The 142,234-nt window shown below is 36.9% G+C and overlaps 11 protein-coding genes and 4 pseudogenes across 14 annotated transcripts; 5 read left to right on the top strand and 10 right to left on the bottom strand.

Moving 5' to 3' along the window:
• The first annotated feature begins 2,471 nt into the window (after positions 1-2,471).
• On the top strand, positions 2,472-5,990 carry LOC137708391 (protein ULTRAPETALA 1-like). Its single transcript, XM_068447452.1, has 3 exons — positions 2,472-3,167; positions 4,580-4,904; positions 5,607-5,990. The coding sequence occupies exons 1-3, from the start codon at positions 2,957-2,959 to the stop codon at positions 5,779-5,781; spliced, it is 711 nt and encodes a 236-aa protein (XP_068303553.1). The 5' UTR covers positions 2,472-2,956; the 3' UTR covers positions 5,782-5,990.
• Positions 5,991-6,477: 487 nt separating this feature from the next.
• Positions 6,478-9,822, bottom strand: LOC137708248 (H/ACA ribonucleoprotein complex non-core subunit NAF1-like). The gene is made up of 3 exons (XM_068447284.1): positions 8,817-9,822; positions 8,153-8,230; positions 6,478-7,953 (listed from the first exon to the last, which is right to left on the bottom strand). Exons 1-3 carry the CDS (start codon positions 9,684-9,686, stop codon positions 6,712-6,714), a joined length of 2,190 nt encoding a protein of 729 aa, XP_068303385.1. The 5' UTR covers positions 9,687-9,822; the 3' UTR covers positions 6,478-6,711.
• A 7,216-nt stretch (positions 9,823-17,038) lies between these two features.
• Positions 17,039-17,363, bottom strand: LOC137749421 (uncharacterized). Its single transcript, XM_068489514.1, has one exon. The coding sequence runs from the start codon at positions 17,307-17,309 to the stop codon at positions 17,103-17,105; it is 207 nt and encodes a 68-aa protein (XP_068345615.1). The 5' UTR covers positions 17,310-17,363; the 3' UTR covers positions 17,039-17,102.
• An 815-nt stretch (positions 17,364-18,178) lies between these two features.
• LOC137709452 (pentatricopeptide repeat-containing protein At1g73710-like) lies at positions 18,179-21,378 on the bottom strand (annotated as a pseudogene).
• Positions 21,379-21,734: 356 nt separating this feature from the next.
• Positions 21,735-25,149, bottom strand: LOC137708889 (secretory carrier-associated membrane protein 1-like). Its single transcript, XM_068448051.1, has 12 exons — positions 24,989-25,149; positions 24,499-24,603; positions 24,317-24,379; positions 24,045-24,078; positions 23,840-23,962; positions 23,396-23,458; positions 23,221-23,314; positions 22,978-23,023; positions 22,823-22,890; positions 22,419-22,467; positions 22,117-22,182; positions 21,735-22,018 (listed from the first exon to the last, which is right to left on the bottom strand). The coding sequence occupies exons 1-12, from the start codon at positions 25,040-25,042 to the stop codon at positions 21,932-21,934; spliced, it is 852 nt and encodes a 283-aa protein (XP_068304152.1). The 5' UTR covers positions 25,043-25,149; the 3' UTR covers positions 21,735-21,931.
• A 2,707-nt stretch (positions 25,150-27,856) lies between these two features.
• On the bottom strand, positions 27,857-34,456 carry LOC137708036 (protein STRUBBELIG-RECEPTOR FAMILY 3-like). Of its 4 annotated transcripts, none has more exons than XM_068447004.1 (17): positions 34,262-34,456; positions 33,625-33,807; positions 33,307-33,436; positions 33,140-33,211; positions 32,707-32,772; positions 32,501-32,572; positions 32,338-32,409; positions 32,177-32,248; positions 32,038-32,103; positions 31,845-31,910; positions 31,308-31,738; positions 30,799-31,208; positions 29,693-29,964; positions 29,448-29,586; positions 28,807-28,943; positions 28,560-28,716; positions 27,857-28,315 (listed from the first exon to the last, which is right to left on the bottom strand). In XM_068447004.1, exons 2-17 carry the CDS (start codon positions 33,743-33,745, stop codon positions 28,208-28,210), a joined length of 2,391 nt encoding a protein of 796 aa, XP_068303105.1. In that variant the 5' UTR covers positions 33,746-33,807; positions 34,262-34,456; the 3' UTR covers positions 27,857-28,207. The 4 variants fall into 4 exon arrangements, with proteins under 4 accessions (XP_068303105.1, XP_068303103.1, XP_068303104.1 ...); XM_068447002.1 differs by having other exon boundaries at positions 33,625-33,815; XM_068447003.1 differs by having other exon boundaries at positions 34,021-34,456.
• Positions 34,457-52,346: 17,890 nt separating this feature from the next.
• LOC137708304 (lipoyl synthase 2, mitochondrial) lies at positions 52,347-54,772 on the top strand. The gene is made up of 4 exons (XM_068447352.1): positions 52,347-52,863; positions 52,962-53,173; positions 53,379-53,758; positions 54,423-54,772. The coding sequence occupies exons 1-4, from the start codon at positions 52,427-52,429 to the stop codon at positions 54,540-54,542; spliced, it is 1,149 nt and encodes a 382-aa protein (XP_068303453.1). The 5' UTR covers positions 52,347-52,426; the 3' UTR covers positions 54,543-54,772.
• Positions 54,773-57,707: 2,935 nt separating this feature from the next.
• LOC137709202 (uncharacterized) lies at positions 57,708-58,688 on the top strand. The gene has a single exon (XM_068448305.1). The coding sequence runs from the start codon at positions 57,708-57,710 to the stop codon at positions 58,686-58,688; it is 981 nt and encodes a 326-aa protein (XP_068304406.1).
• Positions 58,689-59,936: 1,248 nt separating this feature from the next.
• Positions 59,937-62,275, bottom strand: LOC137709203 (uncharacterized). The gene is made up of 3 exons (XM_068448306.1): positions 61,803-62,275; positions 60,343-60,393; positions 59,937-60,165 (listed from the first exon to the last, which is right to left on the bottom strand). The coding sequence occupies exons 1-3, from the start codon at positions 62,214-62,216 to the stop codon at positions 60,028-60,030; spliced, it is 603 nt and encodes a 200-aa protein (XP_068304407.1). The 5' UTR covers positions 62,217-62,275; the 3' UTR covers positions 59,937-60,027.
• A 576-nt stretch (positions 62,276-62,851) lies between these two features.
• On the bottom strand, positions 62,852-64,074 carry LOC137749584 (F-box/kelch-repeat protein At3g23880-like; annotated as a pseudogene).
• Positions 64,075-68,491: 4,417 nt separating this feature from the next.
• LOC137749193 (indole-3-acetic acid-amido synthetase GH3.10-like) lies at positions 68,492-71,478 on the bottom strand. The gene is made up of 4 exons (XM_068489309.1): positions 71,171-71,478; positions 70,825-70,926; positions 69,797-70,617; positions 68,492-69,089 (listed from the first exon to the last, which is right to left on the bottom strand). The coding sequence occupies exons 1-4, from the start codon at positions 71,476-71,478 to the stop codon at positions 68,551-68,553; spliced, it is 1,770 nt and encodes a 589-aa protein (XP_068345410.1). The 3' UTR covers positions 68,492-68,550.
• Positions 71,479-77,829: 6,351 nt separating this feature from the next.
• Positions 77,830-80,175, bottom strand: LOC137708641 (pentatricopeptide repeat-containing protein At1g03560, mitochondrial-like). The gene has a single exon (XM_068447761.1). It carries the CDS (start codon positions 80,137-80,139, stop codon positions 78,178-78,180), a length of 1,962 nt encoding a protein of 653 aa, XP_068303862.1. The 5' UTR covers positions 80,140-80,175; the 3' UTR covers positions 77,830-78,177.
• Positions 80,176-87,873: 7,698 nt separating this feature from the next.
• Positions 87,874-93,765, top strand: LOC137749349 (S-linalool synthase-like; annotated as a pseudogene).
• Positions 93,766-118,392: 24,627 nt separating this feature from the next.
• LOC137749352 (S-linalool synthase-like) lies at positions 118,393-124,201 on the top strand (annotated as a pseudogene).
• Positions 124,202-129,959: 5,758 nt separating this feature from the next.
• On the bottom strand, positions 129,960-130,418 carry LOC137709204 (uncharacterized). The gene has a single exon (XM_068448308.1). The coding sequence runs from the start codon at positions 130,416-130,418 to the stop codon at positions 129,960-129,962; it is 459 nt and encodes a 152-aa protein (XP_068304409.1).
• Positions 130,419-142,234: the final 11,816 nt, after the last annotated feature.

Below are 142,234 nucleotides of genomic sequence, written 5' to 3' on the forward strand. Positions count from 1 at the left end.
TGACTTATGATAAGATCGGACATTGACATCCACCACCGCCACTACCTGTCTTGAGATCAAACTTATTCAAACTCTCATGCAGTTCTTAATTTGCCTACTAAAATAATGTGCTAACAATAGTTCACATTTATAGAAATGACTTTTTATATGTAAGATACAGAGCATATTTAAACTAACTTACAGAAGTAGGAACTTGTGCATAATATAATAAATATGGTATGAAAACTAGTGATCAAGTATATTTAAAGTTAATTAAACAATCGACACGTCCTGCATTGATCATTTAAAAGGTAATTTTGTAGTTGATGATGTTTAGCCTCAACAACTGAGAACTAAGTTGATGATGTTTAGTGGTATCCAACTTTGTCAACAAATATAGAAGCTGGCTCTAAGCTTAGTGTCAATAATGCATCTTTAAACAAAGCTTTAAGTTGTTTTTAAATAGCTTAATACTGTATAGAAAACAGAGAATGCATGTGGCAACTATGAAACGATGACGTACATACATTAGTGAATGGCTCCACACACAACCTATATAAAATTATCCCCACATATTAAGGGTTGGTGAGATACCCTAAAATATAAGTATATATTAGCACTTTTGTCAAATTAATTAAGTTGCAAGTATGATAATTCATATTTCTCCTAAATTAGTGTAACTAGTTGACGTTCAACGTTACCTTAGAAAACTTCAGGCAACCTGAGAAATGGTAGTCTCGCTTTATATCGAAGTATGCAAGATGATGGTGGGATAAAGCTAAAGTTTGTATTTTCAAGGTTTCAGGTTCAGTATAGTCTGCCATCAATCTATGATATCCGAGCTACCTTAACGTTTTAAGAGTTTGGTCATCATTCATCCATTAGACTAGAGACAACTCAACTGTTTGAAGACTCATTGTTCATTCTAATACCCTTAGAGGAGAGCTAGCGCAAGATAATAAACTTTGTAGGCGTAACATGATCCATCACCAACATCACTACTATCGTTTCTAAATTAACAATTTATTACTACGTGTGAAGTTTTATCGCAAAATGCATCAGTGACATTAGAAGTGAACCTATGCTATTTTGTTATCTCTTTGATGTGGGACTCTATTCTCTAACATAGTGTAAGGAAATATACCCAAATCTTGGTTATTATTAGGGCAAATGAGTAAATATTGTGTCATTTGATAAAAATGGCCATTATTCATAGGTGGTTTTATCCACACACCCCTTCTTACCTCTCACACACTGCATGTTAATTTCTATAATTTGATATTTTTCAATTCATTCAATCCAATGACCGAAAATTAATAAATGTATATGAAAGGTAAAAAGAGATGTGTGAATATCCTCCTTTTTAATTATTATAGCTGCCATTCTCTAACTCGACTATTTTTCTATCCAAGTTTCTATTCAAAGTTGACAATGATTTGGATAGAGTTGTTTACACCTATTATGTATGCACCTCTTACCAAAATATAAAAAATTTGTATTGTAATCCTACCCAACCTCACCACCAACTAATGTGAGAGATGCTTTAGTAAGACGGCTATGCCAAATTTCTTCTTTGACACAAGAAATCGTTAACCATTAGTTTGGCTTTTAGTTTGTTTTAGGAACCAAAATTGTGATTGCAATGTTATAACACTCCTCTCGTAAAAAATATCATATGGTTTACAACAATTTTCTTAGATTTACAGTGTATGTCATGCACCGAATGAACAATAAGTTATATATACGGTCACTGATCTAACGGTAAAAAATCTCAATGTATATTGAACTATTTCGCTCATGTGTATGAGAGAGCCAAAAGGGTTTAGGTTTGGATTGGGTTTTACTCAACAGTCGGTTTCACCATTTGAAACTGCTAAAGACTAAAGCTAACTAAAAATCACTGTCATTGCTACTGCTTTCCAATCCCGACTCACGAGAATACCAAGTATAAACCTCCAATATCTGATCACAATCTTTGGCTCTGTTCACTACTTAATCGATAAAAGTCCAGCACCAAACTCATTTCCGTACACTTTCTGCATCAAATTCTTACACCTCGGCCTCTCTGGTTGCCTGGCGCCAACCACACAGCACCTCACCTCACTTCACCACCACAGTACCAAAGTTTTAAGACTATTTGTTAGCGAAACTGACTAGATCAATGTGCTCTGTTTTTTGCTTTAAATTTCAAATCCGTCTGGTTGGGATTTAGCGTAGATTATCGCTCGAATCAAAGATGCCATCTTTTATGAAAACAGTGCAAATCTCCAAGCAGCAGTAAAAAGAAGGGGAGTAAAAAAAGGACTTTGAACAGAAACCGAAAACCTCACCTCCTTCCCACGAGAGGGATTTTCCCATAAACGAAAGCCCCCGACCCCAAGACCCATTTTTTTTTCCTTTCTTTTATCCCTCCTTCCCTCTCATGTCATATCATGCATCTCTTGCAATTGGCAAATAGGAGAGAAAGGGAGTGAGGAGAGAGAAAGAGAGAGGAGTGAGAGAGAGAGGCTTTTAACCCCTTGTCGCTCTTCTCAGCTGAACTCCACCCCACGACAGCCAGCTCATTTCATTCAAACCCCATTACCAACCAACCTCTCACTCTCACTCTCTCTCTCTCATCTCACCCCCACTCTCTCTATCAAACTCGTAACGCTTCTCCCTCTTTATTATCTTTCTATCTACAAAAAGACTATAACTTTCGACGTTTTCCTCCACCAGATCTCTCCGAATAAACCCATGGAGATGCGTGCGTCTTAGAAACCCTTTTAATTACAGCACTCGCCTCTCCCTTCCCCTCTCTCTCTCTTTGTGGTTTTCTGGGCTTTTTTTTCTCGACCTTTTTTTTCTCTTGTTCCCGATACAGCCCAGAAAACCCATGTTATTTTCCTTGATTTTCTTCCATATTTTCTGACTTTTCCTTCGATTTTACCTTCTGGGATTTCTGGGTTTCGATCAAGACTCCACCTTTTGTGAAAAAATGGCGAATGGGGTAGAGAGAGACTGTGGGTTGGTGCTGTTTAGCGACGATGAGCTGAGAGAGATGAGCGGGGTGAAGAGAGGTCCGGACCATATGGAGGTCACGTGCGGCTGCACCAGCCACAGATATGGCGATGCTGTTGGGAGGCTTAGGGTTTTCGTTAATGGAGACCTCGAAATCACCTGCGAGTGCACCCCTGGCTGTCAGGAAGGTCTTTCTCTCTGCCCTTTTGATCTCTCTCTCACTTGCTTTTTGGGGAAAAGGGTTTTGATTTTTAATGCATGTTGTTTGCGTTTTGAGCTTCTTCTTTAGTTCATCGTGTACTGGTTTTGACGTTGATGGCTTTCTGTCTGTCTGTCCCTTTCTGGTCCGGTTAATCTGCTGGGTTTGTATTTGATGACGACGAGCTTTTGCTTTGGAAGTTGTTCATTGTATTTTTGCTGGGTATACAGTTGAGGTGTATGTTGTTTTGTCTGACCGAATGCCTTCTCCGTGTTGGGTGTACAGTAGCTATATGTTTGTCTACTCTTTTGCTTCATATGGTCGAGTTCAGATGGTTTCTGGCTTGTTTGTGGAGTAAAGAGTTTTTCTTTAAGTTGGTGTATTGAGAATGAAACCTACATTGCCATTTTCGTGGCGATCGCAACCTCGTAATTAAACTTGGTTTTCGAGGTTTTGGTTTCGAATATGTCCTGAGTTCTGTTCTTTCTCTTCCAGAGTAAGATGTTGTAGAGTTGCATAGCATGGTTTAGTTATTGTAGGGCTTTGCGTATCTTTCTTTCGTCTTTGATGTAATTAGCACTAATGTGGTTGATGAAATTGCTTTTTCATACTTGGCTTATGGGCATTGACAGTTAATCCAATGTGTTATTTCATGAGCAGCCACCCTTATAACTTTCAAGCTTGACTGTGTTATCTGATGTCTCTATGCGCTTCTGGTCTTGTTTCTACAATGCTATTATCAGTAAGCACTATGGCGTGGAGTTTCCAAGAATACCTCTTTCTGACAACCTAGCGGTGCATCCGATAGCGTGCATCCTCTTTTACATAATTGCAGCTTTTGGGCGTGCCATATCTTATTCTTCCATAATATAGTCCTTGTGATAATTCCACAAGTTTGCTTCCTGCGTCTGAATTTGGCACACACTCGTAAGATTAGGGCATCTCGTAACAAGACTCTTATGTCTTTAGTGTTCATTGAATTGCCGGTATCTTTTCCTCACATAAAACAACTTAGTCCATCAAGGACAGTTGTTCTGTCTGTAAAGCAAATTGCTGCCTTAAGACACAGTCTTGACCCAATAATGGCGTCCACTTGCTTACAACCTTCGTGTATTTACTGTCAGCTCTTTTTGTGGTTCCAACAAGATAGAGGTGAAACCATTAGTATTTAATTATGTAGTTGAGTTAGCTATATGTAGGTCGTGTGGTCTGTTAATAATATCCAGAAAATGGTACACGTTGGGATGCATGCGTTTTAGGTATTGTTTAACTACTTTAATGGTCATGACAAAAGCTCAGATGGAGGTTTCGTGCTTATATCCAGGATTTTTGTTTCTGTTTTAGCTCAACTCTTGTATTATAACCATCTTATTTATTTTCCCTTTCTATTTCAATCACAAGGAAAACTGACTCCTGCTGCATTTGAAAAGCATTCTGGAAGAGAGACTGCTAGGAAATGGAAAAATAATGTTTGGGTGATTGATAACGGGAAGAAGGTTCCGCTGTGTAAAACGGTGCTGCTCAAGTACCATAACGAGGCATCAAAAAGTGCTAATGGTTCCCACAGATCCAACAATGGACGTGTTTGTCACCATGATGAGTTTGTTTCCTGTACTAGGTGCAACAAGGAGCGCAGGTTTCGCCTCCGGACAAAAGAGGAATGTCGGGTTTACCATGATGCTTTGGCTGATGTGAATTGGAAATGTGCTGATCTGCCGTATGACAAGTATGTTCCTCCCTTACATTGAACAAATACTTCTACTTGGTATTGATCGAGTTGTTTTTCTCTTATGCTATAGGCCATCAACCATTCATGAACCATACACTAGTTATAGTTTTATCTCACAAATGTGAAATAATATGAATATCGTTTCTGTTTAATCGTTATGCTAATGTTTATATAGTGTAGTTTGGTTTCAATATGCTGTTTTATTGACAGTTTTTAGAACAACTGAATGGTTGCTTATTGTAGCTTCTATATTGATCGCTTATTTTATGTTTGTGTATACTGTTCATCCAGCTTCGTTGATTCAGTAGTTAGAAATTAGCCGGATTAGCTGCTTAAAGATGGATTGTGGCACCATTTCCGGAAAATTGAGTAGTTATTACTTTCTGGGGTAGAGTAGGTGGTGTTTGTACGCATATACCCATCCAATAATGGTAGTTTTTTGCCATTCAAGTTATCTTAAGGTTGAGAAATACACATTTAATTAAACGTTTGGAAGCACATAGGGACGTTCGATTGGGGGAGTAAATATAAATGGCGATGTAATTCCTTGACATTCACCAGTAGGCATTTTAGATTAAGATGGTAGGTTGTAAACTAGTGCACACACCCAATATACAAAAAAATGGTTGGTTTGTTGTAGTTATTACATATGTTTTGAAGGTTCAGTAATTCAAATGTGAATGTTTGTCTATATTTCAGAATAACATGTGATGATGAAGAAGAACGAGCAAGTCGAAGGGTATATAGAGGCTGCAGCCGTTCTCCGACATGCCATGGCTGTACTTCTTGTGTGTGCTTTGGCTGCGAAATCTGTCGTTTCTCGGATTGCAGCTGCCAGACCTGCACTGACTTCACAAGCAATGCTAAAACTTGAATAATATCCCTGCAGTCCTGCTATTCCCTTTTGATCATATGGGTTACTTGTACCCATATCGCCTCATTGAAAGCAACCCCCTACCCCTCCCCGTTCCCCACATTGGAAAAAAAAAAAGGCAGCTTCCAATGACAATTTCCCGAGTTAATGTCTCTTGTTCTCTTGACTGATTTAGAACCTTCTAATTTGATAATTTATTCTCATGCTTACTAGGTGATATTTCTTTTCTATTTTCCTTATTATGGGTTTTTATCACTAATGGTCCTTGAAATTGACTTACTCCATCGAGATGGTTCCTGATATTGAAAATCAATTAATGTTGTCTTTGAAAATGAGTGTCACAAATCAATGTGACTCATTATTTGGGGACTATATTAATCGATTTTTAATTTCAGAGACTATCCTATGGATCAATTTCAGGGACAATTTACGATGAAAAAATCCTTGAATTACTAAAGATTCCGTGAACTGATGTATGCTTAGTTTGACATGGGAATATTGTCCCGTATCCAAGGAGAAGTTCATCGGTTCGGGCTTTACGGTCACTTGAACTCGCACACAAGATCATCCCAGCATTCGGGTAACGCATGTGTTGTTAACCAACTATTGCAAGATTATAAATTTGGGGCTTGAAAATTTGCTCCCACATCAAAATAAGTACGCTTGATAGGATTAAATTCAAAATTATCGACGCTTTTACTAGACAGACCAAAAATCGTCGATGTTCAAAATTATATGCAACTAAGGTGGATATTGCATTTTAAGGAAATGGAGAACATGTTCACCATCTATGTTCTTCCATATACTGGACCAGCAAATATAGTAAAAACCGAATACATAAAAACAAGCGATTTTGAACGATGGCTCTTCTCAAAGCCTACTTGTAGTTTAACTTCAGTGTGCTGGGTGCCACAGAGCATGCCATAGCTTTCACCTCGATTGCTGCCTGCCTCTTCCCCTTCCAAAATTACGACCCCCTCTATGGGAGGGTCTCCCAAAATTATGACCCCCTCTATGGGAGGGTCTCCTTCCATGATTAGAAGGTGCGCCCTGATTACATTGCTGGCTGTCCACATTGCCTGCATTTGCAACGGATTGTGGCAAATTATGGTTTTGTTCAGAATGTAATCCATTTGATGGCATTCCTTGATCTGCATTGAAGATTGGGTGAGAAGGTTGGCCCTGTAATCCCATCCCGAACGTGTTTTGGTTAAAACCAAGTTGACCCACCCTGGGTTCTGCAAAGGCATTGAATTGTTGGCCTGGTATGGGTTGGCCCTGTAAACCTAACCCAAAGGCTGTTTGATTGAACCCATGTTGACCCATCATCTCTTGTGAATACGCAAGTCCTGCAAAGGCGTTCAACTGTTGGCCCGGTAAGACAGCACCAGCCTGCTGATAGAACGGCATTCTGTTCGGAACAGACATTTGATAAGGATATTGAGGATTATACTGTAGAAGACTTGGAAAACTATTGTTTGGAAATCCGTTAGGGAAGGATGTGTTTTGTGGCTGAAACGGCACTCCATTTGCCCAACCTCCATTTGAAGTTGTGTTGATACCAGCGACCTGTGTAGGAGCTGGAAATGGTGGAACTAATCCAGTCCGACTAACCAATTTTTGTGATACTGCAGCAGAAGATGGTACACCTGGAGAAAAAGGATGGTGGTGTTGATTGGGAGGCTGCTTAACCGCATCCATTGGTGTTTGCTGCGTTGAAGGTTGACCATTTTTCCAGGGTCCCGGCTTATTTTTACCCCATTTTCTGTTGTTTTTCTTATTGCCAACATTTTGGTCCTTCATTCCCCTCTTTGACATTTTTTGCATCCTCCTGTATTCAGCCTCTTTCTCATCATCTGAAAATTCTGCCTCATCTGATATCTCTTCATCATTTGCACCAGATGCATCATAACCCTTTCGGTAAACATCCTTGTTATTAAGCACATGATCCGCAAACTCCGGAACGAAAGAGACCAAAATTCCTGTTTGTATTCCACTAGGTATTTCACTTTCTGAATTGTATCTCACCACATAGTAAGGTTGTATGACAGGTCCAAAGATTTCATCTATCAACCCCAACGGAGATCTACTTTCAGTTACCCACAAAATCGAACCCTCGTTTAGAGGGTTGTGCTTCTCAACCCCTTCTACGATGACTTGGGTACCAAGAACCTGTAAATTCAAATTGGCATCAAACCGATTAGGCAACAATACCACAAATCACAATAAGCACCTTCTAGAGTGTCACTAGATTCTAAATTTTCAATGACACTAGAGATTGATAAAGTTCATGTTACAATATCGGCTTCCTTGCATAATTGAGATTAAAAATAAAAAAACAAAAAAGGCTTTCACATCCTTATGAGCTTACCGATAAGACAACTCCCACAGGTTGCATCTGATGATGTGGTTGCAAAGTCACCTCCACTGGAGGAATTGGGGGAAGCACCTGCGAAATTCAAAGCAATCCTGTCAAACTATTTGAAGCAGTACTAGATACTCCAGAAAGCTAATTTCATTGAAGGTTTAGAAGCATTGCATGTTTTAAGATATCATAGAATCGAGAATATGGTAAACAGAAACATAGAAAAACTAATTCCAAAAAAAATTTGCAAGTACTGCAACATCAGAAATGCTAAATTTTTTACAATGAGTTATTAATTCCAGAGCAGTTGAGCAAGGTACTCAATTTACTAAAGAGAATTCTGTATATCAGACGAAAATACTGAAAATCCTGAATACGACTTTCTTGCAAGCTTAAAGATGATCCCAAGTACCCTTTCGTTTCCCCAATCCCAAACCAAAGTCAGACAAGCCAGCTCCACTATCACAGTGGAGTCTATCTTCTTATCTCCACTAAAACAAAATCAACATGTACTCCTCATCTAAGCTAATCTATCAGTAACGACCTAACGAATGAAATAGGAACTCTATGTCCACCTCTCACCGAATGTTCATATCAACTTATCAATTGAAATGTTCACAAATCCATTCACGGCTTCAAAGTACGAGATAACCAATGAACTTTTTCTTACCTCAAGCTCATTCTTGGACCTAATGGGTCCTTTCAGATCTCCAACATCATCCTCATCGCCGTCTCCCTCGTCAAAAGTTTCAGCATCGGCCCAAGCAACCATTTCATCTTCATCATCATCATCCTCACTTTCATTATCCATACCGAATATCTTATCTTCCTCCTCCCCTCCATCAGCATCCCTTATTTCACCTTCTTCCATTTCACCACCCTCGTTGCTCTCCTGCACCTCCACATTCATCTTCCCCTTCCTATTTTCCTCCTCTTCATCATCACTAGAGTTACTACTCTCAGATGATGACGAGGATGACGACAAGAACGAACTCTCACTCTCAGACTCCGAGCTTTCACTCTCGGACTCACCATTCCCTGCTCCACTCTTCCCACTATTCCCACTCACCATTTCACTCCCCATCCCATTCTCATTACTCACCGGTTTCATTTCCCCGGTATCACAACTCACTACTTCACTCTTCATACCATTCCCACCATCAAGAACCGAACTTTCTTCACACCCTCCAAGCAAATTAACCTTCCCCAACCCTTCCGCAATCAAACAACCCGAATTCTCCAACATTTGACCCTCCACCTTCACCGCACAACCAGACCCACAATCAATCGGCACAGACCCATCACCCGCCGGCTCGAACCCACCTCCAATATACTCTGCGTCAACCGCCTCAGCCTTAAACTGCCCTGTTTCCGCCATATCAATATTCTTGAACCAATCCTCTATGGAATCAAAATCCAAGAACGAATCTGCAACCGAAAGGTCTCTGGGATCAACGGAGTCGGGCGGGTCCTTCGAATACTTGGGCTTTGAAGCTGGATCGAGGTCTTCGAGTGTTAGCTGAGGGATGAGCCCTACCATCTGTGAGCGCAAGAAAGAAGAAATTGGGTGGGGGAACTAGATGACTGAAAATCCATGGGTACTGAAAGAAAGCGAATTTATAGATTTTGGGGTTTGGGTTGGAAACGGTCAGGACAGTGCTTAAACCCTAGCTAGGGTTTTGAACATTTTTCAGACGAGAAGATGGCGGAGTGTTCGGTAAATTAGTTATTTTAACAAAAAATAAAATTTAAAATGAGCTCATACGACGACGTTTTGAGAGGTTCATCAAGGACCAAAATCCTAGGGTAAGGGAATTAGGAGGCTAGACTTTGTTGTGTTGTTGCATTTAGCACCTTTGTTACTTGGAGTTTATGTTGTACGTAATGTAACTTATATTATGTTGAGTTTATTATATTGAACTTATGATATATAGTTTATCGTATTTATTAATTTTGTCGATGTAATTTGCTTAGTTTTTTATTTTACTTTTGCATTTAGATGTATTAAAAATTTCTATATATTCACCAACCATTTTGAACCATTTGACTGCTTGAACAATTTGTTCAAACGATCAAATGACTCAAATTTAATTATTTTTGTTGATTGTACACTTATATTTATTACTCGTAGGACATTTGCTTAGTTTTTTTATTTTACTTTTGCATTTAAATGTATTAAAAATTGCCATATATTCATCAACCATTTGTTCAAGTGGTCAAATGGTTCCAATTTCATTATTTTCGTTGATTGTACACTTATATTTATTACTCGTGTGACATTTTGGACTAAAATTAGAAAGATCAAAATGTCTCAAAAATCTTTTACTATTTTTAACCCGTAGAATTTGAAATTTTTTTTTTCAAACTAGACATGTCAATATATCAGATTTCAATTCGAATTTAATCTTAACAGAATGTATTTGTAACTGTATATGAATTTAAAGGTTGGGGTCTGATAATTTGATTACAATCTTAATCCATTACATGCAACAAACATGGGGTTTTATGTTATATATACGTATACATGCCCACCAGCACAGGCCTACAACTGCTAATACACACCACTAGAAATTATAATTTTACCGACAAATTATAAGTCTCTAAAGCAAAATTTTGTTGGCGCAAGAGTCCTTTATTGATGAAAATTTTAATTTGTCGGATAAATATTTACGCCACAACCAATTTACAATGCCAATCTTAGCCGAAAAAATTGGAACGTTAGTCGACGATCATTTTGTACGCGTAAATTCGATGGCCTGACGAATTTTGTTTTGACGGGTTAACTGTAATATCCTGAAAATTTAAAATACATGCATATGTGGAGTAAATCGGGAATAAATAGATTTATGGTTATGAAAATTTTGATTAGAGAAATTTTAGAATTTTGTTTCCGGGATTTATTATAACTTACTTCGAAAAATTTATCGATAAGTGGAAAAGCGAAAATGACTAAGTGTAATTTTACGAGGACTTATTTTATTTTTGTATATTTTATCCTATTTCTTGACATATTTGGATATAGAACGATTCCACGAGCGTGTAGGCGAAAACCGTTCGACAAACGGAATTATAACGAATGAAATAGAAATGAACGAAAGTAGGGGCAAAATAGTCATTTTACCATAAATATGGAAGGCTCCAGATTTGGCTGGAGGTGTGTTTTCGTGGAAATATGTCACGGGAAGGGATGTGAGAAGGGAGAGAAATACGGGAGAAGGAAAAAAAAAAGGAAGAAAAAAGAAGGAGTGACCAATGGGGGGAATGGCTCAATCAGACAGGGAATGAATCAGGAGAGGGGAAAGGAGAGAAAGGAGAGGGGGAAAAACCAAGTGACCGCGCGACTAGTTTCCCCTACCGGGACCCGATTTTGACCCGAAGCTAACCCGGTGATTTTCCATTATTTTTCTGGCAATTTTCATTGAGCCACCACCTGGAAACTTCACATTGGCCTTTCCTCTTTAGTTTCCACCCCAAAAAAGATGAGAGTTAGGCCTTGGTTTGGTGAAACCCGCACCGGTGGGTGCGGTGGCACCTTGCCATTGATCTATCATTTCTGAAATGTTTACTCTCGATCACCACCACCTTTAGCATCCTATTGAGCCTAGGAACAAAGCCCAAACAAGTTTGGGGGTGGTGGAGCTGCGGATGCGAAGAATTGAAGCTCACCATTTCAAGGGTTTCAGGCAAAAGGTGTTTTTCAGCCGAATTGGACTTCGGCCCAGGTATGAAAGTTGTTCCTCTCATTGAACTTTACTTACCTGTAAAATTTGGTAATTTTTAGAGTTAGTTGGAAAATTTGGTTTCAGTTCGTCGGAAACCACCACCCACGACGGCGCGTGACCAGTGGGCCAACACTGCCTTTTCATGCAAATTTTGATATTTTAAATCCATAATTGGTACCCATTTGATGCGATTTGATTGTGAAAACTAATGTTGAATATTTTCGTTACTATAATATTTTCGGAAATGGATAAAAGAATGAATGGTGAACTACGAAATGCTTGATCCTGCTCAAGGCTACGTAGGCAGTCTAACATGGGTTAGATGCAGCTTTAAATAATTGAGATTAATCATTTTTTGGGAATTTGATTTAAGAGAAGAAATTTGGTGAATAATTTGAAAATTTAATCTTATGTTTATGGTAAGTAAATATTGGTTATAGATTTTGTGAGTGATTAAGAAATTTAAATAAAGAATTGTGATTAGTGGTAGTTAAATAAACAAGAGTTTAATTTGGCCTATCACCGAAATTAGTTTCAGAAGTAAAATTTTCGGGTTGGGGTGTTACATAAACTCTAGCTGAAACTTTTCCTGCTGTATTGAAATATTAGCCGACGATGTGAGGCAACAAGGTATTTCATCGACAAACTAATAAGAGAGGAAACAAAGTATGTCATCGGCAAAGTGATAATAACTTTACGTGATAAAAACAAACTTATCTAATTCCCCAGGCAATCCTAACCTATTTTGTCAGTTCACATTGCTCATGATCACCCTCCCATATTCTTCCTAATCCTATTTTGTCGGTTCACATCCCCCAATTGCTCATGATCTCTCTCCCATAATATTTCTATTTTGTTGGTTCACATCCCCCAATTGCTCATGATCTCCCTCCCATAATATTTCTATTCCTATTTGTTGGTTCACATCCCCCAATTGCTCATGATCTCCCTCCCATAGTATTTCATGATCTCCCTCCCATAATATTTCTATTCCTATTTGTTGGTTCACATCCCCCAATTGCTCATGATCTCCCTCCCATAATATTTCTATCCTATTTTGTTGGTTCACATCCCCAATTGCTCATGATCTCCCTCCCATATTCTTCGCTCTCAGTGCGCCATCTGATTTCACTTTCGTAAGAATTCATATTTATCTTGTAAAAACTTGGCAGGGTATTCCTGCTCAGAAACAATTTTGACGATCCTAAATCCCTAAGTTTATATATTAGGGTTCTCGCACTCTTAACGAACTCTCATACATGTCTTTGCCTTTATCATTTATCTTGCTTCTCTCGCTCTCACGATCATCTCCATAATTTTGCAGAAGCAGCAACCAGGCTTAACGGTGAGGATATAACCAAACTATTTAATATATTGCTTAATTATAGTTTGGTTGAAGACCTTTAGGCTACCATTACTTTTTGTTTTGATTTTTTATTGGTCATGCCATGTTATTGTTCGGCTCTGGTAACTTAGGGTGCACCACAAATTGAAGTAAAGTTTTTTATTTGGATTTTTTATGCGTCAAAATCTTTGATTTTTATTCTTACCAATGAATTCCAATGCATTGCATCTATATATGTATTTACATTTAACTTAAACTTGGTTTTTGTTTTTTTTTTTGTTTTTGTTTTGTTTGTTTGTTTTTTTTTTTTTTTTTTTTTTTTTTTTTTTTTTTTTTTTGTAGATGCCAATGATTAGCCAAAAAAGCAAACGACCTCTTGTGTCAACAAGAATCCTCTGTCAACCCAGTCACGGTCTACATCTGCTTTCTGCCATTGAATGAGATAGTAATTATCAATATATAAGATGAACTATAAATGGAAGAAATTAAGTAGCCATAAAAATGGATCATGTTAGCAACTAGATTCTTAAATAACAAAACCTTATATTCAGTCAAAAGTCCGATAGCAGATGTAGACCTTGACCAGGATGGCAGGGGCGGGATTCTTGTTGACACAAGAGGTCGTTTCCTTTTTTGGCTAATCATTGGCATCTACAAAAAAAAAAAAAAAAAAAACCAAGTTTAAGTTAAATGTAAATACATATATATAGTGCATTGGAATTCATTGGTAAGAATAAAAATCAAAGACATTGATGCATAAAAAATCCAAATCAAAATCTTTACTTCAATTTGTAGTAACCCTAAGTTACAAGAATCGAACAATAACATGCCCTGACCAAGAAAAAATTAGAACAAAAAGTAATGGTAGCCTAAAGGTCTTGAAGCAAACTATAATTAAGCAATATATTAAATAGTTTAGTTATATCCTCACCGTTAAGACTGGTTGTTGCTTCTGGAAAATTATGGAGATGATCGTGAGAGTGAGAGAAGAGAGAGATGATAGAAGCAAAGATGTGAATGAGAGTCAGTTAATAGTGCGAGAACCCTAATATATAAACTTAGGGATTTAGGATCGTCAAAATTGTTTTTGAGGGGGAAAGACCCTACCAAGTTGTTACAAGATAAATAGGAATTCTTACAAAAGTGAAATCGGATGGCGCGCTAAGAGCGAAGAATATGGGAGGGAGATCATGAGCAATTGGGGGATGTGAACTAACAAAATAGGATTAGGAAGAATATGGGAGGGAGATCATGAGCAATTGGTGGATGTGAACTGCCAAAATAGGTTAGGATTGCCTTGGGAATTTGATAAGTTTGTTCTTATCACGTATAGTTATTATCACTTTACCAATGACATACTTTGTTGCCTCTCTTATCAATTTGTTGATGAAATACCTTGTTGCCTCACATTGTCGGCTAATATTTCAATACAGCAGGAAAAGTTCCCACCAGAGTTCACCCGTCAAAACAAAATTCATCAGGACATCGAATTTATGCCTACAAAATGATTGTCGGCTAACATTCCAATTTTCTCAGCTAAGATTGGCGTTGTAAATTGGTTCTAGTGTGAGTATTCAACCGACAAGTTAAAATTTTCGTCAAGAAAAGACTCTTGTGCCGACAAAATTTTGCTTCGGCGGCAAAATTATAATTTCTAGTTGTGTGTGGTACCTGGTTTATGTTTCTGTTTCTTGCGACATTATCAACCACAACTCGTTTATGTCCACCATCTTCTTCTTAGAGGGCTCATAAGAAACCGTACCACAAATCCAACATATATCAAGGTCCTGGCTGCTTCATGTAGCATGGCATAGCATTTATTCTAAGGTCCTAGCTGCCACCCAACCGATCACGTCCGATAAATGTTTAAGTCCATTTCTATTAGCTGTCGCAATGTCTACGCAAAGTTCTATTTCTCCTTTCACACATTTGTTTGGAGGAAACGACTTACTCAAAACGAGTCTATTATGATGTGATGTTCCTATTCAATAATACATTATTACGTGTAGTAATTTTTCAACATGACAATCCATTATTAAACCAAAACGCTGCAATGACAATGTCACTACAAAAAATATGAGCACTGCACACAATAAATTATCTGTGCCCTTTGAGGTCAAAAAGCACCAACAATTGTGCTTATAGACCAATAGCAACACTGCAGCTACCATCTTTGTGTCTGTGCCCTCTATGGGCGTCACCATTACTAAAAGGGCACAATAGACTGTTTGGTGCTCAAAGAGGCAGGCACAAATAAAGGCCTTTTTGTGTCCTTGTTCTGACAACTTGTCAGATGACCTTCTCCATCCACGTTTGCACTATTTTGTTATTGTGCCCAGTAGGTTCTATTAAAAAAAAAGCTGCTATTGTGCCTGCCTCTTTGAGCACCAAACAGTTCATTCAACATTGAGAATTCATTAGCTCTACAAATATATGATAACAATAAGAGTTTCATTTTCTCCGACAAAAAAGAGAACATTTTACCATTGGTACAACTAAATGTCCAATGTACCTTAACAAGACAAGGAAGCAAATCCATATCGACACTGTGAACCATAATTGTAGAAGGAAGTTCATCCTCTTCCTGGAAAAGAAAGAAATTTTGTAAATATAAGTTTCATAAAAAATAAAAAAATAGTTATTTTATACATAATAAGAGCAAAACATTAATAGGACCTCCAATAATGTTGTACATATTTCAAGCAAATAAAAACCAAACTTATTAATGTATGGTACATTAAACACTTACAAAAATGAGAAATAGCACGAAGGTAAAGTACACCTCTACAACACAATATATTCCCGTCAATCCTGTAAAAATATGTATAATCCAAAACCAAACATTATATACAAATAACAAGTCATAAAAAAATAATAAATTGAAAAAACTTCTGTAATAACAGAAGCAAAATTTTCATCAAATGGTTTAAGGCAAGGGCCATGTCTTTCTGATCCAACGGACAAAGTTGAGCAAACTAGAAAACAAGAAGCAAAATGTGTGATGTTTAGGGGAACTAATGAACAAACATTGATATTTGAATCTACAAAATGCCTCTGCTAAACTGTGATTTACTACTTCTAAATCTACTACAAATTTGTACTCCTAAATCACAATCAATTAGTAAGGCACATGAAAATTCAGGGCATACAGATAATCAAGTTTGGGAGGAATCACGTGAGTCACAAAATTGAAATACACTGAGGTTTTTTTTTAATTATTCAGTGCAGGGAGCTGGTTTTATACCTTCACAACCTCGTGTTCAACATACATAGTCAAAATCTTTCATAAGAACACGAAATCAAGAAAAGGGTAGGAGTTTTACTTTAGTCACTTTATAGACGACGTGAATAAGTAGCACAAGGTTTATGGTTTCAGTTACACCCCCAACCTAACACCAACTTTGCCTTCATTTCATGTCATAAAAAAGCATGCATCTTTTACTTGTTTTTAACCCCTTGAAATTGATTGTCTACTTGCAAGTTCCAACTGGCCTCTGCCTTCAACTGTCTCTACTTAAATTCCGCACCATGAACGCAACCACCCGCAAGCCAAATATAAACATAGAGATACAATAAAAAAAATTGACAGAAATAGAATTGCGCATCTCATTGGGTTTATTCTCGAATATATAGTCATTAGCTTGCGTTAGAATTTGATGCAGTGTGCTAAACGTATGTAAAATTGTGTCTAAAAGCAACAAGTTTAAGCGGCATTTGGTGCGTCGGATTGGAGTGACGACGATTGAACTGAGAAATATGAATAACGCAAAGTAAAAGATACCGAAAATCAAATAGTCATTAAATTAAACTACTAAAGACCTAGCTAGCTATACATGCAAATTAACAAATCACCCTTTTGCTAGAAGAAACATGCAAATTAGCCAATAATTTATCGATAAGAACGAAGAACAGCTCCACAGAAAGTACATATTATGGCCCTCCAAGATTTCCAATAAAACGGGACGTAACAAAATCTTGTAGCGGTCTTCATGTCCGCCACGCTCGCTCCCCCGCCGCACCGCGAGCATATTCCCGCCGCCGGCTTGCTCCCCTGCACTTGCCTCTTCTGATCCACCAGAAAACAAAACACCACCATTCTGTTCCGGTTTCGGCTTTTAACTGACTTCTGAAGAGAGAACCAAAAAATGTGAGATGTTGGTTTTGGAAGCTGAAAAATAAGAAATGAAAATTTTGCTTATATGTGCGTCAGACAAGTTATAGATCGAGCAAGTTTTGTTGCCATTGCTGTTTCTGACCGTTGGATGAGTTCGGGGTTTAGGGCATCATGGCTCATGCAACAAGGCCAGTACATTTTTGCCAGCTGGCTGGGGAATTTAGAGATGAGAACATGAGATCATGGCCGTACACGTGGTGGGAGATGGTGGTTTCAGAATGCTGTGGTGATTAATATGGGCGTGAGATGGTGAAGAGATTTTTCAGTGTGATCGAAACACGATGTGATACATCATGTGTTATTATGTAAATGGTATGATATATGTGTTAAAAAATTAATAACTTAGAAAATAAAAAATTTCACCACTTATATAAAAGTACATAGTATATCATCCGTATTTCGATTCCAATGAAAAATTTCTCCGTGAATGTGTGTGGCAGTTAGTAGGTATTGAAGTTGATTTGGAATGGGCTTCGGTTGGCCGAGTTTTATAGTCAAATCTTTGAAAATCCAACGGCCATCCGTCGTCCAAGTGGAAAATAAAAATGGAAATACGGTTGACAGAGGAAAAATAAGGGAGCCTTAACTTTTGTTTGGCCGCTGAGAAAATTGGAAGGGAAAATTGACTTGTACACATCTTGTTGTTTAGGGGAAAAGAAATTTGAATGGTTCCCTTTTTGCCCTACTATATTGGAAAACAAAATTGCAGTAGCAAATGTGTTTCTGTACAGTGTAACAACACAGATGGGAAATACAATACATGTTTCGTCAAATCCGGTACATTTATACAATACGGTATTAGATGCATGAACTTGTTTCTGTACAGTCTAACAACACAAGGAGTTTATACCTTCAAACAATTACACATCCTCAAGATCTGAAGTAGCCTCATCGGACTCATCTTTAGTTTCGGAACCCGTCTTTTGTTCTGAGTAGAACTCATATCTCATCTCTTGGCTAACGAGTTTGGCAAGGTCATGCCTGTTGGCATCTGTATAGGCATCCATAACAGCTTTGTACAAGGAATGATTTGGCTCTATCTCTTCGTATTTCAACCGGCTGTATATTCGCTTCACACCTTCGACCATACCAGCTTTTCCATAGCAACCTACTAGGTTAATATACGTTACAACGTCTGGCTCCAGGTCTTCATCTTGCATTCTCATGAACATGTTCAGAGCCTCGTCGATCTCCCCAGCAGCCCCATAAGCATATATCGCGACGTTATAGAGAAAAGAATCGAGCTTTACATCAGTTTTTGTGAATTTCTCACAGGACTCGAGCGCCAAAGCATGCATACCCACCATAGAGAAGACACTGGTGATGACAGCTTGCCTAGAGTAAGGTTTCCCTTCATGGTAGGATGACTCTAACTGCGTCACTGCTTCAATTGAAACACCTTTTTTCAATATTGTGAATAATACTTTAAAAGTCCCGACATCTGGCAAGAGTTTCCGAGTTACCATCTCATGCAATAATTCGCCACATTCACGGAGCTGCCCGTTAATGGCATAACATGACATTACCTTGTTAAATGAACCGCAGTCCCTCACCAGACCTGACAGTTTCATTTCCTCTGCTATATCAATGGCTTCATCAAGCATGCCCACACTCTTGTAAAGATATATCATGGTCGCATATGTTATCTCATTTGCCCAAGCCTTGGCTCTCAGTTTTTCAAAAATCAATTCGGCTTCAGACACCATCCCATGGTCTGCATAAAGATCGATCATGCTGTTAGATGCAACAATATTTCGGGCACCCTCTAGATCTTTCAATCTCTCATAGAGTACTTTCGCCCCGTCAAGGGAGTCCACCTTACTATATGCCTTTAGGAGGGATGAAAGAACTATTTGATTTGCAGAAATCCCAGACTCTTCCATGTGACGAAAATACTTCAATGCTTCTTCAACTCTGCCATTTTCTACAAATCCGTTGATCAAAGAACCATATACAAATTCATTTGGTTTTACTCCCGAATTGACCAAGTCTTGGTACACATCAATTGCATCAGAAAGCTGGCCAAGGCGAGCACAGCATCCAATAAGAGCAGAGAAGGCTAGAGAGTGTGGCTTAAAACCCATTTCCCGCATTTCAGTTAAAACATCCCTTGCCTGGTCCACTAAATCACCTCCTGAGAACATCTGAATGAGAGAATTATACGTGCAGTTATCGGGCCAAGTCCCATGATTTCTCATGCCCTTGAAGAGTGAAAAAGCTTTATCATAAAGCTTTGCCTTACCATAAGCTTTGATCATGACGTTATACTCCATAACATCCTTCTTTTGTCTTACCAAGTCTTTCTTCCTATAGAATACCGCCTCAGCTTCGGTCCAAAATCCCCTTTCAGCATATGCATCTATAATTGCTGCACATGTCTTTGATGATAACTCACCACTCAACTGGCATTTCTCGTAAAACAACTTAGCCCGATCAAGCTTTCCTTCAGCAATATACATCTTGATGACACCAGGAACAGAATGCTCATCGACACGCACACCAGATTTCTCCATATCCTGAATCACAGTCTCCACTTCTCGGACCATGTTTCTCTCACATAACACGTGAAGAATAGTCCTGTGAGAGACGACATCTGGGGAAAGACCCACCTCTCTGATCTTCCTATAACAGTTCAGAGCAGCATCAATGTTCCCCATATCGGCATACAGAGATAGAAAAATGTTATAAGTTCTTGTGTCAGGAGAAATTCCCCTTTCTTCCATCTTGCTAAGCAAAGTTTCCGCTTCCGACAAATGCCCATTACTTCCACAAGTAAAGATCATAGTGTTGAAAGTTATGACATCCATTGGGACCCCAGATTTCATCATTTCTCCAAACACATTCGCTGCATCATCCAGACGCCCTGCCTTCCCGTACAAATCAATCAAAGCATTATATGTCGTTGCCTGTCGTGGTTTTTGAACAGAGTTCTGTGTATCCAATGAGGTCGTAACCTTTGATGTGGGAATTCTCCCACCTGTCTTGAAAAGTTCAGTGGACAAGAAATGCTTAAAACTAATAGGCTCTGAGCCATAACTATTCACAGAGTCACCCATTGAATTCAAATCTAGTTCATCGAGCTCAATCTTCCCGGTGCACCAATCCTTATAAAACTTATCAGCCCTATCAAACTCTCCTGCATCCTTCAAGGCCCGAACAACCGTATTCATTGTAACATCATCCGGAAACATTCCCCTCAGTTTCATGTGCTTAATCCACAAAAGTGCTTCCTTCACAAGGCCGGCTTTCCCATACACATCAACGAGCATTGCATACGTGTTGTTTGTTGGCAGAACACCCCTTTTCGCCATTTCAATCCAACAAAGCCTCAATTCATCCCACTTCTGAGCCCTACCCAATTTCCGAAGCACCACATTATAGTGTATTACATTGGGAACATACTCTTTCTGTGCCTTGAACCACTCGAAAACACGCAGAACCCTTTCCCAGCTTTTTTGTTCCTTGAGAATTAGTCTGTTCTTTCGGATTCAAATTTTCACCTAACGAATTAAGGGTCTTTTCAAAATCATTTTCGGACTCTATAGACCGCAAAATCGAAGACAACACGCCTCCATACCCCTTCTTCTTACCGTTAATCGAAGAAACTTTCGTGGGCAAAACCGAAGATTTCGAATGACACTGAATCTTAAACCCTACAAAAACCCTAGAACCTCTCAAATTCTGTTTCTGAGCTCGTGAATTCACAATCGTTTCGAAATTCGGAGAATTGGGTAAGTTAAATTCTAGAAAAGCCCTAGCTCTGAAAGGACATTGATGGGGGTTTCTAAGCTTACTTGGTGAAAAAGTGCGACGACTGTGAATTGAGCTCTGGAAACTTTCTTGCCCTAATTCCATGGAGCTGTAACTCTGGCTGTGAAGCATCATTGCCTGCTTTCTACTAGGACTCTTCGGCGGTGGGGGCTCGACGGATTTTTCAGCTCAGAGAGTTTTATTAGGGGTTTTCCTGCTGCAGCCCCTGGAAGTTGTTCCTCTCGTGTAGGAACAATATGAGCCTCAGGGCTAAAACCGACCAGATATTTTGAATCTTTATATTGAATTTCAATTGCAGCTTAAACAAAGTGCTTTCTTAAAATGCATTTAACATGTGCTTTTTCTTGAAGTACTTTTATGAAGTAGAAACACTTATAAGTGTTTTTTGTTTTTTTTTTTCCTTTTTCAATTAGAATCAGAAACGCTTTTGATTGTCAAGAAGCATTTAAAATTAAATGTAAGTACATTTATTTTATGTCATGTATTCTTGACCATAAAATAGTTTCTCAGCTGAAAGCGAAAACAGTTACCGAACAAGTTATAGGTTTCAGTTCTTTATAAATGAGTACAGAAACTGAAGTTGTAGCAGATTCAAAACTGTAGAGACAATAACTACACACGAAGAAACCAAAGAGCGACATCCATCTGACTGCACAGCCTAACAAGTTACGTTTAACTATCCCGAAAATCATCTGGTTTGTGAAGAAACCATCGACCGACAATAAAATAATTCCTAACGAGTTACTATCCCAAGTCCATAGATTTTGGCCACTTCATATTGCTGCCATCATGGTGGTTCGTGCAGCCTCCCGCTTCACCTCTTCTGCCTTTCCGCTGCCTCGGAAATACGTGTATACTTGCTGCAAAAACGACGCACAAAGAGTCAGTTTCTCCGAAGAGGGGGAAGAAACGCAGAGTCAAGGGCAAGAGAAGAATGCCAGTTTGTTAATCGTCGAACCTGAATAACCCAAATGCTGAGAAGCGTTTCCAAGACGTACAATGCAAATCCAATGAAGTAGAGTATCTGAAATGAAGAAACAAAGTCTGAGTCTTCACTGCGTCATCAACTCAAGAGAATACTTCAAGATCAAACCACTGACGGAGCAATCCAACAGTTCAAGTTTTTCGACTGAATTGAAAAATTCTTGTGACTAACACTGCTAGATTGCTGTCTAGCTGAAAAACAAAGTTGTCTGCCGCTTGCAATTACTTGAGGACAATATGGAAGCCAACATGTAATACTGAAAGCCTGAAACTTACCCCAACCGAAACGTTGTAACTCATCAGTTCTATTGCAGGCAAAATACCCCTGTCAACATGATCACACCGCAGAAAAATGAGCTTCAGAGCAGAAAGAAAACAGTGTTCAGGAGGAAATACGGTTAATATACATTTCTTCATTGCGGAAATAGAATACGACTACAAGAAGCCAAATATTGGGAGAAAAGTTTAGCTAACAAGGTCTGCACGAAATCATAATTATAGAAGTAGCCCACATATGGATGCAAATTATCCACTAAAGCAATGTTAAGCTGAAAATTATGATTTTGAATGATGCATCCCTTATTCATTTTTCATTTCTGCCTTGTTCCTCCCTAAACGAAAGAATGAATGTAACTGAGCGATTAGTAAACCTTGTAGACTGCACAGTAAAGAAAACTTACGTGATAGATTTCCCTTTTAAGAAGATTGGAGGAGCAATTGCAGCGTAAATGCAAAACGCAATATGAAGCTGCAAATAGAAAATCAGGACACAAAAGTGAGGTAATTTTCACATCTCGAATGCAGAAAATATAACTGCGGTAAGAACAAAACTCACCAGATAAGACAAGAAAAACCCAGCAAAACTCAGAGCACTATCAGTCCTGTAATAGATGGTACACAATTACAACTATGAGACCTAATATGTTAGGATGAACAAATAACAGCAAGAAAAAAAGTATAAGATAAAATATATGTCGGACAAATGACCGAGAAGTGCACAATGCATAGGCCTTGAGCCTCATATACAGTTCTGGCATAGTGATATACAACAAGGTCGTATCCATGGAATCGTAAATACCTCATAGCACGATAAAGAGGGCGATACCAGACGAAATAGGCTACAGGAACAGTTGCTAGGAAGTAGATTATAGCCAGAAGCCAAATTATTACACCTGCAAGAGGATACAAGTTCAGACTAAATTTTAAGTTCATTTATAATGGTTAATAGGTCTACACTAAGTCGCAGATCAAACCTTCTCCTTTGATCCAGGCTACAGTAACTGCCAGAATATTCCACAGGAGACACACAATCAAACCTGAACAGTGCCATAAACTTAGTTAACTTAAACAACTACAGAATTTTTTTCATTTAATAGTTAGAAGATCTTTTGGTACCAAAACAAGGTACGATATAAAAAGTTCAACAAGATTGCCTTGACCCAACCGAATAATGCAAAAGCAAAACCCAACTCTGAGAATTATAAGAGTAAATTTGAACAAATCATTCGATCTATATTGCTTCTAGATCCCTTTTTCTGGCAATGTTATAACTTTTGTAAGCAGTTTTAAACCCTAAACTACTAAAGTACATACAACAACAAAAAGGCGATCAACGAAAAATCTGCAATCAAATATCATCTGGAAACTGAGGCACCTGTGTGAACGATCACAAAGAAAATAAATAAAACGTAACCTACCCAAAAATGTTGTGAACGCAACATACTGGATCTTCTGCAGATGGATTGGTATTTCATTTGCAATGTCATGATGGATGATGGGGAAAAATGGCGGCCAGTTCTTCTCCTCTATAACAACTCCAGCTGCAGAACAAAACAAGGGAAATCACAAATTTGGACTTGGGTGTCATAGTTTTTCACAAGCACATATCAGAAAAGGGTGAACCTTGTTTTATGGCATCTTCTTTCCGCTTTAGTTCCTGGAAAAAGGACAATAAAATCGTAAACTCCACTTACTAAACAGAAGAGTAACTTGTTTAAAAGCATAAAAATTCTCATTCAAATCAATGTTGCAAGGACTGCTTAAAGGTGTTCAAATAAAAACTTGGATCAAATATTTTGTTCACCAGAACATTTAATCGAAAGTGGTTGATTATTCTTGTTCTCATTGCAACAATTGCGTGTAACGGTCTGGGAAATTTGTTTGTAAGATATTACCTGTTCCCTCTTTTTCAATTCAGCCTCTTTAGCTTTGAGTTCCTTCTCCTTTGCTTGTAAACTCTATAGCAACAAAAATAATAAGAAAAACAGAAAACCATTAATTGCTTGTACAATAAGTTAATAACAGATGAACAAAAAGCCTTGACAATGTGATTCCACATCTTCCATATACTGACTACCTTTGAATTGTCAAGAGGAATATCGATTGTTGCATTGCGATCATAGGGTTCCGGAGGGAGGGGCGAAAGCCTTGGATTTGCAGGGGCAACACCTCCACCTCCATTCTACAAATTCAACAAAAAGTAATAAGATAGAAAGTTACAAACGAAAGGAACTTTCTTTACAAATGAGATGTTCTAAGCTACTCCAATCTACCGGAAATGAACCGATACCAACTAGGATGCAACCAGTCAGATCAGATTCTCCAATTTCACATAACCCACAAACATTTTATTTCTTTACTTTTCTTCGTTTTCTAAGAACCGAAACGGATCATCGAATAATCAAAACAAGCTACATTGCGGATTTCAATTCCCAGTGGAATCAAATTCCAAAGAGAAACGGGAAACGCATTGAACATTTCGCACTCTGATCAAAAGAGTTTCAACATATCAGCAATTCCGATTCCAAAAACTCGTAACGTAAATGCAGGCCTGTAATGGAACTCACCGCAAAGGGATTGACCTCCTCGTCGGCGAAAGGGTTCGAATCGTATCGATTCATGGGAGCGAACCAGGAGATCCACGCTCTGGCGACTCTGTGATAACAATGGGATTCCTTGTCGGGAATGCGAGAGTTAGAGGCTTCGGGAATTGGAATCGCCGATCATGAAAAATGAGAGAGAGAGAGAGAGAGAGAGAGAGAGAGAGAGATTGAGAGGTTATTGTGGTCGATTGGTGAGACGAAGAGTGTACGTACGGCCTTGGTTTTAGTGGGAGCTGTTTGTTTCCTGGGAAAATTGAAACGGAAAATTAGAGAAAATATTATATATGAAGGCGTTTGGCGGGGAAGCGTGGCGTGGGGCCTCTTTTTTTATCCCACGTGTAATATTTCAGACATTAAAAATTGGGAAGTGAAAAATGGCTTATTATATTAGCACCCCAAATATATTGAATACACCCCACATACTTAATACATCCTATATTTACTTTTTCAATTGAAAGTTATCTTAATACACTCCACGTAATTTCACTTAATACCCTCACACCCCATAGTCTCAACATACACCCCACATTTTTTTACCTACACTCCACTCCCCAATTTTTTTTTTTTTTACTCAATGAAACCAGGTTGAAGAAGAATGTGGGGTTGATAGAACGCCTCTATGAATCATTGGATTGAAGAATTTCATTGTATGTACAAAACAAACAATTATATGTGCATCTGCGAGAGCTTTTGGTATCATAGCCAAAAAGGCGAGTAGCTTGACTTGGACGCTCATCTCCTTCCCTTCCTGTTTGGGTGTAATTTGAAGCATCATAACGAGAATCCACATGTTCTGAGTCCCCTTTGTGAAAAGCGTCATAGCAAGGCAGATTCATACGGAGATGAAGTTGTAGTGGTACAATGAATGAAAATCAGGAGGCTATTGATCAATATCCCTAAGCTTTAAAGTTGTGATCAACGTGTTTGTAGTTTCATTGATTTAGGCTTTGTACTACAATAGAGGATGAGATTGGTTTTGAGAGTTGAAGAAAAATAATTGTAGGATATACACGTTAAAGTTGTGATTTGGGGTGTATTTAGGTTTTTTATTTAACTTTATGAGGTTAAAATTATCATTGTATATTAGATATATAAGTGATTTAATATTAAATTTTAATGTGAGATGTATTTAACATTATGTGGGGTACTAATAAAAAAAACCTAAAAAATAAGTCATATTTAATAGTCATTTCTTTGTCAGTAAGATTTGGAGGCACAATTTTATGATTTTATCTAATGAAGACTGTCACCTCACTAGATTTATTTTGGCTTATTTTTAGCTATACCAAATTCAATTTTATTTTCACTTGCACTCTGTAACTCAAAAGTCATAACTCTACTTCTTAAAACTCGAAGTTCACTTCATTTTGTCTTCTGAACTCGATTTTAATCATATTTTGCCTCCTAAAACTTAAAAGTTATCTTTATAAAACTCAAAATTTGTTTCACATTGTCTTAGATCTTTTAATTTTTTATGTGGATTTGATTTGGGTGCTCTACGCTCGTCAATTTCTTTTTTATTTTATTTTTCACCTCTTCAATTTCTATTAAACTTAATATTCTCTACTTGTTGAATGTTAACACATAATAGAAGGTTATAATCAAATTTATTGCACATGTGACATAGTCTTATTAAGTGTTCGAACCCGCATATGTTTAGAAGGCGACTTATAAGTTTTAGAGATGAGAGTCTACAAGTCAAAGTGAAACGAATTTTGAGTTTTAAGGAGTAAAGCGATGTCTTTTGAGTTACAGAGGGCAAAGTAAGTTAAAATAGAGTTTCAAGAGGCGTAGCTAAAAATAAGTAATTTATTTTCTTAATAGTATATTGATAGAGATTAAATTTGAATTTTAGAAGAGAACGAGATCGTCATGTATTAGATTGTACTAGCACCTAAATGGATTTATATATATCTATACAAGAAAAAGGAGGAGCTATTTGCGTTCAACTCTTTGAGGCTTGCATTGTGGGAATGCATTAAGGGAGAGTGCAAAGCGGTGATTAAGTAAAACCACAATCACTAAGGTATCAAATTTGTTTTAACTATTTAACACCAATTAAAATAGCTTCAATTAAGACCAATCAAAATGAATTCAATGCGGACTTGGTTTTCTTAAGGCAGCTGATTTTGTAGCTGTCGGCGAAGTGGTTGCGGCAGTGGCGGCACGCTTGATGGGATTAGGGTTATGGTTTTCCTTTTATGATTTTGTCTTATTGTTGAAGGGTTTTTTTGGCTTTTCCCAATTTTTATTGAGCCGCTTGTTGTAACTTGAATTGGGACATTTAAAATTAGTAAAGTTATGTGTTTTCTCATAAAACAATTAACCATTGGTTATTATTAAATTTTACTCTTCGAGACGGTAAATTGACTATAATGCTCATATAATCCTTTGCCTTTTCTACCTATTGTGTAATCAACCTATGCAAGAACTATTATATTCTCAATACATCTCCTCACGAGTACGGCAGAATTTATCAAATACGCAGATACACGGAAATTGGAATACATGCAGCCAAATTGGTTGTACTTGTAGCATGTCAATGAAGTGTCCATCCTAACATCATGTTTAAGTTGAAACATTCAAACTGAAACCAGTTTTAACTTCATCTTCACTACTTGACTAATGCAGTCGCAACATGTTGCTAAAACTACAATCAACCGATGCGTGAAGAGCCTAAATGGCTGAACAAATCAAATTCCTGCCGTTGTTTATGAGTGATTCGGGCATTCGGCTTTTCAATCCGTGAAAAATTCGCAGTGCACGTCAGTTACGAAATGGAATAGAACAATTTGAACCGGTAGAAATCAAATTTGCAAGGCATCACAGAAATACAGCAGCTGAAAATGATTCACCATCAAGAACTTCTAGTGACAAACAATAATTGCTAAACAATTGGGTTAGCTCATTCTTGCAAGATAGACGACGTTGCACAAGTTTAAATAATAATTGAATGACCAGAAAATATGAACACCAAAATCGGACTGTTGAGCTGTTCACATTCCAGAACTGGCGTAGTTGATTGCAGCGAGCACTCCCTGGAAACGCTTGTGATGTGAATGTTGATGGTGATAGTTCCGGCCATCATCTGCAGCACGTTTACACAGATGTCTCTTCTTGGTTCTAGCAGTAGCTACAACTAGTACACCCCCATCAATACTAGTGTGGTCATTAGGTCTATTTTCATAAATGTGAGTCTTCACTTGATCCACTGCCATTAGGCTCTCGCCGTATCATGTCTAATAGGTCTTGAACAACTTCAGACATCGGTGGCCTGAACTCTGGTTCCGACTGTAGAATATAATACGCGTCAGGAATATGGTTCGCTTTGAAATCAAATTAGTAAACATGTGGTAAATAAAACTCAAGTGTATGAGCATTTAAAGCATATTATATCTTGACCGAATAGAGATACCAGGTATCTTATGTCTATCAACAGAATGATGCCCGTGTTGAAGAATATTACGTCCCAAACTCCATAAAACAAAGTCTTAATTAACTGCATAATTTAAGAAGTCAAAATGATGTTGCTCACCTGAACGCATCGAGATATAATGTCTGCAAAGTGCGATAAAGACTTTGTAGGATATTGTCCATTTAGAGAAGGATCGACCATCCTCGATAATGCAGCAATGTCATGAAGCTGGGTAGTGGCCCATCTAACCAGGAATTGCTCCCCTCGGTTCCTTGTGCTGTGAATTCAAAATTTTCAAATACAAAATCAAATCAGAGGTGGACGGGAAGGAGTGAGAATGCAATTAAGAATTCGTCGTTCTTTTCACCTGTCATAGGACTTTCGGCCTGTTAATAGTTCCAACATTACCACCCCAAAGCTGTAAACATCACTCTGACGAGTATAAATTCCAGACTCAAATTCTGGAGCTCCATAACCATAGGCCGCTAGCAGATGTCCTGACAACTGAAAGTAAGAAACAAGTTAGCATTAGTAAGTAGCATTGAGGATGACACTAAGTAGACAATCGAGACACTGCATGTTTTTCAAAAACAAAGTAACAAGGAAGACCAATAGTCCAATAAACAAGCTTCGAGATCAGAAGACGAAGTCAACCAACCAACAGGCCAAAAGCTACAAAAATATAGGGAATATTGGCTCGCACTAGAGTGCACAATTACATCCATCTAAAATGCAGAGGAATTGTTTCCATTCATACATTATTTTTTTCGTCAATACTCCTCATTTGAAGGCTACTTATCTATTCTATATATTCAATCAAAATGGAAAAATCGTTCATCACACCAAATTCTCCCACTAATTAAAACCATGAAAAAGGAATACAATACATCTCCCCGGAAAGAAAAAAAACTTAAAATCGTCAATGTTGGTCATGACTCATGAATCATGACCCACACTTTTGTAGACAAAAAGCAGCGACTCTGGAAAAGATGTAGAACAATGACTCACCTGACTAACAGAGCCTGATGAAATCAATGGAGCCAAGCCACAGTCAGAAACGTGCACGGAAAGGTCATCATCAAGGAGAAGGTTGGCAGCCTTGAAATTTCTGTGTACAATAGGTGGCTCGCAGATTTCATGTAAATACCTTCTCAAACAAAATAAAAATGGAGTTAAGACTCACTGTATCTCCTATTACCATTGTGATCAGGGAAAAAGATGTGCAAATGAGTAAATTTGGAAATTGTACTCACTCTAAGGCTCTTGCAGCTCCAAGTGCCATTCTAATACGAGCATTCCAGGGGAGTTTCTTCTTGAATTCGTCATCCATGTGCAGAGCATCATGCAGTGAACCATTACTGCAATACTCATAGATAAGAAGCCTTTGACCATGCTCTGCACAGTAACCCATAAGCTCGACAACATTAGCATGCCTGATTCTGTCAATGTTGTTTACCAGTTCAAGGAACTCGTCATCTTTCTGCTGACTGGAAGCTCTCTTGTCCAATTTCTTGACTGCAAGTAGCTGCAAAAGCATCCCAAAAGATAGTGTCAGTTTCTAAACTAGTCTATGCATATAACAGAAACTGCTTGATCGCTTTAGATAGAAGCACATGACACGGGAAGAGAGAAGAATGTCTTCGTGCATACAAAAGTACCCAAAAAAATGAAATAATTCTCTTCATGCAACTCTTTGACGGGGTTTGACGGGATGTGCTATCCACACACCCCTTTTTACTTCTCACACACCCTTATTAATTTCTATCCGTTGATCTTCTTCAATTCATCCGATCCGACGGTTGAAAAATAAAAGGTGTGGGAGAAGTAAAAAGGGGTGTGTGGATATCACACCCCCTCTTTGACCAACTTTAGTCTTTATAAAGTAAAATATCCACATCTTATCTGTTTAAAGTGAAATTCATAAAAAAATTATTATGAAGTCTTCCTGAAATTGCCTATCAAGTTTGACACTTGATCTCGATGAAAATGGGATCTCTCTACATATCAATTCATATATTCTTGGAAGGAAGGGAAAAATGGTTTTTGGCTTATCACATAATGAACATGAAGCACTGAATCTCTATATAAAGAATTAGATGCACACATGCTACATGGTTATTTCGCTACTAGATCAATTATATGGTTCAAAAATAACTCTGCTGTTTCAAGTACACATAGCAGATACTAAATAAACAGTAAACACGAAGGTTGTCGAAAACTATCAAGCAATGCTGGTGGACCTAGCACAACAAAATTGCGAAAATGGTGCAAAACAACAAGCGCCTAACATAAATTTCATTCAACAACTCAGCCATTAAGAAGATGCAATAAAAGAAAAAGCCATCATGAAGAAACAGACCTTTCCGCTAGGTAGCTGTGCCCTGTAGACACTTCCCAGCATGCCTGATCCTAGAAGGTTATCTGGCGAGAAGCTGTTTGTATGTTGCTGAAGGGAAGCAATGGTAAACGACTTTGCAGAAATTGTACGATTTGGACTTTTGGTGGAAGGCTTCTGTGTAGGCAGTTTGGTAGGCACAATTGGCTTCACAATGACCTTCTGAACAGGCGGTGTTGGAGGAGGGGGAGGAGGGGGAGGAGGAGGAGGCATTGAATACGAATCAAGTGCACTCAAACTATCCTCTCGCTTTGGTGGTGCGGCCATTCTACGTACCTTTCTGTCTTGCTCATCATTTGGCTTTGGAATTGCCCATGTTCTTCTGGTTTCTGGCTCATTATCCTCTTTGGGCCTCACAACTTCTTCTTTTGGAACTGTTCACCAAAATTTTAGTGAATTTCTTAGAATAAGATGAATGAAAATGGACAACCGAAGAAACAAATTAAACTGAAGAAAAAAGTGAGAGAATTTACCTTTCTGCATTTGATTGGTTGGTTGAACCACCAAGGACCCATTGTCCCTGGGAGGGTTTTCCCTGTCACCTGTATATGCACCTATTTGATGCCGCTTGGAAATTCTGTCAGCCTCTTCTCTTCGTCTACTACGTCTTGGCATGAAAAACAGAATCGCTAGAATCAAAATAATAAACACCAAAGCCCCTCCAATTGATATTCCAACCACCCTTTTTTTAGTTAGAAATTTCTTCGGCTTTCCAGAATTTGATGCATCTTGTGAAGATGGTCCATCTGCCGATTTCCCAGTTTTTGGAGGACTTCTGCCAGGTGTTTTCCCAGTAGGTGGCCCCCAAAATGCTAGCGGAGGTGCTGGTGGACTCGATGGAGATGTGGGTGATGTTGGTGGAGGGACTGGAGCAAGAGAAGCATTGAATGGATTCCCATCTTTTCTGCATTAAAAATATAAGAATTAGCTACGTGGAGAATCTCTTTCCTTGATAACAATAAAACTTAAAGCTTAATTTAAAGATAAGTCTACAATGTGTGAAACCGCACTTGAAATTCGGGATGCTCAGCAACTTTTCAGGTATGGGTCCAGCAAAAAGGTTGTTCTCTATATTCCTGTTCAACAAGGCAGAAAATCATTTATGATGGGAAAGAAACAGTGGACATAATCAGAAGGCAAGATAAAACTATAAACTTCTGACTACTGTATATGACAATCAAAATGAGTTGTTTAGAGGATTACAAGTCGCTTAGGGGAAGATCCTGCAAAACATCGAGGGTTCCAGACAGCTGATTGTTCTGCAAATGTCTGCCAATAGAGGAGTTAGCTCAACTCATCGAGATAAACCATGCATAATAAAAACCTGACACAAGATACTCACAGAGTGGTCAGAGTTGTCAGGCTTCCTAGAGAGGGTGGCAGTTGGCCGCTCAAATTGTTACTGGAAATATCTCTGCAAAAAGTCAGTGTGTATATCAGCTACTAATAGTTAACAAAAGTCATACAAAGTATAATTCCGAAAAATTCAGAATAAGAACCTACAAGTTGGTCAACCCTGGAATGCTCTGAAAGGAATCTGGTATTTCTCCGGTTAATTGATTATTATTAAGAGACCTGATTGGCGAAATAGTATATCTTAGAAACAATTATATAAAAAACCGGGAGCTGCTGGGCTGTACCAAAAGCTAGCAAATTGATGACTTACATTGCTGTGAGCACAGCTAACGAGGCTATAGAATCTGGGATGCTTCCGGTGAATTGGTTAGCTGAAAGAAAACTGCCAAAGGTAAAGACTATCATATCTTTTGCACAAGGATGTGAGCACAACAGGTAGGAAATAATCAGCAGTCTGGGGCTAGTATTTAATATAAGCAGTACGAAATTATTATTTCATGAAAAGGGTTGACGTACAAGCTTTGCAGGGTAGCAGGTAAACTGGATGGAATACTTCCCCCGATATGGTTGTTGCTTAGATCTCTGCACACAAACACCAATGTCAAAGGTCCACAAATGTATCAAAAACATAAGGTCAGCTGCATATTATGATGTGAGGCAAGTATTCTACGATCTTTTCCAAAGTCAAAAACTCGAGTAAAAAAAATATGTGGTGACCTTAAACACAAAAAGCCCATACAAACTAATCAAACCTAAATCTACTCGCAATCACCCCATCATGCATATCACTCCCATTTTGCCTGTTTTGTCTTGAAATGAAGAACAATGTAAAGGATTTTAATGCCAGTGAATGAAAAAAATTAATTTGGAGCAAAAGATATAACAAACCAGCAATCTCGCACACGTACACAATCATCAAGTTCAACCAGAAAAAGAGAGTACAACTTACATTGACCGTATTGAAGAAAACATTCCCAAGTGTTCACCCAGTTCTCCTCCCAAATTAGCGCCATTAAGAACACTATAAAATCATTAGAACCATAAGCCACTGACAATTAACAGGTTACGAAAAAAAATTATATAAATAAAAGAAGCCGAGCAAAGAGATTAACGTACATTTCCAATATTATAGAATCGTTGCAGTGAACACCTTGCCATGCTTCACCACACGGGTCCCCTCCAGCGGAAGTCCACCCAGGAAGAACAGGCGTGCCAAGCGAAGCATGTAAGTTGTTAATTGCAGCAACTGATCAAACCACAAGTAAAACACATACAATAAGTGTTTAAATCTCCAATTAACCATATGAACTAAGAAAAACAATCAAGTAAACATATTTCCACACACAATTTCACTAAACTACGCATATGAACTCCGAAACTACCAGACCGAAGCCACATTATAGTGAAAAATCTATCGAATAAGTAGAGAATTACCATCAGTAGTACTAGTTGCTCCAAGAGAAACTTGAGCAAAGTAGATCAAAAGCAACCCCACTGAAACCTCAGCGTAGATCTTCAACTTCTTGTGCTCCAACACAGATCTCTTCCTTCCCATTGCTCTCAAATTTTAGTTTACTTCTCAATCCCCTTTTTTCTATCCAATCACTCACACATCATCTTCCAATCTGAAAAGCAATTAAAAAACAAATTAAAAGAGATTACTAAATAATAAATATTAATACTTTACATAAACAGAAAACAACCCATGATCTTAACTTCCCAGAAAACGAGAACCCAGTTGCCAAAATTCAAAGATAAACAACCTCATAAGAGAATCCAACATACAGACAAGCATATGGTTCATGTAAAAAAGCAACGAGATGAACTTACAGAGAAAATGGAGAGGTGAAATACTAATTAACCAAATGCTGAGTGAAACCAACGGAAATTATCGAATTAAATAATGCAGGAAAATGCAGAGAGCTTTGCGGAAAAGGAAGTGATTGCTTATCCGGGATATTTTTAGTAGGACAAGATAAAAAAACCTTAGACGCTAAGATGCAATGGATCAAGCAATGGAAGTGAGGGATGCGAACATAATTATCGCGTCATAATTTGGATTTATATTTACCGGAAATTGTTTTTTTAAGCCTTGGGAGAAAAGAAAGAGGTGGAGAAAAAGGCAGAGGAAACTGCAGAAAGTTCGGAGAGAGAGTGAGGAAGGAGGGGGTGTTGTGAAGCTCTGAAACCCTCTTCCTTCTCTCTCTACTTTCTGTTATTTCTTTCTCTCTCCTTCCACTATCTTTCTCTCTCTAAACTTCTTGTACTGAGGAACACTGTATGTGTGTGCGTGTAAGTCATGCATATCTCTTTGTAAGAAAAAGGGTGAACATCAAGTCCACGCTCTCTGTGGGGCGCGTGTGATATTTATTATATTTGAGATTTATCTTCTAAGAATAATAATATCTCAAAATATTTTTATTTTTCTTTCATTTGTAAATTTTGGGATAAATATTGTGAGGATGCTTGAATCTTGTGAGTCCATCTAAATTTGTGGGTAATGAATTGCACATCTTAAACGTGGGAAGATATTCTTTTTCAGGTGTATTTGGCTCTTTAGAAGCATGAAAACAAAAAACTTAATGACTACCATGTATTTTTGTGAAAATTGAGCGCATTAATTGTGTGCTCTGTCTAAAAAATTTCCTTCTTTGAATATAAGGTTTAACGCCTTCAAATATTATGCAATCTCTTAATACTTTCAATTTAAGTAGAAAAAGCAAGTGTATTTACTGCAAAATTCTATCGTTTTACATATTATGATTTTCTTTTTGAAAAACAATTGAACGTAGAATTTAAACTTAAGATCATTTTCAACAAAATAGAAATTGAGCGTTGCTTGATCATATGATAACCATGTACGAATTCTTTAAAAATTGAATCAACGAAGGAGAAAACTAGGAATGCATTTTTGTTATGTTACTAATACTTGTGCTTAATTAAAAACGATAGACCATATATTAATTCCATATTTCCATCCTTTCTTTTCTTTTCTTTTTTTTGAAAAATTAAATAAAAGCAAAATACCTTAAGAAATTTTATTTGGACTGAAATTAGATGACAAAAAAAAAAAAAAACATTTGCCATGGTAGTGTTTGTGTTCCCACGCTTACCCCGCGCGCGTAACTTGACAAATTAAGGGACACCGGCAAACTAATTTTCAAAAGTTTTCTTACTATACAGTCAATAATAGCCGCCAGTTTTCTTATGGGCCTCACGTGTTTCGTCGAATGATTACTATGGGCCTTTTGTTTAGCTCATTGAAAGCCCACAAGAATTAATATATTTAAAAAACCGCTGAAAACAAAATTACGAAAACGGTCATAAGTTTTGACTTTTCCCAGAAGCCCGTCTAGATGAGGAGCGTTGGAATATTTTTGTCATAAACGTCAGGGTGTGGAAATAAAATTGTAGGTCAGAAAAAGCGCTTTCGAAAAAAGCAATTTTATCTGCTTTTTTTCAGAAAAGTCAGAAGTTGGAAGAAAAATTGGAGAAAAAAATGGGTATCTGAAAAAAGGGCAGCAGATTTTAGCTGTCACTTAACGGGGAATCTATCTGATAAGGGCCAATTCAGCCCACCGACTAAATTTAAACGCCAACTTTTGTGTCGTTTTGTTCACGTCAGCAGATTTAATCATAGTTTAATGTGTCTGTTTTGTCCCCTGAAGAAATAGTATATTACGGCGACACCACGGCTGAATTAAGGTTCTATTAGGTTACTATATTTATGTATTTTACTCAATTATTGATCAATATATCACATGGCACAATTTACGGATATAATATATCTGCTCTCATCTTTCAATATTCATTAAATTCATATGAAGGCAGTGTCATACGCTCGTGAACTGATTCTGACCATTCATGTTTGAGAATTAAGATAATTTCATGTGCTTGTACGAGATTCCATTATTGCATAATTTATGGTGATCATAAAACGTGATCATTGTCTCAAAATTTATTGTAAGGTCAAGAGCTCCACCCCTTTATAACGAAAGGAAAACAAAGCTTATTTTTCATGGACATAGTGATTTGGTCTAAGATTTGTATAAGCATTTTGATTCAACAGAGAGAAAAGGGGAGTAGGATTGTCTTCCCTTCAAATCTTCTTTCCTCCCCTCTCATCCTCTCATCCTCTTACTTTCCTCTTTGCCTTTCTCTCTCTATAAGTCAGCACAAGATGTTGAAATGGAGCGTTCAAATAGGAAGGAACGGGAGGGGAAGGAAAATATAGAGGAAAAAATCGAGATCCAAGAAAAGGTAAGCGTGTCAGAAATATGTACACTATTATTAACATTAAAAGTCTAAAACAAAAAAGGCCAACTATTCATAGTATAGTGGCAATAATGAACGAGAGATTTTACGATCGAATTTTCATTTTACAAACAAAATAAATTAGATAATGCATGAATTTGGAGGAAGGAAATTAAATGATATTAATGAATGGGCATATCTGGGCATATCTGGTAATGGAGTTGGAGGAGAAAAGCATAGAAAGCAACATAATAACTGAATTTTAGCCATGAATAAGGCTGGCTAGGTCACACTCATATTTTTTGACCCAAAAAAAAGTCATACTCGTATTATTAAAACATGGAATTTGATTTGGATATCTATACATATTTAGTGCATGCTAGTCTAAGCTAAGTGTGTGTATGTATATATTGGATAAAGATGGTACTATCCACACACTTATTTTTATTCTTCAAGCATCTTCTTAATTTTCAACAATCAAATTAAATAAATTGAAAAATAACAATGAACAAAAATTAAACAAGGGCAGGTGTGAAGTAAAAAATAGTGTGTGAATAGCACTACTCTATGGGTAATGCTTGCATTTGCAAATAATATATAGTTATATTAGAAATTTATAATTGAAATCGTTTAATTTTAAACCATCATTTGAAAATCATCCTTACAAATAATTATTCGATCGGAAACTGTTTAGTCATTCAAATATATCTCGTAAATCAACAATCTATGTATCAAGTAACATATTCATGATGAATTGTTAATTTATTTATCACACTCGGATGACTAACCGGTTTCTAATTCGAATAAATTTGCATTCAGATACCTTCAAATGAAGGTTGAAAATTCCATCGTTCTGATTATAAAACTTTTGTAATGAAAAAAGGTTATTTGTAAATGAGGGTATGAATTCATCCTAAAAGAGAGAAGGCAAGTAACTATTCCCTCTATATATATCCAAAGGTATCCAATAGTGACAAAGCCATGTATGCCATGCATTACCTAATCCATATCCTTCTGTCGACATCGACAAACCGTTTCTATCTCACTCTTTCAGAATGTTTATTATTATTTATAGGATCTTTGGTGCTGGTGGTGCACCTTTCAATTCAATTGAATAGATTCTCGACTTAAGGTTGATGCTCATGTGCTTACTGGCTGCACAAATCCATGCCCAATCACAATTTGACACGCTTGAATCAAATATCTTTTGATATCACTATTTTAAGACCTCTCGTTTTCTTCTCCACCACGTAACACCTTGTCCTAGGTCACAATTAGAGGCATGTTCCATGGTATTACTAATTTTGAACCACTATAAATTTCATCGTCTACTAATATTATAACACTTAAATTAGTAATTTCATTACGTTCAGTAGTTCACTTCACATTGAACTTTAATGATCTGAACTGTCTAGTTTGTAAGTTTCGATTCATAGATCATCCTTGGCAAAATTCAATTCAATCCAAAATCATTTGCCTATTTAATTATGAAGATAAAGTTTCGTTGTTTTTTATATAACAAAATATTCGTTAATTTTTTTAAACCCAATTAGATGTCTTAAATATTTCTGATTTGGCTAATATTTTGCAATGATGATCTATGAGGTGTTCGGATCATTAAAATTTGATATTGTATGGATCCTACAACTAATCCTCATTTTTATGAAAAAATAGGGATCTCTTCCCTTAAAGGTATATATATGGAAGCCTTTAAGGGGAAGGGATCCTCAATTTTTTTTATATAAAAATTAGATTAGTTGTGGGGTCCACATCACATCGATCTTTAAATATCCGAACCGTCTATTTTGAGCTGTACCTCATAGATCATCCTTGCAAAATATTAGCCAAATCGGAAATATTTAAGACATATAATTGGGTTCAAAAAAATGAACGAATACTTTGTTATACGATAAACAATAAAATTTGATCTTGATAACTAAATAGGCAAATTGTTTCAGATTGAATTGAATTGTTGTAAATATGATCTATGAATCAAGACTTACAAAATAGATAGTCGGATAGTTGAAATTCGATATGGAGTGAGCCTCACACCTAATCTCTATTTTTTTTTTTGAAAAATGAGAATCCATGTACATAAATGGCATACATAATATAATATGATAAATTCTCTATATTCCAACAAAAATAGAATTCTCCACTTATCGGGACCAATCCACACAATTGACTAATTGAGCCCATTACGTCCAATCACATGAAATCCCATCGTACGATTAGCTAAGTTAAACTTGTTGCTTATTCCCTTTTCGTCGACATAGAATGATAATCGAGCATCATTTAACGTGATGACAAGAATCTTGTAGCGAGTGAGAGGAAGTGTGTCCAAAACTTTTCCTTCTTTTCAAATTTAGGATTTAATCTTTTGAAATGGCCTTTATTTGTTTCAACATTTTCTGTACTTCAAAAGCGTTTTATTTTTGTTTATCGATAAGACACTATTTTTTATACAAACGATATTAAGGATGATGGGTCTGAATTAGCCCTCTACAAGCCCCTCGCAATGGTCCACTCTCTTTGAAAATCATATAATAAAATGATTTTTATCAAAATTGTGATACGTCCCTCTTGAAGAGTTTGCAAGATAGACCTTTTCAAAGAGCTAATATATATATATATATTTTTTTTTTGTCGATAGCTAAATATAATCTTACGGGCACCAATTTTTATCCCGTGATATTGTAAGCTAACATTCCATTTGTCAAGTCTCATAATGATCATCATAATAAATTAGTATTAAATTCATTATCTGGGAAATTCCAACTAAGAGCTTTCGCGCACTCACATATTGTACGACTGAACTTGAGTGTAAAAAGGAGTAAGAAATAGTGTGTACAAACAAATCTTTTTGCAGGTGATAAGACATATTTAAAAATGTGGGGATATGCTATAAGTATGTAAGTTTCTCTCTACGCATCGTTTTTGCTCACCACCATAACTATAGTATATGTTTATTGTACACTTAATTATATGTCACATGTCTTGTCACTTAAATTCTAATTAACTTTTACATTAAATGTTACTTGTTCAAGTTTAAAAAAATATAAACTAAGATTAAGTGAAATGATACGTGATAAATGATTAGGTGTATGACAAACATACATCATAGTTTATGGTGGTGCAATTGCAACTGCTCCATTTCTCTAAAACATAAGATTTAAATTTGATAGTGACCCTGGCAAACATGTCTTCCTTGAAATTTTGTTCATATGCATGGCATCAGATTTATCATGAAATACAATAGAAACTAATTTTGTTCTTACCAATTCTGGTATGGAAAATTATGTGTGGCCAATATGATACTAACACTCAGCTGGTCAGATGTAAGAGCCCGTTTGGTGGGTGGATAAGATTGAGCTTTAGAGATGGGATTGGATTGGCAAAGACTTATAGGATATGACTCGTAACTCATGTATAAAGATATGTTAAATAACTCACTCTATTATGGACTAGTAACCCATCATGTTCAGTTATGTCTATCTAATATTTTGACACATCAAACAACAGATTGAACTCAAGTCCATTTTAATTGATCATAATCTATCTCATCCAGTTCACCAAATATGTGTACGAAAAGTTTCATGGGCAATTACAGAAGCATATTCTGAATATACACTAAATATTTTAAGGTACTATATATACTATATTAACCAGAAATGAGTAGTAATTCTTGTATACTAAACCCCTATTGAGGTCAAAAATGGATCTAGCTAATCCTCTGACAAATCTACTAAGCTAAATGCTAGTGTTGATTATCACATCAAGGGGATAAGACGTATGCCTATAACAATCATCGAGAATGATGGTAATCCAACCTATATGAATGGAGATCCATGAAGTAGGTTCGTATGGGTAAGAACCAATCACTTGTTGGTCAAGGGTGCACTTTAGATCGAATGTTGTTATTGTTGAGAGTCTATCCCTATGGTGCAGATAGTGCAAATACTGCAGTGTATGAGATTGAACTTATGTTCTTAATGAATACTATACCCTATATCTAGGTGGTATGCTTGAATGCAATGCGTACTTGATGGATTCACCTATATGAGTGTAGGAGTAAGGACGCTTTCTATGAGAGTTTAGGCAAGTTCTTTGGAGCAATCATGAATATCCAAGTGGGCGCATGATCTATTCATGCCAACCTGCTCAAACAAGCTCTATTTCGAGGATTTAATGTGGATGGTTAGTCATATGATTCACATAAATAAACATTGGTTCATAGAAAATTTAGTTTTCAACAAATTTTTGTGAGTTACGATTAACTCATCCTAAGGTTAGTTCATAGTCCAAAAGATACCAATTCAGATGTGTTTGGATTCTCACTTTCTTTTGGTACTTCATTTCCTTTTTAAACTTTTTTTTATCTCAAATTCCCTTCTAGTGAACTCGATTTGTATTTTGAAATATGCCGGGGATTATTGGAATATGTAATTAGGTATTTCAAAACACAATTCATATATCAAAGTTTCATTGATCATGTTAATATCATTCTTAATTTTTCTTTTAATACTCAGTTTTGTTTGCAAACCAAAATTAATGCATTAAAGGAGGTTTATTGTTAGCATTTGATTGTGCAATAATGCTCCTCGAGTTCCCATTATTTGGCCAACATTTTGTTTGTGATTAGCCCTATATATTACTATTGCGTAAACCAAAGGGGTAAATTGTAGTTCCAGTCAAGTCCTCTACTATTCTATAAGTGTTCAATCCTTGCTTTTTGATTTGATCACATATTCTCTCAAGTGCTAAAGAATTGAGTTGTTCATCCATCTAAGTATTGCGAGCGCACACTTACAAAGATCACAAGTCTTGGAGGGTAGGGCATAGTAACCTACTACATCGAGATATTGTTGCCGAGGAGTGAAATCTACCCTTAAGGATAGTAACTTACATGTCTCAACCTAAAATTTTGTTTCTAATCAAGCATTGACGAAGAGTGGTTTCTACGCCATAAAAAAATAAGTATTTCATTGTTGTTTTATTATTTATATGATTTATCGTGTCAACATAAATTATAATTTACTAATATTCATCTTGTGTGAATTCTTGTAGGAGAAACAGTATTTGTATTCTCAAAATTTTTAACAATTATAACACTTAAATTAGTACTATCACGTAACGATTTTCTTGAAAAAAGAAATTATTGTTTTGTGCTACATTTAGCAGTCAACTTGTCGAGATATTCATATTTTCAAAAGAAATTATTGTTTTGTGCTACATTTAGCAGTCAACTTGTCGAGATATTCATAACCATACACATACATGCAAGTGTGGATTGATGAGAGTCAGCACCATATGGTTGTTGGTATCAAGCGGCAAGCCCTACATAAAATTCTGTTCGGTTCCGAATCCAATGCAGGGTCCATTGTGTTGTAGTTTGGTGGGCTGAGTCTAGTTCCTAGTGTTATATCGAACTCAATACAAATATTTTACGTCTTTATCATGTATATGTATATATAAGTCAAATTTATATAGACTAAAAGGAAAAAGTAGCCAAATTCATGAACTCCCCCACCAATCGCAGCCACAAGTTCTGTCGGAGTCGCGCCATAATCAAGCTACTGTATATATATGTAGAGAGAATATAATATGATCAAATTCTCCATATTTTCCAACAAAAAAAATAATTCTCTACTTATTGGGACCAACCTCCAAAATCGACTAATTGAGCCCATCCTCTCCAATCACATGAAATCCCATCGTTATGACATCGTAGAGTTAACTGAGTCAAATTTATTACTGTTTATGTTGATAATTGAGAATCATTTAACGAAAAGTAAAGAATCTCGTATGTAATAAAATTAGAAAATTCAAGAAAGTGAGGGAAAGTGCGCTCTAACTCTTCCATCTTTTCAAATTTAGGATTTATTCTTTCAAAAAGGTCTTCATTTGTTTCAACATTTTCAGTACTTCAAAAGAGTTATTTTCCTTTGTCATTAAGGCACTCCATTTTCTTATACAATCGATATTGAGGAGACCGGATTCGAACTGGACCTCCGCAAGCTTCTCGCAATAGTCCACTCCATTTAAAAATCACGTGATAAAATGATTTTTATCAAAATTGTGATATGTACCTCTCGAAGAGTTTGCAAGATATTGTTTTAAAGAGCTAAAAAAAGTGAGTGGAAAAAATAGTGTGTGAATAGCACTACTCTATGGGTAATGCTTGCATTTGCAAATAATATATATTTATATTAGAAATTTATAATTGAAACCGTTTAATTTTAAACCATCATTTGAAGATCATCCCTACAAATAATTATTCGATCAGAAACCGTTTTATCATTCAAATGTATCTTATAAATCAACAATCTAGGTATCAAGTAACATATTCATGATGAACTGTTAATTTATTTGTCACACTCAGATGACTAACCGGTTTCTAATTCGAATAAATTTGCATTCAGATACCTTCAAATAAAGGTTGAAAATTCAATGGTTCTTATTATAAAACTTTTATAATTAAAAGACGTTATTTGTAAATGAGGGCATGAATTCATCCTAAAAGAGAGAAGGCAAGTAACTCTTCCCCCCCTCTCTCTCTCTCTCTCTCTCTCTCTCTCTCTCTCTCTCTCTCTCTATATATATATATATATATATATATATATATCCAAAGGTATCTAACAGTGACAAAGCCATGTATGCCATGCATTACCTAATCCATATCCTTCTTTCGACATCAACAAACCGTTTCTATCTCACTCTTTCAGAATGTTTATTATTATTTATAGGATCTTTGGTGCGGGCGGTGCCCCTTTCAATTCAATTGAATAGATTCTCGACTTAAGGTTGATGCTCATGTGCTGATTGGCTGCCCAAATCCATGCCCAATCACAAGTTGACACGCTTGAGTCAAATATCTTTTGATATCACTATTTTAAGACCTCTCGTTTTCTTCTCCACCACATAACAGTTTGTCTTAGGTCACAATTAGCGGTATGTTCCGCGATATTACTAATTTTGAACCATTATAAATTTCATCGTCTATTAATATTATAACATTTAAATTAGCAATATCACTACGATCAGTAGTCAACTTGTTGAGATATTCATAACCATATATGCATGCAAGTGTGAATTTATGATTTGAGTGTTAGCACCATATGGTTCTTGGTATCAAGGGGCAAACCCTACATAAAGTTCTGTTCAAATGCAGGGACCGTTATGTTGTACGTTGTATATATATGTATAGGCTCTTTATGCAAAGGGATCTCCATTTTTTTCAAAAAAAAGGGGACTAGGTATGTGGCCCACTTCACATCGAACTTCAACGATCTGAACTATCTAGTTTGTAAGTCTCGATTCATAGATCATCCTTACAAAAATTCAATTCAATTCAAAATCATTTGTCTATTTAATTATGAAGATAAAGTTTCATTGTTTCTTATATAACATGTAATCGTTAATTTTTTTTAACCCAATTAGATGTATTAAATATTTTCGTTTTGCATAACGACGTCAACTATGGAGAATCTGCCTCACCTTTTCCCTTGTCTTATTGGTGAAGATTTACTTGTCCTAAATGGGGAAGTCACCGACGATGAGATTAAAGCTTGTATGTTTGCTATTGGTGGGCTCAAGGCCCCTGGACCTGATGGTATCCCTGCTAGATTCTATCAAAAATTTTGGCATCTTTGTGGCAAGGATGTTTGTGATATGGTTAAGGTTTGTTTCAATACAACTCAACTCCCTGACAACATTAATAACACCTTCATCTCGTTGATTCCTAAGGTTGATAACCCTACAAGCATGACACAGTTGAGGCCTATTAGTCTGTGTTCTACGCTTTACAAGGTCATCTCCAAAATTTTGGTGGGTAAATTGAGACCGCTTCTCCATAAACTTGTTAGCCCTACTCAAGTGAGCTTCGTCCCGGGTAGGCAAATTATTGATAATGTCATTGTTGCTCAAGAAATCCTCCATAAGTACAGAAACACCAAAGGTAAAAAAGGGTTCATTGCTTGGAAAATTGACCTTTCCAAAGCTTATGATCGTCTTCAGTGGAGTTTTATTAGAGATGTTCTTTGGGAGATTGGGCTAAGAGGGAAAATTTTGGAACTCACCATGCAATGCGTTACCACAGTCAATTACCAAGCCATTGTTAATTGTGAGCTCACTGATTCTTTCTCCCCACAATGTGGAATCAGACAGGGAGATCCCCTTTCTCCCTATTTATTTGTGCTTTGCATGGAAAAACTATCTCATATCATTAATGGATGCATCACTACTAAGAAATGGAAGCCAGCTAAGCTATCTAGCAATGGGCCTCCTGTCTCTCATCTCTTTTTTGCGAATGATCTTATTTTGTTTGCGGAAGCATCCTCAACTCAAGCCAGATTATTGAAGGATTGCCTTGATATTTTTTGTGCCGTGTCTGGTCAGCAGGTGAATTTTGATAAATCATGTATCTACTGCTTTCCTAATATCTCTCGAAGTAAGGCTATTGAAATTGCCAACATCTGTGGTTCTCCTCTCACTTCTGATTTAGGACACTACTTGGGTGTTCCGTTACTGCATTCTAGAGTCAATAAAGAGACGTATGGAAACATTGTGGAAAAAGTTCAACGTCGACTTTCTGCTTGGAAGAGCAATACTCTCTCTATGGCAGGTAGGCTTGTCTACCTACAATCAGTTGCCTCAGCTATTCCAATCTACTCAATGCAATCTACTCGCCTCCCAGTTTCCATATGCGATAAATTTGATAAGTTGAACATGAATTTCTTATGGGGTCACACTGAGGATAATTCCAAGGTTCACCTTGTTAAGTGGGAGACAGTATCCACGCCTAAATTTATGGGTGGTTTAGGCTTGAAAGATACCCATGTTATGAACCAAGCCCTCCTTGCTAAAACTGGTTGGAAACTTATGCAAAGAGACCCGGGCCTCTGGGCACAAGTTTTGAAGGGAAAATATCTCAAACACTACGACATGGTGGGTGCTTGCTCTGCTAAGTTCACTAATTGTTCTCATACTTGGCGTGGAATCCTCTTTGGTGCCCAAATCCTTCCTAATGGTATGAGATGGAGAGTCGGATCTGGAAGCCAAATTCATTTTTGGAAAGACAACTGACTTGAGAGTGGCGTACTCAAAAATTTTGCTACCATCCCTCTTTCAGCTGACATGCTTGAATGGACTGTTGATGACTTCCTTACTGATGATGGTTGGAAAGTAGATTTGTTATACTCCTGCCTTCCCCCTGATATTGTGGATCATATTTTCAGTTTACATGTTGGAATTGCGAATCATAGGGAAGATAAGGTAATTTGGAGCCTCACCAATTCTGGAACCTTCTCCGTGAAAACTGCTTATCTCTCTCTCTTTGGCAATGATGATATCATTCCTTGGAAATGGAATTTCATTTGGAAACTCAAGCTCCCACCCAAATTAGTGACTTTTCTTTGGACTATTGGTCATGGGAAAATTCTCACCAATGTGCAGAGAGCTAGAAGAGGTTTTACTAATAACCCGTGTTGTCCAATCTGCCCTAATATTGAGGAATCAATGGATCATATTTTCAGGTCTTGTAGGCATTCCCCTTCCTTTTGGAATGGTGTTGGAATCCCTCCTGAAGTTGCCCATTCCTTTGCTCTTGATTTCCAGAGTTGGATGGCCATTAACCTTAGGACACACTGTTCTACCATACATGGTTTACCCTGGAACCTTATCTTTGCTTCAACTCTCTGGTATTGCTGGAAATGGAGGAACAATCTTGTCTTCAATGATGGTCAACAACCGCCTGTCTCACCCCAGAAGTTCATTTTTCAATTTGCAAGGGATTGGTATGATGACAACAAGTGTTCTTCTAGTAAGCCTCCTAGACAAATCATCTCAATCCATTGGATCCACCCGCCAATTGGTAGATATAAAATCAATACAGATGGGAGTTGTAATGACCCATTTAGGCACATAAGTGCTGGAGGTTTGATTCGCAATTCTGAAGGGGATTAGATTAAGGGATTTCCTGCTAATTTGGGCAGAGGAACCATCATGGAAGCTGAGCTTTGGGGTGTTTTCATGGGCCTTTCTATAGCTTGGGATGAGGGATGCAGGGATGTGATCCTTGAATGTGATTCTTGGGATGCTGTTATTTTGATCCAAAAACCTATTCTGGATTCGCACCCGCTCTACAACCTCATTATTGACTGCAAAGAAGCCATCGGAAAAAATTTGAGATGTGAAGTCACTCATATCTATAGAGAAATGAATGCCTCAGCTGATCACATGGCTGACTTGGGTCATGGGCTATCCCTAGGCCTTCATGTTTTTGTTTCTCCTCCTACCACTGCTAGTAATTTTCTAGTTTCTGACTCTATTGGCAGGGCCCTTCCTAGGGCTGTTCTTGCCTGACTTTTTTGTTTTGCTTGCCGGGCTTTGCCCTCCGTTGTACAAAAAAAAAAAATATTTTCGTTTTGACTAATATTTTGCAAAGATGATCTATGAGGTGTTCGGATCATTAAAATTCGATATTGTGTGGATCCTACAACTAATCCTTATTTTTATGAAAAAATAGGGATCCCTTCCCTTAAAGTAATATATATGGAAGCCTTTAAGGGGAAGGGATCCCCATTATTATTATTATTTTTTATAAAAATGGGATTAGTTGTGGGGTCCACACCAAATTAAACTTTAACGATCCGAACCGTCTATTTTAAGTTGTACCTCATAAATAATCCTTGCAAAATATTAGTCAAATCGAAATATTTAAAAATATAATTAGGTTCAAAGAAATGAACGAATACTTTGTTATACGAAAAACAATGAAATTTGATCTTGATAACTAAATAGGCAAATTGTTTCAAATTGAATTCAATTATTGCAAGGATGATCTATGAATCGAGACTTACAAAATAGATGGTTTGGATAGTTAAAATTCAATGTGAAGTGAGTTTCACACCTAATCTCTATTTTTTTTCGAAAAATGAGGATCCCTATATATACATATAATATAATATAATACGATCAATTCTCTAAATTCCAACAAAAATAGAATTCTCAACTTATCAGGACCAACCTACACAATTGACTAATCGAGCCCATCTTGTCCAATCACATGAAATCCCATCGTAGGATTAGCTAAGTTAAACTTATTGCTTATTCTCTTTTCGTCCACGTAGAATGATAATTGAGTATCATTTAACGTGATGACAAGAATCTCGTAGTGAATGAGAGGAAGTATGTACAAAACTTTTCATTCTTTTCAAATTTAGGATTTAATCTTTTGAAATGGTCTTTATTTGTTTCAACATTTTTCGTACTTCAAAAGCGTCTTATTTTTGTTTATCGATATGACACTATTTTTTATACAAGCGATATTGAGAATGATGGATTTGAATTAGCCCTCTACAAGCCCCTCACAACGGTCCACTCTATTTGAAAATCATATAATAAAATGATTTTTATCGAAATTGTGATACGTCCCTCTTGAAGAGTTTGCAAGATAGACATTTTCAAAGAGCTAAAATATATATATATATATATATTTTTTTTTGTCGATAGCTAAAATATAATCTTACGGGCACCAATTTTTATCCCGTGATATTGTAAGCTAACATTCCATTTGTTATTATTTTGGCTGAACCTTGTTTATTTATAAAACCGATAAGTAACTATTATGTCACGATGATTAAACTTTTATATTTTATTTACATTTTCAGTTATGTTTTATGACCAATTATTTACCCTTTCTGGATTATATTTAATTCAATGGTAAAAAATAAGCAAGAAAGTATAGATGTAAAAGGAAAATAGTGAGTGGAAACCAATTTCGTTTTTGTTTTTGAGAATTTGTTGTTGGCAATTAAAAAATTTAATTGTGCATTCCAAACTTTTTATTTTTAGAAAGAAAAATATTCTTATGAGTAATGTACAATAAAATTTTTAGAGCACAAATAGTAGTTTCTTTAATCTTTTTTTTTTTTTTTTTTTTTTAACACAACAACGTATACTAAGAAATGAAAGATTTGTGCTAAGTCTCATAATGATCATCATAATAAATTAGCATCTGTGAAATTCCAAATAAAAGCTCTCACTCACTCACATATTGTACAATTGAACATGAGTGTAAAAAGGAGTAAGAAATAGTGTACACAAACAAATCTTTTTGCAGGTGATAAGACATATTTAAAAATATGGGGATATGCTATAAGTATGTAAGTTTCTCTCTACAAAGCGTTTTTGCTTACCACTATAACTATAATATATGTTTATTATACATTTAATTATTTGCCACATGTCCTATCACTTAAATTCTAATTAACTTTCACATTAAATGTTACTTTTTCAAAATTTAAAAATATTAACTAAGATTAAGTAAAATGATATGTAACAAATGATTAAGTGTATGGTAAACATACATCATAGTTTATGGTGGTGCACTTCCAAATGCTCCATTTCTCTAAAACATACGATTTAAAATTGATAGTGACCCTAGCAAACATGTCTTCCTTGAAATTTTGTTCATATGCATGACATCAGATTTATCTTGAAATACAATAGAAACTAATTTTGTTCTTACCAATTATGGTATGGAAAATTATGTGTGGCCAATATGATACTAACACTCAGCTAGTCAGATGTAAGAGCCCGTTTGGTGGGTGGATAAGATTGAGCTTTAGAAATGAGATTGGATTGGCAAAGATTTATAAGATAGGACTTGTAACTCATGTATAAAGATATGTTAATAACTCACTCTATTATGGACTTGTAACCCATCATGTTCAGTCATGTCCATCTTATATTTTGACACATCAAACAATATATTGGACTCAAGTCCATTTTAATTTATCACAATCTATCTCATCCATTTCACCAAATAGGACCTAATGTAATTGAACAGGTGTACGAAGAGTTTCATGTACCATTACAGAAGCATATTCTGAATATATACTAAATATTTTAATGTACTATATATACTATATTAACCAGAAATGAGTAGTAATTCTTGTATACTAAACCCCAATTGAGGTTGAAAATGAATCTAGCTAATCCTCTGACAAATCAGTAATGCTAGTGTTGATTATCACATCAGGGGGATAAAACGTATGCCTATAACAATCGTCGAGAATGATGGTAATCCAACCTATATGAATGGAGATCCCATGAAATAGGTTCATATGGGTAAGAACAAATCACTTGTTGGTCGGGCATGCACTATCAATTTAGATCGAGTGTTGTTATTTTCGACAGTCTATCCCTATGGTGCAGATAGTACAAATACTGCAGTGTATGAGATAGAACTTATGTTCTTAATGCATACTATACCCTATATATAGGTGGTATGCTTGAATGCAATGCGTACTTGATGGATTCACCTATATGAGTGTAGGAGTAAGGACACTTTTGTTGAGAGTTTAGGCAAGTTCTTTGGAGCAATCATGAATATCCAAGTGGGTGCATGACCCATTCATGCCCACCTGCTCGAACAAGCTCAATTTCGAGGATTTAATGTGGATGGTTAGTCATATGATTCACGCAAATAAACATTGGTTCATAGAAAATTTAGTTTTCAACAAAATTTTGTGAGTTACGACTAGGTCGTCCTAAGGCTAGTTCATAGTTCAAAAGACATCAGTTCTGATGTGTTTGGATTCTCACTTTCCTTTGGTACTTCATTTCCTCTTTAAACTTTTGTATCTCAAATTCCCATCTAGTGAACTCGATCTGTATTTTGAAATATGTTGGAGATTATTAGAATATGTAATTGGGTATTTCAAAACACAATTCATATATCAAAGCTTCATTGATCATGTTAATATCATTCTTAATTTTTCTTTTAATTCTCAGTTTTGTTTGCAAACCAAAATTAATGCATTAAAGGAGGTTTATTGTTAGCATTTGATTGGGCAATAATGCTCCTCGAGTTGCCTTTATTTGGCCAACATTTTGTTTGTGACTAGCACTATATATTTACTATTGCGTAAATCAAAGGGGTAAATTGTAGTTCCAGTCAAGTTCTCTACTATTCTATAAGTTTTCAATCCTTGATTTTTAATTTGATCACCTATTCTCTCAAGTGCTAAGGAATTGAGTTGTTCATTCGATTTAAGTATTACGAGTGCACACTTACAAAGATCACAAGTCTTGGAGGGTAGGGTGTCGTAACCTACTACATCGAGATATTGTCGCCGAGGAGTGAAGTCTACCCTTAAGGACAGTAACTTACATGCCTCAACCTAAAGTTTTGTTTCTAATCAAATATTGACGAAGAGTGGTTTCTACGCTATAAAAAATAAGTATTTCATTGTTGTTTCATTATTTATATGATTTATCATGTCAACATAAATTGTAATTTACTAATATTCATCTTGTGTGAATTCTTGTAGGAGAAATAGTATTCGTATTCTCAAAATTTTTAACAATTATAACACTTGAATTAGTACTATCATGTAACGATTTTCTTGAAAAAAGAAATTATTGTTTCGTGCTACATTTAGCAGTCAACTTGTCGAGATATTCATAACCATGCACATACATGCAAGTGTGGATTGATGAGAGTAAGCACCATATGGTTGTTGGTATCAAGCGGCGAGCCCTACATAAAATTCTGTTAGGTTCCGAATCAAATGCAGGGACCATTGTGTTGTAGTTTGGTGGGCTGAGTCTAGTTCCTAGTATCGAACTCAATACAAATATTTTACGTCTTTGTCATGCATGTAAGTCAAATTTATATAGACTAGAAGGAAAAAGTAGCCAAATTCATGAACTCCTCCACCAATCGCAGCCACAAGTTCTGTCGGAGTCGCGCCATAATCAAGCTACTTTATATACATGTAGAGAGAATATAATATGATCAAATTCTCCATATATTCCAACAAAAAAAAAAAAAAAATTTCTAGTTATTGGGACCAACCTCCAAAATCGACTAATTGAGCCCCTCCTCTGCAATCACATGAAATCCCATCGTTATGGCATCGTAGAGTTAACTGAGTCAAATTTATTACTGTTTATGTTGTTAATTGAGAATCATTTAACGAAAAGTAAAGAATCTCGTATGTAATAAAATTAGAAAATTCAGGAAAGTGAGGGAAAGTGCGTTATAACTCTTTCTTCTTTTCAAATTTATGATTTATTCTTTCAAAAAGGTCTTTATTTGTTTCAACATTTTCAGTACTTCAAAAGAGTTATTTTCCTTTCTCGATAAGGCACTCCATTTTCTTATACAATCGATATTGAGGAGAGCGGATTCAAATTGGACCTCCACAAGCTTCTCGCAACAGTCCACTCCATTTAAAAATCGCGTGATAAAATGATTTTTATCGATAGTGTGATATGTACCTCTCAAAGAGTTTGCAATGTGTTTTTTTAAAGAGCTAAAAAAAGTGAGTGGAAATCACTTTCGTTTAGTTATTTATAACAACCATAATTAGTTATTATTTTTTAAAATACTTATTGGCACTCTAAAAATCTAACTTTACACTCCAAACTTTCTATAGTTAGAAAAAAAATTACTCTTATGACGAGGCAATATTATATTTTTAGAATGCAAATACTAGTCTGCTTGTTTTTCTAATATCACGATGTATACTAAAAAATGAAAGATTTGTACTAAGTCTCACAATAACCATCATAATAAATTAGCATTAAACTTGCTGTCTACGAAATTCAAACTAAGAGCTCTCACCCATATTTTGCACAATTCAACATGATTATAGAGGAATAAAAAAATAGCGTGTGAAAACCACTTCACTTCACTTCAGTTACGATGGCAACATAATTAGTCATTATTGAAGTGATTGCCTTTGATTGTAAATTATCAGGCCCAGTGGCCCAAAACTAATCCAATTTAAAATCAAAATCTTAGGCCCATTACCAAATCAAACATGGGCCGTTGATTTCAGATCCAAAACTGTCTGCTCCAACCAAACCAACGAACAAACAAACCACCAAAATCTCATCACCTTCTTCCCCACCATCGAACCATCTGAATCTCTCTCCATCTCCCATCGCATTATCGCAAATCCAGCGAGAGATGCACACCCGGTTCACGGCCCTAGCGGCTCGGACACTAAAATCGACCGCCCGGTCCTTCTCCTCCTCCTCCTCCACGCAAACCCCGCCCTCAACCGCCGCAACCTCCTCCCGGTTCCCACAAACTCTGGCGGGCCTCCGGGCCCGCCTCGCCGCCGAGTCTCCGGTTCTGACGGACTTCGTGGAAGGCGAAGGCCCGTACTCCGTCGAAGTCGGAACCAAGAAGAATCCTCTCCCAAAGCCGAAATGGATGAAGGAGTCAATCCCCGGCGGCCAAAAGTACACTCAGATCAAGAAAAAGCTCAGAGAATTGAAGCTCCACACCGTGTGCGAGGAGGCCAAGTGCCCCAACCTCGGCGAGTGCTGGTCCGGCGGCGAGACTGGCACCGCCACCGCCACGATTATGATTCTCGGTGATACGTGTACGCGCGGTTGCAGGCAAGTTGTTTGATGAAACGCGCATGTGAGAGCATTGCTGTGTCTTTTGGTTTATATGTGTTGATGGGAATTTTTGGGTTTTGTGCTGAAATTATCAGGTTTTGTAATGTGAAGACTTCCAGGACTCCGCCGCCGCCGGATCCTAATGAACCGACCAATGTGGCCGAGGCGATTGCGTCTTGGGGTTTGGATTATGTGGTGATTACTAGCGTGGACCGGGACGATTTGCCCGATCAAGGGAGTGGACATTTTGCAGAGACCGTGCAAAAGTTGAAGGTGCTCAAACCCAGCATGCTCATTGAGGCTTTGGGTATGGTGTTGTTCTTCAGTTTAAATTAGGATGATATTGTCAGCTCGGTATGGAATTCGGAACATTTATTTGGATTCGACGAAATATTGCCTTTTGTATGCCTGTATGATTAAGAGGTTGTGAGTATTACGCTAATGGATGTGAAGTGTGGCAATTATGTGATTAGAGTTCATATGTGATGTTAATTTTGCATGTTGCCTTGTAGTTCCTGATTTTCGGGGAGACTCGAGCTGTGTAGAGAAAGTTGCAACATCAGGATTAGATGTCCTTGCACACAATATAGAGACGGTTGAAGAGCTTCAGAGGGCAGTGCGGGATCATCGTGCCAATTTTAAACAATCTTTAGATGTTTTAATGATGGCCAAAGACCATGCTCCTGCTGGAACACTTACAAAGACTTCAATAATGTTAGGGTGTGGAGAAACACCTGATCAGGTTGTGAGGACAATGGAGAAGGTGAGAGCTGCAGGTGTCGATGTTATGACATTTGGTCAATACATGCGACCTTCGAAGCGCCACATGCCTGTGTCTGAATACATTACTCCTGAGGCTTTCGAGAGATACCGAGCTCTTGGCCTGGAAATGGTATACTTTTACCCTTTTGTTCTTAACTATGCTGGCTATGCTATTTGATTCCATGTTTCCATTCGGAGCAGGTTTTTTCAGATTCTCTTGTGGTAATTGTTTGAGCATTGGGATGATTAGTAGCTCTTCCATGTGACTTTAACCAGTTTATTAATTGGCTACGGCAACAGTATTGACTCCATTCAGGGATTTCCTTATTGACTTGATTTGTCCTCTACTTTATTATCTCAACAATCATTATTGGTAATGATTGTGTTCGAGAAATCGTAGGGTGTTTCCTTTTCTCACTTACTAGTATTCACTTTTTGAGAAATGTTGACTGCAATACAACCATAGGAAGACGCAGGATTTATATAATTAACTCTTATAGGGGATGAAACCTTTAAACTACTCAAGGCTGTAATCCTTGAACGTCAACTTGTCATTGTTGCCAAAAAATGAGGGGATGTGATTTTTGGTCAACCTATTTATATTGGGTGTTTAACGTAACATTATTAAACATACGATCTTCTGGCGCGCCTTACCTATATAAATTTGTTCACAAGCATCTCATGGTATTGTTGCATCTCATGGTATTGTTACATCTCATTGTATCAAGCATACTATCACCTGATCCTCTTGTATGTATACAAGTTTAACTTACTGTATATTTTAAATGGAACAGGGATTTCGATATGTGGCGTCTGGTCCCATGGTAAGGTCGTCATACAAAGCTGGTGAATACTACATCAAATCTATGATAGAATCAGACCGGGCTAAATCTTCGCATGTTTCTGCCTCGTGATAAGTGGTTTGTGTTCCATGAAATTCCGGTCTGTGTTCTTCTCCCTCAGGCTCAGTCTGTGAATTGTACAAGTGATGATTATAGAGGGCCCAAGCTTACCCGGTCTTGTTTCGATATCAATTCCAGTTGTATTCTCAATTCATTGTAATTGTCAGTTGTGAATCAGCTTATTAATACTTAATAACAAGAATAATTGCTTATTCTTCCATAGAAAATCATGAATTGTGCTTCGTTTTTTGTTTCGGATTCTAGTTTTGGCACTTAACATGCGAAATGTCGGATGCAGATTGCAAGCAACGGCCGTACGATGATGTATCTTATAGAACTTAATACAATGTGATGATGAAGGAATGGACAGTGTAGTTAATATATTCTTTGCTTACAAGTCCCACCTGTTCGTTGGTACCAGTACTTAGTACTGGTCCTATTCTGTTACTAAATTCTGTTTTGTCTGGGGCCTTTGATGCCCGAAGTTTTCAATTTGTAGGTCACAAGCTCACATGCATCTCCTATGGGGACCATATTGAATATTGACGGTGGTGGAGTATGGGGCATCTTTCGGCCTTGTTTCTTAACTTTTGTCCGTACGAAAACCATCAATATCAATATCCTGATGCATTTCACGCCAGAGTATTATTGTAGTGGGACTTCAATTTTTTTATTTATTTATTTGTTGGACAAAGGCTTTTTTCATTGATAACGCAACAGATTATATGAGAGAAGGTCCAAATACAAGAAACACACAAACAAAAAGATGGACCGCCATAGTAACCCACAGCCCAAACCATAGTTTTGAGGCTTGAACAGGAAAAACACCAAAGTAAACCCTAGCAGCTTCCTACCTTCGCTGTCAACCCGCTTACCAAATGAACAGCCCCTGCAACCATCGGAAAGCAACAAAACGATAGTCCAAAAGCTGGATGAAAACAGAGTAGCAACAGGACCCCAAAACAGAGCCCCAAACTCCTCCACAACACACCACAGCAATAGCTACCACAAATCGAAGGAAGCAAACCCACTAGCAACAGTGCCAACAAAGGCAAACCAAAGGAAGGAGGTGGTGCTACTCACCTTCCAGGAGAAGCGCGGAAAATCGCGTTGAAAAAAAGTGGGAGCCAAGCCGGACTGTGAAGTCTGAGAAGGATGAAGCCAATCCGGATTGGGGAACGAGGGGGAAAAGAGGAGAAAAAGGTGGAAGAAAAATAAAGGGAAAAGGTGGAAAGAAGGAGAAGAGGTGGAAAAGGTGGAAGGAAGACGAAAGGAAACAGAAGGAAAAGGTGGAAGAAAGGAATAAAAGGGAGAAATTGGAAAAGGGACTGAAGGCAGAGACAGTAGATGCAGAGGGGTTTGAGTGGCAAACAAGCCACTGGACGGGGGTAAAAGGAAGATGAAGGAGGATGAAAAGCATCAGGAGAAGAAAAAAGAAGAAAAGGAAAAGAGAAGAACAGAGCAGAGAAGAGGAAAAGAGAAGAAAACAGAAGAAGAAAAGGAAAAGTGGCAACCGACTCCAGCCGAAGCCGGAGACGGCGCCTGAGAAGGTGGACAAGCTGAAGACCCTCACCAAAGGGGGGAAGAAAACTCTCATAGAGGAGAGAAGGTCTCTCACGGAAGGAGAGAAGGTCCTGTTCTCCAATTTTTTTTTTTTTTTGGTAAAAAAGAGTTTATGGGGAGATTGGTTACTCTCACCACCAGCGTTAAGAGTTAGGGCATACTCAAAGCATTGAGACACAAGGACTTACGCACGGCACCTACATGCCAACTGCTACCGGTATAGATTTACGTAAAAATTTACAGATTGTGCACTAACTCGAACTGCTAGTAGCAAAAACTCGAACTTTGATGAGATAGCACACAAGGCAAGACCTTAGGTCATCTCCAACCGAAGGGTCCAGAGGGCAAGAGGGTTGAAAATAGCCCGAAAATCGTCTCCAACCAAGGGCTAGGCTAGAGAGCTGTGGAATATGAGAGGGCTGACCAGAAAATATAGCATTCTTGTCGTTTATAATCGACAGGATTGCTTAAAAAAAAAATTTGGGCCAATTTTTTTTTTTAAATTCTTAAAATTTCTAATTTTTTTTTTCCCTATAAAGGCCTAAACCATTCATTAAATTTAAGTTCTAATTTTTTTGGTTTTTTGGGCTAGTTATCGTTGTAGTTTTTAAATTTAAGTTGTTGGATTTGAATTTAAGTTGTTGTAGTTTTTAAATTTAAATAATAAATTATGTTTGGCCCTATGGCCCTTTGGTCCTCGGTTGGAGACGGAGGCAAATATGCTCCTGTACTATTCATTAAAATATTAATATGTTGGAGAATCTTTGAGGGCCAGAGGGCTAAAACGAGCCCTCTGGCCAGCTTGGAGATGGTCTTAACAACTGAGCCAACCCTGTTTGCTTACCCCAAATTTTAAAGGAGGCAGATTCTCTGCCCTCCCACTTCCCGTGCCCTCCTGTTTTGTGTGGTCACGATTAAGCCACGTCAACATTTTATATTATTTTATTTATAGAGATAATAAGACAAAGAGGAATAGTAATATAAAATGTTGACGTGGCTTAACCGTTACCACACAAACAGGAAGGCACGAAAGGGCATGAGAAGTGGGAGGGCAAAGAATTTGCCTCCAATTTTAAACTTGCTCTAGAAACCATATAATCACTGAGCGTGTTGGGTTCCTGTCCTTGTCCGCCCTCCCACTTCCGGTGCCCTCCTATTTTGTATGGTTACTGTTAAGCCACGTAACATTTTATATATTTTTTTTATAGAGATAATAAAACAAAAAACAATAGTAATATAAAATGTTGACGTGACTTAATTATGAACATACAAATATAAGATCACAGAAGGACACGAGAAGTTGAAGGGGAGAGAATTTGCCTCCAATTTTAAACTTGCTCTAGAAACCATATAATCACTGAGCGTGTTGGGTTCCTTTGCCTGCAGTACTTTTGTTGTGTTCACTCATATTTACAAGTTTAACCTAGTACCTCTGCAGCTCTCTCCTCTCACTGTCACCCAATTCCTTTCATTCAGATTTCAGTCTCCAATTTATGACCGTTAAATTTGAAATCTTTAATTACCACCTTGGCTCCCTAGCAGTCGCTACCGCTAAAGCGCTCTGAAAAGCGATAATCTCTGCTTTCACAAACCAAATCCCCATCAAAATCACAAATGGGTTGTTGTCTCGGCACCGCCAAGACCCCAAAACCTCCCCCTCACCACCACCCAAATGGCCCCAACAACCACCACGTCCACGCCAGATCTTCCCTCGCCGAACCTGACCCGACCCGTATCCCGAAAACCCAACTCAGAGCCGCAACACTGCCACTGCCGGTTGTTGAAATCGAAGAAGAGTCGGTGAAAGAGGTTCTCTCCGAAACCCCCATTTCAAAACCCCAAATGCCCAAAATAACCCCAGAGAAGGACACTCGTTCGCCTCCGAAACTCCAGTCTGAGCAGCCGCCAAAAGAGCTCGCCGTCGCCGTCGCCGTATCAGCCGAGCCTTCTCAGGCTTCGGAGCCCTGTGGGTTCAGCGTCAGCGAAAGCTACTCGTACTCGACGGCGACCACAGCCACCACCATTACGGAAGCCAGAGACGACGAGGCAACGAGTAAGCGGAAGAAGGATGTAGGTCCCAGAGTGAAAGGCGCTTCTTCAACCGCGGCGCGTAGCAAGCGCCCTTACTCCGGCGACCTCGCAGCCCGGAAGGAAAGAGCAGCCAGACCTCTGGCGAGGGCATCGGACACTTCGATTGCGAAGAGAAATCGCACCGAAACGAGTTCGTTTCGCGGGCGGGAGTCAGGTCAGCTGCGGACTACGCAGCAGCGCAGCGTTGGCCCCACCGGAGTGAGGCGGGATACGGTGTCGTCCAGGTCGAGTTCACCGGCTACCCGGACGGCCGGTGGAGTGGGTCGAGGGGGCAGGGGAAGAAGCCCATCGGCGTCGAAGTTGACTGGATCAGCCGGTGGTAGTTCTTCACAGCTGGGAGTGGGAGTTGAGAAACAGAGCAAAACTAGAAAGGAGGATGAACCAAACAGCGCCGTCGTGGAGCAGGGGAATGAGGAGGAACCAAACGGCGGCGTTTCACAGCAGGGGAATGAGCCCTCCATCGACAACCCTCTGGTTTCGTTAGAGTGCTTCATCTTTGTCTAAAGTTGATTCTTTACTGGTTGCATTTTGTCAAAAGTGCTTTTCTTGTTTTTGAAAGTACTGTGGAATTAAGCACTTTCCTTGCAAATGTTGGCAAAACATGTGTTGCTTTCTTAAACAATGGCAAATTGGGTTTTGCTTTCCGAAACAATGTAAATTCTCTGGAAAATGGTATAAAGATCGAGTCTTTTATCTAAATGTTGTTCAAGTTGCTCTAGCATCTTAATTTTGTGGGAATTAGTTTTGAGCACCCTTCATTTGGAGAGGATCTTGTGTACGACAGATGCCGCATTCAGTCTCTCTCTCAATCGGATGAGACCATGGGTAGGAACGGAAGAAAAGGAAATACGAAAGTCTCTCTTTCTATGTGTGGCCGGGCAGCACATGCTCCGGCGGACCTACCTTAGAATTTACAAACTACAAACAATGACAAGTTGCTGTTCTTTCTTCCCATTGTTGTTATAATTTCCTTATTTGGCTTGTTTTTTTTTGTGTGGTTGTTTCTCAAATGTTGAGATTTGCAAAATTGTGTAGGGATAGGTTTGTCCTGGAATCTTGGTATCTTCGCTTGGAATGGGATGGGTTGGGAAGCCTTTTGGTGGATACAAGCTTCCAGCATCCCACTGTTTCTAGGAAATTTCCTGTCCTTCCTCGGTTTTTCTTCATTACGTGACCACATTAAGTGAAATTTCCCATCGTTAGAGTGGTACATTGCTCCATCGGAGGGGTCATTACTCTCTCGGAGTGGAGTGTTCTACTCCGAGCACAACACTACCACTTGAAGCCTAAACGTTACCACTTTTCACACTATGTACTGCACTTGGTGCATTCACACAATGAAGGAAAATGGGTCATCGCTTTCAGGAGTAGTGTTGTTTTGAGTTTTGAGTAGAACTCCTACTGAAAATTTTGTATTCGAATCATGTGATCAGCATCGTTCATATTATGATTACTCTGTAAAGATCATCTCTACAAAAAATGAATTAAAACTAAGGTCGTTTAGTCAAGTTATCATAGCAAATACATAGACGGTTCGTAATGCTTTTACTAATTCCGTTCATCTGTTTTTATACAATTCGATGACCAAAAGACCTTAGTTTTAATTGACTATTTGCATACGTGATCTTTATAGAGTGATTTATAAAATGAACAATTTTGATCATAAACATGAAGTTTTATAAATCGGGAACGAAATTTTTTTATAGGAACTCCAACTCATCATTCGAGTAGCCAAATACTATTCTTTACTTATTAGATGATTATTTGATATTTAGATGTAAAAACTAAGAAAATCCATTTGAGATGACAAGCGATGCAATTTAGCTGAAGACAGGAACCAAACTCATAAGCACGGTTTGTGTTGATGGAGAGGCCAAGCGATGCGCTCTGGCAGGCACGGTGCAGGAGCAGGATGTGCAATGAAGGTAGGCATATCTTCTCCAGGCATCATCACAGACACTTCTCTGGCATAATTTCTCATCTGCACAAATTTAAAACAAAACATATTATCAACCCGAGCAAATATGTTTTAGGTCAGAATTCGATTCCCTCCAATGTAACTAAAATAAACCGTTGGACACAGTGAAATAAAGAAGTCAGAAGGAAGGAATCCAAATGAATCAGTAAAATCAAAGAGGGTCCTGATTAAGGAAGATACTTTTCTGGCGTGGTTGGTGGCTTTTAACTTTAAAGATTCAAATGCAGCATGCTGTTCATAATTTAATGAAAATTATTATAAAACAAGCATTTTTAATTTTTGTTATGCCCTTTTCAAGTCGGTTAAGGAAAAGTAAATTTATAAAAATATTCCTTTAATTATATACGTTCCAAAATACTAACCCTCTCCACAAATCAAGGCTTCCTAAACATAAAAAATATCCAAACTTCCCTCAACTTTCTAAAACGCTCAATGTCACGCGGACACGTGGTAAACGGGAAGCGATTAAGATATAGCTTAAGTCAAGATTATAATTGCAGAATGCAGATTAACAAAAGGGTTAAACATGCCTGTTGTTTTCGAGATCACAGAAGGCATAAACATAGGTCATTGTAGCATGTGATTAAGTTTGCCATTCCCATGCTTAATTCGGGGTAAATGGTAATAGCTTAAGGTAAAAAACAAGTTCTTGTTGCTAATTGATGAATCCTAGTATATATCTGCCAATTTACCTAACTAGCTAGCTATTGCCTACGATTTCGAGTATTTAAATTCAAGTGATGTGAATTAGGGCTAAAACTTAGGTGCAACATGGTGCATACTTTATGTGCCTATTTCTCTTTGAGTGTCATGTGAGGAGAGATATAAGTGCAACAGTGTACTCTATCTTTCTTCTCAGGTGATGGATTAGCGTCAAAGAGACAAGGCTGAAGGATTAAGCCAAGTGGACAAAGCATTACAAACCTTAATTATGAAAAATGGATATTAATCATTAATTAAGTAGAGCATAAAACCACCCCAAGTGACCTAATGTTTGGAGACGAATTTTAGGCACGGATTTCACACGGCATGTCCTCAGTTTGATTCCTAGGAGCATGTGAATCACACAATGGTGGCCATAAGGAGGCTGAAATGCCTCAGTGAGTCTTTTCGACCCCCAAAAGAGTGGATTGCAATGACGAAATCACTAGTCCCTTTTTAGAAAAAAGGAGAAGTAGAGCATAATAATGCAGATCCTATGAAATCTGAAGTGTTATGCAGCCCACCATTGAAATTGGAAGCTCCAAATAACACCCTGTCATCTTTGCTGGTTGTTTCAAATCACTAAACTAAACCACCAACTCCTCAATTAGCTTAAGCGCCTAAATGCTAATAATGCACACAAATGAACAAAAGGAAATGCTAAAAAGAACGGAAGTAAATTTCCACGCTCCCTTTTCTCTCGTGCACTCTTTCATTTCATTTCGAACTCTTGGACTGAACAAATTAAAAGAGAATTACGAGAGAATGATTTCGTATGGAGAAAACTTAAATGTGAAATCACTATCAAAAGAAAAAACAGTGGGCTTTTCCAATTTTGGAACAATCTCGTCAAATTTCACACCTATAAGTGCACCCCATAAAGAAGTAAGTGAAAAAAGAAAGCCAGACAAACTTTTGATCAAACTACTCTAATTCACAAGAAGAGTGATTTGTAGTTTGGCTGTAAAGAAGCTGGGAACACGGCCCTGTTCAACTGTGCTAACCCACGTCTGTGCAGTAATAACAACTAAAGGGGAAGAAAAGAAGATAAAAAAGCTTACTTTGTGAGAGTTGTGGCGATCAAGCTTGGAATCATTGTTGGTAATCTGTGCCTGAAGATCCAAATGAGTAGTAGCAGCAGTCCGAGCTGAAGTGGTCAGCTGTGATGATCTGGGCCTGAAAAATCTCTCAAAAATAGCCATGACGAGAAACATTGAGATGAGGATAGCAGTTGCTACAAAACCTAAAGAAACTGCATTCACTGAGTTGTTGAAGTTCCTCCATTGCTCCTCTTCCATCTCTGTATTTACTGGAGGTAAAGCGATGCCTTGCCACCTATTTTCACCGCCCATTAGATTCAGACCGAAACCTCGGAGAAAAACCGATGAAAAAATAGGGAAACTCGGTTGCGCGTTTCTTTCATGACATGCTGATATGTAAACAAAAAAAGCAGACCGGAAAGAGAGAGAAACAGTGAAATGGTTGGAGGATGAAATGCCGATGGAGTCGTTTGGTATTATAGGATGGTGGATTTTTTTTTTCCTACAGAATTATTAAATATGAGCACTTCTTTTGGGCCAAAAGTTTGTGATCTTGTATCTTTGTATATTTTATTAGCTATTCAAACCTAACAATTTCTATCGACTCACCCGATAAACCAAACGTTTTCTTAAATGTTCTTTTTCTAAACGAGCAATATTTTATTCTAAACTATTATAAGTTATAGGAAGTCACAAATACATTTCATAGATCTTCAATACATAGTTTCAAGCTGCAACAACAATTGAAATTTGTAACAAGAGTCCTCCATAGCTTCAGCTAAAGTTTTCAAAAACTCAAGTTTACAACAATCAAAGATATACTCAAGAAAGTCTACCGGCATTTCAGATAAATTGTTACATGCCCTCCAAAAAAAGAGAAAAATACACCAGCACTTCAGAGGCCTCAGACATCTCACCGAAACTCGTTACTGAATCTGTTCCTTTTCTTAAAGAGAAACTGCATCGGCCTTATCCAGCAAGAGAAGGCCCCTTTAAGAATCAACAGAGCAATATGGTCCACAGATCTCAAGACTTTTCATTTGTTTGCTCACAAGGTTTAGGGAAACAAGTTCAGGCTTTGATATATTGCTCTCGATGTAAAGCTGCCTGCCTCCTTTAAGAAGCATTACTAATACTTCAACATTCTTTCTAAAAACATAACGCCCGAGGAAAAAGTTTTTCTGGACCCTGTGGACCGAGACTAATCAAATTTGGTTCCCGACTCCTTCACGCCATACTCCTTCATCACCCATATTTCAAGATAAAAATCTTTAGAATCGGTATTCATCACAAATAGAGCTATAGATTTTCTATCTCCCGAAATAGACAACAACAATCCCAATGTGTAACTCCATACACTCGTTGGCATCGATATCTTGTAAAATAACATATTGCCGACGTCAAAAGTCAATATGAAATGATCATCGCTTGCCCTACTTACTGCAGGCCAATGAAGAACTCCATTAAAAAAGACCTGTTTTCACTCCATATGTTGCACACTGAGGAGCAACCGAACCAAGACTCTTCCACGAGGCAGTGGCTAGTGAATAAACTTCAGCCATGGTTGGACCCATAAGTTCATTGTTAGGGGTAACAACTCCAACGACCTTATAGTCAGCTGTCATAGCATCATAACCGAATCCAATAGCAGCGTCAAACCTGCTGTTATACATGGGAAAGGTAATACCAGGGCTGGGAAGGATCACTGACTTAAGAATAAATGGGTTCCATAATATGAAGCTTTTACCAGAACGCACAATATCATCCGCCAAGCATACCAGCCCATTACAAATGCCGACAATGTGCAAATATTCACTGCCAATTTACTCCTTGAGAGCAATTGGAAATTCTATCTCCGAGTACTCGTTGAAAGCCTGGTTATCATACTGCACAGAAAATACCTCTTCTCGTATTTTGGACACAGACTGTTGTGTGGCGATGGGTTCTAACAGAAGTTATAGAATGATCAGAAACACTGTGGTGTAGGAGGACGTGAATGTCATTCTGTTTGTTGAAACGGATTGTTCGCCTTAAGGTGGGACTGAATAAAGCTTTGATTTACGATCACGGACCTCCATGGCTTGCACACCGAGGTGCATTGGATCAAAGATTTAATGGGTAGTCTAAATAGGATATCATGGGTTATTTCCCGAGGAAAGGAGTCCAACATTGCTTCAAATTTCTGTTTCCTTGCTTGACAAGGATCGACAGTGAGAGATAGACTTCAGTTCTGTAGATCAGCAGATGGTGGTGAGGTAAAAGAAAGGCGTGAGCGGAAATACAAGGCTCATACTAAATTACTTTAAGAACAATCCAATTAACTACTCAAGCACTACAAAGCTATTACTAAAAAACTAAAAATGCAATACAAAAACACTGATCGTACAGCCATGGAACTCAGAAGTTCTTCTAAAATGATTAGATGCAATACTGCTAATTACTAAAACAAGGTAAACGGAATCATTTTAAAGTTCGAAGTTTAATGCATTGAGTCATTTTCAAGTCCCTGCATTCCTAATGAATTTAGCCCAAGTTCCATGAAACTTTAAGGTCCTTCATCCAAAGTAACACACCATAAGTGTGTGTTTGGAGTCCTTGGACGAAGTACTTTAAAGTTTGATGAAACTTTACTGATAGCGATTTTACCACACACGCAAATGGGTTAAAAACTCCTATATTACTTGCAAGAATGACAAGGTTGTTGTAGTATAAACTATTCTCGCAAGGTCGTTCTCCACATGGATTATTAAATAATTCGAAACAAACCAAAATCCAATTAATTATTGTAAAGTAGAAAGTTGAGATGATTGATTTTATAACCTACTTAAATTAAAACGAATTTAATTAATAAAAATAAACTAATCTGCAATATTAAAGACGAAGGGGAAAGAAAACAGTTTTGGACAAATCAAATTAAAAAAGCACTAGGGTTCCACCATCACCTAGCAATCCTATGCATGCATTTTTACCAATTACTTATGATTTACACATGCCACTTTGAATGTTAGGTTTTCCTAATTTATATTCTACTTGGAACCTCCAACATAGAACGTATATCAAACATGCAACCCATCTGGACGTTCGGATCAAATCTTAACACGAGAGACTCATTATGCTTTATGAAAACCCTTTGAAAAACTATGCAACCCTTAAGACGTGGTGTTCATCTTAAGTGAAATTACAATTATTAATCACAAGAAGCCAGCGCCAATTTCAGGGAACATTTCGACCAAAATTGCATCAAATTACTTTTCTAAAGATCCTAATGGTGATCAGGCATTAAGACAATTAGATAGTTTTAATCACAGTGATTAGTAATTCAAAGTGCACATGCAATCAATCATAAACAATTAAAAAAAATTACAATATTCATGCTAAGGCTCAAGGTTTCGCCCTAGGAAAAGGAATTAGTTATGCATATTCGTAATTGAACGGCAAGGCAAGCGTATGGAAGACTAAGAACGGCAAAGCAATATATTTGCTAAGCCATCGCACAAACCCTAAGACATAGGTCTCTTATTTCAACTAGGAAACTAAATAATAATAAAATATCTTAGAAAATAAAGCCTTAATTAAACTAGGAAAAACTGCATAGAAACTGTCTAGCTACGTTTTAGCCTCAAATCTCCTCCAAATCTGGCCCATAATAGCTTATCTTGAAGATTAGGACGTTATGAACACATCTCCAGAAGGCCACGAATCCATCCGATGTCATCTTAGGCTCCAAAAACGCTATTCAAGCCCACAACGTCACTGTTCCAGCACCATGCATCATTCCTTTATTTTATTGCCAGAAAATAACCGCTTGGTAGAAAAATCTGATATTTTGATACGGTCAAGCTAAGTGACTCACAATCGTCCTCCAACTAGAATTACTCCAAAATTCGTCCATTTGACCATGTTTTGCTCTAGAAGAAGTCGAAAGTTCTATATTGGAAATACAATTCAAAGTATCAAAATTCTTTCAAAATATTAACCAACATATACTAAGAATAGGGTAAAATATATAATATGAAATTGACTCATCATTTACTTCACAAATAATAGGATTTAAGGGAGGGGAGTTGCAAAGTGAATGGTTTTTGCTAAAACGATGGGATTGAACTATGGAACTTGAAATGATCACATGATCGCATGCTATTTATAGTTTTTTACCTTCAGTGTGCGTACTTTGGAATCTTCTTTCCAACGTTTAGCTTCTTCTTGCCTGGTGCCTTCTCTGCGATTCTTGGAGGAGCAGTAAAACACATGTCTGTTTTGTGGACGTAAGAGATGAGCAACATAAGAACATCCGTCTTGTATTTTTGTGCTTTTTCTAACCCATCAATTTCTTTTGAGTCACCCAAATAAAATACAAAAAAGGATACATTTCTTTATTTCTTTTGAAAAATTTCTATCCGACCGGCCGTAGACGGCTTTAGAGAGAACTGTGTAGGACCACAGGTTGGGAAGGAATAAAGAGCCATATGGAGTCTTGTTTTTGTGTGTGGTTGCATAGTTATTTGGTCCGATGAAGTAATCTACATTTTGTGATTTTTCTTAACACGTTTTCAGTCCCTAAAAGTTTAACGAACTACAAAGTTTGCCCTAAGCCGAGACGAATTTTAAATTGTACTGTATTTGGTCCTTGTATAGTTTGCAAACCGGTTTAGTCCGAGGACCTCATGTGCAAAAGGTCTTTTTCTAATGCTACGTACCATTCACACATTTTAAACATATTTATATGCGTGGATTGCTTCACTTATTTGTTATTTCATTATTTTCTTTCTTTATGAGACATATTAGAAACCTAAAAGAAAGGCGATCATCATATCACATAATATAGTGAGAAATTTAAAATTTACAGAAGTTAAGGGAGAGTATTTGCGATAGAATTGAAACATTGTTTGTATGCAATGAGACAAAACCCCAAATGAAGGAAAAATAGATCCTAACATTTAGAACAATATATTTAAGAAAAAAGAATGAATTTTTGCTCATCATTGTCGATCCTTATGTAGAAATTGCAATCGAACATCTTTTTTGTCGATCTTTTAAGTAGAAATTGCAAAAGATAATGAATTTTAGTTCTTAAAAAAAAAAAAAGAAAAAAAAGAAAAGAAGAAATCATACTAATATAAACAAAATCAAAATTGAAACCTTAACCAGAAAAACACTGAAATGTCAATCAATATATAAGAAAAGTAGGTAAGGTCGTGAAAATCTTTTATATGTTGCTCCTATCAATTCCCTCCATACTCTTACATAAAAAACATACTAATTTATTTGACAAAGAAAAGAGAACATAGGGGAAAAATTACTGTAACAGTTAAGTAACATATGAAAGTGATATTAATCATAAAAATCATGTCCTCAAATGTGTATTCATCAATTTAATCAAACTACGGTGAACAGCACATAATTAAGTCTTTTTCTTTTCCTTCTTGTTTTTTATGTGCAACAACACGGTGCACAATGAATATACTTTGACTGAAGGGTTAGAATATATTTGCATGTATTTGTTCCATAATATACATGTAATAATTTCAAGTACTTCATCTAATAGCTAATAATGACAATTGACATGTCAAAGAGGTGAAAGAATTCAAGAGATTAAGACATTTGAAATTCACCGATGGAGCTGGAATTGTCTTTGAAATTAGAAAGCTGGAGAATTTGTCCTCTCTGAAGAAATTAAGAAGTTCGTCTCTGAAAGTTGCATCACCCTCCCTGAAGGTCCTATGGATAACTATGAACGTTTTCAAAGCTACCTGCCAATGACAAACACAAAAATAATACAACAAAGTTTAACAGGAATCAAACATATGTATATGAAACGGTAAGCATAGTAATCCATAAGATAATGATGATTCATAAATAGCCAATAAGAAAAGTATCATATAAGTGTTGCATCGTCCCATGTAAATTGGGATTTTGTAACTGAACAATGCACCGGCGGTGATAAAAATTTATGGAGTTTGAAAACTGAACGGGAACTGCTATGCATCCAAAAACTAAACGCGCCGAACGCCGTGATTCTTTCTTCAATGTAATTATTTCTTTTCTCTTCCTTTTTTTATTTTTTATTTTTTATCAAACGATAAATTTGTTAGATTAGGGAGTCGATGGAGTTTGAACTCACGTCGTGGTGTAAGGGCAACACACATCTCCATCACTTTCAATTCTTCTTTTTTTGAACATGGTGTTTTTTTTTACCGAACATGGTGTTTTTATTGTAGTGGTTTTCCTCTTTAACTAAAATTCTTCTTTTATTTTTTTTAGGGTTCCAATAATTTGGATTTTTAATTCTGTTTTTATTTTAGTTTTTGTCACAAAAGTGTACCTGCTATTTTGTTTCTATTATTTTTAGTGTGTTGTAATTTTTTTTTGTTTTAGGAGCATTGTTGTCCAATTATCTTTAGTGAAGGTTGGGACACCAAAGTTGGCTTCTCACATTCTAGTAGTAAAGACAATTTGAAGAAATTATCGTTTTTATCCTTCACACGTAGGAATGTATATACATTGCATAAGCACAAGAACTCTACAAAGAAATTGCCGACATTAGATAGAATTAAACTTTATTTCTGAGCCAAACTAATGATTTCGACATGTAATTTCAGAAGAATTTAACCCGCCATATGCACGTTTGCCAAATACAATAATGTTGCTAATCAGCATATGCAGTACTGTAAACCCTTTTAATGGTGCATAAGTTGAGAATACTTAAGAGCACCTTGTTGCTAGTGCACCTAGGGGTCTTGAATTGGCTCAATGTCGATCCATTTCCTAAGAAATGTTCCAAAATTTTCTTGAACGTTCCCTTCTCCACAATTCGAAGCTCTAGAGGTCCGATCGAATTGTTTCGCCTCGAGACAACGTAACCATGATCCACAAAAGATGCATCCATTTCTCTGCAACATTCACCAAGGAGCCTCTCTTCAACTTCCCCTTTGATCTCCCAGTATATTATGTAGTGGCCTGGTTGGGTCAGCACATCAGCATGGCTTGTGAAGTCAATCAGTTCTGCTTTGGAGCTGCTCAACAGTTGAGACCCTCTCTCCACCACTATTTGAAGGTCCTTTTCAGTGTTTTTGTCTATGTTTACTGTCAAAATAAGCTTTCTTCTGCATATAAAGTTCAATTTTGGAGTCCCATTGTGGAAACCTGCCACTTCCACCACATCTCCTAGCCTGTACCTATAAAGTCCTGAAATATAGAGAGAGAAAAAAAATATAAACAAAAACAACTAACTGAATTCAGATTCAGATTCAAGTACATAGAAACGAGAACAACTAACTGAACTAACGCACATTTGTAAATTCTAGTACTTTTTATAGGTATAGACTATATAACCAAGAACAAGATTTGCTTTTATGTCCATCTACTTTTTTTAACTTCGGTACTAACTCAATTACGATCAATACATCATGCAGACCTACTAGGGTTCTAGAAAGTTTTTGACCATGATATTATGGTCTCAATTTTGTCCACGTATCCTCTAAGTTTAGAAAGTACCCAATTAGTTTCCCAAAAAAAAGAAAAAGAAAGAAAGTACCCAATTTTTCCAAATTGCAACTTGCGGGCAAGTGTCAAGGGAAAGGGATCAGATATTTCCAAGATTGCTGCTGATCTGCAAATAATCGACAGTTCACATCTGTGTGTTCCTCCATCAACGTTTGGAATGTTGTGGGATAGCATATAGCAATGATCGATGCTTAAACATGTCCAGTTCAAAGTTCTAAACTATTAAGGATGGTAAAAAAGATTCATCAACAAACCTAAAAAGCTCTCACTTCGACTTAAGTTTTAGCATGCAAAATTTGACTATGGGGAATAATTTTCACACACCCATGCAAAAAATAAATAGGTGTGAGTAAGAAATAAAAAGGGTGTGTGCAATAGTGACTACTTACCAGTGATAGTAGTGAGGACAATCTCATACTCTTGTCCAACCTTGACTTGTGACAATGGGACTGGTTTATCTTCTATGAAATCATCCATGACCAAATTGTAATCTTGCTTCTGTCTATGAAGTGGTATGAACTCAAAGTAGGAAAAAGTTGGCACCACTGCAAATGTCACATCCTCTGGAGGCAAACAAGGATCCACATTCACCCCAATCCAACTCTCAGTTGATCCATATTCTGCACTTACTAGCGGCACTTCCGCTGCATATCGCAGGAGTTTTTTCACATACGGCTGCATTGATCCTGTCATTATAGAGTACACATACTTGGCATTAGGCCAAAGCTTTGGAATTAGACCAAACCAATCCAAAACCTCCAACTCCCTGCAACAAGCTTCTATTTTCGAAGCTAGAATTGGGTTTGGCGAGATGATACCCAAGACAGCTTTTCTCACTTTCGGGAGATTGATTCGTTTACTGAGAGTGCCATCTCTAATGTCAATGTACAACTCCTTCCAGAGCTCTTCGAAAGCTATAAAGGACTGCACTATGCTGTAGGCAAAGGCAGAGGTAATGAACTCTACTTGCTCAGAGAAGAAGAGGCCGAGGAGGAGGTGACAATAAGTCGATTGCTTGCTGTCACCACTCGAAATGACCTCTTCGGGGCTGCAAGTGAATGACTTGGTTTTTTCTTGTTTGATTTTGAATTCCGGGCTGGCATAGTAGTGAGTTGTGGCTGTTCCTGCTGTTAATCCTCCCTTGGTTTTGAATTGTCTACTGCTGTATATGAATTCAAGGATCCTTCCTCCTTCCCTCGTTGGATAAACCCTACGATCAAGATGAATAAAGTAAAATTAAAGAGCCACGGTTATATAAGTTTTAATGATAACTAACTAGTACTGTTGAAATATAGTTGTAAATATAAAGGTTTATAACTTCATATAAACATGAAAATCTGTAAAAGTAGGTAGTAAATATATAATAGTCTAATGAATTGAGATAGTACTGGACTGAAATTTAAGAGAGAGTTTAAACCTTGATCTATAAGCTGCAGCCAGCCTAAAAATTTGAAGAGTGGTCTGTGAACTGTGGCGCGTAAATGGTACGTACTTCTGTCTTCCTTCAGTGGTTCCAGAACTAGAAAATAAATGTAACCAAAGAAGACCATTAGACCCTTCAACAAAGTGAGAACATATACAGGTAATGGTTTTATTCGTCAAATCCAATACAAAAAAAAATGTTCCATTTTATTCGAGCGATATTCTAACTTGATACAAACTTCGTGGATAAATATTCGAAGTATATATACTTATTTTAATATAGTAGGAAACTGGGAATAATTTGAAGCATATCTCAAGTTTTATGAATATAAGAAGCTAACCTTAAGGAGAGAGTAGTCATAGGTTGTTTTGTGAGAATGGGGCTTGAGTCCCCATTTGCAATTCTCTGAATGTAAGGTTCTAAATCTGCATGTGAAGCAAGAGGCACCAAGGAACTGTAGAGTGATTCCAACACACATGCATCTACCTCTTTGATTTCGATGTCCCCCAACCATTTCTTGAGATATTCCACTTCGAAGTTCATCTCAAGTATCTGCCGGAGCGTCTGCGTTTGAACCAAGCCGGCGTTCTCCGTCACGTCCTCAAACCACCTAACCATATCATCTTCTCCACACACAGATGGTTCCATTGGAGAGGTTTTGTGGCTGCAGGGTATTCAGAGGAGGAAATAATATTGCAGGTATATAAAAAAAGAACGATGTCGTTACAACTTCGAATTTTTAGTTTTTTTGGGGGGGGGGGGGGGGGGGGGGGTGGGGTGTGGGGGTGGTGGTGCACTTAATTAGTAGCCAGGGGACCAAGGGCAATCAGCAATATTGACAGCTTGGGCCACGGCACCATGCTCTAGCTGTTTTCCCTCCAATTAATAGAAGGATTTTATTACACTGGGGCAAAGAGATGGGAGGACACTGAATCAATTATCTCGCACCGAGGACATATTCTTGTGAGTCTCTCACTCATAATGAGTAAATCTAACATAATGATACATATCGGTGAATGTATAGGTGATATCGAAGATTTTCTCAGATATGGCATGAGGCTAAAAGATGAACACCCGACCTACCTACCATGACAACATTGATCAAATCTATAAGGGAAAAGGATCGTCGCCGGATCTTTTTCCTGAGGATCCTAAGGGTCCTGTGATCGTGACCGTTCATCGTACATCATGCAATCAGTTTTTGTTAGGTACTATTTATATTTAATTTTAAATTTTAAATTTTGAAATAATTTCTGACTCTACGATGAACGATCACGATCACGGGATCCCTAGGATCTCCAGGAAAAGAATCCGACGAGGATCATTTTCCAATAAGTTCCTCAAATCTACTATAATCAAGTGGATTTGGATCCTCTCCTGAGCCCAAGGAGAGGATCCTCTTGATCAAGACACGTGGACCGTTGAATTTTTATCCAACGGCTACAAACAAGGAGGTCCCTTTAAAGTTATAATAATTATAGATGTTGGATAAAAATCCGACGGCCTACGTGTCTTGGTGAGATGGATCCTCTTCTTGGGTTCAGGAGAGGATCCAAATCCTAATCAAGTAGTTTAATGTCACTCAACAAGTATATATTATCAAATCTAAGGTTAGAGTTCCCTTCTAGACAAGCTAGTAGCCAACCCACAGCTACTAGGCTAGAAGACTAAGACAAAACAATTTAACATCATGAACGGAAAGATAATCATGCATTTTTTTCCAGTTATTTCTTCTCTTAATTTTTCGTTGATTTATTCAATTCAATCCTAAAACTAAGGTGTAAAAATCACTTTCCAACAAAAAGAGAAAAAGAAAAGGCATTTGGTTGGAGTAAGTATTGTTTGATATCACAATTCGAACCACTTTCCATAGAGCAAAAGGCTTTGTCCATCCAAAAACTAGAAAATAAAATTAAAAAAATGGCATCCAAGTTTTGTTTTTCTTTATATTCCGCGATTGTCCTTTCATTTGTTCATCCAAAAACTAGAAAATAAAATAAAATAAAAAATGATACAGGGGAAATAACAAATTGGAAATACGAAAATCACTTCCTGCAGTGGTGCAGATTATGGTGAAGTGTCCCACATTCCTTGGTAGATAATCCATAAATGGTCCCCTGCCTTCAAGATTCTAAAAAAACGTTAGGCACTAATCGAGCGGCGAATAGGAGCTTCGCGCTTTGGTAGCTAGACGGACGTCTAGGTGGTCTAGATGGATTTTTGTAAATTTATTATATATCTTATAAATAAATGCCTAATTACACTTAAAAAAAACTACACTTGTGACATCCCACATCGCCTAGGGGAGTGATCCTTATATGTATATTCCCATCTCTACCTAGCACGAGGCCTTTTGGGAGCTCACTGGCTTCGAGTTCCGTAGGAACTCCGAAGTTAAGCGAGTAGGGGGCTAGAGCAATCCCATGATGGGTGACCCACTGGGAAGTTGCTCGTGAGTTCCCAAAAACAAAACCGTGAGGGCGTGGTCGGGGCCCAAAGCGGACAATATCGTGCTACGGTGGTGGAGCGGGTCCGGGAAGTGGTGCAGCCCGGGCCGAGATGTGACAACACTTGTGTGGATAATAAAAAAAATAAAAAAAAGCAAAAATAGAAGTAGAAGAATACACAAAGTACATCCATCCAACAAGTTCAATATTTAAAAAACAGTGAGCATATAATCATAATGAGGAGTATTCTTAGATAATAGACTGAATTCTTATTGTTCTTGATCATTGCATTAGATTGGACATAGACTAAATTATTTAACCTTATTGTATCTAGTTTATTTCTTTTCTTTGTATGTATCCCCTCAAAAGTGCTCCAATTCATTTCACAATTGAATGAACTTGTAGTCAATCCATCATTTGCAAATTAGGTACACTATTTCCATAATTATACCACCATGAAACTAAAAAAGAAAAAAACACACAATTAATAAAAAAACAAAAAGAAAAAACAAAACCGCCTAGGACCGCCTTGCTCTAGACCGATTTTTCAAAATGATTTGTCCTAAATCGCAGCAAACCTTCACTGTCTAAGCGCCTAGATGCTATCTAAACCGATTTTTAGAACACTAACTGCCTCCTAAATGTGTTTATGCTTAGGGCGGTTTATATCTTCGTCAACATGCCCAATTTTTGTAGCTTCATTTTCTCCATGTCACATCATTAGTTTTGGTTACGTGCACAATTAAAAGTTGGTCCAAATGATAATGTCTAGAAGATATAGGAAACTACAATTATTATTGAAAATTTTAGTTGTGATGAATTTAGTCAAGCATCTGAGTGTCAGTTTAGAAGCCACACAATCAGAAACCACGATCCTTTTTCTGATCATGTGAGGATTTTCAATTTTGTGCTCTGATTTCATGAGATTCGAATCAGGTCATCTTCAAGATAATTCTCACAAATTATAAATTTCTCTGTCTATTGCTCTCACCCAACTCTGCACCCGATTCCACTTGATATGGAATCAATGATTAATTAAAAAGATGCTAACGAACTTTGAGCATTTGATAAAATCGCTTGGTGTAATACTCAGCCTAAAGTTTCTTTGTGATGTTCTTCAAAAAAAAAAAAAAAAGTTTCTTTGTGATTTAACATGTTATGTTTACCTTTTTGCCTTTCACTTTATCTCTTCGTTCATGATTAGGCTCAAAGTACAATGCTATAATCTGCTTCCCCCCCCCCCCCCCCCCCCACCTTATTACGGTTCTTATCATGTTATAATTACAGGATATGGATCTGCTCTTCTATTTTCATACTTTTTTCATATCCTCTTGTGATGTGTGGTCATGGTTAAATCACGTTAACATTTTATATTTTTATTACTTTTTGTTTTATTATTTCTATAAAATTAATATAAAATATTGACGTAACTTAACTGTGACCACACAAACATGAAGATATGAGAAAAGTATAGAAATAAGAGGGCAAACAATCCACCTCCATAATTACAAATCCTAAGTGACAGTGATGTAGAGCCTAGAATTATGAGCTTGTAATTAAGTAAAGAATTAAAGTGATTTGTTCTATATGAAGCGAGGTTGAGTCTAGTCCTACGCCCACAGGACCACCCTATCGATCATAACGGATAACAAATGATACGACAAGTCCCCACCAACCCACCAAAAACAAAAACCTTCCCGAAATATCCAAAAGAAAAATATATGTCCTTATCCGAGGTTGGAACAACCTTGATCGGAACAGATTATTGTATGTGCATGTTATATGTCCTCTCATACTCATTGTATGCATGTGGATCAACAATTAGATACACAAAATAAATGTGATTGTTGTATGCCTGATATTTTCTTATCCGAGGAATGAACAACCTTTGATCGGGAAAAATTATTGTATTTGCCTGTTATCTGTCCTCTCATGCTCATAGTATATGTGTGTGGATCAACAATTAGATACACAAAGTAAATGTGATTGTTGTATGGCTGATATTTTCTTATCCGTGGTATGAACAACCTTTGATCAGAACGAAAATATGAAGAATCAGAACGAAAAGCTGAAGCATATAAGTTCACCTTATTACAGATGACATTAATCAACAGAAAATGGACTGCAAGTTCAGCTCCATTGTACGTTGTATGCGAATCCCTCTGCATTATAAAACCCCAAAGTTCTAACACTGCAAAGTTCAGCGAGCGGTTTATACTTCACATTCGATGCAAGAAAAGAGCAGAAATACCAAAGCTGAAAAAGGATTCAAGCCAGATGACCAAAATTATAAGAAAATCAAGACAAAATGCGACATTCAAACAGCAAAGGGTACGTGCACAAAGTAGAGGTTTAGAAAGAGAAGCATCTTTGCAAATTAATGATGAAAGTAATGGCTGACACGAGTAGGGCATACCAGATTTTGGCCTATCCCAGTACCGAAGCATCAGTCTAGATCCTTCATATGATAGCCATTCAAAGGGGAACACAGATTGATAACCCTATTCCTCGGGGTAGGGGCCTTCACCTCACAGTGGTCACACCCGCAGGACCAATAAGTCTCACAACTTCAGTACAGCTGCAACTTGCAGTACAAACTAGCCTTCTCTTTCACTATTTCAAAATCGATGGTGACTTTGTTCTTAACCATTGTTCATACATTCTTTGAGTTTTCCGTTATCCATTGTTCGTTTATACTTTATACAACAAGTAAAAATGATTACTACCCTTAAGACTACTACACTAACTCGAATGGGAACCTTCATATTTGTGCATTTATGTAAGCTTGAAGATTATTAGCACTAGCAGTAAAAGCGATTAACCATAAAACACCCTGAAAATGAAATGACATGGAGGCGGAATGAGCACCACGACAAGAAATTAATCTGGAAATATAATTCTTAGAATAGGTAAAACTTAGGAACCAATGTATTGAATATTACTCAGTTGAGTTGCTTGTTTCTAGAGTATATACTATCCCCGTCTGGTTGAACCTTCGCTCTGCAATTTTATTATTTAGAAATCTTGAAGAGCCAGAGTTTCTAACATGTCTTGATGGGGATCACCTACAGTTCCGTTTTTCCTTTCTGGGGTGGGTGGTAGACCCCGTGAGGAAGATGAGCACAGCTTGTTTCGTTATTCGCTCTTTCAAAACATATGCAGGTTAATCAGAGGGTATGATTTTGACCTCTCATTCCTCCATAATAAAGCTACCTGAGGATCGACAGTTTTTATCAACTAACTTTTTGGTTTAATGGTACTTCTCTTCCAACTGGGAAAGTGGTTTTAAGAATCCAGATTGTTTATATTTCAATTAATCATTTATAGATCATCATTGTAAAAAAAAAATTAAAAATAAAAAAAAAAAGAAAAAAAAAAAAGACGTTTATTTGCAGTGAAAAAAATGGACGAATACGGTTCTGCGAAGAAATACTAAAATGACTATCATTTGATCCAACAGTTACAGGGTTTTCGGAATTGGGAGATTTTTTGTCAACATGATTTTGAAGAAAAACCTAAAAATAGACGATTATATCGTTAATATAAATTACAAAGTGAACTCTATAAAATAAATACAAAAACATGTCTCCCGATCCTACCCTTTATCCATCCAATGGATGTGAGTAACATTTGATGTTCAAGATGTCAAAATTAGCTACTTTTGTGCCCTGATTTTCTTTTTGCAGGTCCACTTTGTGTTTTGCATTTATACTGCAATTGCTCCTACTAATGATGTGCAGTTTACAAGGCTCACTAATGGCTGCAGTTACATTCGTTATTTCGTTTAGTGAGGGAGGAGGCAGAAATACAAAATGAATAAGATATGCATCGTTCAAAATCATACTTGTCAGCCTAGCATTGCCTTAGCGGATAAGAATTTCAATACAATCGTAAAAACTTGACATGTTAGACTGCTCTGTGGTTTGATCTGGAAGTCTCTTCCTTTGAGTTGGTGACCCGATGAAGACTCAGACTTGGTTTCTTCATTTCAGATACTTAACTTCATTGGATTTGGGTTGTACGCATGCGAAACGCTTCTCAGTATCTGGGTTATTCAGGTTCGACGATTAACAAACTTGCATTCTTCTCTTGCCCTTAACTCTGCGTTTCTTCCCCCTCTTAGGAGAAAGGAGAAACTTATTCTTTGTGTGTTGTATTTGCAGCGAGTATACATGTATTTCCGAAGCAGAGGAAACATGTACACAATCTTTAGTCGAAGAGAATTTGCCCTACAACCAAAGGTATACTAACACCAACCTAAGGGTATGATTTTAAACGTTTGCTTTCCTCCAGACTAAAGCTACCTAAGGATTGACGATTTTTACCAACTTGCCCTTGTACTGGTGGTACTTCTCTTCCAAATGTTGAAGGCGGTCCCAAGTCCAATTCCTGCCTCCCTCTTGACCAAAATCTATTCTTTCTATCAATTCCACAATATTCTACTTGAAAAACGTTTTTTAGAAATACGATATTTTAGAAATACGAATAAAATGCGGTTTTTAGAAATACGATATTTTATGTCCACCTTGTTTTTTTTTCAAGTGAGAGTTCATGTACGATTACTTGCTCAGTTGCTCTTGAAATGAAACATAGGAAAAAAAGCCACACACCTGGGTACTGACACAGAGATCACCAATGCATCCAACATATGCCATGTAGCCCAAGGGAACCGATCAGATTCTTCTGCTCTGTCATCCACTCGGGCCAAAAGACGTTAGGAAAAACCTCTTTCAAGGGTCTGAAACATTTTATGTCAAAGTTTCTTCAATAAATTGGATGATGCATTATACAAGGATTGCAGAATGAACACCAATCCTACATCTTTTGATGGTAAGCGATATATGATGCCATCTTTGAATTAGCCAAACAAAGTTTCTTAAAACTATAGATTTGCTAAGACTTAACTGTCAAAGAGAGTTCGGAACTTCACTCGCCTTTTGACGCTACCCTTTCGGTCATACCCAATACCGATCTTACTATGCATCAACTTCATAGCTAAATCTGCATTGCCTGCTTTCCTCAAGGCATTGATTAGAACCGTTCGGATTCGTCCTGGTATTTCCCTACCTCTGTCCACAATTCCGTCGGCCAATTTGCAGGCTTCCTTGTAACGGCAAGCTTTGCACAGCACATTGATCATATCTTCAAAAGCTGTCTCAGGAATCACACCCATTGGCGCTAGCTCATCCAAAATCTTGCAGGCTCGGGCCACCTTGCCTGAGAGACAAAGCCCAATAGAGAGGGCCCTGAAGGAAGCAACATTCGGTGTGATGCCCTTATCGATCATCATGTCCCAGAGCTTCAATGCCTCTTCATTTCTGTGCTCCTTAAAAAGTCCGCTGATGAGTATTGTGTATGTATAAACCGTCTGATCACAACCTTCCTCTTCCATTTTCTTAAAGAGTGCTAATGCTTCATCAGCTTTTCCACATTTAGCCAGGGCATCGATAAGGGCATTATAGCAGTATGAATCCTGTGGACATCCCTTCACTACCATCTTTTCAAAGAGCCTTTCAGCCTCATCAAGCCTCCCTGCTTTTCCAAGACCATCGATTAGACTAGAATAAAACATAGCGTTAACTGCCATCCCCCTGCCTTCACAAAAAGCAAAGTACTCCATTGCCTCCTCCACTCTCCCACTCTTACATAATCCATTGACGATAACCCCGTAAGTGACCTCATCTGGTTCAACCCCGTCATTTTCCATCCTCTCGAAAAGCTTCATTGCAACCTCAATGCTCCCACATTTCACATATGAATCGATCAATGCTGTATAGTTTGCCACATTGGCTTTACATCCCTTCCGAATCATATCTTCAAATACAGCATATCCTTCCATACATTTCCCACCTTTGCAAAGCCCGTTGATCACTAAACTATACGCATGAGGTGGAATTTCAAGTCCTTTCTCTTCCATTTCTTGGTAAAGACCCAAACACGAATCAACATCTCCTTCTGAATAACACCCCTGTATTAAAGTCATGTAAGTAATCTTATCAGGTTCCACATTCCTCCCCTCCATAGCTCTGAACTTCTCCATTGCTTTCTGGGTTTTCCCTCCCTTACAATACCCTTTAATCATTGTATTATAAGTCACAATGTCCGGTGCAATTTTCCCGCCTTCCATAACCTCAAAAACCCGCTCAGCGGATTCAATAAACATCGAATTCACCAAACCATTCAGTAAAAAGTTATAAGTGTACAAACTAGGCTCAATCCCATTCTCCTTCATTCGACGCCAAACCCACAACAGCTCATCAACCATTCCAAGACATCCAAAGCTTTTAATCAAAGAATTTGCCGCCGATGAAGTCATCAAAAAGTTCATTTCTTTAAGCTTAACAAGTACACATCGAATACGGTCCAAATCACGACACACAGATAAAAGTTCAATCAAAGATACATAGCAGTCAAGCTTATGATGATACTTCTTCTGGCTACCAGCCCAAGCAAAGAACCGCAAGGCGGTTTTGGGCTTCCCACGAAGCTCAGAAGATTTTAACACATACGAAACAAAATTAGGAGACAATTTGATCAAGAATGTGCGACAGTAAGAGTCTAAATTGGCCTCCATTGTAGGAGACCCATCTAAAAGATTCACAATTTGAGCGACCCACGGAGATGGGTCAAAATTTTGTGTGTTCGATACTACATCAGAGACGTCATTGAAAGGTTCTACCCATTCGGGAGGAGGGAGAGAGTCGGTGAAAACCCACCTGGAATTTGAGCCGAAACTTGACGTACAGTGAGAATTTGAAGCTTTCGACGAAGACCCTCCATGGATGTACGGACGGGGAGGTCTTGGAGGAAGAATACGGGCTGATGAGAGTGATAAGGGAGCTCTCAGTAGGTTTCTTCTCATCAGGGTTTTGGGTGTTCTGTTCGCCTGTGTGCTCAGTCAGTCAAGCTCAAAGCCTGAAACGGTGAAATGGTTTATGCAGATTTTGTTTTTTTTGGGTCGTATTTTTTATTGGGCTTTTTGGTTAATTTTTTATTTTCAAACTTCTACTATTCATAAGGCCCAATTGGCAACATTGCTGGATTTTGTTTCTTGTCGTTTCTAACATTCCAAATGGATCCTCAAGAACAAAACTAATTGAACAAAAACACAAAAAAAAAAGATTATCAAGTAAAAGTTGTCTACATCTCAATCAAGACTATAATTTGCTAAACTATCTGCCACAAAACTCGTCTCTATAAACATGCCGAAGATCGCATTGCCAAGATCTTTAAAGCAACGGTTGGTTTGATATATTTGGGGTGGAATTAAATCCTCATTGGTTTTAGGAGTGAAATTTATAATTCTATGATTGTCTAGGAAAGAATATACACAAGAAGTCCTAATTCTGGTAGGAAAAGATATCCTTTGTTAATCTCATCATATCCTCCTCCATATAAATGCGAACTTTCAATCCCACATCACATTCTTCCTGCCGCTCATTAGACGATCTATCGATACTATTCTCTCTCTATCTCTATTGTGTAGTTTAGTTCCCTTTATACTTCATCATACCGTTGCGTATGAGGTCGAGAATTTAATCTTTAATTGTTTGATTACGCAGGTACTAGGACTACTGAGAGATGTCGAGGAACAAGAGAATAATGCACTGGACTACGGAGAAGCTGCAGGCCAAGAGAATGATGCAATCCACTGCCAAGATGCCGAGGAGAACAAAGAGAATGATCAGTCAATGCACTGCTACGGAGATGCCTAGTACCAAGAGGATAAGGCAGTACAAGAGCACAACGCAGTTGATGGACCTCCCCTGCGACGTCCTCCTCTCGAGACTCCCACAAAATTACCCGTTTCTTGCCGTCGTGTTGTAAGACCTTGTGTAGCCTAGTCGTCTGCCCGTGTCTTGCTAACATGTATTCACAATATATTGCTACTACCGATGAAAAACTTGAGCCTCATCCTCGGATCATGGTTCTTACCAGGTCTAAGTTACTCACCTTACCGGTGAATTTTGGTAGTAGAGCCAAGAATGAACTTGCGTTGACATTCCGACCTTCATTGGAGCTCGCCAATACAATCTCAAGTTTTCTTCTGACTGCTTGCTTTGCCTGAAGAACGAGCCAACATCATTAGAAGGAGGTGGTCAAGCCTTCCTAGTAAATCCTTTAAGAGAAGTTCTAAGGCTCCCACCAAGTAAATTCGACGAAGCTCCAAACTGCACGTACGACTGGTATGGTATGGGATGCCAGTTCTTGCTCCCACAAGATTGTACGGGTATCTAGACCCAAATTTATGTTTTGGGCTCATCGTCAATCGTCATGGCGATAAATATCAATACGCTCAGCTCCTCCTCTTTTTTTGAAGTGCGAGAGGAGACAAATATCATTATGCACAGCCCCTCCTTTTTTGAAAGGTGCGAATTGCGTTCCTGCGTATGGAAACACACATCATGAAAGTGAGATTAACCTGTAAGTTGAGATGCATGTTATTTTAAAAATTGAAAATCATGTAAGCCAAGAAAATCTAAATGCAAAGAAGCAAGAATCGCCGACAGAGGTAAGTCATGCTACACTAAGGTTGAGGAAGACAAGCCATGTTACCAAAGCTGTCCACAACAACATTCTCTACCCGCTTCATGTGAGAGTAATGAAAAGTCATATTCTTGATGCGAACCAGACAAGTAAACCATTTTATACGAAGAGGCAAGGAGAGAAAATGTCTTCCAAGCGGATACAAGTAATAACATTAGAAGAATCACTTTTCAACCAAATACATACCAACCACGCTGATAAGAAAAATCAGTATAAAAAATAACTACTATTAATTCTGCCAAGAAAAATTGTGATGACTAGTACCTCAAGAAAACTACCAAAAAAGACCATGTCCATCCCTAAAAACTCCCCACAAGCAATAATACCAAGATTCCTTTTAGCTAAGGCATTAGTATTAAGCTTAAGCCAATTAAGGATATCAGAGTGGAGATCAAAGCACATGACGAATAATGTGAACCTTAAGAGGGATGAGTTGAATACCTAAAGAATAAATAATACAATCTTCCAAACCCTTTTTTTTTTTTTTTTTTTTTAAATTTATTTATTTATCAGAAGATTTAATTGACATTCAGAGATGATGTAGAGAAACTGGGCGATCCTCGAAACGAAACTTATTGAGTCCTTTCAAAATAGTATTAACGATAAAAAATCCCACAAAAATGAAGATGAAAATGGAAAATAGAAAAACTAGTTCTGAGACAAATAACAATCCACATATGTTGAATATTTTCTTAACTACTGGGTTAAATTTCTATGACAACACACGTGTCTCTTATATTTACAAAGGAGATTGAAGAAAAATGTGATTCTATTTAACAATGTAATAGGGCATTTTTATGTTTGTATCCAATGAACAGTCTTTATAAGCAGTACTTTTTCTAGTGGCGACCAAGGCTCCAATTCCTTCATGATTCCAAAGCACCATTTAACAGTGGAAGCAACAACTCAAACAACTCATGTTCAATACTTCGATGCAGAACCTACCATATTGACATCAGAACGATCAAATTAACATATACTGAGACCACCGAACTCACATATAGCATATTGCGAGATGACAAAAAGTAAAAACTCAACTAAAGCGAGACTGTAAAACACAGATAATTCATATTGAATTTTGTAATTGTTACAAACACAAATTTATTGAAAATGTCCACCAGGCTATCCAACACCTCCGACAACTTCACCACTCCCTAAAGAAATCCACAACAACCTCGAGTTAATCAAAGCAAGGTATGCATGTAAGAATATGAGTATGAGTATGAGACTGTATGTTATAGCCAACTATTTGGATTCAAATTGGTGCAAAGAAGTTTATTAGAAAAAGGTTTTGAATTGTTCAACACTTAGGATTGAAACATGGTTTCCATCCTAGTTTTTGCAATCATAGGTTCGATCCTGTAGAATTTGACCCATTTTATCATTGAGGGAAATTGTTGGACAAGAATTTCTTGTCAATATTCCACTTGTATTCTAATAAAAGAGTGGATTGAACGTGTGTGTGTGTGTGTGTGTGTGTGTGTGTGTGTGTGTAGTAGGCCTCTGCTCACACAAACTGCATGCTTGATTTTGGACTAAGATCTATTATTAGTGCAAGCATTAAGGTTTTGTAAGAGAATGAGAAATTTTGGTATAGAAGATTGGTGGCTTCATCATCTACTGACGTCTCTGCAAGGAAAAATGCACTATTTGATGCCTTCTATAACTTTTTCTTGATTGCTTCTACATGTCAGTTTGGTTCTTTGTGTATCGAGTTGTAATTTTCATACTTGTATGATACGTGATTCATAAGCTTAAGCTGTTGAATTATATTTTTTTAGGGTTTTTTTATTTTTTATTTTTATTTTATATCACAAATAGTTATTGAAATTGACTTACACCATCAAAATGGTCCTTGAAATTGAACATCGATCAATGTAGTTTCTGAAAATATATGTCGCAAATCAATGTGTTCCTTCCATCACAATTTGTTAAAAATTCTGTTAAGTGATGATGTGGCACATAAATGGACCCCACAAGATTTACGAGTTTTTATTACAAATGGTCGTCCTTGAAATTGACTCATACCTTCAAGATGGTCCCTGAAATTGAAAATCTATCAATGTAGTCTATGAAAATAAGTGTCACAAATCAATATAGTCAATCCGCCACAATTTTGTAATTTTTTTATTATGTGTTGATGTGGGTTTAATAATTTAATAATTAATTAAAAAAATTGTCTAACTACTTTTTAGCATAATAGAATTTTGGGAGTCTTAATGAAACACTCATAGTACTATTCACTTTTAACGTTAAAGACATTTTTATTATGAAAAATCACTCCTGATACTATTCACTTACAACAATATTTTGTCCTTTTAATTAAAACTAAAGTTTTTGAGAACTTTTTGTTAATTTTCCTTAGATTTTTATTTTTATTTTATATTTTTTATTTATAGTAGGGCCTACTTTGAAGAAAGATTCCTTCCATAAATTCTTAAAGGCACAAGGCTTAACCAAGGCCAAATAGGGGTTTTGGAAATAATTTTCAACCAATAATAGAATAGCCTTGGTTAGAACGTTATTATCTCAAGCGAACCTTGCTGTTCTCTGCGTCATCAAATCACCAGGGGAGCGCCCAAAAAGCTCTCCAAAATTAAGGTTGTGAGAATGTTGATCGCCTAAATGTTAACGACGATGTCACTGAACTCATCCCCAATCCAAGCCGTCACCAAAGATGATCACGATCCAGGTCCAATTCAGTGAAGCGTGTCGAAGTGTGTAAAGATGGATGTATTGAGATTTTTTTTTTCTTCTAGAGAGTAGACAACGACGGCTACCATAGATGGAGGGTAGAGGAAGACTTGTGTGACCTATTTATATGTCACATCAGCATATAATAAATTTTTTGACAAAATTATGATGGAAAAACTATATTGATTTGAGACACTTACTTGCGGGACTATATTGGTCAATTTTCAATTTCAAGAACCATTTTGATGGTGTGGGTCAATTTTAAGAACCATTTTGATGTCGCGGGTCAATTTCAATGACCATTTGTGATTAAAAAACAAAATGACTCATGGGCCCATTTATGTGCCACATCTGCAATTAACTGATGTGAAAACGTAACAATGGATTTAGTGTCCTACTAATACTGGCCTTTATCGAATTTTATCCATAGATTGACTAAGTTCATAAAAAAAGATAACGAAGACAAAATGAGTAAAGGAAAATTATTACAAATAAGTCATTTGAATGATGAACATATATATATATATATATATGCGTTCACTTATATAAAAATTTTAACAGAAATGTAACCGAAGGACAACATTAATTTGCGGCACTTATTTTCAAGGACTATATTGATTGATTTTCAATTTTAAGAACCATCTTGATGGTGAAAGTTAATTTCAAAGACTATTTATGATAAAAACCCTTTTTTTTTTTTTTTTTTGTAAGTTTAGACTGTTTAGTCGTAAAAGGCAACCAAAAGAAAAGACATATCCAACATGAACCCAAACCAGATGAGGTAGATAAAATAGAACATTGCCAAAAGGTAACAACAGAAGATTCAAAGATTCTAGTTGCCAGACCGGATGTTTACAAATCCATGAGACTGAGAAAACGTGGAAAAGTTATAGGGACTTCCTCCTTCAATTAGTCCATGGAATCATCAATCATGGATCACACGACACGCGCCGAATTATATATCGGCAGGCTTGTATTCCTTCAACATGATTAAGACTGTGTCCCTTATACTAGTCTCAACCTTCGTATTTGCAGGCGGCCTCCAAATATTCGGATTCACACTCAGTCAGTCTTGTGATATCTATTCTTTTATTCTATTAAGAGAAGAGAGGGCTTGTCAACTTTTTGCCCCCTTTTCTTTCAAGTTTGCCTTCACTTTTGAATACACAATGTTGACATGAGGAGGGTAAAATATATAGTAATTTTGTATCTTTTGAACTTTTTCCCCTTTTTTGCCTATTTTGCTCTCACTTTTGATACACAATATTTACATAAGGAGGGTAAAATAGTACATTTATATCGAAATATTTACAGAAGATAAAAAATATGCACTTATTAAGAGAAATTATCCCACCATCATTTTTTCATACACGTAAGTGAAATCATGATATTTTTTGGATAATTTGAATGAACTGAAGCGGTTGCGCTTGAGGAGAACGTGGAAGGAGGTGTACGGTTGTTCACACACACAAAATGTGTGCTCTTTGCTAGTATATAGTTATATAAACTGTGGTCATAAATCATGGACCATTTCCATATTCAGATAAGTACTAATAGGATTAGTTGTGTTTGTTATGGCCACCAAGTACGTACCTATCTTTAGGTATACTTAATAAGCTATCATATTTTTTGTATAACAAACAATATTTCTACACAAAAGGGACATGTATGGGCTTGGCCTCACAATAAGTTAGCAACAATGTGGTTCAAATTCGTCTTTGGCGAGAATTAAACCTAAGATCTCTCACTTACAAGTGAAGATGAATATCACTTGATCGTAGTACTAAATAACAATTAGCTATCATATTCATACATAAAAAAGTTAATAAAAATTAATAACGAAATAGTTATCAAACAAAGTTTAAATTTATATATTGTATTTGAATTGTTACGGGGTGACATTTTCAAGCCAAATACGTGGACAATATAAATTGGGTGACACGGAGCACATGTGGCCGTTGATCTTCACACATGAAACCTGAATTTGATATATATCATGAATAAAGTTGAAGGTCCACCATAAAATTAATTGACAAAATGAAAAGTAGCCCAACCTTTTAAAAGTCTTTACAAAATTTTTCATTTCACCAATGTGAGACTTTTTTACCTTCATATCCTCACAGTTTCTTTGCGTCTACTCTGCTTCATTACGTTACACCTTGTGCTCGCGCAGAATAATCTGTTACCAAGTTGAAAAGTCCATATGTCTGCCAGATACCCTTTGGCCCTCGGCATCAATAAATTTCTGTTACATGCGTATTACGTTAAGTAGGTTAACTAATTAGGAAGTATTTAGAACTGTAGTAGTGTGCTTGACCAGTAAGCACGAAGAACCAGTGCAGATTTTCATTAATAATCATGATTAGAGTATACCGACTAACTTATTCTCAGTTGAATAAACACCACACACACATACACAAAACTGACATATGCCAGCGAAACAAGATAATGACATGATCGGTCGAATCTCTAAATTAATGTGGGACAACGCTTCCTACATGTAACAGTCATGAACTTAAAAACTTGGAAGGAAAGAAAAAAAAAAGAAAAAAGAAAAAAAAAAAGAGAACTAGAATTTAGAACTAAACATTTTTTTTTTCTTCTCTAACAATTGATATTATCTACATTAAGAGGAGGGAGGTCGGACTTAGCCTCACAATGGGCTAGCAATAATGTGGTTCAAATTCGCCTTTGGTAAGAATTGAATCTAAGATTTTTCACTTACAAGTGAAGATGAATACTAGCAGATTGTAGTACTAAGTGACACTAAACTTGTTTTAATTGAGAAAAATTTCCGTGTTTTAAACCGACTCTTGTTACAATATGTCTAATAATTTAGTAATACTCTATCTTATATTCTTAAAATTTAACCCTGTCGCTAGATCGTGGATTAATTAGTTATACTGATTCAAATGGTGTGATAGAAAGTTTAGGATACTTACCTTGTAAAGATGGATTAAAAATTAATAATACAATAGTCACGACGAGAAGAAAAACTAAATCTAACAGAGTTATAATGCCTCCGTTGAGTGGGGCTATTGTGGACAGAAGCCAATACGGGAATGGCCATCGTGAAAACCATGCACCAATGGGTTGACTTCAACTGACACTAATGTCTGTGGCAATTGTATCGAAGCTTCGTCCGGGAACAAATGTGGACATGGATCAATTAGTATGCACATGCTTGTAGCTCTCTATAAATACCATAGAAATTATATGCTTGATCTGCAAGACATAACAAAAGCAAAAAAACAAGTGTGTGAGTACCTAAGTACCTGAGAGTGTGTGAGCATCTGAAAACACAATATTGCATGGATTCTCAAGAAATTTTGGTTAAGAATCTTGTAATGAAAGCCAAACAAGAATTGTTTTCACCGGATGTTGATCTTGTTTCTCTTGTTCCTCCATCTCCTTATGACATTGCGTGGCTGTCGATGATTCCGAATCCTCATCGAGGATCAGATGAACCCTTGTTCAAGGGATGCTTGGATTGGGTTCTCCAACACCAAACCACAAGTGGCTTTTGGGGAGATGATAACCATGTTCCAACCCTAGAATCCCTCACTTCAACTCTTGCTTGCATTGTTGCACTTGCCACATGGGATGTTGGCCATGATGCCATTCGGAAAGGTACGTAAAAAGAAAATAGTTGATCAAATTTTGCAAACCCCGGAAAAATTTAATATCAAAAGGATAATGTAGAGAAACCAAAATTTTAAATCGAATTTGCAAAACAAATGATGTGTCACCAATAGGAAATAAACATGTTAATTAGCACTTAATTAATAATCCAATAATTAACAACCACATGATTTGGTTTAAAAATTTGGTTTTTCTAGCATTACCCATATCGAAAATACCTGTTTATGCAGTTGGAATAATTGGTTGTTGCAAATTTTTCTTATGTTTATTGCTTAGGGCTGGCATTCATCCATGCAAGTACAGAGAAGCTACTGCAAGAGCAAAACAATTCTTTTCCTGAGTGGTTTGTGATTGTTTTCCCAGCAATGGTGGAACTTGCAGAGAACAAAGGACTGCATGTTCATTTTTCTCATGGTTCAACAGCGCCGGTAGAACAAGTCTTCCAAAAGAGATCAAAAATATTCCAAATGCATAGGTATATATAGTTTTTGGTTTTTATATTTTATTTAGAAATAAGGAGAAAATACAAGAAATGAAGAAAGTTGAGGTTCCACCATAAAACCTTTTATAAGCCCTTGCAAGATTTCTCATTTCACCAATATGAGACTCTTTTATCTTCACATGCTCACGGAAAGAAGTTAGTGATGAATAAGGATAGAGGATTGATGACGGGTAAAATATGGAAGAAATACACATTAAATAATACACAACATGAAAACTAAAAACAAAAAACAATTTTATCATGGATTTTCTTTTTTAGTTTGGTTTTCCCTTTCTATTGCATTACATGTGCATTTCTCCTCCTCCCTCCTCCCACTCTATTGCACTTTCTTTCCATCTCTAGTAAGAAAAAACTAAAAAACTGAAGATGAAATATTTATCAAACCAAATCCTAAAATATTTAATCTAGTTTTTGTTGGGGGCAGGTTGGTGCAAAGTAGTGATCAGCGACAGTATTGTTCACTAGAACTCATGCAATACCTGGAAGCTTTGCCTGAAGCATATGATATTAACCTCAATGAGACTCTACTGCTATGCCAAAGCGAGGAAGATGGGCTGTTAATCCAATCCCCATCAGCTATTGCATATGCTTTTATGAAGACAGGGCGTAAGGAATTTTTGTCCAAATTGAATTCTATTGTCCGAAGATGTGGGTTCTCAGGTACGTTTTTTTTTTTTTTTTTGGTCAAGAGTTCTCAAGTACGTTTGACATGCATGCGCAATTCAACTCTATCCATTGCCAAAATTGAATTCACGTGGCCAACAATCCCAATAACGTTTGTTTCTGTTTTGTTTTTTTCCTTCCTATGACGTCTATGCTGCGTAATCTGCTGCCACCTGTACAAATATCATACATGCTAATTATATATACTATCCTATCCTTATACACTTTGTGGATATGAATATCTCTTTTGTTTGTTTTTAAAATGAAAATGAGAGAAGGGGATGTGAGAGTGTGAGGAGAGGTTTGTGTTTTTTGTTTTTATTTTTTAATATTAGATATGTTAAAATCATATGTAAGTGTGGCTTCACTAGAAAACAACAAAATTTAATATTGTGAACTTACATTATTGTTCCTTTTTTTTTTTTTTTTTTTTGGATAGAAGATTAAATAGTCATCATCATCTTTGATTGACAAAAGAAATTATATTAATAGGTAATTTAGATAAACCTTTTGAAACACTTAAAATTTATCTTCTCCAATAAAGATTTAAAAAAAACAATGTAACATTAAAAAGGGTAAAATAGTAATTTAACTTGTACATGAGACCTACGTTTTTGGTGGTTATTATTATTAGTTTGCTTCGTGTGCCTCTTCTCCGCTTTTCTGTATTCTGCCCTCTGTTCCGTACTGGCCACATGGACGGTCAAGGACAAAAGAAATTTCTGGAAGGAGATATGATTCTGGATTTTGAGGGAGGAGAGAAACATCGACGCCGTGGTCACGTCGACAATTTTGAAAAAGGATGGGCAACTGTTAAAATGCAAATACCTATATAACCACACGATCTATTTCAACGGTCAATATAAATTGGTTTGTAGAATCCGAACACGAAGTCCGGAGAAAATCAGAGTCTGCACTGAGGTGGTTGGTGAAGGAAGGGGAAGATCGAGGTGGAGGCAAGAGAGAGGTTTTGTTAATGTTTTTCATGATTCAATAAATTTTTATTAATTTTATTAATATATTTATTTTAAAAGACTTTTTTGTTTTTAAGTAATTAATAATGAGGATAAATTTATCTTTAAGAAAATATTTTAGGTGATGTCAACCTTCAACGAGTTATGTGAAAGTTTCAGATAACGTTAGTATAATGTTTCAGACGTGCAGAATTTTTGTGAAAACATGATAAGTAAGCTTAAAAGGGTGTTTTTGGTATACAGTTGACCAAAAAAATTGTTACTAAATTACAAAAGAACTTTATAGTTTAGTTGATCAAGAGCATTTGTTATTGGTTCAAAATATCCTGTTTGATTCCCCACCCCACGCCACCCCCCCTTTCTCTCCAGGCGCCCAAACACCGGGGGGTGTATTTTATATGTGATGTAAATTATCCCTTGTAAAACAAAATGACAAATTAACCACATCAACTCAGATTAAGACAATTCTGGTATATGTGTACAGTTCCTGCGATCTACCCCATGGATGAAGACATTCTAAGGGTTTGTCTTGTTAATCGGATTGAAAGGCTGGGACTGGCAGAGCATTTCATGGCGGAGATAACAAGTATGCTGGGACAACTTTACAGGTGATGACCTAATATTCATCATTAAGCAATATATGCACACTATTGATCTTGTTGGTTAAATTTTTTGTTTGAAAAATTGATCTGGTTGGTTAAATTTTTATTATAAAAAAAAAAAAATAGAAGTTACATCAGCTGCAAAGAGCCAAAGAACAAGGAAAAGCATACCATGCCACTGCAACTATATAAAGATTCAATCGCGTTTCGATTGCTCAGACTACACGGTTATACAGTATCTCCTTGTAAGGATCAATTAATACTTAAATTCTGATATGTACATGCTTTCAAATGTATCTTTTTGTGATGACTTTGATATCTGGTTGTTGATAGCCTCGTTACGATGTTGTAGTCAGTTTATTTATTGATTTAGATACCAAAATTTGTTAATATTTGTAGGGAAGTTCTGCTGGTTCCTTCATGATGAAGATATAATGGTGTACATAGAAGAGCACCATGAAATTTTTCTGAGTGCCATGTATAATGTATACCGGGCAACTGATGTGACCTTTACAGGAGAAAGTCAGCTTGAGGATGTTAAAAAATTCTGTAAAAGAATACTAGAAAAGGATACATTAAAAGATTCTAAGAATTTGCACGACCAGGTATATGTTCAACCATTATAATTAATTATTTAATCGTCCCCTGATTAATTTTGTTGCATATCTCCCTTGAGTAGATTAAGCATGAAATTAATATTCCATGGCTTGCTCGGTTGGATCATCTGGAGCACAGGAAGTTCATTGAGATGAAAGAGCCTGTTGGTCCATGGATAGGAAAAGGCTTATCCTGCAGGTAATTAAATTAGTACTAATTAATCGAACAGATCAAGGCAGTTAAATCTCTGATTAAGCAGTTTAATTTATTAATACCTCGCAGATTATCATGTCAAACCAATGTCATGCTACTACAACTTGCCATGGAGAATTACACACTACGGCAGTCCATGTTCAGAAATGAATTAAGGGAATTAGAAAGGTTCGTACTCGCTCTCTACACTTTCACTTACTTCCATTTTTTTAAATTTTAACCGGAATTAATTAACCATGAAAACCTTTTTCTTGTTCTTTTTCTGTCTTGGGTGAAAAATTAATCATGCAGGTGGTCAAAGGACATCGGTCTTGTTGACATGGGGTTTGCTCGACAGAAAACCGCATACTGTTATTTTGCCGTTGCTTCAACAACATCGCATTCTTCCCTGTCATATGTACGGCTCGCAGTTGTGAAAGCTGCAGTCCTTGTTACAGTTGCTGATGATTTTTTTGACAAGGAAGGTTCGATGAATGAATTGGAAGCTCTTGCCAATGCAGTCGCGAGGTACAATATATTAACACATGATTTTTGTGTGCGCCGGTTATATAAAATTTGTCATGCAATATATAAATTGTTACGTGTTGGATCTCACATACATGTTCTAAGATGGAAGTTATATATAATCCGTGCATGGAAATTTAAAGTAACGCATGTTATTGTTTTTAGCTAGTTAAATGTGTACTCATACAGATGGCAGGAAAAAGAACTGGATGGACATGGAAAAGCTATATTCAAGGCTCTAAAAGATTTTGTTGAAGACATTTCTTGGCAATTCTTCAAACAAAATGGATATGATATAAAGAGTAATCTTCAGGATCTAGTAAGATTTTTGGTAAAATAATTTAGTTGACATAAATGTAAAAAAATAATAAAATGTGTTACTTATTCTTCTTTTGTACTCTTTGCCGAATGAATTTAGTGGCATCAAACATTTGTAAGCTGGTTAAAGGAAGCAGAATGGAGTAGAAATGGGCATCCCTTGTCAATTGTTGAGTACCTCCAAGTAGCCAAAAGCTCTATTGCTTCACAGACTATTCTTCTTACAGCTGCTCTTCTGCTTAATACGCCTCCAAAATCAGAGACCCTCAAATCCCCTCAAAGTCATCCACTTACAGATTCACTTATGCTTTTGACACGGCTATTGAACGAAATTCAAAGCTATCAGGTATATGAGGAGAAATTTTTAATGTAACCGTCATACTGTCATATGATATTATTAATACATCTTTTATGGTGAACACTAGAATTATTATATTAGGGACCTAGGTTATATCACTAATAAAACATGGTTTGACAAAAATGAATAAATGCACATAAATAGACTAAAGATAACTTCACATGGCGGTGGGATAGTCTCTCGGACGAGAAATTCATAATGACCACATTCTTGATTAGCACCATGTTAATTTAATATAATCTTAATCAATGGGGAAAATTGAAATTAATGATTTCATTGCAGAAGGAGCAAGAGGAGGGGAAGCCAAACCTTGTTCTGCTACACATGAAGGGAAATCCCAAATTGGGGGCTGAAGAATCAATTGGGATTATACAGAAGATATTGGATGAAAAGAAGAAAGAGTTTCTAAAACAGGCTCTGGGGATTAAGGGCATCAACGGTGATGATATGCCAGAGGCATGCAAAGAACTCCACCTCTCCTGCCTCAAAGCCTTTCAGATGTTTTTCAATTCTACAAATGTATATGACTCCCCAACAGAATTGCTTGCTGACATCAACAAAGCAATTTATGATCCCTTGAAAATGGATGCACAAGGAATATTAAAGAAGGATAAAACTAAAAGTTTGGCTAACTATGGAAAATCCCAGACTACTTGTGTAGTGAAAGTCCAGGGGAACTCAAGGAAAGAATTTGTGGCCAAACCTTACTTTGGATATGAGGTCTTGGCATTTCAGCTGAGAAAACCAACTATTTTTTCGACATTCCGGAATTCCAAGGTTTGCATCTATTCCGGCTACTGGGGTTAACACTCCTTTAGCTTCATGCACTCGTCGTATAAGTGCAGAAATAAATTATAAATTATTCTGTTTGTAAAGTGATGAATAAAAAGATGACTGCGAAAGTGGCTAGTTAGTCATGTACTTGTTCAGAATAAATCTCATATTCTTCACTTTAATGTGCTTATAAATAAATTGGATTGCTTCCCAACCTTTATATTACCAATTAATTTTAATGTGGAGCTTATTATATTTGGCAATATACACGTTTGTGTTTGTGTTGATGTATAATACTTTTAAGGAAAACTAATGAAAATGACTTAAAAACTTCGAGTTTTAACTATAAGGACAAAATAAAAGATAAAATGAATAGTATCAGGATTGACTTTTTAATGTAAAAATATGATTTTTCGTTAAAGTAAATATTACTGGAAGTTTTTCATTAAAATTTTCTAATTTTTATGAGTGGAATTGTACCTCTTGCAGCCCCAGTTAGATAGTACGAAACCCAACTAAAAAAAATAATGAACAGAGGAGTTTTGTCTGTTGAGAAATTGAGAAGGCAAGGTAAACGAAAGAGGACATGTTAGAATTGCATTGCTTTGTCCACCTTTAAAAGCACAAGAAATTCTTTCAATATGGACTCGACTTTTCTCACTCGTTTGGTGGGTATCCAAAAATATCAAATGACCAGTACCACTTCAGTGCCTAAAAATTAAACAATAAAATTAAAAGGTTTTTTTTATATTCAAAATGGTTTCTGAGATTTGCATAACACATCACTTTGATCACTGAAATTGAAAATCAATAGAAACGGTCCTTGAGATTGTCCATCATCTATTATTTTGGTCATTCTGCTAAAAACTTTGTTAAGTATCCTGAAACTCTTGGCCAAAAGTTTGGGCAATTTTCAAAGCTTTGTAATTCAATCGTTTCTTAACCAAATTCGACCCATAATATATCACAATGAAGATAGGAAAATGTAGAACAAAATTATATAATTTGGAAGCCCAATGGTTACCGGAGATGGCCGTAAAATAGCTTGAAAGGTGACTAGTCCGCGGGAAAACTGAAAAACTCGCTGGAACCGGGTAAAGTTCAAACGTTCATAACTTATTCAATACTCAACAAAATCGAGTGATTCAAAAATGAAAAACATACTTCTCGACAAGAAGAAGAGAATGGTATTTTATAGAAGGCTGACTCGCTGTGGTTTGGCCAGACAATGGCTCGAAAGTGGCTGTCTTGATAGTCCAGTTAGCCAGTTTCGAGCCGTTTTTAGGACAAACCACGACGAGTTAGCCTTCAAGAAAGTTACCATTTTCTTATTCTCAATGAGAAGTATGGTTTTTGTTTTTTAATCACTCAATTTCGTTGAGTATTGAAGAAGTTATGAACGTTTAAAATTTACCCAATTTTTGGTGTGTTTTCCCGCGGACCAGTCAGTTTTCAGGCTATTTTCCGGCCATCTTCGGCAATCATTGGAAGGTATAATCTTGTTCTACACTTTCCTATCTTCATTTTGATATATTATGGGTCGAATTTGGTTAAGAAACGATTGAGTTACGAAGCTTTGAAAATTGCCCAAACTTCTGGCCAAGAGCTCAGGGATACTTAACAGAGTTTTTAACAGAAAGACCAAAATAATGGATGGTGGACAATCTCAGGGACCATTTCTATTGATTTTCAATCTCATGGACCAAAGTGATGTGTTATACAAATCTCAAGGACCATTTTGGCTTAAAAGCCAAATTAAAATGCACAAGAATAATATTTTAAGAAATAAAGTTATTTAAGTTGGTGTCTCAAATTTGAGGGTCACTAATATCAGTGGCATCCAACTAAAAAGACCCAAAAAATGCTAAGAGTGCTTGCGTTATGACTGTAGTCACCAATTGCAAGTAGTGTGCCAACATTAGTGTCATATAGCAATAATTCTCGTAGTATCATTCTCCTAACCAAAGCGCGCGCAACTACTTCCGCCAAGGTTTGCAAGCCGCCACGCACAATTATTCTTCCAATGTTTGTGCGTCAAATAGTTGATCATCAAATGGAAAGTACATACATTGCCAAACTAAGCGTAGGCACATTCAAGAAGTCATCACCCATATCTTACTTTCTTCTCATGGACACGGCAAGCGACCTTACATGGATCCAATGCCAAGGATGCAATGATCCAGGACACCGTTGCTTTGTTTAATAATTCACAATCCTCTTCTTATCAGAGAATTGCTTGTGGAGTTGTGGTAGCCACCCCCTTTGCCGTCGTGAAATATGCTAGGGAAACTTTTGCTCATACCATGAAGAGTATGGTAGTGGTGGCAGTTCAGAAGCTGAGCTTCCATTAGAAACCTTTCACTTTTGATTCAAACTCAAGGTTCCAAAAAGAGAAGATTCCAAACATTGTTTTTGGGTGTGAGACGCAGATAGGACGAAACAGAACGAGATGAGACGGGACAGGACGGAACAGAGGTTCCGTGTTATGTTTGGTAAGCATAGGACAGAACGGGACGGTTGTTCCATTCTGGGTTTTGTACATGTTGGACGGAACGGAACCAAAAGATTAAATGACTAACTTACCCATGAACAGTTTGTTGTTTGGTACAATGTTTATACGTGAGAAGGGATGGGACAAGGGTTTTTTTTTTTTTTTTTTTTTTTGAACTTGTTCATATTTTGAACAGATATATGCTTATCTATGATATATTTTGATATATTTTTTACACTAGCACATGGCTGAAGATATGTTATGCCATGAATTCTATCTTTTATAACAATACAATGCTTAGCTTTAATATGGTTGAAGCTTATGGGATCAATGATGTGAAGAGGCAACATTTAAACAATATGATAGTATAAGTATAAAATTATGAGTCGCTATTTTCCGGAAGTACGCTTTCCATACATGTCTACATCTCAGTAGTCTTCAAACAATAAAAAACAATTACAACAATTATTTCAGCAAAATGTCATCAAACTGTCATTAAACAATGAATTGGTAAAGTACCAGAATAAGAATGGAAACATATCTATCAAAGGTTATTCGCATTAACTTATGCCATTATCCATTATGATTGTTATAAAACAAAAACTAAATCCAACAGATGTTAATTATACATCAGTAAGATCTAAACCAATAATTATGTTGCAATTTTAGCTAACAAATGTCCCACTTAATCAACAAACATTTGAAATTAAACCCCATGGTGTGATCATTCTTGGTATGATCCTGTTGCATTTCTATGTCAAACCCTGAACTCGAAATCTCGAAAACTCGAGATCAAGCAAAAATAAAAAGAACCCAGATTCTCAAATCCCACAAGGACTCAGTCACATTTTCGCCCCCTTCCCCTGATCATTATCACAAGCCCACAATCCCACCTTATTCTCAATCCCAACTTCACCCAACATAGAACCCACAAGACCAAATCTCTCATGCACTCCAATTCTGATTGCAATCCTCCCAAAACCTCACTCACTGAACAACAATACCAACAAGGCAACCATATACAAGTACGTACAGAAGGTAAAAGCAATGCAATTCACCACCTTGTAATCATCATGCTCCCTGTAAAATTATAAGGGGGAATTCCGATACAAGAATCAGCATGCTAACTCGTAGACATGACAGTTATCAAATTCAGTTATCTGCACAAATATATAGATAACAGATATATTAACATATATCACAAGCTTCACTGTTATCCAAATTATATGTACACCAAGCAATCCCTCATTGGTATATATATAATACAAAGTGAATTCCAATTCCATGTTGTCATTTTTACTCTAGCCCTTCTTTGGCCAAATTCTCCAATTCCAATTCCAATTCCATGTATATATCATACAAAGTAAATAAACAGTATCTTTGATAAGCCACAGGTTTTCAACCACAGAAAGACCAGTCTATACCACTCATTTTTCTTCCTTCTTTCTCCTTATTTTCTTCAATTTTTCATTTTCTCTACCCCTCCTAACAGACCCAAAAAATCCATAACCATGGCTGCCACTCTCTCTTCCCTCACATTGGGCACTCCCTGATATTCCGCCATGCTCGCCGCCTCATCTCTCCAATGTTTTAAACTCACAAACTAATTGAACAAAATTAAACTAGAGCCCATGTGTAGGATAGTAAATTCATATCATCTAAGCACCATCAAATATCAGTAAGAAATTAAGAAATCTCAAATTAGAATTACAGTAGCATCCGAATATCATCAGTGGGGTCTAACATTTGTTTACTCCATTCTTCACTTCTAATTCATAAATCTCAAATTGGCATGTTAAATCTATGCACTCCCACTCTCAGTTGCACAAATCTTAACAAAACCCAGTAATTAACATAACCCAATAATTAACAAATCAGCAACAAAAGATAAAAAAGAAAACCCTAATTAATTAAAACCCAGAAAACTTTCAATCAAAACGCAAAACAATGAAACAAAAACTGGGATTCATCAAGCTATCAATCGCATACCTGGGTCAATATGCAGCATGACAGTAGTGGCTTCGTGCTGCTGCGTGCTGGCTGGGTGCAGTCGACTGTTATGAACTATAAACAATGTGATTTTCTTAATCATATTTTTAATAAGTGAATTAGTATTAAGCATGTGATTAGTTACATGTTTTGTTGTTTTGTGCTGAGATGGCCAGATGCCTTAGTTGTATGGCTGTATATGGCCAAATGGTTGTAGTGGAAAGAGAACAATTATTTGAATAAAAGAAATATTATTCTAAAAAATAAGAGCGCATCTCCCTTCTTCTCTATCACTCCCATATTCCATTGTTATACCTTGCTGCAACAGGTCAAGGTTGAATTAGGTCCTAACATTGGTATTGGCCATTGCCGGTCCTGTTTTCCCTTCCGGGCATGCCCAGACACACCACCACCACTTGTTTTACGACCATGGATGAGCAAATGACTGTCTTGAAACTTCTTTTGCTTCCTTGCAGTCTTCATTCTCAAATACTTTAGACACCAAGCTTGAGGTCTGCTTTGAGCAGTTTCGCCGTGAACTCTTTTATGGTGGAAGGAATGGTGGTGAACCTTCTGATACTGAACGTCGCCCACCTCCGATCATGGAGAACATCCCAGATCCTCGTGAAGGGGAGCTCATTTGCACTCCACAACGCAAGATCTATGATGGTGCACACCAACAACGGCTCAACTTGCAACATCGTATCGAATTTCCCCAATTCACCAATGTCGATGATTCGATTGCCTAGATTTACAATGCCAAGCAATTTTTCACTTATTATAGCATTGCAGAGCATCAAAAAGTGGTTACAGTCTCTTTTCATTTGGAGGGCGAGGCGTTGCAATGGTTCCGGTGGATGGATTGTTTGGTCACTACACCTCTCTGGGATGATTTCACCACTGCATTTTGCCGTGAATTCGGACCTTCTGAATTCGAAAATTACACTGAATCTCTCTTCAAGCTTTGTCAAACAGGTACTCTCAAGGATTATATTGCTGAGTTTCATAGGCTTGCTAATATAACTTCTGATGTTGGTCCGATTCTCTTTAAGAGTTGTTTCCTAGGGTCCCTAGGGGGTTTAAAGAAAGCATTGAGGTTTGATGTGAAATTGTTACGTTCGGCTACTGTTCATGAGGCTATTTCTATAGCTATTCAATTGGATACTAAGTATGCTGGACTTAAATCTGGTTACCAAAAACCTTTCCCTCAGTACAAACCCACACCGCAATCCCCTAATCCCCCCATTGTTGCCAATCCTAGGCTCCCCAACTTACCACTTAAGAAACTTTCCCCTGAAGAAATTCAAAGAAAGAGAGAGAGGGGTGACTATTTGTTCTGTTATGAAAAGTGGGTTTGTGGGCACAAGTGTAGCTAGAATCAATTGTTAATGATTAATTTCCTAGGAGAAGATAAGGAAGTATTTAAACCACTTGATGATGTATTGGCTGCGATCCAAAATATAGAACTTAGTGAATGTGCTTATTTTGGGACTCTATCCAAACAAACGCCTCAAACTATGAAAGTGGTAACATGCATTGACCGTCACACAATGAAAATCTTACTTAAATTATGGTAGTTCTCATAGTTTTGTGGATTCAAGAATGGTGAAACAAATGGGTTGGAAATTGAAGAGCATAAAACCTTTTGAAGTTGTGGTGGCTAATAGAGGAAAAGTGAAGAGTTGGGGCTGTTATAAGGAGGCCCCCATATCTATAGGGGGTTATACATGTACTCATACCCATTTTTCTCTCCCACTTGGTGGCTGTGATGTTGTTTTAGGTGTGGATTGGTTATCTACCATTAACCTTATACTTTGGGACTGCCTGCTTTTAACTATTGAATTTACAGTGAATGACCAACACTATAAACTCCTCTTTAGTAACTCTTAACCATTACCTGCTTTATAAGCAATATCTCTAAGCAATGTGGAAAAAGAGTTTTTGAATTCGACTTTGGGGTTGGTGCTCTATTTAATGGAGGATTATAAAATGAAGGCTTCTGAGTTAACTACATCTCATCTGCAAGACTTGCAACAATTGTTACAAGATTTTGACCCTTTATTTTGAATTCCCACTTCTTTACCACTTTCCTGAATGCATTACCACATTATTCCTCTCCTACTAGGCACTAAGCCACCCAACATTAGAGCTTACCATTATGGTCCTCTCCAGAAGTCTGAAATAGAAAAGGCAGTGATTGAGTTGCTACAAGGAGGTTTTATCCGTCCAAGTCGAAGCCTTTTTGCTTGCCCAATATTACTGGTGTTGAAGAAGGAAGGAGCTTGGAGGCTTTGCATTGACTGACTATAGAGAATTAAACTCTGTTATCATAAAAAACAAATACCCTATCCCATTGATAGATGACTTGCTTGATGAATTGTATAGGGCTTAGTTCTTTACCAAGCTTGATTTGCGATCGGGTTACCACCAGATTCGAATATGTGAAGAAGATATCGAGAAGACTACCTTCCGTACTCATGAGGGACACTATGAGTTCCTAGTGATGCTGTTTGGGCTCACAAATGCACCTGCAACATTTCAAAATTTAATGAATGATGTATTCAGGCCTTACTGAAGAAAATTTGTGCTTGTGTTATTTGACGATATTCTCATTTGTAGCAAGTCATGGAAGGATCACATTTCACATTTAAGAACAACATTTCAGGTACCCACAGATCATAAGCTTTTGTGAATAAGCAAAAATGCTCTTTTGGCCAGTCCAAAGTTGAATATTTGGGGCATTTGGTTTCTAGAGAGGGGGTAGCCGTTGATCCCTCTAAACTTCAAGCAATATTTGATTGACCTATACCTGTAAATGTAAAAGGATTAAGAGGGTTTATAGGCCTAACTGGCTACTATAGAAAATTCATTCCAGGCTATGGCAAAAATTGCCAACCCCTTTATGAGTTGACAAAAAAAGATGGGTTTCATTGGAATTCTAGTGCTCATGGGGCTTTTCTCACACTCAGGCAAGTTATGGTCTCTCTTCAAGTACTTGCATTGCCTGATTTTTCAGTACCCTTTGTGATGCATCTGGGAATGGCATAGGGGCAGTGCTACAACAAACGGGAAAACCCATTGCTTTTTCTAGTCAAGCACTAGGTCCTAAGAACCAAGCACTCTCAACTTATGAGAGAGAACTGATAGCAATAGTGCATGTTGTCAAGCAATGGCAACATTATTTGCAAGGGAGTCATGTTGTCATTAAAACAGACCAACATAGTTTGAGATATTTCCTCAGTAATAGAGCACATACTCATTTCCAACAAAAGTGGGTATCTAAGTTGCTTGGATTCGATTATGAGATCCAATATAACAGTGGTTCTGAAAATATGGTTGCAGGGCAGTTGTTTCCTCTCACACTCAAGAAGATACCAATGCCCAATATGGGGAGGTTGTTACTTGTCAGGCTATTTCATATCCTTATATAGGGTGGCTTGATGATTTAAGATGGTTCAATGAGAATGATGAATGGATCATCCAAAAAGTGCAAGATTTAGCTAAGGACACAACAACTACCTCTCACTACCATGTTGATAATGGGCTGCTCAAGTATAAATCTAGAATAGTGCTCAATCCCACTTCAAATTGGAGAGATAAGGTTCTCACTAAGCACCATTCCACACCCACTTCAGGGCACGTGGGGGTTCTTAAGACATATCAGAGGGTTAAATGTGGGTTTTATTGGCCAGGCATGAAAAATGATGTGAAGAAATTTGTTTCTGAGTGCACAGTTTGCCAACAACATAAATATGAAACCACTGATCCTCTAGAGTTGTTGCAACCGCTACCTATTCCTCAAGGTATTTGGGGAGACATTAGCATGGATTTCATTGGGGGTCTCCCTCTGTGCTCTGGAAAATATGTGATCATGGTGATTGTAGACAGGTTATCGAAGTATGCTCACTTTGTGGCCCTAGCACACCCCTACACTGCTTCCATTGTGGTTTATGCATTTGTGAACCATGTTTTCAAACTACATGGCCTGCCTGCATCCATTGTTAATGATAAAGACCCAAATTTTTTGAGCTCTTTTTGGAAGGAGTTCTTTAAACTCCAAGGTCCAACCCTTTGCCTAAGCTCAGGTTACCACCCTTAAACCGATGGCCAAATGAAGGTTCTCAATAGGTACTTATTTGAGATTTTTTACCAGTGCACAACCTAAGAAGTGGTTATATTGGCTACTGTGGGTTGAGTGGAGCTACAACACTTCCTATTATACTTTTGCACAATTTACTCCATTTGAACTGGTTTATGGATACCCCCTCCTCACATGGCAGCTTATGAGAGTGACACAGCAAAAGTGGAAACGGTGGAGCAAAGTTTCATAGCACATGATAGACTTCTATCTCTACTTAAAACAAACTTGGAAAAAGCTAGGAACAGAATGGAGGTGCAATTCGACAGGCTCATAATTGAAAGAGAGTTTGTTGAGCGACAATTAGTTTATCTCAAGCTTATACCTTATCAGTTGCATTCCTTAGCTTCTCACTCTTATCACAAACTTCAGCCTCGATTCTATGGTCCTTTTGAAGTTTTAGAGAATATAGGCTCAATAGCTTACAAGTTAAAACTTCCAGAGCTCTGCAAGTTACATCCAGTTTTCCATGTTAGCTGTCTTAAGCAACATTTGGGTCCTAACATTATGCGTACCACTACATTGCCTTATGTCCATGATGATGGTCTGAAATAACAACTGCCTATGGCAGTCTTGCAAATATGGATGTACAAAAAAGGAAATGCAGCTGGAGTTCAACTTCTTATGCAGTGGGAAGGAGGTACCCGTGAAGATGCAACCTAGGAAGATTTCAATGCATTCACTGCTAGCTATCCGGAGTTCCAATTTTGATGCCAACCTTGTGGACAAGGTTTCTTTTGAAGGGGAGGGAAATGTTATGAACAGTAAACAATGTGATTTTCTTAATCACATTTTTAATAAGTGAATTAGTATTAAGCATGGGATTAGTTACATTTGGTTATGTTTTGTTGTTTTGTGCTGAGATGGCCAGTTGCCTTAGTTGTATGGCTTTATATGGCCGAATGGTTATGGAAAGAGAACGGTTATTTGAATTAAAGAAATATTATTCTAAAAAATAGGAGCCCAACTCCCTTTGTCTCCATCACTCCCATACTCAATTGTTATATGTTGCTGCAATAGGTCAAGGTTGAATTAGGTCCTAACATCAACGGCTACGGGAGAGGATGAGGAGGAAGCCCATGGGAAGAGAAAGGCAGCGGCATAATGAATGTAGGGTTTGTTTTAAGATTTGGATTGTGTAAATATCGAAAATGATAAGGGATATTTTTTTTCTTAAAATGTTATAAATTTGTGTTCCACGGAGGTGGAACAAGTCATTCCAGGGGGGAGGTGGAACGAAAAATCTGGCAAAAAGCGTCCCATAGAACAGAGCGCTCCACTGCATTCCGTCTCATCCCATGTACCAAACGGTACCTTACAGACATGCATGGATCATGTAAAATTATTAGAGAGATGGGCCAAAGACCACTACCAACAACACCGATATTGTCCCCAACTTAGTAATTACCACATGCACAATCTGTCAGGTGTGAGGTTTTATCACAAAAGACCTCAATGTTAGTTAGAGTGGGGTTATAATATTTAAACTATTACCTTTCTTTTTCTACAGCCAATGAGGGATTCAACATGCCCGCTCACGTGGACCGAATTAGTAGGTTACACGTGAGACCCAATTATGGAAATCTTCATTGATATGTTGTAACTAACGCCAATGTTCTCGAAAACTCAGCAAATCACAATCCATCAGAACTAACACCTCTTTTCGAATACCTAGCTGGAGCTAGCACCAATCGTTTTAGGAGCCCAACTAGAACAAACACCGCTTTTCGAAAGCTCGACTAACAAATCATAATCATCAGAATTAACGCCTCTTTTTGAAAGCCCAACTTGAACTAACACTAATATTTTAAAAGCCCAATTGGAACTAACGTATTTTGTTTTTTTGAAAGCCCGATAAATAAATCTCTTGATATGTTGAAACTAAAGCTTCTTTTTGAAAGTCCATTTGGAACAAATGCTATTTTTTTTCGAAAACTCAATTGAAACTAAATCCTCTTTTCAGAAGTCCCAACAAAATTGGGACAGAAAGACCAGCAACAAAATTACCGTTTGGAACTAACGTCTTTTTGCTCATACCAGCAACAAAATTACCGTTTCATATATGATCTTAACAGAAAGACATTGCGTTTTGGCCCCCAAGATTGTGTTAAAAGTCCATGAACTGTGCTAATCATTAGCAATTAATATTAGAAATGAATAAAATTTCCAAAGAAAATTTCAACCTCCCTTGATTTGAACATGCATGTGTCTGTTTGCCTGAACTTTTTCAAGTCGATTTGTTATTTGAAAACCATTGAGATGTTGTGGCTCGAACTGATGATGTACAGCTGCAACTGCATCAAGGCCGGTCTAGAGATTTTTGAGGCCCAGGGCGATGCTAAAAAATGTGTCCTCACTTTATATAAGAAACATATTTGTTTTCACACGTAAGACATCGATAAAATTATACTTAAAAAAACATTTCAAATTTAATAATTTAGAAACACAGAAAAACTAATTTATTTTGTATTGTGAGAAGGAAACAAAAATACTCTGGGTTTACAAGTAGATAGTTAAATCCATCTTAATTAGCTAAAATTTTCTGCTGTGAAATATTCAAACCATATTGGCCATTAATTAGGTTATAATCTGCATCAAATATCTCTTAATATAAATATAAACCATCTCATGGTCTAAATAAGTTTCAAACAAGTTTGCTCTACAATAAGGCTCCCTTTGGATGAAAGGATTTGGATTTGTTAACGAGGCTGAATTTGATAGATAAACTAGAAAACATTAGATTGTGTTAAGTAGTGCATTTCAAGACCCCAAATTCTCCTTATTAATGCACACTTTTGTGTATGAATGTTAGTTGCTTCCTAATTTGGGAAGGATCGATGGTCCGATGGATATACCAGCTGCTGGATGTCATCCATGCAATAATTATCCTATCCTATCCAATCCAACCGTACACAACCGTACACAAGAAGAAAGAACTCAAAAACTCATTCTCCTAGTCGGAGCTGACGCCAAATACTTGAGCAAGGATTTTCGGGAGGAGGGAGAGTTGGTGAAAACCCACCTGGAATTTGAGCTGGAACTTGACGTACAGTGAGAATTTGAAGCTTTTGACGAAGACCTCCATGTTGGAGGCAGAATATGGGCTGCTGAGAGGGAAAGGGGAGCTCTCAGCAGGGTTCTTCTCAGGTTTTTGGGTGTTCTGTTCGACTGTGTGCTCAGTCGGTGAAGCTGAAAGCCTGAAACGGTGAAATGGCTTATGAAGATTTTGTCTTTTTCTTTTTATTTTTTGGGCTTTTTGCTTGTCCTTTTATTTGAAGCCCAATTACCATATTAATGTGTATGAATTGGCAACATTGTTTGGTTTTGTTTCTTCTTGTTTGTACGAATTAAATTTGGTTTCCCAAAGTGTGGTCATATAAGTCCAAATAAAACTAATTAATAATAAATCTAGACCGAGATATTCCAAGTTAATTCTCACGAACATAACTAACTGAACAAGACAGGAGATTATAAAGTAAAAATTGTCTAAATCCAATTCAAAACTATAGTTTGTTAAGAGTTTTCTGTGTAGACATGCCGAAGATTACATTGCCAAGATATTGAAAGCAACTGTTGGTTTGATAAACTTTGGGGTGAAATTAAATCCTCATGGGTTTAATTAGTAGTGAAACTTATAATTCTATGATTCTCTAGGAAAGAAAAAATACAAGTCCTATTCCTGGTAGGAAAAGATATCCTTTGTTAATCTCATCATATCCTCCATGTAAAAGCAACCTTTCAATACCACATCACATTCTTCCTGCCGCGCATTAGACAATCATACGATTCTCTCTCTCTCTCTCTCTCTCTCTCTCTCTCTCTCTCTCTCTCTCTCTCTCTATTGTGTGTTTAGTTCCCTACATAGTTCATCATACGTGTGAGGTCGAGAATTTAATCTTTAATTGTTTTATTACGCAGGTACTAGGACTACTGAGATGTCAAGGACCAAGAGAATGATGCACTGGTCTACGAAGATGCCGCAGACCAAGAGAATGAAGCAATACACTACCAAGATGCCGAGAAGAACGAAGAGAATGATCAGTCAACGCACTACTACGGAGATGCCTAGTACGGTATTACCAAGAGGATGAGGCAGTAAAAGGGTTCAACGCAGTTGATGGACCTCCCCATCGACATCCTCCTCATCATTCTCTCGAGACTGCCCACAAAGTTACTCATTTTCCTGCCGTCGTGTTTGTAAGACCTTATGTAGCCTATTCATCTGCCGTTTTCTTGCTGACATGTATTCACAATATATTGCTACTACTGATGAAAAACTAGAGCGCATCATCCTCGGGTCATGATTCTTACTAGGTCTAAGTTAATCACCTTACCGGGGAAATTTGGTATTAGAGCCAGGAATGAACGTGCGTTTTGTTGGTGTTTGGTGGCTGTGATTAGAGCCAATTTGGAGTCCCACATCGGCTAGAGGAAGAGCCAGTGGTTTATAAGGAATGGTCCTACACACGCATTGCTGAGGTCTTTTAGGAAAACTCCCTACCCGTTTCTCACGGGTGGCTGAAGTGGAGGAATGTTGGCAATGCTGACTCTTGTGTGGGTGACCCGTTGGTGTGCTTTTGCACAGAAATTAATAGCAGAGCCTAGGTAACGCTTGGGATTGGTGATGCTTATGATATTTGAAGTTGAAGAGCTAATTTGGAATTTGGTGCATGTGGTCAAGGTGGAGCTCTATTTGCATTTGGATCGTGAGATGTAAATTTGATGATGGCTCGAATCTCGCCAAGGTGGAGATTGTTGGCATTTGGTGGCTGCGATTAGAGCCAATTTGGAGTCCCACATTGCCTAGAGGAAGAGCCATCTAGTGGTTTATAAGGAATGGTACCACACACACAAATTGTAGACGCTTTTCCCCCCATACCCGTTTCTCCCAAGTGGCTATAAAGTGGCCGAAATATTTGCAATACTCACTCATGTGTGTGGGAACCAGTGGTATGTTTCAGCACAAAACATTTGGCATTCCGGCCTTCATTGGATCTGGCCAACACAATCTCAAGTTTTCTGCTTACGACTTGCTTTGCTTGAAGAACGACCCAACATCATTAGAAGGAGGTGGTCATGCCTTCCTAGTAAATCCTCAAGGAGGAGTTCTAATGCTCCCATCAAGTAAATTCGACGCAGTTTGAGCCAACATCATTAGAAGGAGGCGGTCAAGCCTTACTAGTAAATCCTCGAAGAGGAGAAGTTCTAAAGCTCCCATCAAGTAAATTCGATGAAGCTTCAAACTGCACGTACGACTGGTATGGTATGGATATGATGTCGGTTCTTGCTCCCACAAGATTGTACATGTATCTGGACCAAAGTTAGACAGCCTAGTGACCCAAATCTATGTATTGGGCTCATCGTCATAGAGACAAATATCAATATGCTCACCTCCTCCCCTTTGTTTAAGTGCGAGTTGTGTAGGCGTGTCTACGTATAGAAATATGCACTGGCTGGTTTAAGTTAAAGTCTTCCAAGCCATCAAAATCAAAGCACAAAGCTGCAGAAATTGAAGACCTTGGACAAAAACTTCTCGCTTAAGTGACACAGTTACAGTTATAGGTAGTTCAATTACAATTATAGTTAAAATCTGAAGGCGAAGAAGATGAAACTTCCTCCGAGTCATCAGATGCTTTATCACAACAACCAATCAAAGCACTAGGTGGGCTGACTACCAAGATGCACGAGACTCATTTGTATAAAGTTATGTGAAACAATAAGTCAAGTCATGCTAACGCAGTCAGTCATCATATGAAGAATTCAGTCATCATTTCACACCAATCAAGACACCATGTGAAGCATTCATACATCATTTGCATAGTAAACAAGGAATCAATCAGTCAGTAGGAATCACTCAACACGTTCTACAGTAGAAGCAACAATTATTCCAACAAAGTTAACTATTCTTCAACAGTAAAAGTAAGTCATTTGCCATCCCGTGTCTCAACAGTAAAGAATTCAATCATTCAAGTCTCCTTTTCCAAAGTCTATAACAAGAGGACTATGAAGAAAAAGAAAGCAAGTTAATTTCCACATCTTTTCCTTAGTTCAAATTTTCTTTGAGTTCTCATTGTACTAAAGAAATCAAACACTATAAACACTTTTAAATTGTTAGAAGAAGGATGCCTGTGTGCACAATTTTCAATCCATTCAGTAAATTGTACCACATTCAACATTTGTAAGTCTTTTGATTACAAAAGAAGTAATTTCAAAATTCTATTTGAAATCTATTTTCAGTAATTATATCGCATTATTAATTTAAATTCATTATTTTCATCATAATATATGATACTGTTTTACTAAGCAATCTCAGTCATTCCAGAATTGAGGTATTTACAAAATAGACAAAGAGCCAAATTTCTGTACATTCATGTTGTCCATATATTTTAGTCAATCTTATCTCATTAGACATCTAGTTAACAGATCCATCGCCAGATCTATATCTATACATACATACATACATACATATATATATATATATATATATGTTCAACTCAGATTTTGTCTTTAGACTTGTACTTACCATGAATTCATTACCTTCTGTTGATTTCTTATATAAACCCTCGTGTGCACCGTGACAATTTCTTCAAAGAAATTAACGGTAGTAAACGGATTTCCTTGTACTAATTTATTACTCTTTTTGAAACCGTATTTTGTCCAAGAAAGAAGGAAAGTCGGGTTTTGGGAAGAAGAGATATGTGAAATACAAAATAATAATAATGTTGCAAGAGTCTGTAAGAGGAGGAAGATCCATATAAATTATTAATGTATAAAATGTTGTAAGATCAACAGATTTGTTTTTTCAAAGAAGCCCCTATGGGGAAGTTGAAAAGTAAAAGGGAAAATATACAAGAAAACGAGAGGGGGAATAGAACCTAACTCCTCTAAAACAAAGCCTACAATATATAAACTTGCAAACATTGGAACACCAAAAAACAAAAACTTAGGAAAACGATAAAATCACATCTCATAAAAGTGAGACTAACTTGTAAGCCAAGATGCACATTGATTTGAAATTAGAAACCATTCAAGGCAAGAAAATCTAAATGCAAAGAAGAAAGAATCGTCGGCGGAGTTGAGTCAGGCCACATTAAGGTTGATGAAGACAAGCCCATGTTAAGCTATCCACAATGACATTCCCTACCTGCTACATGTGAGAGTAATAAAAAAGTCATATTTTGGATGTGAGTCAAACAAGTAAACCATTGTGTAGGAAGAGGCCAAGGAGGGACAAAATTTGGCAAGCGAATACAAGCAAGAACACTTGAAGAATCACTTTTCAACCAAACACATGCCAACCCTGCTGATAAGAAAAATCTACACCAAGAATAACTGCTATTAATTTTGCAAAAAAATAAAATAAAATAATTGCGATGACTTATACCTCGAGAAAACTACTCAAAAACGACCATGTCTATCCCTAAAAACTCCCCGACAAGCAATAAGACCAAGATTCCTCTTAGCCAAGTCATTACTGTTAAGCTTAAGCCAAGAATACCAGGGTGGAGACCAAAGCACATGACGAATAATGTGAGCCTTACAAGGAATGAGTTGAAAAAATGATACAAATATCTAAACCTAAAGAATAAACTTATCAACACGAGTGATCTCAGTTTTTTTTGTCAGCAGATTTAATTGACATTCAGAGGCGATATAAAGAAACTGGTTGATCTTTGAAATTAAATTTATTGTGTGTTTTCTAAATAGTAGTAATGATAAAAATCCCACAAAAATGAAGATGAAAATGGTAAATAGAAAACTAGTTTTGACACAGATAATAGTCCAGATGTTGAATATTTTCTTAAATATTGGGTTAAACTTCTATGACAACACAGTTGTGTCTCTTATATATACAAAGAGACTGAAGAAAAAAATGTGATTCTATTTACCAATATAAGAGGACATATTTATATTTGTACCCTATAAACAATCTTTATATGTAGTTTCCTCGAAAACAAAATATGATAGGACCAATTTCGTTTCGTACTGGTTTACCCAAGGACACCATTTGTTGCACAAAGTATTTCATAACGAAGCCTCTTTGCCTCAACTTAGAGCAGCTCCAGCGGGAGCTTTTGCTCTGGGCACAGGCCCGTGAACAGGGCTAGAGAGCGCGATTGATTTGGTCCAGCGTGTGGTAGCCCGAGGGACAGGCCCAACCCGGGGGAGAGGCCTGGCACGAGTTGCCAGCCCGAGAGCCCGAAGTGGGTGTGACGTCATGGCGACGTCAGCTGTTTTTTTATTTTTTTTCTGTCAGGCGCGTGGCCTTCAAGCGCGCGTGGGCGCGCATTAGGCGACATAAATTCAGAAATGGGGCTCGCGGCCCACTCAGATTTCTTACAGTTGGGGAGGTCACGTGGCTTCCCCATGTCCGTTGGATTTCAACGGCTAAATTTTATGGACCGTTGGATTTTCAAAGGTAAAAAAAAAATTAAAAACCTCATTTAATTTCATTCGTTGGATCTGAGATCAACGGTCCACGTTATTAGGCTATGGAAATTTAAAAAAAAAAAGAAAAAACAATTTAAAATTTTGAAATGTTACAGTTGTGCCACGTGGCACAATCTGGAGTGTTAGAAATTCAAATTTTTTAATCCAACGGCAGAGATTAATTAGGTGAATAAAAATTAAAAAAAATGTAAAAAATTATTATAAATCAGAAGAAAAAAAATGAGAAAATTAAAAAAAAAATGATTTCACTTTTCTATAAATACCTTCACATTATCTTCTACCTTACACCACAATTTCATATTTTCTCAACTAGTTTCAACCACATTCCTATCTTTCTTTCAAAGTTTCAATCTAATTTTTTTTTCCATCACCAATAATTGTCTTTTCGGATTTTATGACAAGTAGGGCAACAAGAACGATTAAAAATCTTATCTGAAATTACAAATAAAATTATTTTGTATTATTTAATAATACTTCGGATAATAACACGTAGCGCAACGAGAACGATTAAAAATCTTATCCAATATTATAATTAAAATTATTTTGTATTATTTTATAAATAAAAAAAATACTAATATTTTATTGCCTATTGCTAGGGCTATTGGAGTGTAACGGTGGAGATGCAAATTCTATTGCCAGGGCTATTTACTGTTCATTAAGGGCAATTACTGTTTATTAGGTGGATTGAATAATGCATTGCCTGTGGGGAGGGCTCCAACGCTAGAGTTGCTCTTAGCGCGATGTTGTTGTGCCGTAACCTTAAAGTGACATTCGTCCCTTAAAGTTTGATGCAACGAATGCCTTTGTCGCAAGACATCTTTTATCTTCACCGCACAATTGTTTGCTTCTCGACCTTTACCCAAAAATTTGTGCGACAAACGCTTTGCGCGACAAATTGATTTTCCTTGGGAAAATACTCTTCCGTAGTAGTGTATTCCTTCATGATTCCAAAGCACAATTAACAATGGCTGCAACAAACACAACAAACTCATATTCAATACTCTGATGTTGAACTTACCATATTGACCTCACAACGATCAAAGTAACATATAGTGAGACTCTGAGACCACCGAACTCACATATAGCATATTGCAAGATGATAAAAACTCTACCAAAGTGAGACTGCAAAACACAGACGACTCATATTGAGTTTTCTAATTGTTACAAACACAATCTTACCCAGAACGTCCACCAGTCTACCCCACCTCTACAATGCCAGACTAGCCAACACCTCTGACAACTTCACCACTCCCTAAAGAAGTCCACAACAACCTCGCATTAATCAAAGCAAGGCATGTTAGAATATGAGTATGAGAATGTATGTTATAGTCGATTATTTGGATTCAAACTGGTGCATAGAAGTCTAATAGAAAAAGGTTTTGAATTGTTGAAGACCTTATAGGATTGAAATGCACGCTTGATTTTGGACTAAGACCTATTATTAGTGCAAGCATTAAATTTTGTAAGAGAGGAGAAAGTTTGCTATAGATGATTGGTGGTTCATCATCTTCAGTCCGTGCAAGGTAAAATGCACTATTTTGATGTCTTCTATAACTTCTTGTAGATTGCTTCTACAATTCAGTTTGATTCTTGTGTGTATCGAATTGTAGTTTTGATATGTGTATGATTTGTGGTTCATAAGCTTAATAATCTGTTTGACTTATATTCTTGATAAGCTTAGTCATAGAAACCAGACAATAAAAGACATATCCACCATTAACCCAAACCAGATGCGGTAGGAAAAACATTGCCAAAAGGAAACAACAAAAGATTCTAAGATTTTGGTTGGATCTACTATAGTATGACCGCCAGACCAGATATTTTACAAATCTTGAGACAATAAAAAAAAAAAAAAAAAAAAAAGGAAACTTCTTGTGTAAATAAGAATATATGCTCAGTTATTTTTATTGGTTACTTAATCAGCTCCTAAATTTGTTGCATATCTCCCTTGAGTAGATTAAGCATGAAATTAGTATTACATGAGCTGGCTCGGTGGGATCATCTGTAGGCTGGAGCACAGGAGGTTTACTGAGAGGAAATAGACTGTTGGTCCATGGACAGCAAAACCCTTATCCTATAAGATAGGTAATCAGCCAAACTATTGCATTTCACTTCAGACTCTTATCTCATTTTCTTAGCATAAAGTAGCACAAAATATAATTTGCAATGAAAATAAATGACAGGTATAGGGAAATGGGGGGTTCTAATGACGTGTAAAATAGTGCGTATATTGTAATTAAACACAGAAAAGTATATGTTGGGAATTCTCCTTCAATTAGTCCACATGATATCATGCTCACGAGACACCGAAAAACATATTGGGAGACTTTGGAAGCAAACAAAAGACAAATTGAATCAGACTTGTAGGCAATAATTGGGGCTTTTCCTTCAACATGATTAAGAATATGAGGACTTGCTTATTTGGTCGGTTCGTACGTACCATTAGTAGGTTTACAATTAACCAATGACATGCATGACATCAAGATTAGAAATAGTAATGTTGCTTTCTTCCCTTATACTAGTCTCAGTCCTCGCATTTGCAGGCGGCCTCCAAGTAGTCAGATTCACACACACAGTCTAGTTCAATATATATTTATAAAAACTGTGGTCATAAATCATGCACCATTTCCATATCAGATAAGTACTAAACAGATTAGCTGTGTTTGTTTTGAGGAAACTTCTGTGCATTGGGTCGATTTCGACTATTATGGCCACCAAGTACGTACCTACATATTTACATCTACTTTAATTGGCTATCCTATAATTAGCTATCACATCTCTAGGACATAAAAGGATAATAAAAATTAAAAACGAAATAGTTATCAAATAAAGTTTAAATACAATTAGTTTGAAAAGATTATACGTAAGATTAATGTTACATTTATCATATTTTTTATACTACATTTGTATTACCTCTGTAACAAAAATAGGACTCACCTATATACGTGGGTCTCATTTTTATTAAAAAAATAGTACCAATCTGATATAAAAAATGTGATAAAAGAATAATATCAAATGTTAGCCTTCATGCAAAATCGTATGTTGTGAATATGGGGTCACTATACCAGCCAGCTACCATGCCAGGTTATATCTTGTTCGCAGTGGATAACGCGTTACCAAGTTGAAAAGTCGATATATGTCGGCCCAGGTACCCTTAGCCCTCGGGCATCAGTTTTTATTTTATTTTTGTGAAAAAAAATACAAAACGGCTCTAATTTCATATTAAGTTAGGTTAATTAATCAGGAGGTACTTACACTGTAGCAGTATGCTTGACCAACAAGCACGAAAAACCAGCGTAGATTTTTATTAGGATTTTCATTACGGACAATATTGCATTACAAATAGTTCTTGAAATTGATCCATCATATTAAGATGATCTTTGAAATTATAAATTCATTAATGTAATCCCTGAAAATAGGTGTCACAAATCAATATGATCATTCTATCACAATTTTGTTAACAATTTTATTATATGCTGATATGAGTCATGACACATATTTGGGTCCCACAAGTATAATAAACTATTGCCATGTTTTTATCACAAATAGTCCTTGAAATTGACCCACTTCATCAAGGTTGTCCCTGACTTTGAAAATTGATCAATGTAGTCTTCAAAAATGGGTGTCACAAATCAATATGGTCATTCCGTCACAATTTGTCAAAAACTCTATTATGTGCTAATGTAGTACATAACTAAGTCCCACAAATCTAATTAAATATTGCTATGTGGATTGAAAATTTGATGTTTTTGTTTATTACCTTTTATTTTAAGTTTTAATTATTTCAAATTATTTCTTTATTTTGAATCATCTATTGACGTGGCAATATTTTATTAAACTTGTGCGACCCAAATAATGTGTCACATCACATAACATAATTTTTTACAAAATTGTGACGGAATGACCATATTGATTTATGAAACATATTTTCAGAAACTACATTGGTCGATTTTCAATTTCAACTACCATCTTGATAAGGTGGGTCAATTTCAATGACGATTTGTTTGTGATAAAATTAGATTTGTAGGACCAAGTTATGTGCCACATGAGCGCATAACAAAAATTTTCACAAAATTATGACAGAATGACCCATATTGATTTACGATGCCTATTTTCAAGGACTATTGATCGATTTTGAATTTCAATGACCATCTCGATTTTGAATTTCAATCGATTTTCAACTCACAGAAGCATTTCAGTCTTCCTTGACCACTATCATGCAATTCACCAGCACTAAGACTTATCACCAACTATTGGACCATCCTGCGGTAGTTATATATATCACTAGATTTTATTTTTTTTAAAGCAAATGATGTTATCTAGACTAAAAATGAGGGAGATAGTTAAAGTCTTATAATAAGAGATCAATAGCGAAAATAGACTTAAAACTTTTCTCTTACAAGTGAAGAAAAATATTGTTAAATCTAAATTAAGTGCGTGTGAATCTGATATTTGGATGCGGCCGGCAAATGCGAAGTTTGAGAGTAGTGCAAAGGAGAGTCTTGATCATGTTGAAGGAAAAGTCACAAAATGTGACTAGCGACAGGTCTGATTCATTGTATCTTTTGCTTGCTTCCAAAGTCTCCTATAATATATTTCGGCGTGTGTCGTGATCCATGATTCCATGTGGGCTACTTGAAGGAGGAAGTCCAACAAAACAACTCCAGCCCATCCAAATCAGCAGGGATATTCGGTGGGTCCAACCCCCTAATCGGGCCATTCTCACCCGCCTGTACACAGTACACCCAAATTGATATGACGTCAGACTGACGCGTAAGGGTGACTTCAGCATGACGTTAGTCACGTAAGATGTCGTCTTCACAACCACTTTCCCCTTTCTGCAAAATCCCAAAAAACCAATACTTTATAAATAAAAAACCAAATAATTACAATCACAAAACCCAATTCATTTTCATAATTTCTGCAACACCAAAAAAAAAAAAAAAACAAAATCGAGAGATAAAACATGCAAGAAACAACGGAAATATCATACATCGTGTGAATCGTGGGCAGGGGATTGGCCTCCTCCGTAGCTTTCCCAAAACCAGCTGAACATTGCTTCTTCTATCGGCTCCCAGAATAAGAAAAACAACCGACTTTAAAAACCCTGCAACCAAATTGATTTTTTTCTTTGATCAGATTCCAGATCACAGGTGATCTCTGTGCTGAAGGTTGGACTCGTAAAGAGCAAGGACGGAGAAAGAGGGAGGAGAGGCATGGATGGAACCAATGAAGGCTCACTGGGGGCAGATGCCCCACTTAAGTAATTCATTTGTTCAGTAGCAGACTACAATTATATAATATACACGGATTATCTTTAAAGAAAATATATGTATTTAAAATTCAACGTACATTCATTATACTTATACTCCATATCAAATATTATATGAGCAATAGTGCTCTTGTTTTGTCATTCAAATCGAAAAAACTCTATATCGCCTATCATGTACTTATATTTTTCTCATCACTTTGCCACTTTTCACTACTTTGAAAATTTTGTAACATTGAAATTGTGATACATCATCATTTGAAACCATGTTTAATATCATATTACGTATAACCATACTATAATAAGGTTTTCTTAATTATTTTTTATTGCCCCCACTAGAATAAATTTCAAGCCCCGTCCGGGAGAGGTTTCGTAAGATGGACTGAGAAAAAAGATAACGCCAAAAAATTTGTGGCTGGGTCTGGGTTCTTTCTTTATTAATTTTCTAATGTAAATCTAAGCTATCTATGAATAAAACTCTATTGATCAATCAAAACTTCATGAAATTACTATTCTAACTCTCTCATCAAAACTCAACAAAATTAAAAGACATGGCAATTTAGTAAATACATATCACTCAAATTTTTAGTTTTTTACACGAACCTCATAGTTAGGTAAAAGTAACATATCCTATTTAAAAAATGGAGTTTTATATATAGAGACAAAAACATTTATTATATTTCAATGAACTTCACTAGTTTTTAAACATGCCAAGGAGAGACAAAAATATAAAAACAACTAAAGCTCAACTCAATAACATGGAAACAATGTTTTAAAATACTAGTCATACCCATAAGGTTTTAGGGTTGTGAATACAACTCAACCCTCACAATTCCAACAAAATCAATATGTGCCATAATCTCAACCCATCCTCGATTATTTCTGCATAATCAATTTTGAAATTATATGCAGAATCAGTTTGTACCATTTATTACTAGAATCAGTTCAATCCATCCTTAACTATTTTTGTGGAATCAATTCAACTCCTCCTCTTGTGATAAAAACTCTTTTTATTAATAATCATGATACATGTGTATCAGGCCCTCCCTCGGGTACTAATACTGTATGGATATTGTATATGTAACCTGACTAAATTATTGTCAGTTGAATAAACACCACACGCACGCACAAATTGACATATGACAGCCAGGAGAAGATAATGACATGATTGGTCGAATCTCTAAATCTAATGTGGAACAAATTGATACCATTCGACACTTAGTATTACGATTTAGTGGTATTCCTCTTTACTTGTTTGCGAAAGGCAAATCTGAACTATATTATTGTTAGTCTATTGTGAGGCTAAACCTTTTTTTTTCCTTAATGTACATAATATCATTTGTTCAAAAAAAAAAAAAAAGATACCATTTCTACATGTAACCGTCATGAATTTAAGAACTAGAAATGAAAGGGAAAAGAGAAAAAATAAAAAATAAAATAAAAGAGAGAACCAGAATTTTGAACTGAACTTGCTTTAATTGAGTGGTGCTATTATGCCTATTGTGATTCGTGAACTATGTTCCGAATGGGTTGACTGTGACTCTAATGACTGCGGCAATTTTATCCAAATTTTGTCTGAGAACTTGAAAGAAAATTAAAAAAAAAAGGAGAGAACGAATTTAGAACAGAACTTGTTTTAATTGAGAAAATTTTTCGTGTTTTAAATTAACTCATGTTATAATATGTCTAATAATTTAGTAATACTCTATCTTAGGTTCATCAAAATTCAACGTCGTCGCTAGTTCGTGGATTAATTAGTTATACTAATTCAAATTGTGTTATCGAAAGTTTAGGACACTTACCGTTTTTTAATTGGGTTTTAACAATGATGGATTAGAAGTCAATAATATAATAGCCTGTTTGGTGGGTTAGATGAGATTAGGCTATAGTTATAGAACTGGATTGGCAGAGAGATAAAATAGGACTTGTAATCCATATATAAAAATATGTTAGATAACTCATTTTATTGGAAATTTATAACTCATCATGCCCAATTCTGTTCTCTCACGTTTTGAAGCAACAAACAAAGGATTGCATCAAGTTCATTTTAATTGATAAATCTAAGAGAGTGATTATGTATCCATTGAGTGGTGCTATTAAGAGATGGCCCATTGAGATTCGTGAACTATGTTCCAAATGAGTTGACATTGACTATAATGACTGTGGCAATTGTATCGAACCATCGTCCGAGAACAGGTGGAGGGGAAATTAGTTTCCGTATGCTTGTAGCTCTCTATAAATACCATACAAATTATATGCTTGATCTGCAAGACATAACAAAAGCAAAAAACAAGTGTGTGCACCTAAGTACTGTTAGTGTGTGAGTATCTAAAAACACAATATCGCATGGATTCTCAAGAAATTTTGGTTAAGAATCTGGTAATGAAAGTTAAACAAGAATTGTTTTCGCCGGATGTTGATCTTGTTTCTCTTGGTCCTCCTTCTCCTTACGACATTGCGTGGCTGTCGATGATTCCGAATCCTCACCGAGGATCGGATGAACCCTTGTTCAAAGGATGCTTGGACTGGGTGCTTCAACACCAAACCACAGGAGGCTTTTGGGGAGATGATGACCATGTTCCAACCATAGAGTCACTCACTTCAACTCTTGCTTGCATTGTTGCACTTGCCATATGGGATGTTGGCCATGATGCCATTCAGAAAGGTACGTAAAAAAAAAAAAAAAGTAAATGATCAAATTTCGCAAACCCTGGAAAAATTTACTGTCGGAAATACCCGTTTATGCATTTGAAATAAGGGATAATTTGATATAGATCCAATTTTGTGAGCCATTACTATAATTAGTCCACTGCATTGAAATAGGTCCAATAATTGATATTCCACGTAAGCTTATTTATAATTTGTACCATATTTATCCCTTAGACTTATAAATTGTAGTAAATATTCAAAATTTCTTAATTATATGATTATTTGTGGTTTAACTAATCCCTTAATTGTAGGATTAGTTATAGCAATAAAATCTCAACCCCCAGTCCGTTTCATCCCTCCTTTTTTTTTCCTTCTTCTAAACAATTCCCTTTGTTAGATCATGGAATCAATCATCATCTTTCTTCTCTCATCTTTCATGGGTGATATTTTGTGTTCCTCCCTCCAAATTCCTTCATGACAATTTCAGTTTTTACATAGCTTTCACAATTTTTTTACATATTCGTTCGGCAATACAGTATCAATTGCAAGCAATAATACAGTATCATGCATTTATATTTGCTCTATTATATTTTTGTGCGTATCATAAAGGTAACCTGAAACTTGGTATTTGTTCCTTTTTTTTGTTTAGTATTTGTTCCTTTAATGGAGGTATATTATATCATATTTCTATTCTAATGTTCTGCCATGGAGGTTCAACATTTTTCTTCCTATACAATAGGTAGTTTATTTTTATTTTGTTGGTAGATTATATCTATTTTGTAGGTATAAAGCATTTTTCTTCCTATACAATAGGTAGTTTATTTTTGTTTTGTAGGTAGATTACATCTGTTTTGTTGGTATAAAGTATTTTTCTTCCTATACAATAGGTAGTTACTAAATTATATCGGTTTTGTAGGTAAACATCATTAGGTGGTTACTAGATAATATTTTAGTCAGTATTTAAATATTCAAAATTAAAAACTGAATAAATGATACAAACATTAAAGAATTTAAATATTTTTATCTAAAAGGGCAAAATTGGTATAAAAATATGTAATTGGATAACTGGACTTAGTTAAAAAACTACCTTTGTTTTTGGACCTAGATTTAAAAGCCCCTTGAAATAATTGGTTGTTGCAATTTTTTCTTATGTTTATTGTTTAGGGCTAGCATTCATCCATGCAACGACAGAGAAGCTATTGGAAGAGCAAAATAATTCTTTTCTTGAGTGGTTTGTCATTGTTTTCCCAGCAATGGTGGAACTTGCAGAGAGCAAAGGACTGCATGTTCATTTTTCTCATGGTTCAACAGCGCTGGTAGAACAAGTCTTCCAAAAGAGACAACAAATATTCCAAATGCATAGGTATATATAATTTTTAGTTTTTATAATTTATTTAGAAATAATGAGAAAATATAAGAAAGAAATTAGGGATGAATAAGGATAGAGGATTGATGGCCGGTAGAACATGGAAGAAATACACATTAAATGATACACAACATACAAACTAAAAACTGAAAACAATTTTATCGTAGATTTTCTTTTTAATTTTCGTTTTCACTTTCTATTGCATTACATGTGCATTTCTCCCTCATCCCACAGTACTCAAGCTTATTGAATCTAGTTTTTGTCGAAATATTTATCAAATCGACCGTAGTTAAATATTTAATCTAGATTTTGTTGGGGCAGGTTGGTGCAAAGTGGTGATCAGCAACAGTACTATTCACTAGAACTCATGCAATACCTGGAAGCTTTGCCTGAATCATATGATATTAACCTCAATGAGACTCTACTATTATGCCAAAGTGAGGAAGATGGGCTGTTAATCCAATCCCCATCAGCTATTGCATATGCTTTTATGAGGACAGGACGCAAGGAGTTTTTGTCCAAATTGAATTCTATTGTCCAAAAATGCGGGTTCTCGGGTACGTGGGACATACATGCATGCATTTCAACTCCATCCATTGCCCAAAATTTCCCAATAATGTTTATGTTTTGTTTTTTTTCTTCCTATAATGTGATTGCTGGTCTACGATGCGTAGTCTGCCGTCACCTGTACAAATTTCATAAGACTTAACTATATACACACACATACGAGATATGTCTGAGTATACTATATTATTCTTTCAACTGTTAAACTGTTATGGAAAATATAAAAATAAAGATCTAACATTTAAAAATTAAAATTATCGTACACTTGGTAGCATTGTAGAATTTTTCATATACACTGTACCAAAAAAAAAAATCATTAAATGACAAGATAACCAAGTGAATTGTAACTTAGTTGGTTAAGAGACATTTGTCCTTGCACCCAAAGTCTAGTGTTCGAATACCCCTCTCCGTATTTACAAATAAAGTAGATTATTTTAGCATCTATAAAAAAATGACTAATTAACCACATGAAATCAAAGAGTGAGACAACTCTGTTATACGTGTACAGTTCCTGCGATCTACCCCATGGATGAAAACCTTCTAAGGGTTTGTCTTGTTAATCGGACTGAGAGGCTGGGACTGGCAGAGCATTTCATGGCAGAGATAACAAGTATGCTGGGACAAGTTTACAGGTGACGACCTAATATTCATCATTAAGCAATATACGCACACGATTAATCTGGTTAATTAATTTATTTAAAAAAAAAAAAAAAAACAGAAGTTACATCAGTTGCGAAGAGCCAAAGAGCAAGGAAAAGCATGCCATGCCACTACAACTATATAAAGATTCACTCGCGTTTCGTCTGCTCAGACTTCACGGTTATATAGTATCTCCTCGTAAGGATCAATTAATGCTTAATTGCTGATATGTACATGCTTTCAGATTATAATATTTGTGATGACTTGAAACCTGGTTGTTTCTAGTCTCGTTATGATGTTGTAACTCTGTTGTGACACTCTAGGCATACGTTGTATAATTTTATATATATCATATTGTTTATCAATAAAAAAAATCAGTTTATTTATTAATTTACATACCAAAATTTGTTAATATTTGCAGGGAAGTTCTGCTGGTTCCTTCATGATGAAGATATGATGGTGTACATAGAAGAGCACCATGAAACTTTTCTGAGTGCCATGTATAATGTATACAGGGCGGCTGATGTGACCTTTACAGGAGAAAGTGAGCTTGAGGATGTTAAGGAATTCTCTAAAAGAATACTAGAAAAGGAAACAATAAAAGATTCTAAGAATCTGGTCGGGCCTTCTAGTATGAATGGCTTGCAAGACCAGGTATACATATATTCAGAATAAATATAATAAAAATTGCAATAAGAAAATATATTCAATCATTATAATTAGTTATTTAATGATCATCTCCTAATTAATTTTGTTGCGTATCTCCCTTGAGTAGATTACGCATGAAATCAGTATTCCATGGCTTGCTCGGTTGGATCATCTGGAGCACAGGAAGTTCATTGAGACGAAAGAGCCTGTTGGTCCATGGATAGGAAAAGGCTTATCCTGCAGGTAATTAAATTAATTCTAATTAATTGAATAGATTAAGGCAGTCAAATCTGGGATTAAGCAGTTTAATTTATTAATACCTTGCAGATTATCATGTCAAAGCAATGCCATGCTGCTACAACTTGCTATGGAGAACTACACACTACGGCAGTCCATATTCAGAAATGAATTAAAGGAGTTAGAAAGGTTCGTACTCACTCTCTACACTTTCACTAAAGAATTTCCATTTTTAAAAATTGTAATACTGGAATTACTTAACCATGAAAACCTTTTTCTTTTTCTGTTGTGGGTGAAAAATTAATCATGCAGGTGGTCAAAGGACACTGGTCTTGTTGACATGGGGTTTGCTCGACAGAAAACCGAGTACTGTTATTTTGCAGTTGCTTCAACAGCATCACATTCTTCACTGTCATATGTACGGCTCGTAGTTGTGAAAGCCGCAGTCCTTGTTACAGTTGCTGATGATTTTTTTGACAAGGAAGGTTCGATGAATGAATTGGAAGCTCTTGCCAATGCCGTCGAGAGGTATAATATATTAACGTATGATTATTGTGTGCATGGGTTATGCGTTGAATCTCACATGCATGTTCTAAGTTGGAAATATATAATCCACGTGTAGAAATTTAAAGTAACTCTTGTTATTATTTTAATTAATTAAATGTGTACATCGTACAGATGGCAGGAAAAAGGACTAGAAGGACATGGAAAAGCTATATTCAAGGCTCTAAAAGATTTTATTGATGACATTTCTAGGCAATTCTTCCAACAAAATGGATATGACATAAAGAGTTATCTTCAGGATCTAGTAAGATTTTTGGTAAAATAATTTAGTTGAAATAATTGTAAAAAAAAAAAGTGTTACTTATTCTTCTTTTTACTCTTTACCAAATGAATTTAGTGGCATCAAACATTTGTAAGCTGGTTAAAGGAAGCAGAATGGAGCAGAAATGGGCATCCCTTGTCAATTGTTGAGTACCTCCAAGTAGCCACAAGCTCCATTGCTTCACAGACTATTGTTCTTACAGCTGCTCTTCTGCTTGACACACCTCCAGAATTAGAGATCCTAAAGTCCCCTCAAAGTCATCCACTTACAAATTCACTTATGCTTTTGACGCGGTTTTTGAACGAAATTCAAAGCTATCAGGTATAGGAAGAGATATTTTTTATTGTAACTATCACACTGCCATACAATATTATTAATGTACTTATTATAATAGTAGTAAACGACTAGATTGTTATATTAGGGAGCCAGAGTATATCTTTAATAAAACATGCTTTGAAAAAAAAATACGCGTAAATAGATTAATGAAAACTTCACATAGTGGTGGGATAATTAGACTGAAATATCTCTCGGACGAGAAATTCATAATGACCACGTTCTTGATTAGTTGTCACCATGTTAATTAGTATAATCTTAACTAATGGGGAAAACTGAATTTAATAATTTCATTGCAGAAGGAGCAAGAGGAGGGGAAGCCAAACCTTGTTCTGCTACACATGAAGGGAAATCCCAATTCGGGGGCTGAAGAATCAATTGGGATTATACAGAAGGTATTGGATGAAAAGAAGAAAGAGTTTCTAGAACAGGCTCTGGTGAATAATGGCATCAATGCGGATGATATGCCAAGGGCATGCAAAAAACTCCATCTCTCCTGCCTCAAAGCCTTTCATATGTTTTTCAATTCTACAAATGCATATGACTCCCCAACAGAATTGCTTGCGGACATCAACAAAGCGATTTATGATCCTTTGAGAATGGATGCACAAGGAATATTAAAGAAGGATAAACCTAAAAGCTTGGCTAGCTATGGAAAATCCCTGACTACTTGTGTTGTGAAAGTCCAAGGGAACTTAAGGAAAGAATTTGTGGCCAAACCTTACTTTGGATATGAGGTCTTGTCACTTAAGCTGAGAAACCCAACTACTTTACGAGATTTCGGAATTCCAAGGTTTGCATCTATTCCGGCTACTGGGGTTAACACTCTTCCTTTAGCTTCATGCACTCGTCATGTTAGTGCAGAAATAAATTATAAATTATTTGCTTTGTAAAGCAGATGAATAAAAAGATAAGAGTGAAAAAGTCTAGTTAGTCACCTTAATTGAGTGAATCTTATATTGATGAGAGGATAGACTTTGAATGAGCTTATAAATAAGTTGGATTACTTCCAGTCTCCATGTTGCCAATTAGTTTTATGGTGGAGCTTATTATATTTGGCAAATGCTGCATATACATGGTTTTGTTGATGTATAATGATGTTTATGAGTGGAATTGTAGCTCTTATATAAAAAATTTTAAAAAAATGTCTTTAGAGTGGAGTTCCATAGAGTATTGTACATATTATTTTGCTTGCTTCCCCTTTTTGCTAGCAAACTATTATTGGTATTCTAAAAATTTAGTGGTGCACTCTTCTTAAGATTATCTTTCATTTTAAATGTAGAAAGTTAATTTAGAGTGCACAATTAGATTATTGGAATGTCTATAACAATTCCCTAAGAGTAAATCAATTAGGATGATAACTTGTAACATATTTTTAAATCTTGTTTTACATACCAACCAGATTTCATCTTAAATGAAGGCTCTCTAGGTAGATATATAATAAAGCAACTTAAAGCCTGATTTTGTTATTAATAAAGCACCTTAAAGTGCCTTCGCCCACTCAATATATTTAACAAGTAATCTAATCAGGGTCTAAGTTTCACAAGCAAAAGATTGCTCAACATATAATTTCTTCGAATTTCCATATGGCTAACACAATCACATGTCTCTTTCTGTACTACCCATCATCAACTCTATCACTACCTAGAGTGACCATGGCAAAACAAGGGTTGAGCATTAAGCTAATCCACCACGATTCCCCGGAATCACCCTTCTACCAACCCAACCTCACTCGATCAGAAAGAACTCGAAAACTCATTCTCCTAATTAACCAAAGCGCGCGCCAACTACTTCCGCCAGGGTTTGCAAGCCGCCAAGCACAATTATTCTTCCAATGCTGTGCGTCAAATAGTTGGTCATCAAATGGAAACTACATACATTGCCAAACTAAGCATTGACACATTCAAGAAGTTATCACCTATATCTTACTATTGGATATAGATGACATGTACACTTGTGCCACATCAATATGTGCCACGTGATTAGAAGCTTACAGGATAAGCTAAGCGGATGTAAACAGAATGTATAAAAGGGATTTTCCCTCTCTTATTGTAATGTACTGTTGCATTTTCTCAGAAATACAAGTTGTCTTCTTTTTTATCATCTGCATTTCTTCTTTCTGCAATATTGATCTTATTGTTAATATGGTATCTTAGAGCCACTCTGCTTGCGTGATGGGTTCTGGTGAATTTTTTTTCCGCTGTGGTGTTCTTCGAGGTTTGGTGGTGTCTCTCCTCGTCTTCAGTCTTCTGGTAAATTGTAAATTTTGGGAATTTTTTTTCGGATCTTGTTTCTTTCTTCAAGATTATAGTAGTAGCTTGTCTGAATTCCAAGGCCGATGCTTAGACAGCTTGATTGATTAGATCATTTCAGATTGTATGCTATTGAAGCATTCTTGAAGGCTGATGCCAATTTACATGATTTCTGTGATGAATTAAGGTTGATAGCCAGTTGTTCATGCAGTAGTTGAATGTTCTTCTTTGTGATGAATTACGGTCGATAACCAGTTGTTCATTCAGTATTGTTAGTAATACTAATTTTAGTATTTCAAATGATTCGAGACATGTTGACCAAAAGTCAACTTTTGGTCAAAGGTGGGGTCAACAACCCTACGTAATTCGATCGGAAACATCCGCCCATCGGATTTTTGATTCGTAACTTCCTAAGGTCCTCATTATGCTCATAGAAGGACATACTAAAATTGCATCGCAATCTGACGGTCAGATCTTCGCCATTCACAATTTCAAGTGACTATCAACAATTGGTTTTACAAACTTAGAAATTCAATTCGGGAATATCCGTATGTCGGATGCCCAATCTGTAAGTTGCTATGGTCCTCAAATATTATGTACTATAATGTATTAAAGTTTGGTGACGATCCAACGGTCGGATAGTTGAATCATAAAACGATCAAGTGGCGTAATATTCAATACTATGTTCAAACTATTGAACCACATCAAATAGATATCAAATATGAAATCATGACATCGAATTTAACTTAAAAAGGCAACGTCGGCCCACTGGCCATGTGAAATCCCGTTCCCAGATTTCACTATTTAAAATTACGTATTTTCGTATTATTAATTACAACGAGTTTATATTTGTGGTGCTTAATATTTTTTTAGTAAAATGATGAAAACACCCTTAATGAACTAAACGGAATTTTCACGGACGTTTGATCCTTCCATAATTTTCCAGTTTTTTTTTTTACATATTTGGATAGTACGTGTCGATACGAACGCGTGGCCGCAAACGGTTTGTAATTTGGAGTTATAACAAATGAGTTATTAACGAACGAAGTTAAGGGCAAAGTGGTAATTTAATTATTAATCTGGAAGGCTCCATATTTATTGGAGAGTTGATATGATGCCACGTTTGTGGCTGTGATGAAAAGGAAAGGAGAAAAAAATGAGGGAAGGAGCTACCCAATCAGAGGAAAGATGAGGGAAGGAAAGGAAAGAGGTGAATGGCACATAAAAACCAGACCCTTTCCCCTGGACCCGTTAGGGCATCTCCAACCGAAGGTTCCAGAAGGCCAGAGGGCCGAAAATAGCCCGAAAACCATCTCCAACCAAGGGCTAGCCTGGAGGGTTTGTGGAATCTGAGAGGGCCCCACGGAATCTGAAAGGGTCAAAGGGCTGGCCAAAAAAAACATTAATCATGTCGGTTATAACCGATAGGAAATTCAAATGCAACGGCTAGCTGACGTCAGCTAGCTGTTGCATTTGAATTTTTTTTTTTTTTTTACAGTTTTATTATTATTTTTTCTTTACAAAATTTTTCCTATAACTTCTATTTTTCATATTTTTTTTAAATTCTTTTTTTTTTCCTATAATTTTATTTTACAAAATTTGTTTCATAATTTTTTTAAATTCTATTTTTTTCCCATAACTTCTATTTCACAAAAATTGTTTCATATTTTTTTTAAATTATATTTTTTTCCTACAACTTCTATTTCACAAAATTTGTTTCATATTTTTTTTAATTGTATTTTTTTTCCTATAACTTCTATTTCACAAAATTTGTTTCATATATTTTTTTGAAAGTATAATTTTTTCCTATAACTTCCTAAGCCATTATACAACATTAAATTAAATTAAATAACATGAAACAACATTAAATAACATTAACCAACATACAAATTATACAACATAAAAAAAATATTTAACAACATGAAACTTAAACAACATTTCTAAAAACATTTAACAACATAAAACTTAAACGCCTACTCCATGCTTCTTTTGGCCCAAAGATGTGCAACAAGATCCTGTTGTAAGTACTTATTTGTGGCACGAGAACGTATCATTTTATAGCGCCTCATGTACTCATTTATAAAGATACTACCAGTTCTTGGATTGAAAGGTAAATTAGGCCCATCGTATATCTTTGCACGAGCCCTTCTTAACCTATTAATCTTCTTGCTAGTCATCAGACTCTCCATCAATATACCAATCTTGCTTATCCTCCACTATCATATTGTGTAATATGATGCAAGACATCATGATGGAGTCCAAATTTTCTCGACTCCACCCTCTTGTCGGTTCGCTGATGATCTTCCATTGTGCTTGTAAAACACCGAAAGCTCTCTCAACATCTTTCCGGTATGCCTCTTGGTGTAAGGTAAACAACTTTTCTGCGTCATTCCTAGGGTTTGGAATTGCTTGGACAAGTGTCTCCCACTTTGAGTAGATGCTATCTGCCAAGTAATACCCCATATTGTACGACTGTTGATGTAGTAGTCAAGTTGAGGTGCTTTACCTTCCGTCAAGTTATTGAAGAGGGGTCCAAGGTGTTGGAAATGTGCCCTAAAACCAATCATATGATGATACTTTACGGACATTTCAAACTAATGTAGTTTAAATGTAAAGGGCAAAGATTATTGTTTGAGCCGTCTCATATAAATGTTATATGCTTAAACGATAAGTCCAAGGAATATGTGATTGGAAGAATGCGATCTAAAGAAGTTAGATTCATGAGACCATTCTTTCGTTGACACATCCTAAACGTTCCTGATCATAGGATTGTCAATTGGGCATTGACAGTCCGTTAAGATCAGTACGTGCTATGTCTTCTCTCAGGGAGAGTGACTAGTCTCGAGTCATTGGTGTGTGTGACATCAAGACAAGTACGTAGGTGCTCAATAGAAAATGAGTTCACTGAACACGATCAACGAAGAGTTCTCATATTCATGTCACATGAGAACTCATGGTTGGGATAATGCAAATTAGTCTTTTGACCTGAGGCATCACAGTTGTCTTGTGGTTAGGTCCTTAATCTTTGATTATGTCAAAGTCACTCCATCAGGAGGGTGTCCACGGCATCGTTGGGGTTAAGCCACTTAGCCATGGAGGCAAGTGAATGCGCAACAAGGGATCTCTAACCTTCAAACTGTTTGAGGGAGAATACTCTATGATATGATTTAGAATCTCTGGCCAGAGTATGAATGAGATGTTGGAATGCGTTCCAGATCACATTCAAGGTAATCATATAAGCACAAGACTCACATTGGATAGTAGACATGAATAAACTATCAAACCAAACAATGTGGTCAAGAGTATTGTATTAGAGAAAGACCGTATTGCATTTGTAATCCTAAAACTGAATAGGTTCTCCACCTCTTCTGATTAGCTTGGGTAACCATGACATGCTGCTAGGCGTCAACCATGGTTTGTGGAAGCCCTAAAAGTGTATTATCACTAACGGGAGAATTGAAAGTAAGTTCCAATTCACAATCGATTTGAAAGAGTTTGAATCGCCCACTGCCTCGCTAAAAGGAACCTAATGGATCGTACACCGTGTAAGGTAAAGATTGAAGATTCAACGGAGATGAGTAAGAATAATTAAATGGTTTAATTATTTATGGCAAGGATTAATTAATATATTAATTAATCAAACGAATAAGTTCGTTAAAGACCTCGGGATAGTTTTGGACCTTAAGGCCCAATGGGCTTCGAACGTCAAGTCCATTGACTTAAGTTGTATGACAACTTAATGAATAATGATTCACAAAGGCCCAAATAGCCCAATAAATCCCCTTAAATTCGGCCATTTAGAGGAGGGTAGTAAACTTGGCTTAATTGCAAGTTTGCCACTCCATTGTGAGGTGGTATAAAGACATCTTTATAGCCATTTCATCCTTAGGGTTTTCTAAGGAGTAAAGAGGAGAACAAACTCTCATTTCTCTCTAGAAATGGCCGGCCACCTTGAGGAAAAACATCTAGCAATCTTACTTCCTCAAGGTCACTCATTTCTTCTCCAATCTTACCTTGGTGTGGAGACTTAGAGGTTCTCAATTTTGGGAACTTGGAGAAACCTTTTCATTCATCCAAATCCATGGATCTAAGATGCAAGGAATGAAGGCCCTCTCTTTGGGTGATTAGCCTTTGCTTATGCAAAGAGGAATCTACAAAGGTATTGATTTCTCAACTCACTTTGTTTTTTAGTTGAGTCTTGGTTCACCTATCTACTAGGCTTTGAAGTTCATGGGTTAAGTTTTGTTTTTGAGTGCATATAAACATGATTCCGCCTTTTAATTGTTAATTGCATGTTGTTGATGTTGCTCAAATGAACTTGTTTTTCACAAATCTTCCTTCACAAGGGCTCCAAAGAAAGCATGTCAGATCCATGTGTCATATGAGCCAACATCCTCTAACACAACAGTTGGCTTTCTCGACCTTCTGCTAAAGCCTCATTGCTATCCGGTGGGATAGTTCTTCCAATCCCAATGCATGCAATCTAATAACCGTATCATGCCCGGAAACCCACGGTCTTCAGCTTTGCGAATGAGCCGATTCAGATCTTCTTGATTTGGCTTGTAGAGGCACTCGTCTTTGTAAACCTGAACAATTGTGTCACATAATTGTTCAAGAGTATAAAGGCATGTAGACTCAAACAAACAATGGGTTTCATTAATCGAATCAGCTGGGGAGCCATAAGCCACCATTTGGAGTGCAACAGTAACCTTCTGATGAGGTGAGAAACCAGGGCGGCCTGCTCTGTCCCGCTTCTGTCGAAAGTATGGATTGATCTGCTGGACATCATAAAGTAAACGTTCGAAGACATAACGCCTCATCCGAAAGCGACGTCTGTAATCCTCTTCTGTGTACACCGAGTTGGGGTTGAAGTAATTGTTCATCAGATTGGCATGCGCCATCGCTCTGTTTCGTGGTTTGTAAGAGCGACCAACAACAGAGCTACCCCATTGACGTTATTCCTTAGTTGGTTGACATACCATGGCCGCAGCCATGACTGCTGCTCTATTTTGTTTGTTGCACCTTACTTGAACTTCTTCATCAGACTCCTCATCTTTTCGTCTCATTTGCGCCCATTTTGCTTCCAATTTGGAATTGGATGAGGACCTCTAGTTGGAATTTGAAGAGGATCCAAAGTTGGAATTTATTGCAAACTTGAATTGAAAAAGATTGAATTGAAAAAGATTGAATTCAAAGTTGTGTAAATTATAGCCCAATATCCACCCTATTTATAGCAAAAAAAAATTCAAATCTAACGGCTAGCTGAAGCACATTATAGCACAAACAAACACCCAAAATGTCAAAAAAGGTGTGGTAGGGGCGTCCATAAGCCACCCCATCAAGGTCAATAGAGCCAAAGCCAATCTAAGGGAGGAAACAAAGCCCATAATCGCTCTAACCTCGCTCCCAAGCCCCCAAACTTCAAGAATAAGGGGCAAAACACCTGAACCCATGGATGCAAATATATGCTATCATTGTGGTTCAAATGACTATTAGTCCCGTGTTTACCAAGCTCCCCGAAAGGTTGTAGTTGAATATCATTCTCGTCGTAAGAAGTTTAAATCAAACTTTGTGCAAATGGACAAACTAAAGAGTACCAAAATGAAGGTTTCTGGTTTTCAGGAAGATACCACCCCTATGGAAGATTAGAATCTTGGACATAAACTATTTTTCTAGTTGAAATTTAGACATTGGGGCCAAATTCCACTAGTGGCTGAACCCCCTTGTGTTTTTGGTTAATTTTGAACAATTTTCCTTTATGTTTGGATTATTTGTTGGTGATTTGTTTTTTGGATATTAAGTTTTTAATTAATTTCCGTCCTTGAATACTTAAAATTATTTTGAATGGATATTTGTTTTTTAGAACTTTTATGCATGTGACCGATTCAAATTAATTTATCATTCTCGGTATGACTAGTGGGAAGTTAGTTGTCCGACAGATAGTGCAACCAGGCTGACAACCCTGACAACCCTCTCTGACCCATCCAACCTGATTGAATGATACGTTAAGGCACATATATTGTTGTCCAATGGTACAATTTTGATCATTGATGAGGCACTTTATTCTCCGCGTTTCGGAATAACGTTGTTGAGTTTCAAAGACATTAAAGATAATAATTACCACACTAAAACCTATGTAGAAAACGGAGTTGACTTGCTATGCATAACTTCCTACGAATATGGTCAGAAGCGTATTCTAAAAAAGATTGAGTATATCCCGAGTAGTCTGTATACTATGACCATGCGCCCTATTGAAAGCCACTATGTGGCCGGTCCTACCACTGGGACCACGCACGAAATTACATTTTGGCATGATCATTTAGGACACCCTAGATGAATAGCGATGCGCCGTATCTTTAAATCATCATATGGGCATCCACTAACCCTAAAAATATTTGTATCACTTTTTTAAGAAAAAAATATTAAAAAACAAAATAAAATTGGGCAGTGGAACTTGAAGGAAGAGGAGGATTTGAAGTGGGAAATGTGGGGTTAAAAAACGAACTTCCCAATTTTTATTTTTTATTTTTTAATTTTTAAATAGGGTGTCTGGTTGTGAAGTTTGTATAAAAAAAATAACAAAATTTGTGTTTCATATAATTATGATGTTGCCCATATTTTTATTTCTGTTTAGTTTTGATGTGAGGATTAGAATAATAATATTTTGAAGTTTTGATTGGCAAACAGAGTTCTATTAATAAGTAACTAGTCATGTGGGCACACATTATACGTGTGTAATTCAATTTTTTTATAAAATATTTATATCATTTCTTAAAAATAATTATAAAAAAAAAAACTTGTAAAAAAAAATTTGGGCATGGAACTTTGAAGAAGCGGTTAAGGGGGTGATTTTAAAGTGGGAGACGTGGGTTTAAAGATAAAAACCTCCTCCATTTTTTTTTATTTGTTAAATAAAAAATTACACATAAGTATATTTTTAATACTTAATTTTATATTGAGACCACACTTTTCAAATATTTCAGAAAGAGACAAAAATTAATACATATAGAAGATGTCATCATTTGATATATATATTTTTTCCGAACTCTAAATTACTAAAATACCCTTCATCTTTGGTGTCTTTTCACACTTTTCTCTCGCTTCCTTCTCTCTTTCTCTCTCCCTTCAATTTCATATCGTAAATAAACAGCAAACAATGAATTGAGTTCCGAATTTATTGCAGGGAGAGCCATAAAAGTTGAGAAAATTAAATTAAGGAAAATCATGTATACGTATCATTTGTTTGGGTATTTAATCCCCAAAAAAATGTATTACAATAATTGAACAAGATTTATCGTGAAAGGAAGCTCCACAAAGTTCAGTCACAATACTCCACACGACTTCAAAGCAACTAGGGTTGCTTTGCTTAATTTGTTTTGCATTTTTGTTGTGTCGGAATTTAATTCCCAAAAAAAAAAAAAACAATGTTACGAAGATAGTTGGCGATAGGCCTCCTAGTGGGTATGCCCCATTTTTTATTATAAAAATTAACGAAAAGTCTAAAAACAACTGTAGTTTTAATGAACAATGATAAATAAAGATGTAGCGAATAATGCCAGAAAAAAAATAAAAATGTGGTTTTTCTTTAAAAATGAACATTACCAAAAATGTTTCGTTAAAACTCTTAAATATTTGACGGTTTTGAAGCTTTGCCAAAAAGCTTCTACTTGTTAAAGCTTTTGCTTCCCCTAATTCCAAAACACAAGAAGTTGATTTTTTCAATTAAGCAAAAATAAACAATTGGGTTATCCAAATTCAAAATAACAAATGAGTGAAAAATACACACCTGGGTAAAGAAGAGAGTGCGATGAGTAGTGAGAGCAACATAGAGTTGATATAACTATGTATGTATGAGAAAACAATTTCAAAGAGACTTAAATTAGATATAATTAAATTATTTGTAAAGGGCATTGATTATCAAATAAAATTGTCACCTCTTCCACCCATCTCTCTCTCATCACTTTTTTCTTTTTTTTTTTCTTTTTTTTTCTGTTTTTTCTTTTGGAAGTTCTTTTGGCCTTTGATATCTCTCCAGCTTTGTTTCTTGATAGTTGATACCTTAGAAAGAGTAACCAAAATGAGTATATGAGATATGTAGAAGAGACCACATAAATAGATTTTACTAGGGTCAAGTTATTTGAAACTAATTTTGCAAAAATGATCAATGATTGATTGAACTGATTTTGCAAAAATGGTCGATGACGGGTTGAATGATTTTTCAATAATGGTTAAGGACAAGTTGAACTGATTATGCAAAAAAATGATCGATGACGGGTTGAACTGATTCTACAAAAATGGTCAAGGACGAGTTGAACTGTATCTCTCCAGCTTTGTTTCTTGATAGTTGATACCCTTAGAAAGAGTAACCAAAATGAGTATATGAGACATTTTTTTTTAACTAGTAAAAAAAGTGGAAGAGACTACATAAATAGATTTTGCTATGGTCGAGGACGGGTTGAATAATTATGCAAAAATGGTCGAAGATGAGTTGAACTAATTCTGCAAAAATTGTCGAAAATGGGTTGAACTGATTCTGCAAAAAATGGTCAATGACGGGTTGAATTGATTCTGTAAAAATGGTTAAGGATGAGTTGAACTAATTTTGCAAAATGGTCGAAGACAGGTTAAACTGATTCTGCAAATATGGCCGATGACTTATTGAACTGGTTTTGCAAAAATTGTAGAATACAAGTTGAACTAATTTTGCAAAAAAGGTCCAAGACAGGTTGAACTGATTCTGCAAAAAATGATTGATGATGGATTAAACTGATTCTGCAAAAATGTTTGAGGATGGGTTGAACTGATTTTAGTAATAAATGATACAAACTGATTATGCATAAATAATCGAGGATGAGTTGAGATTATGACACATACTGATTTTGTTAGAATTGTGATGGTTGAGTTCTATTAACAACTCTAAAGCCTTAGGGGTATGATTAGTATTTTAAAGCATTGTTTTTATGTTATTGGGCTGGACTTTAGTTGTTTTTATGTTTTTCTCTCTCTTTGGCATGTTTGGAGTTCTTTGAAATATAAGAAAAGTTTTTGTCTCTATATATAAAGTTCCCTTTTATCTGGCTGTGAGGTTCGTGTAAAAAAATAAAAAATATATAAAGTTCCCTTTTATCCGGCTGTGAGGTTCGTGTAAAAAACTAAAAAATCTGAGTGGTATGTAATTACTAAATTACTGTCTTTTAATTTTGTTGAGCTTTGATGTGTGATTTAGAATAGTAATTTTCTAGAATTTTGATTGATAACCAGAGTTTTATTAATAAGTAGCTTAGAAAATTAATAAAGGTTAAAGAACCCGGACCCATCCACAAATTTTTTGGCGTTATCTTTTTTCTCATCCATCTTGCGAAACCTCTCCCTCTCCTCCCTCTTTTACTCCGTCCTTGCTCTTTACCAGTCCAACCTTCATCACAGAACCTGTGATCTGGAAACGGATCGAAGAAAAAATTCGATTTGGTTGCAGGGTTTTTTAAGTTGTTGTTTTTCTTATTCTGGGAGCCGATAGAAGAAGCAATGTTCAAGCTGGTTCTGGGAAAGTTACACAGGAGGTCAATCCCTTGCCCACCATTCACACGATATATGATATTTCCGTTGTTTCTTGGATTTTTTATTTCTCGATTTTTTTATTTTTTTTTTGCAGAAATTATGAAAATGAATTGGGTTTTGTGATTGTAATTATTTGGGTTTATTTATTTATTTATAAAGTATTGGTTTTTTGGGATTTTGCAGAAAGGGGAAAGTGGTTGTGTAGACGACATCTTCCGTGACTAACGTCATGCTGAAGTCACCCTTCATATCGCTTTAGGTGTACAGGCGCCCATCGCCCATCGCCCACCGGCCATCGAATAGCCCTGCTGATTTGGATGGGCTGGAGTTGTTTTGTTGATGGGATCCTGTGGAGTTGTTTTGTTGCCCACGTGGAATCATGGATCACGACACACGCCGAAAAATATGTAGGAGACTTTGGAAGCAAGCAAAAGACATAATGAATAGCTGGTCACATTTTGTGACTTATCCTTCAACATGATTAAGACTCTCCTTTGCACTACTCTCACACCTCGCATTTGCCGGCCGCCTCCAAATATCAGATTCACACGCACTTAATTTAGGTTCAGTAGTATTTCTCTTCATTTGTAGTTAAAAAAGTGAATTTGAATCATATTATTGCTAACTCATTATGAGGTTAAACCCATCATTTTCCCCCTTATTATAGATAATATCGTTTATTAAAATAAATAAAAAAGGATTCATAACGTATTTGAAGAATGCACAATCTCACCTCTCCCCCCTAAGATTTCGAAAGAATTGAATCAAAATTTTATGTAAAATTTTTACAAATCAATTAAACTCCATCAAAATTCATGAATTTATAAATTCTTTTAAATCTCTCAAAATTTCAATTGAATACACTCCCTATTGCATTTGAAATGAAATTGAAAAGATTATACGTAAGAGTAATGCTACACTTATATTTGTCCCATATCTTGACCCACCAACACATGTATGTTCTATCCATATTAAACAGATTTCTAATATAGTACTGTTTGGGCCCAAAATGTTATTTTGGGTTGAGCTTAGAGTCATTTCGGCCCAGTAGCATTTATCTAGAATTTTGTTATAGGCCATCTAGTCAAGGATGGCCAAATCTTATTATGAAGAGGTTTGGTTTGAATAAAGGTGAGTTAGTCGAATCCTAGTGTAACAAAGAGTTTTAAGTCTAAAGGTGCTAAGAATTTGGGGATGAATCTGGTTTGTTAAAGAGCTTGGTTCAAAGTCCTATAGGAATTAGGATTGGTTGAAACCTGATTGGATTGGGTTGAGGGGTTATAATCCTAGTCCATTTCTAGCTTGGCCATGAGGGGATTCGTTGCTATAAATAGAGAAGGAAGTGCATCATTCAAGCCCTCTCCAATTCAACACACAAATAGCCATGCACAAAGCTTCTCAACAACATCTTCAGTTTGGATAAACAACAGTGTGAAGGCAACTAGCAACATTTTCAGTTTGGATAAATAGCACTGGAGCCGTAGAATCAGCCAATCGAGGAGCACATTCAGTTTGGATAGACAACATTGCTTCGAGGCCGACTGGTTATTTATTAAGTGTTTTCCCAATCCTTGTTGGTAGAGGTCATCTCATTAGGCTTCTTGGCGAAGTGAGGTGTTACAAGTTATTAGGCTCAACACATTGAAAGCCGAGTTTTGTTTATGATTGGATATTCACAAGTACCTTTTAGAGTTCGGCATTCTGACAGTCGAACCACATTTACAATCAAGACATACATCTCTTCTAAGTACTTGTGTCCATATAGTTTGGTACCAGTTCGGTGTGCTTATATTCTCACGAATATAATCACTGTGACTAAACCTGGCGTCGACGACTTATGAACTTCGCAAAATCAACAGCCTTGTGTTCAAGCTCTAGAATCCAAAGGTTGAGACGTGTTCCTTCCTCAGCCGTAATCGCAAGATCAAGAAGTCAGTAATGCGCCCAACGAGACATCAACACATTCTACTCCCCAGTCGAGTTTGGCCGACGAGTTGGCACGCCCTGTACATAATCGAATGACGTAGTTAACTTATTAGTTACTTGGCCTATGCGCTATGTAGGCTTGGTAGTTTTTAGGGTCAATATTTTGGCATGCCCAGTGGGACCTAGTGCTAAAGCTACGAAGTTCATAACCATTTAGAAACGGTTAGTAAAAAAGAAAACAGTCATAGGAAAGTCGACGATTAATTTTCCAATCCAAAACCTAGGACAAGATGGCTTGTCACAGGCACAAAATCCTTTTGCTGCCGTGACACTTGAAGCCACAAATGTGACACGCCGAGAAAAGGAAACTAATCTCGGCGGTCAAGCTAATGATGTAGAAATCCCCACCAAAACAACAAAAGGCATTTTTGTTGAAAGAGTAGTGGAGGCTTGTGACAAGGACGATGGTGAGGCATCTGATCCACCAACTAGATCGTTTATTTGACGACGACTTAAAGAGCAATCTCGGCAATGTGAGCAGATGTTCAGCCGATAAGTAAAAAGCATACTTGAAGAAATGCACGATAATAACGATGTACACAATATATTGCTTGAAGTTCTGGTTAGTAAAGTTCATAACATTGGATCCGCTGATTAATCCATGCAAAGCCTTCTAAGGAATAATCCTCTGCCAACGATACAGGCCGAGAAAAGGTCTGCTTGGCTCAAAATGATCAACTTGGAAAAAAAGAGGTGGATTAAGCAGTAGATCGGACGAATTTGACCAAGAAACAGAAATGACGTCTGTTGATATAGTCGAGGTCCAGAGAACGATTGATTCGGCCTTGAAAAAGGAGCTGAAGTTTCCAAAATTTATTCACCCATATCCAGCCATTGTAGAAAGATTAAGGTATCCCAAGGGATTCAAAATTTCAGACTTCAGCTTTTTAGCTGGAGAGTCATCCCTGTCGTCATTAGAACACGTGGCTTAATTCACTGCTCAATGTGAGGACGTCAACAGTGATTTCCATAAGCTACGACTATTCAATTTTTCATTAACTGGCTCAGCATTCGCATGGTATATCAACCTCTCACCCAACTCCATCCAAAGCTGGGAAGAGCTAGTCGAGAAATTTCATGGGCAATTTTATCGACCAGGGATGGATGTGTCAGTATCTTCTTTAGCCAAGATGGCTCAAGCCTCTGACGAATCGCCAATGAAATATCTTACAAGGTTTAAGTCGGCCAAAAACTAGTGCTGAGTACCTCTCCCTTAAGTTGAGTTCGTTAGGCTTGCCTTCAACGACTTGGATATGGAGTATAAGAGAAATTCTTGGGGGCAAACTTCCGAGATATGTATGAACTGGCTCAACATGTCAAGCAATATGATTATTTGCTCCAAGAAAAGAAGTCCCCATCCCGAGAAACGATCTACAAAAACCTTACAGTCAGTTATGCATCGACCTAAATGGAAGAGTCACAGTATGCTAACATAGATGCGGTAAAGTTAGTAATTGACAAAGCCTACATATGCAAAGCATTGGCTCATGTTAACTCCAAAGATGTCAAAACCCGTTCGGCCCCTGAGGAAGCTGCTGTCAAAACATCAAAAGTCTACACTTTCGACATCACTAAGGCCGATGCCATCTTCGACTAGTTGTTACTTGCAAAAATCGTCAAGCTTCAACCAGGGTACAATATTCCCAAGACGAAAGATTTGAAAGGAAATATGTATTGCAAATACCACAATTCGAACAAGCATACGACAAACAACCGTGTCGTATTTTGGGACGTCACCCAAAGTTGGATTAATAATGGTAAACTTAAGTTTCTCGAGAAGCAAATGAATGTTGATGTCGATCCTTTCCCTATGACGACGGTAAATATGGTAGATGCTCATCTACCTAGGGATAAAGTAAAAAGGAAGGTTGAGTTCATCCCAATGCAATTCATCCTTAAGCGGAACTCTTGGCCACTATTGAAGATTGATTTATCTTCAAATGAGCCACCCAAATACTTTTCGAACCCGGCTTATGTCGAGTCAAGGTCGGACTCAAGTGCAGAAGAAACTGACGGGCTGATTATTATATGTAGTTGGTGCAAATCAAACGTCATCTTAACTAGGCAAAAGGAAAAGCCACTGCAGGCTGAAATATCGTAACAAGTGCCCACAGTTACGGTAACATCCAAAAAAGTGCTCGGTGCAGGCCAACGCCAGAAAGTTTTTTATAGGCTCGGCCCTCAAGTACATGATAACAAGCTGTCTACAGCCAGACAGTGCCTTGATTTCGATGCTCTATTTTACAATGAGGAGTATTATGCGTGCAACTCTGGCAGTTTAGGTTCACTAGCGATCCAGCATACCTTCAAGCCACCTGAGCCACGTGACCAGTGTTGGTACAGCTATAACTCCCTGACCGGGATGTATACTGCATTGTCCAAATCACATAAACGTCGGCGCCAACGAATAGATAGTATAACTCACAGACGAACAGCTCAAGGTACCTCGACTACCAAATGGCAGCTGAAAGAAACGATTGATAATAAAGATGACTGACAACCTCCGGTAATCATGACCGAATTACTTAAAAGGAAGAAGGTAATAGGAAGCCACAAGCAAACTTTCCCTGCTACCTTCACAAGAATCGTTAATTAAAGTCAGAATGAATCTCCACCCACTCTTTCTCTGTGAAGCTTTGGAGTATATGCAGGAATTTCACAAGAAGCATTCGGCAAAGAACTTGTATGGCCTGCCAAAAGCATGCTAAGAGGATCTTAATCTGGCGCTAACTTGACCCGATGTCAAACAGATCATTCTAAAGACCTCCAATATTTGCGGTATCATTTTGAAGTTTTCTTAACCGTTGCCCTCTTCTATCTTATTGTCGATGAGAAAGAATGCGTGGCGCGATTAGATGCTTACCTGGACATAAGAAACGCCCGCATCGCATATTAGGATCGGACTCCCAAAGCTTCATAAGAGCAACACTAAGTCCTCACGCTGAGTGAGCCCGAGGTCGATAGTCAAAACGAAATGGATCCGGTGGATGCACCGCAAGAACGTATTCTCTCAACGACCGAAAAAGATCAGGCGGATAATGCCCATGAGTAAGATACTTCACCCGAAAATCCAGAAGACAAAGATCACGACCTAATGGGCCCTTCGGTTCTCGACAACATGGAAATCAGCATGGTCCACGTCTTACCTGCCGAGTTCCAGCCAACCATATCCCAGCCAAATTTCCTGGACGAAGACGTGGTTATCGAGGAGGTTACGTAAGTCGATTTTATGGCCACCGAAGAGATTGGGCAAATAAGCAGGGAAAATAAACTTAAAGCAGCTCTTGCTGAATTGTTTCCTTGTTCCTCACCAGTTAATCTTCATCATTTAAAGTCGTTGTATGTTATGACTCATATTGAATGATACCCGATTTCTAAAATTTTTGTCGATTGTGGAGCAATGGTCAACATCATGCCCATTTCTATCATGAAGGCATTACGCCGCTCCAATGATGAACTCATTCCATCAAGGGTAACCATGAATAGTTTTGATGGTGACAAATCTCAAACTAAGGGAGTGCTTCCTTCAAAGGTGATGATCGCATGTTGAAATCACAAGACCGAATTCTTTATAGTGGATTAAAAAATCGAGTATAATGCATTGCTTGGTCAGGATTAGATCCATCAAATTGGCTGTATCTCCTCATCACTGCATCACGTTCTTATCTTCCAGGATGGCAAATCAACTATGGTTTAAATAGTCGACAATCAACCGTTTGAGGCGAATATGCTTCAAGCTCGCTATTATGATGATTATGTTAGCTACATTACCCTGTAAGGTTTCAACGAAGAAGGACAGCCGACTCAGATTTCAGTTCAGAAAGCCATCGAAGTTGGTGCCGAGACTGTTCAACAAGATTCGGTGAGACACAGGTTGGCTAACTTAATTGATGGTCCCGATGTCTAATACTAGACAGGATAAACGCCAAGCCATGGTTTCATCTACCATGGAGCACCTACTAGCCCATTGGTATGCTATTTCTAAGCAACTAAATTTTGGCGTGAACTTAATAGAGTTCCTTGCCGAATGAACAACAGTCCAATGTTGTCCTTTGATAAAGTTCAAGCTGCCCCAATCGAGCTCGAAGACAGTCAGCCCTCAGTTAAAGATCTGTTAGAAGAAATAAATGTTGGAATGGCCAATGACCCTCAGCCTTTATTTATTAGTGCCTTGTTAACCTAACCTATGAAAATTGAGCTTTGTAAATTACTCAAAGAATTTAAAGATTGTTTTGCTTGGAGTTACCATGAGATGCCTAGTTTAGATTGAACACTCATCGAGCACGAATTACGCATCAAGGTTGGTTGTAAACCTTTCCGCCAACCCCTCCGAGGATTCTCAACCGAAGTACAACTCGACATAAAAGATGAACTCATTCGACTTTTAAAGGTTGGGTTTATTCGAACGACTCGATATGTTAAATGGTTAGAAAATATCGTCCCAGTTTTAAAAAATAGTGGTGCTGTACATATTTGTATCTATTTTCATAATTTAAATTTGGCAACCCCTAAAGACGAATATACAATGCAAAGTTCATATTTGTTAATCGACGCAGCGGCAAAGCACGAGATGTTATCCTTCATGGATGGCTATGCTGGTTATAACTATATTTCCATTACTGAGGCCAATGTTCACAAAACTGCTTTTCGTTGCCCGGGGGCACTCGGGACTTACGAATAGGTCATCACACTGTTCAACCTTAAAAATGCCGGTGCCACATACCAACGTGCTATGAATACTATTTTCCATAACTTAATTGGCACCATCGTTGAGGTATATATCGATGATGTTGTGGTCAAATAGAAGCGCCACCGAACATATTTGGATGATCTTCGACAAGCTTTCCTTCGTATGCGCCGACATAACCTTAAAATGAACCTTGTCAAGTGCGTCTTTGGTGTATCGACAAGCAACTTCTTAGGTTTCCTCATACATCACTACGGCATCGAGGTGGATGCAAATAAAGCTCGAACAATCATTGATGCTTCACCCCGAACAGCCAAGAAGCAATTACAATCATTACTCGGTAAAATCAATTTCCTCCGCCGTTTCATTTCTAATTTGGTAGGGAAGATGAAAGTTTTCTCCATGCTCTTGAAACTTAAGGATTTTGACAAATTCAAATGACGTAAGAAACACCAAGATGTTTTTACGCAAATCAAGGTCTCTCTC

This window comes from Pyrus communis, chromosome 11, assembly GCF_963583255.1.
Source record: "Pyrus communis chromosome 11, drPyrComm1.1, whole genome shotgun sequence".
NCBI lineage: Eukaryota > Viridiplantae > Streptophyta > Magnoliopsida > Rosales > Rosaceae > Pyrus > Pyrus communis.

What these genes read in the sequence shown, in the direction of transcription:
- LOC137708391 (XM_068447452.1), top strand. Translation starts at nt 2,957, where the DNA reads ATGGCGAATGGGGTAGAGAGAGACTGTGGGTTGGTGCTGTTTAGCGAC. An exon ending in CACCCCTGGCTGTCAGGAAG is followed by an intron (nt 3,168 to 4,579) that starts GTCTTTCTCTCT and finishes TTCAATCACAAG; the next exon opens with GAAAACTGACTCCTGCTGCA. An exon ending in GCTGATCTGCCGTATGACAA is followed by an intron (nt 4,905 to 5,606) that starts GTATGTTCCTCC and finishes TCTATATTTCAG; the next exon opens with AATAACATGTGATGATGAAG.
- LOC137708248 (XM_068447284.1), bottom strand. Translation starts at nt 9,686, where the DNA reads ATGGTAGGGCTCATCCCTCAGCTAACACTCGAAGACCTCGATCCAGCT. An exon ending in GGTCCAAGAATGAGCTTGAG is followed by an intron (nt 8,231 to 8,816) that starts GTAAGAAAAAGT and finishes TGAATTTCGCAG; the next exon opens with GTGCTTCCCCCAATTCCTCC. An exon ending in CTGTGGGAGTTGTCTTATCG is followed by an intron (nt 7,954 to 8,152) that starts GTAAGCTCATAA and finishes TTGAATTTACAG; the next exon opens with GTTCTTGGTACCCAAGTCAT.
- LOC137749421 (XM_068489514.1), bottom strand. Translation starts at nt 17,309, where the DNA reads ATGGTGGTGTTTTGTTTTCTGGTGGATCAGAAGAGGCAAGTGCAGGGG.
- LOC137708889 (XM_068448051.1), bottom strand. Translation starts at nt 25,042, where the DNA reads ATGAATCGATACGATTCGAACCCTTTCGCCGACGAGGAGGTCAATCCC. An exon ending in TTCCTCTTGACAATTCAAAG is followed by an intron (nt 24,380 to 24,498) that starts GTAGTCAGTATA and finishes TTGTTGCTATAG; the next exon opens with AGTTTACAAGCAAAGGAGAA. An exon ending in AGAAGATGCCATAAAACAAG is followed by an intron (nt 23,963 to 24,044) that starts GTTCACCCTTTT and finishes TTTGTTCTGCAG; the next exon opens with CTGGAGTTGTTATAGAGGAG.
- LOC137708036 (XM_068447004.1), bottom strand. Translation starts at nt 33,745, where the DNA reads ATGGGAAGGAAGAGATCTGTGTTGGAGCACAAGAAGTTGAAGATCTAC. An exon ending in GATTCTATAATATTGGAAAT is followed by an intron (nt 33,212 to 33,306) that starts GTACGTTAATCT and finishes ATGATTTTATAG; the next exon opens with TGTTCTTAATGGCGCTAATT. An exon ending in CATCAGGCTCTGTTAGTCAG is followed by an intron (nt 28,944 to 29,447) that starts GTGAGTCATTGT and finishes TCTTACTTTCAG; the next exon opens with TTGTCAGGACATCTGCTAGC.
- LOC137708304 (XM_068447352.1), top strand. Translation starts at nt 52,427, where the DNA reads ATGCACACCCGGTTCACGGCCCTAGCGGCTCGGACACTAAAATCGACC. An exon ending in ACGTGTACGCGCGGTTGCAG is followed by an intron (nt 52,864 to 52,961) that starts GCAAGTTGTTTG and finishes TGAAATTATCAG; the next exon opens with GTTTTGTAATGTGAAGACTT. An exon ending in CATGCTCATTGAGGCTTTGG is followed by an intron (nt 53,174 to 53,378) that starts GTATGGTGTTGT and finishes GTTGCCTTGTAG; the next exon opens with TTCCTGATTTTCGGGGAGAC.
- LOC137709202 (XM_068448305.1), top strand. Translation starts at nt 57,708, where the DNA reads ATGGGTTGTTGTCTCGGCACCGCCAAGACCCCAAAACCTCCCCCTCAC.
- LOC137709203 (XM_068448306.1), bottom strand. Translation starts at nt 62,216, where the DNA reads ATGGGCGGTGAAAATAGGTGGCAAGGCATCGCTTTACCTCCAGTAAAT. An exon ending in AACTACAAATCACTCTTCTT is followed by an intron (nt 60,394 to 61,802) that starts GTGAATTAGAGT and finishes AATTATGAACAG; the next exon opens with CATGCTGCATTTGAATCTTT. An exon ending in CCACCAACCACGCCAGAAAA is followed by an intron (nt 60,166 to 60,342) that starts GTATCTTCCTTA and finishes AAATTTGTGCAG; the next exon opens with ATGAGAAATTATGCCAGAGA.
- LOC137749193 (XM_068489309.1), bottom strand. Translation starts at nt 71,478, where the DNA reads ATGGAACCATCTGTGTGTGGAGAAGATGATATGGTTAGGTGGTTTGAG. An exon ending in ATGACTACTCTCTCCTTAAG is followed by an intron (nt 70,927 to 71,170) that starts GTTAGCTTCTTA and finishes TTTATTTTCTAG; the next exon opens with TTCTGGAACCACTGAAGGAA. An exon ending in TGTCCTCACTACTATCACTG is followed by an intron (nt 69,090 to 69,796) that starts GTAAGTAGTCAC and finishes TCTATATTTCAG; the next exon opens with GACTTTATAGGTACAGGCTA.
- LOC137708641 (XM_068447761.1), bottom strand. Translation starts at nt 80,139, where the DNA reads ATGAGAAGAAACCTACTGAGAGCTCCCTTATCACTCTCATCAGCCCGT.
- LOC137709204 (XM_068448308.1), bottom strand. Translation starts at nt 130,418, where the DNA reads ATGGCGCATGCCAATCTGATGAACAATTACTTCAACCCCAACTCGGTG.